The sequence below is a fragment of the Trachurus trachurus genome, assembly GCF_905171665.1.
Source record: "Trachurus trachurus genome assembly, chromosome: 6".
In the NCBI taxonomy this organism is placed as follows: domain Eukaryota; kingdom Metazoa; phylum Chordata; class Actinopteri; order Carangiformes; family Carangidae; genus Trachurus; species Trachurus trachurus.
In genome coordinates this window covers 11,680,765-11,804,582 of record NC_139897.1, presented here as the reverse complement: position 1 = coordinate 11,804,582, position 123,818 = coordinate 11,680,765, and the positions used below count along the sequence as shown (strand labels likewise).

The 123,818-nt window shown below is 41.4% G+C and overlaps 10 protein-coding genes across 17 annotated transcripts; 6 read left to right on the top strand and 4 right to left on the bottom strand.

Annotated features, from left to right (window-relative positions):
* Nucleotides 1-1,650: 1,650 nt before the first annotated feature.
* On the top strand, nt 1,651-10,621 carry LOC310987773 (CD81 antigen-like). The gene is made up of 8 exons (XM_083974192.1): nt 1,651-1,797; nt 3,499-3,613; nt 8,340-8,437; nt 8,593-8,667; nt 8,773-8,886; nt 9,036-9,134; nt 9,803-9,886; nt 10,039-10,621. The coding sequence occupies exons 1-8, from the start codon at nt 1,732-1,734 to the stop codon at nt 10,102-10,104; spliced, it is 717 nt and encodes a 238-aa protein (XP_083830318.1). The 5' UTR covers nt 1,651-1,731; the 3' UTR covers nt 10,105-10,621.
* A 7,920-nt stretch (nt 10,622-18,541) lies between these two features.
* On the top strand, nt 18,542-33,877 carry pkp3a (plakophilin 3a). The gene is made up of 13 exons (XM_083973375.1): nt 18,542-19,125; nt 23,242-23,333; nt 23,776-24,605; nt 25,659-25,782; nt 27,446-27,650; nt 28,592-28,766; nt 29,266-29,383; nt 29,486-29,650; nt 29,941-30,123; nt 30,222-30,375; nt 31,304-31,499; nt 31,646-31,733; nt 32,594-33,877. Exons 1-13 carry the CDS (start codon nt 18,903-18,905, stop codon nt 32,633-32,635), a joined length of 2,595 nt encoding a protein of 864 aa, XP_083829501.1. The 5' UTR covers nt 18,542-18,902; the 3' UTR covers nt 32,636-33,877.
* A 573-nt stretch (nt 33,878-34,450) lies between these two features.
* On the bottom strand, nt 34,451-40,042 carry sigirr (single immunoglobulin and toll-interleukin 1 receptor (TIR) domain). Its single transcript, XM_083973126.1, has 10 exons — nt 39,786-40,042; nt 38,467-38,730; nt 37,964-38,177; nt 37,719-37,846; nt 37,167-37,307; nt 36,930-37,073; nt 36,690-36,792; nt 36,367-36,517; nt 35,819-35,996; nt 34,451-35,209 (listed from the first exon to the last, which is right to left on the bottom strand). Exons 1-10 carry the CDS (start codon nt 39,856-39,858, stop codon nt 35,028-35,030), a joined length of 1,578 nt encoding a protein of 525 aa, XP_083829252.1. The 5' UTR covers nt 39,859-40,042; the 3' UTR covers nt 34,451-35,027.
* A 3,659-nt stretch (nt 40,043-43,701) lies between these two features.
* On the bottom strand, nt 43,702-55,251 carry LOC310988020 (anoctamin-9; the record flags this gene model as incomplete). The annotated part of the gene is made up of 23 exons (XM_083974503.1): nt 43,702-43,818; nt 44,045-44,138; nt 44,904-45,026; nt 45,128-45,281; nt 45,868-46,020; nt 46,103-46,299; nt 46,408-46,505; nt 46,631-46,688; nt 46,817-46,928; nt 47,892-47,928; nt 48,011-48,175; nt 48,386-48,490; nt 48,592-48,674; nt 51,242-51,302; nt 51,378-51,471; nt 51,609-51,743; nt 52,897-52,976; nt 53,616-53,674; nt 53,759-53,808; nt 53,994-54,130; nt 54,223-54,345; nt 54,437-54,511; nt 55,231-55,251. 23 exons carry the CDS (start codon nt 55,249-55,251, stop codon nt 43,702-43,704), a joined length of 2,331 nt encoding a protein of 776 aa, XP_083830629.1.
* Nucleotides 55,252-59,338: 4,087 nt separating this feature from the next.
* Nucleotides 59,339-77,003, top strand: ano5a (anoctamin 5a). 6 transcript variants are annotated; one of them, XM_083973630.1, is made up of 22 exons: nt 59,339-59,587; nt 62,321-62,379; nt 62,909-63,046; nt 63,344-63,385; nt 67,594-67,701; nt 68,705-68,773; nt 69,003-69,287; nt 69,487-69,606; nt 69,789-69,904; nt 70,010-70,144; nt 70,242-70,347; nt 70,493-70,553; nt 70,885-71,036; nt 71,856-71,930; nt 72,438-72,666; nt 72,828-73,006; nt 73,119-73,216; nt 73,340-73,470; nt 73,844-74,049; nt 74,150-74,349; nt 74,684-74,789; nt 75,005-77,003. In XM_083973630.1, the coding sequence occupies exons 1-22, from the start codon at nt 59,518-59,520 to the stop codon at nt 75,230-75,232; spliced, it is 2,913 nt and encodes a 970-aa protein (XP_083829756.1). In that variant the 5' UTR covers nt 59,339-59,517; the 3' UTR covers nt 75,233-77,003. The 6 variants fall into 6 exon arrangements, with proteins under 6 accessions (XP_083829756.1, XP_083829755.1, XP_083829760.1 ...); XM_083973629.1 differs by lacking the exon at nt 71,856-71,930 and adding an exon at nt 71,408-71,488; XM_083973632.1 differs by lacking the exon at nt 71,856-71,930 and adding an exon at nt 71,408-71,488 and having other exon boundaries at nt 59,348-59,587; nt 62,937-63,046.
* A 593-nt stretch (nt 77,004-77,596) lies between these two features.
* On the top strand, nt 77,597-78,640 carry LOC310987313 (P2Y purinoceptor 4-like; the record flags this gene model as incomplete). The annotated part of the gene is made up of 1 exon (XM_083973510.1): nt 77,597-78,640. Exon 1 carries the CDS (start codon nt 77,615-77,617, stop codon nt 78,638-78,640), a length of 1,026 nt encoding a protein of 341 aa, XP_083829636.1. The 5' UTR covers nt 77,597-77,614.
* A 1,099-nt stretch (nt 78,641-79,739) lies between these two features.
* On the top strand, nt 79,740-88,797 carry slc17a6a (solute carrier family 17 member 6a; the record flags this gene model as incomplete). The annotated part of the gene is made up of 12 exons (XM_083973263.1): nt 79,740-79,831; nt 81,258-81,513; nt 81,844-81,962; nt 82,940-83,054; nt 84,093-84,180; nt 84,420-84,506; nt 84,942-85,084; nt 85,172-85,321; nt 87,476-87,608; nt 87,702-87,812; nt 87,906-88,033; nt 88,468-88,797. The coding sequence occupies 12 exons, from the start codon at nt 79,740-79,742 to the stop codon at nt 88,795-88,797; spliced, it is 1,752 nt and encodes a 583-aa protein (XP_083829389.1).
* A 7,894-nt stretch (nt 88,798-96,691) lies between these two features.
* fancf (FA complementation group F) lies at nt 96,692-98,803 on the bottom strand. 2 transcript variants are annotated; one of them, XM_083974282.1, is made up of 3 exons: nt 98,696-98,803; nt 98,195-98,307; nt 96,692-97,905 (listed from the first exon to the last, which is right to left on the bottom strand). In XM_083974282.1, the coding sequence occupies exon 3, from the start codon at nt 97,849-97,851 to the stop codon at nt 96,814-96,816; it is 1,038 nt and encodes a 345-aa protein (XP_083830408.1). In that variant the 5' UTR covers nt 97,852-97,905; nt 98,195-98,307; nt 98,696-98,803; the 3' UTR covers nt 96,692-96,813. The 2 variants fall into 2 exon arrangements, with proteins under 2 accessions (XP_083830408.1, XP_083830407.1); XM_083974281.1 differs by having other exon boundaries at nt 98,195-98,321; nt 98,696-98,766.
* gas2a (growth arrest-specific 2a) lies at nt 98,791-117,937 on the top strand. Of its 2 annotated transcripts, none has more exons than XM_083974284.1 (8): nt 98,791-99,004; nt 103,113-103,263; nt 105,804-105,934; nt 110,771-110,915; nt 112,236-112,299; nt 112,428-112,641; nt 112,723-112,830; nt 117,236-117,937. In XM_083974284.1, exons 2-8 carry the CDS (start codon nt 103,119-103,121, stop codon nt 117,443-117,445), a joined length of 1,017 nt encoding a protein of 338 aa, XP_083830410.1. In that variant the 5' UTR covers nt 98,791-99,004; nt 103,113-103,118; the 3' UTR covers nt 117,446-117,937. The 2 variants fall into 2 exon arrangements, with proteins under 2 accessions (XP_083830410.1, XP_083830409.1); XM_083974283.1 differs by having other exon boundaries at nt 103,102-103,263.
* A 1,526-nt stretch (nt 117,938-119,463) lies between these two features.
* On the bottom strand, nt 119,464-123,367 carry svip (small VCP interacting protein). The gene is made up of 4 exons (XM_083973699.1): nt 122,716-123,367; nt 122,388-122,438; nt 121,443-121,556; nt 119,464-120,871 (listed from the first exon to the last, which is right to left on the bottom strand). Exons 1-4 carry the CDS (start codon nt 122,776-122,778, stop codon nt 120,857-120,859), a joined length of 243 nt encoding a protein of 80 aa, XP_083829825.1. The 5' UTR covers nt 122,779-123,367; the 3' UTR covers nt 119,464-120,856.
* Between the last annotated feature and the right edge of the window lie 451 nt (nt 123,368-123,818).

Here is a 123,818-nt window from a genome sequence, read left to right as displayed (position 1 = left end):
GCACTGTTATTTCTACACGCACCTGCCATGCAACCGGAGGATCATAAACGCTCAGACTCACTGGAGGGTAGTATAGAATCGAAATCCAAAAATGATCGCAACCAATGGCATCACATTGAGAATGGACGTCACATATGGTCTGTAAATCCAAGATGTCGAGATAAAAGGACAAACGCCGGCAGAATAGATCCAGCTCATTTGACTCCCCAGGTCGCGGTAATTGATCAGATGAGTCCTGAGCGGCTTTGTGACTTTCACAGCAAGGTGACTGCGGTGGTGGTGCTGAGCGGACAGCGCCTGTCCGGCAGCTCCTGGTGCATGGAGAGACTCGGCGCTGCTGCTGCTGCTGCTGCTGCTTCAGTCCCTCCTCTGTTGCTGCCTACAGACTCACCTCCTTCACACCGACGCTTTGCCCGCTCCCTCTCCCTCTCTCTCTTTCTCTCTGCGTTTCACCGACACCCAGCCACGATACACGCAGGTCTTTGTCTCAGCTCAGAGACGCCAAGCTCCCCTGCGCACAGACTTTCCTCCTTTTCATTCATGCATGGTGAGAGAAGAGAATATCCACTACGTGCGGGAGAGATAATGTTGTTCCCTGCGCTGCGTGATTCAATAAAGAAAATCAGAGATGAGAGGGCGACAAACCTCCTCAAACACAATCACATAATAAAATACGCCCAAACTGCCTGTTATTCACACGGTGCCCAGCTCCTCTCTCACATCACATGGAGCATGCCCAGTGGAGGAACCTGCATTTATTACAAGGCGCTGTCAGGCTTCTCCTCCAATTAAGGCTGTTGAAATTGTCATCGCTGCCCAATTTCCCCTTTCCCCCTCACTTAACGTCGTCGCTGGCCGGGTTACGGTCGCTCAGCGGACGGATGGATCAGTCACAGGGGACTCATCGTGTTCACGCACAGCTGGCGGGAGAAGGTGTGACCCTGGAGCCATGCACGCGCAGATCCGCCCATGCGATCAAACAGACTCTAACCAGACAGCTTCCTATACGATTTCATGATTTATGTGTGTCAGAAAGTGAGACAGTAATAATAACACCGATGAACGTTTGTATCTATCGCTGCTCGCACAGAGGAGATACTTTGAATCCAACGGGAGAATTTCTTTTGTTTTGTTTTTCTTTTTTTGTTGCGCAACTTAATGCGCGGCACTTGATCTGTGTAATAATTACCCGACAGGGCCTGTAGACGCGTTGAAGGCGCCAGCAGAGGGCGCCATCGCTCACTGGAAATTCAAAACTTTTTGGTTATTTTATTTTGCCAGTTGACGTTTAATTATCGTCGGATTTCAGATTGAGTAAAAGCAGACTGAGTTATTTACTAATAATCTGTTTAATTCACTAATTAATGCTGCAAATGGAGCGCATCACTATGTTTCAACACCATGACACAAAATTTTCTCATGGGAAAAAGAGGAATACATCCTCTTTCTTTCTTTCTTTCTTTCTCACACTCGTTGGCTCTTCGCTATTGCAGATGGAGAGCTGGTCTCTTCCCTCAGCCTCCTCTCCTCCTTGGTGGGCAGGTCTCCGTCTCGGTTTTCACTCCTGATTACAAAGGAGGAGTGTCCAGCTCTGAAACGCTTTTACCCCGCCTGGCTTGAATAGACGGAGTCCTCTGGCAGAGACCGTGAGATCCCGGACAGTAGCCTGACTCCACACAGTGTTTGATTGGGCAAAAAGGACGAGCTGATTAAAAAAGACACCCAGGAAACATGGCTGTGGCGGGCTGCACAAGATGCATTAAATATATGTTATTCTTCTTTAATTTTATTTTCTGGGTGAGTTGAACACATTTTATTTATTTATGATTACAGATTTTGTCTGAGTAATACAGGCCTCTACTGCTTCCTAACTTTTTCTCCTCTAAAAATAACATCTGCTGCTTACTGCTTACATTTACACATCTGTGTGGCTCTGTGCTTTCAATTTATAAATAAGTCTTGAAGGAGAAGCACAGGGTTTCCTGCCCTGCTGTGCTCATTATGCAGCTCTGCTCTCTTTTTGGAGAGGAGAGTGGCATCAGCACAGCACAAAACCTCAGCCAGTCACAGCTAAAAATGCTCTTATTTTCTGCATGGCCAGGCCAGAGAGGGAGAGGGTTAGCTCTCTGGGCTCGGTGCATGGGCATCTGACTGTGATGGGACTTCTTTTTTAATGTTTCACATGTCTCACATAAGCTGTGCTTCAGATTCATTATCTCTCTGAATATGCTGCTCATGCTTATATTTTAAACATGAACTGCAGATCTCTGCAGATGTTTTAGAGGGGAAACTGAAGAAAGGAGTGAGGCTCTCCCCTAATTAAAAACCAATAACAGGAGAGATTGAACAGAGTTTCTGGGGGAGGGGCGAGCCGTTTCCCTCTGAAATTACTTTGTTCCCACTACCTGGTCACCAAGTTACAGCAACTGCTACTTTTGAGCTCAGGAAACAGCACATCTGATGGGGCAGTTATTTAAATTCCATTCCCGCAAGCTGAGCTCTCCTCAAGTTCATTTTTTTTTTCTAAAATGTTATCTCAGAAGTGACTTACCATAGTAGTCCAGTGGCCTAATGTACCATATCTTTCTACTTTTACTCTTCATTACATCACACCAGACTTTCTGCCAAAGTGTCTTCCTCTTCGTGGCCTTCCACCGTCGGAGCTGAGTACTTGTTTGTGAATTTCCATGCGTTTTGCCTTCACAGAACATCCTTTTTCTTTCTTTTAAAAAAAAAAATGAGTACAGAGTCATCATATCCTCCACCCGCTAGTTTGATTGAGTGTTTCCTCTGTTGGTTTTGCTGCTGTAGCTACCTGTCATTGTGAAAAGTCTGAGCCCTCTCTTCCTCATGTTGCTATTTTTCATGTCGAGTTTTGGTTTCCTGTTTCTTGGAGAACAATAGAGTGCACTCTTGATATAAACATTGACAAAAGAAAAAAGCTGTCTGCATGTTACTACTAATCTGTGCTGGGTGTGATCCTCCCGTAGTTATGCTCTATCAGCTTTTGTGTGGTAAAACTTTTATCAGGATATATCTGCTTTGGAGAGATTGAGGGAGATGAAGTTGAAAAATAAAGTTGTTGAGTCGGCTTTAAACAATGCTGTGAGGACATGGTCGGTGCCATAGGTCACTGGGGTGTCAGGATATCCTCCCATCCTCTCTTAAAGGACAGCGGACAGTTCAGTGCCTCGTGGCACAGCTGGACACACAGGGCAAGAGACATTAGTAGACAGGTTTGGACACTGATTTGATCTAAGGAGTGTTGGACTTCGAGCCATCCCAGATGTCACACCACTGCGTCGGCATCATATGAAAAACCAAGTTGATGAGTCTTTTTAAATTGTCTTAAAAATTGATAACTACAAGTTTGTTGTAATATTCATGCCAACGTTTCTTGACTATCAGACATCTTGAATGGCTCTGATCCTTCTCAATGTTTCATCAAAGTAAGAAACATGAAAGAGAATCATCAAAACCTTTTTCTCTCTGGGACAGCTGGCCGGAGGAGTGATCTTAGGAGTGGCCCTGTGGCTCCGCCATGACAGTCAAACCAGCAACCTCCTCATACTTCAGTTTGAAGGCCATCAAGCACCGAGCACTTTCTACATCAGTGAGTATACATGTTTAACACCAGAGCTTCCTCGTCACACAGTGTTTAAACACCATAGAAAAGAAGTTGTTTGTGGGTTAACATAATTTTTATTAAACAAAAAAAGGAGAGATTTACAACATTTTTAAGTGGATATTTTTATCATTTCATTTATTTTCAAGGTTTCACAAGGTTTCTGCATGTCCACTGAGTTTATTTCAGTTTGGGGATACAAAGTGAAGACAAATGTGAATGCATTTATGGGGCTGCGTGTCATTCCCCCTATCTCTGCCTCCCCATTTCCTGTCTCTCTCAACTAACCTGTCAAGTAAAGGCAAAAAGGCCCCCAAAATATAGGCTACTGAAAAAAAAAGAAATTCATGCAATTATTTTATAGTAGTGCAACAAGTGTTGTAGTACTGCTAAGTCTAATTTCCTTATGTTGTGTAGATTAACTAATTTTTCCACCTCCTTAGTCACCATCTTGTCTTCCCACCAGTGATTCTTCCTGAGCTACTTCTTAGTGTTTCAGTCCTCATACCTTGTTTTCCACATTACAGGAAGCTCACAGTTAACACAGCAGTGTAAGTTCACTGATTCACGAAAATACATATCCATCACCATCAGCAGGGACCGTGTGAGTAATGCACATAAATAGTAAGAGCAGTGTGACCTCTCTGGAGAAGACAGGAAACAGGACCTACGTACATCCGCAGCATGACTTAGTAGTAGCACAGCCAGTAGTACTAGATGAGTTCTTAGTCAGATGTTTGGAAACTTCACAGAGTCCCAGGCTTGAGGTTCTTTGAAGAGAGAACAGATGCTTCAGACAGATGTTTAGACACATGTGGGCTCTGAGTAAACTATACCCGTCGGTGAGCGTGGTGCAGAAATAAAGCCATCATGGGCCTTCTGTCACTCACCCTTTAAATTATTTGGTCTACAGGAATTTTGTGTGAATGTACTGTATGTTCTCTGTATACGAAAGTCTCATAGGTTCAACCGAATCAAGAGTGTGTGTCTCACTAGAGTCATAAATCACCATCATGTCCACTTCACTGCCCTCAGCAGTACAGGGATTGGCACCAAAACCTACAATACATGATATGTTTGAAACATTTCAAAGGTCCATCGTTTCAGTTTGTTGTGGTGGTGAACTTTAGTGAGCCCATTAATTTAGCCTTGGGCTTCTGCTGCTCTCCCATACTTACTCCTCAGTAAATATACGGCGCAAAGGCAGGCCGGTGCTTTTTATAGAGGAGAGGCACACTCGTGATTTTAAAGGCAGGGCGGCAAGAGAGGCCCACCCAAGCGAGATCAAGGGAATGTTTCTTTTTTTTTTTTCTCCCTCACTTGAACATACGCCCTTGCATAATTCAAATAACCTTGTACATGTGCACATTACCACTCAAATTAGAGTTTGGAGTGGATGTTTTTAGCATGCTGGCACACCAAAGTGGTATTTATGTAAGGCTGGAAATACACAGACTCCTACCTCTTAACCAGGCTCTGAAATCATTACTGGTGACAGTTGTCAGTCGTCTGGTGCTTCAGCCTCTCATGCTGTTGGAGATACAGTGCGGGTGAAACATTTTGTTACACAAGTATGGTTGCCTATATTTCTGTTGCTTTACACAGTAAGTATTAACACATGTAGTGGCAGCATACACATCCCCCCCAAAAAAACTAACTGCTGGTGCTGGACAAAGACACGAGTACAAAAATCAACACACATACTGTACATGTGGTGATCAACTTGCACCCTGAGCAGTGCCTGGTGTGCAGACTTCATTTTTATGTCTGCATTGTTTCATTACTTAAGAGATACACTGTGTAAAGGCTGCGAAGGAAGGCACAATTAATGTTAATATGACATTTTACGTGTAAACAACGGTAAAGTGAAACCTGCTCCATTAATATTCAAACCAAAATGTCAAAATGGGAAATTTGCAAAACCTCCCATGAGAAAATGACAAAATACTGATGGATTTCAAAGTTTATTTATTTATTGTAACTCTGTTTGTTGTATTCAGTACTCAGTATGTTGTATTCTGTGATAAAGCTGTTTACCAAAGTTCAGCCCAAAGACAAACACTGGGGCTCCAGTAGCTCTGCCTCATTGTGGATAAATGAGAGTGCTGCTTTCTGCTGCCACTCTCATGCCGACATTTCAGCTGCTGTCAGTGGTTACAACAAACGCCGGCTGCTTTCAGCACGAACACATCTATTTCGTGCTCTTCCTTTGCAGCAGAACTTCAACCACTTTCATCCCTGCACTTCACTGGTTTAACTAACACTGATTCAGCCAGGAGATGCTAGCCTTCCCTTGTTTAGCTTAACATAAAGACTGCAAAAGGGGGTCAACAGAAGCCCCCAGACCCCTCTACAGGGGTTTAGTTTGTCTAATGAGAAACTACATGAAACATTATTATTATCATTATTATTATGGAAAAGCCAACTATTTCACATAGCCTCTATCAAGATAGAGAATGACTGCACAGTTTCTTGAATAGCCGTCATGTTAGATATCAAGGCTACAGTGTCTGTCACCTTTAACAAAATGACAGTCACTCATTTATCGTTATCTCATCAACTATCCACAGACATATGGGTTCACCTGAGTTTAAGCTCCAACAGTGTGGACATGGCTTTACAGCCCCCAACCCCCCCCCCCCCCCCCCCCTTTTTTTTTATGAATGAGAAGAAAGTGAGAAGTCCAAGTGGGGCTTTTAGCTGGTGTACACCTCCTTTTTTTGCCCCTCTGGAGATTACAGAGGGAGACAAGAAATAAATGAACTTCCCTGGTGGTATAAAATTGCCTGTCTCCCTTAAAGTCTCAATAGCCTTCAAACCTCAAAGGGTGTTGTCATAGTAATGGAAGGCAGTGGAAGTAATGCCTGCTTTGCCGCATTGCCGGGTTACTGGCCCTGTAGCCCCCGTTTCTCACTACAACAAAAACATCAAGTCCTGAAAGAGAGAGGCGGACAGGGAGGGTGTATTAAAGGAGGAGGTGTTGAGCTGAGCTGGGGAAAGTGTAAATGCAGGAAGAGTCGTGCGTGATCCATGATGCAGGCTGCAGTGTGCGGATGCAGAAGAGTCACAGTCTCTTACCGTCTGTCCTTTGCAGACCGCACTGTCATCTTACATTAAAGGCTGCATGGGATTTGTTTGCGTGTGTTTAAGAATAGAAAACCAAGAAACAGACTGGTCCCAGACCGTCACACTAAAAGCAGTGGTGGGAGACGTATTCAGCAAACTACCACTACACTGTCTTATTTTACTTCTTTATTTTATCGTGTTGTTCCCTTCTAAAGGATGACAAGATACATCTGAGGGGTCATATATTTATTTGATAATGCAAAAACCTGGTCTGAAAAATACCAACTAACTATAGCTGTCACATAAATCTCGGGCAGTAAATAGTATTTCCCTTTGGATTTCTCTTTGAAATGTAGATGATATAATGATGTCACCTGGATGAAGTGACATCATTATCCTATTATATCCTATTATATTTATATATGTGGAAGCTGAGCCACCTATCAGTATATCCTGTAATTCTTTTTCCTGTAATCACTGGTGAACCTAAAATATCTCATTTACAGGAATTTGTATTTTGGCCTCCTTGTATGGGCTGTGTGTGTACATGCTCAAAAGGCATGTATATAAATAGACTAAACCTGAAGTGGCCTGTTATTTCCTGTTTTTGCTGCCATAGGGATATCTCAAAAGATCTTCCAGATCAAATTAAATTTCAAAGAAACAAGCATGTTATGTGTGCCAAGGCAAAGTTTTTAGTTCATTTGCAGGTTAAGATTTGAGATCAGATACAAAGGCTCAATGTATTACATAAGAGGTATTTTTGTAACAAGAAATAAATTACAGGTAGTTAAACATCTCATCTTAACACATCCTATGTCAGTAAACGATACAATAGCATACGAAGAGCTATCATACGCAATGAGTACTATTACTTTTAATACCACAATTATTGTGATAATACATAGATTTATATTTTAAAAGCAGGGAAGACACATTTAGGGCAGGCTGCAACACGTTGGTGTCACATAACAATACCTTTTATAATCTATGAATGACTGTCCCCCTTGTCCTCTAAATCAACTACGGTGTCCAGCACCGTTTTCTCTTAAACAAGTATAAAACACAACCTGAGCTGTAACTGGAGCTTCACTGCTATTCACCTGCTCTAGTGTCTGTTGTGTTGCACACGTCTATTTGCCATTAAACATAATTTGAAACCGTATTTTTCTCATCATTATGGATCATAATGACTAAAAATGGATTTTTATGGTAAATGCATTGTCGGACCTCTAAAATAAATAGTCTTCCCTTTATGGCAGTTTAATCACACACATGTATTTGTGTCTGAGTGTGTTCACATGGTTCCTGGGGAAGGATAATGCTTAAGGTCAGAGGTCAGCCCAGAGGCAGGTTTGTGGGGGGTGGGGGTGTCTGGAAGGCATTTCCTGGCCTGGCCACTGCACAGCGTCCGCTCCTCCTCCCCCCGCCGTGGAGCGAGAGCTGTTCATCCCCAGAACGTCAATAATGTCATGTCATCCTTCAGGGAAGGCGAGGGAAACATCCAGGAAGTCCATTATCAAACAATGTATAGATCAATAAATGGGCAGCGGGCTCACACTGCTCTGACACTGCTGCCCCCTAGTGGCACATAGGACGCAATGCTGACACGACAGTCTCTTAAGTTTCTTGCTGTGTGTGTTTACAGGTGTGTACATACTGATAGCTGTTGGAGCCGTGATGATGCTCGTTGGCTTCCTCGGATGTTACGGTGCCATTCAGGAATCTCAGTGTCTGCTGGGGACGGTGAGCGTCTCAATTTATTTTTTTTTGCAGCTCTTGTGTCTGTGAACTTTATCAAACAGGAACTCTGTCTATAATTTGAATTTAAATAATTATTTCAACACATGAGAGGATTTGATTTTGAGAATCAAATCATTTTTCTTCTTTTCTTTCTTTAGTTCTTCTTCTTTTTGGTGATCCTGTTTGCCTGTGAAGTTGCTGCAGCAATCTGGGGTTTCATGAACAGGGACACGGTAAGTGATGCGCACACACAGCTCGGTGAAGTCCTGTTCACTCCAGTGAACCAGGTCTGTCTGATTGTCTTTAAAACAACCTGTGCAACTCTCCACTGTCCACAGATTTCCAAAGAGCTGATCAACTTCTACGACTCTGCGTACATCAAGGCTCTGGATGTCTCTGGGTCTCCTAGTAAAGACGCTGCCATCAAGGTCTTGGATGTGTTCCACAATACGGTACGTCATGACGAAAAATCTTCATTTGGCTGTGATGTGGCATTAACAACAATAGTTGTTTTATTATGTCTAAATGATAAAACATGTCAGTCATAATTTTTTGTTGAGTTTGAGATTGACCTCTTGTCTCTGTCCTTGGTCTTCTTCAGCTCGACTGCTGTGGTAAAGGAGATGACAGCGCACTCTTTATGCAAGTTGCCACCACCTTGTGTCCAAGAAAGTCTGCAGAGGACTTTCTTCAATCTCAGGTACAAATTTGATGTAAAATGTATAATTAACAGTTGATTCCATTCATCCATACATCCTTGCACATATCCATGTGCCACTAATTCACCAGTGTGTTAATAGTGGGTAATGGGAAGGAAAATTATTAGATTATAATATAGGACAATTGTTTATTATATATTATACAATATGTAATACAATATTAGATTTCACATTGATATAGCTTTGTACCTTCATGTCAAGTACTTAGCACATATTCTCATCCAGTAACTTTATTTTACTCTGCTAGGTTAAAATTGACTCAGTTTGGGTCGGTGCAAAAGACAAAAAGTTAGACTTCTACCTTGAAGCTGTCACATGTTTGTTTTCTGTTTTCCAAAACAATGTGTATACAGTATGAGACTCTGAACTATAACAGCATATTTAGTTTGCTCAGAAACCCTTACAGTGATGTGAACAAATAACACAAATGTTACTTGGTTGAGGTTTATTACCAATGGGTTCTGCTTGGTGTTGTACCATTTTGATCCAAATGGCTGATCCCAGCAATAAAGACACCCTCCCTTTAGTATTTGATCACAAATGAGACCATTAATTATCCAGAGATGTGTGGTCATCACAACCTCTTGTTGTGACAGCAGATCCATGTGATGTAACTAAGTGTCTTTACTCTGCCTCCGTCTCCTCTCAGAGCTGTCACGTTAAATTGGTGGAGCTGTTCTCTGAGAAGCTCTACCTGATTGGTCTGGCCGCCTTGGTGGTTGCCGTCATCATGGTGAGTGTCAGATTGAAAATGTAGGCGCATATTTCATGCAGCGGTGATGTGAGAAGGCTCACGACAGCTTCTCTGAAACTCCTGCTTTTATCAGCTGTGACGAGGACCAGGGACATATCGCATTAAACCGCTCTGTCCTTTCTCCCACTTAGATCTTTGAGATGATCTTCACCATGGTGCTCTGCTGTGGGATTCGTAACAGCCCTGGAGTGTACTAGGAGTGCAGCCAACAAGCGTATAATGGAATTATTTTATTATGTGTTTCCATGCATCAGCTCCTCTTCCTTTTGATTATAACACAACGAGATGGATATCTCTCCTTTTATTTTAGATTAGAAACTATAAATTGTGTTTGATATTGCTAATCTATCACCACTCACTTGTTTTAAGCAGTAATTTAGCTTCTATCTGTCAGATGGTCTTTATTTATCATACAATGCTTCAAACAAATCTTTTATATTTACAGTATATATGTGAAATATTTCTCTTAAGTCATTGAACCTAATGCTGTTTTTATGGATGTATAAATTGTATATATCTACTGTATACTTGTCACAATGTTAATACCACTTAGGAGAGTCCATGTTCATTCCTTTGCTAATTGTATTAGTGCCCAATGAACCATCTCATGCCTTAAATAATATCAGAACAGTTAGCTTTTATTACATAACTTGTTTTAACAATGCTAATAAATTATGTCACCTCTCTTGTACCATTGATTACCTACCTTGTTTTTTCTCATGACCCATTAAAATGAGATTGTGTCATAGGTTTGGCGCCTGTTTTATGAGAGAAAAGCAAATAATAGAAGAGTTTGTTAAATAATAGAGGGGAAGATTCTGGAAAATAAACACTCTGTGGATCAAAATATTTCTTATCAGGACAATCATCTTCACCCCACTGTCTTTATCTGGTGATTCCTTGTAAGAGGTTGCAGCCCCCAGTTTGGAGACCACTGTGCTACATAGATGGCCCAAGGAAATATCCAACCCTTCCGCAGTTTCATGCATCGATTCAAGTCCAGTCATAATAATCCACGTCCTCAAGTAGAATATCTCACTTCTTATCAGTGACGTTCTTCACCAGGACATTCGGTGTTTGTCTGTAAAACATAAACTGACTTTGTCCTCAGTTTGCAGTGAGCTGCCTGATCATGTCTCAGCTTCTCTCTCCAAACCTGTTCACTGAGCCGCCCTGCTGTAGTTTCCTTGTCTAACCACAGGGGGGCAGTATGATATCAACGCCTCCACTTGACTAATCAGCACAATCTTTCCCACAGCAACATGGCTGAGTACACGAGAATCTGAACTCACCTGTCTTTCTGGCACTGTGGTTGCAGACACACCCAGAGCAGATGTGTCTGCTCTGCCAACAGGTTTAGCTGCTCATCAGACTTTATTCATCATGTCACATGGGGTGAAGCTTTACGCCCATCCAGGGGGACACTTCAACTGAATCAACGCCTCTTCAAGAGGTTACAGTAAAAACTGAACATTAAAAGATTTGTGAAGGCAAGATGTATTGCAGGATTGTGGGATTAGACAGAAATAGTTTGAGCTCAGTGTACCGAGCAGATATGAGTTAACATTTTCAGAAAAGACCACCTTATTAGGTGTAATCCTCTAGAATCTGTCTATTCAAGGGTGAATAGATTGGGTACAATATATTTATAGTTACATGACTTTATTCATATGTCATGGAGAGATAAGAGGGAACCGCTGATGAGGGGCTTTCACACAGTATTTCCTTTTATGTCTGAAGACATTTGATTTCAACTTTGAATTCATATGTTTTCAGCAAAAAGAAAAATCTGAAAATGTTTACAATATGTAACTTAACAGTATTATAACTGTAGCTCTGACATTTTTATATTTGTGTCTAGAGGTAGAGGAAAACATTGAATGTTCTAAGATAACATTTTGAGACATATCAATAAAGATTTGTAAATTTTAAAGTCATGGTTTCTTTTTTCATATACAATAATTTGGGCTACAGTCGTGTAGGTTTAGACTTTGTTAAACTTATAAAATGAAGTATTCTGCCTTTAGATGAGTTTGAGTTCTTTTTAAAAACAGTCTAAAAGTTGCTAAAATCATAATAATCATAATAATAAATTCATACCAACTGTGCAACAATTAATTAGTTTATTAGTCATCCTGGTTTCATTCCAGCTTATTCTGTCTATCATAATGATTATTATGATTAAGTCCTAATATATAAATATGTATTTGGTCAAGAAACATCTGAATTCTTCAGTAAACAGTCTTATCTAGACTGTGGTGTGCTGCGCTCCTGTCTGGCGGAGCCCCCTCTTCCTGTCGTGCGGCCTGCACAGAGCCCCAACCTCAACCACAACCTGAAAGCAAATCCCTGCAATCAAAAGTCTTTGAGAGTGGAGGTGGAGATAGCAGCATTTTAATGCCAACAAAATGTTCAGTGATGACATATGGGTGTAATCAACAGTTATCTGTCACATGTGGGTGCCACACATGAATCAGCGCTAAAACTCAGCAAACAAATAAGCAAGGTAATTAAATCCACATACACCCAAACAGTTTAAAACAAAATACAAAGAATATGTTTTCTTGGGATACACGGATGAAGAGGGGAGGGTGGCAGACAAGAGGTGTTAACACGAGGGTATCTATGATTATCTTCAACTTTTAATGTTTAGTGTTACTTTTCTGTCGATGTTATATTTTGTTAGTGTTTGGTTATATCATCTTTTTCCTTTCTATCGATGCAGTTGGATAAATAAATGTGGTATAGCCTAATGTATATTATTATTATTATTATTATTATTATTTGAGTTATTTAAAGAAGTACAATTAGGGAAATACTAAAATACTAACATACAAGTAATTGTGCAGGGAGAAGGGGTGGGACTAGATAGGCTTAGACTTCTTCCCATTCCTTTTTGAACACGTGTTGAGCTTTTTTGTTGTTGTTTTAATCATTTTTTTCTCATGTTCAAAAGACTTTTTTTTTTTTTACAATCAAAATGAATCAATCAAGCTCCAAACACCTTCATACCCACCGGCCTCAACCACAATTTTATATGTTGGCATCAGTCACAGTTGTTTATCTTGTAACTAGTGAACTAACAGTGTTGAGGTCTTTACCTCCGTGCTCTGTTTGGTATCCTGGAGACACAAGGCAACATTTGACAGCTCTAAAATATATTTCACATGGTTTCATCAGTTTAATTTATTTTTTTTTATAAACAGGATTTTGAAGTGATGGTGATGATTTAACAGTCTGGGATTGAATTAATGAGTTGGACTTAACTCTTTGTTAAACATAAGCAATACAGCCATACAGGATAATGTCTTTACATATTGCTTAGGTATAATATATGTATATTACAATATGTGTGTATGTGTGTGTTTGTTTGATAGTTTGTATCTATGTACTGTGTGTGTGTTTGTTTGATAGTTTGTATCTATGTACTGTATACAGGTAAAAGCCAGTGAATTAGAATATTTTGAAAAACTTGATTTATTTCAGTAATTGCATTCAAAAGGTGTAACTTGTACATTATATTTATTCATTGCACACAGACTGATGCATTCAAATGTTTATTTCATTTAATTTTGATGATTTGAAGTGGCAACAAATGAAAATCCAAAATTCCGTGTGTCACAAAATTAGAATATTACTTAAGGCTAATACAAAAAAGGGATTTTTAGAAATGTTGGCCAACTGAAAAGTATGAAAATGAAAAATATGAGCATGTACAATACTCAATACTTGGTTGGAGCTCCTTTTGCCTCAATTACTGCGTTAATGCGGCGTGGCATGGAGTCGATGAGTTTCTGGCACTGCTCAGGTATTATGAGAGCCCAGGTTGCTCTGATAGTGGCCTTCAACTCTTCTGCGTTTTTGGGTCTGGCATTCTGCATCTTCCTTTTCACAATACCCCACAGATTTTCTATGGGGCTAAGGTCAGGGGAGTTGGCTGGCCAATTTAGAACAGAAATACCATGGTCCGTAAACCAGGCACGGGTAGATTTTGCGCTGTGTGCAGGCGCCAAGTCCTGTTGGAACTTGAAATCTCCATCTCCATAGAGCAGGTCAGCAGCAGGAAGCATGAAGTGCTCTAAAACTTGCTGGTATACGGCTGCGTTGACCCTGGATCTCAGGAAACAGAGTGGACCGACACCAGCAGATGACATGGCACCCCAAACCATCACTGGTGGTGGAAACTTTACACTTTACTTTACACTTTACACTTTCCTGAGATCCAGGGTCAACGCAGCCGTATACCAGCAAGTTTTAGAGCACTTCATGCTTCCTGCTGCTGACCTGCTCTATGGAGATGGAGATTTCAAGTTCCAACAGGACTTGGCGCCTGCACACAGCGCAAAATCTACCCGTGCCTGGTTTACGGACCATGGTATTTCTGTTCTAAATTGGCCAGCCAACTCCCCTGACCTTAGCCCCATAGAAAATCTGTGGGGTATTGTGAAAAGGAAGATGCAGAATGCCAGACCCAAAAACGCAGAAGAGTTGAAGGCCACTATCAGAGCAACCTGGGCTCTCATAACACCTGAGCAGTGCCAGAAACTCATCGACTCCATGCCACGCCGCATTAACGCAGTAATTGAGGCAAAAGGAGCTCCAACCAAGTATTGAGTATTGTACATGCTCATATTTTTCATTTTCATACTTTTCAGTTGGCCAACATTTCTAAAAATCCCTTTTTTGTATTAGCCTTAAGTAATATTCTAATTTTGTGACACACGGAATTTTGGATTTTCATTTGTTGCCACTTCAAATCATCAAAATTAAATGAAATAAACATTTGAATGCATCAGTCTGTGTGCAATGAATAAATATAATGTACAAGTTACACCTTTTGAATGCAATTACTGAAATAAATCAAGTTTTTCAAAATATTCTAATTCACTGGCTTTTACCTGTATATGTCTATATGTTTTGGTGATAGTGTGATGTAGTTGAGTCTTGACGCAGAAGACAACGAGTGGAACAACTTTCTCTCTCTGTCATCCCTTTCTCTGACGCACACACGCAGACGCTGCTCTGACTCAATAACGTTTGGGTTGATTTCTGTCACTCACTTCTCCTGAACTGGGCTGGGAATCCAGAAAAACAGCTGCTCGGGTATTTTATTTAGTTGAGCAAGTGACTCATCAGCGACACGTTGCAACATCCCAACAGAAATCAGCCTCAGCATTCACAGAATCACATTCAAGCAATTCAGCATTCAATAATTAAAATTATGTGTTGTGTAAACTACCTCACTTCTCAGGAAGGCTTTCAACCTCAAGCAACAAATAAACAAAAGAAAAAAAATGTATTTGTCATCTACTCTGTCACAGTAACTAAGTCGGCCCCCTCTCTTTTGCATCACACCCTCTAGTGTCATAGTCATTGACTCATCTCTTCTGTTTTGGGTCTGGCCCAAGATTAACTTCTATGCATAGGAGAGAGGTAATATTTGGGGCGGTGACTTAATACTGTATATCTTTTAGTACTTTCTAATATCTTACAGATCAGGTCACCTGGTTGCAGAAGCAGGTTCGCCACTTCAGAGAGAGCAGAACATCCCCAATCAACTCAGCCTCAATGGTTATGGTAAGTCAAAATCTATCTAAGATATTTATCACAGACTAACATAATTTATTGCTGTATGTAAAATTTATTTCACTGAGAATTTTTGTTGTCATCTGAAACACATCGTGCACCTCTTTGTTCTCACTGAAATGTGCAAAAGCTGTGATTGATTGTTCCTTCTCACAAATACGCTGAGACACTGAAGCTGTCCTCATTACAAACTGAGAAGCGGGCTCACATTTCCATAGATCTACAGTATTATTGCATCTGGATCAGTGTAACTCTATTCACTGTGATCACTCAAAAATCCTCTCTCCTTGTCTGATTCAATTACCTGAGATTCATGTCTTGATTTTCCTCTCGGATGCATTTAAACAGAGCAAGGCTGTCAAGACTTCAGGGGACAAATCAATACAAGGCCATGATTGTAACTCTTTGACCCATTTAGTTAAAGACGTTTATTGCATTCCAACTGTGATTTATTTGAACCTAGTAGTCTGTATTCAACCAGGTAGCAACCACAGACATGCACCAGGTAACATCTGGCAACTCCCACACTTTCTGTTTTGACTACAATGACTCACAGTTGCTAAGCTCAAAAACCAGATAAAACTAAGGTGTGGCCCTGATTTGAAAGAGACACACCTTCAACAGTCTCCCATTCACACTCACACTCACACTCAGTCCGATTCACTTTTAGATTTCACTTAATATCAAACCATCTGGTGAAGGAAGGGTCTTCTCTGCTGGGTACCTAAATATAAAGTTAACAGAGTGTAACAATGAGAGGATACGAAAACGACATATTCATATTTTGATAATAAAACAGAAAGGTTTTTTGTCATGACACAGATTTTAGCTGTTTAGCAGTTTATGGTTGCCTTTCACGACCCATCCATTCATTAGCTACGACCATTTCCATCCAGGGTCACAGGGGGGTGGAGCCAATCCCAGCCCCGAAGCTGACAGGCCGAGGGCAGGGTTCACGTGGACAGGTCGCTAGTCTCTCACACCCCCTCACACACTCATGTTCACACCTACTACGGCCTCTTCAGAGTCACCACTTAGCCTAATGGGCAGGTCATCAGGGTGGGAGGACGCCAGAGGGAGGAAATGCAAACTCTACACAGAGTTACAGTCATGGCCATTACCACCATGCCGCCCTTCCCAAAAGTGTATTTGTTCTTTCTGCGTATTGCACTGTTGCGGTTACAGACTCTCTCCACTTCCTTAATTTGTTTGCCAAAAAAAAGAGGCAGAACACAACATAAAGAAAGTTAAAGTCAAATGAATTTTACTCATAATGTTATTATTTGTCCCTCAAAATGTCTATATTGTAGTAATATCGTTATTGTGAATTCTTATGGTTACTATAATTGTGAAAAATCGATATGATGACAACCCTATGAGATATCTTATCATTACAATGTATTTTATCATTACAATTACAAAAAAAGATGTAGAAATTATCTAATATACAACATATTTTGTATATATTTAGATGTGCTTCTACAAGTCTACAGAACTTGAGCAGAATAGGTGTTATAGGTGTTAAGTGGGTGCTCAAACAAACTACAGGTAGTGAAAATGTCATTTGAACCTTGACCTTAGCTAAATGTTGAAGTGACATCATCCACTTGTCCACCACATCCGGTGGGTTAAAACTAACGCAGCACACGGCAGAATCTCTCGAGTCAACACAAACTTCAGTACGTGTTCAGTGTTCAGTGTGTCACAGAGGCGTTGATTCGGCTTGATGGTAACTTTTGAATGACCAGTGTTGCTGCCCTCGGCTACATCATCATGTGTCAGATTATTGTGTGATTAACTCACTGTGTAGCGAGTCATAGAGGAAACATAACGTACACATGCTTATTTAGTTTTAGATTGTTTAGATCTAATACTTCACTCACCTATATCACTGGACTGAAAATTACACAATATGTCACATATGCTAGGTATTTCTACGACACTGGATGATGTGATGTCTATGAATTAGAGCTTTATGTCAAATCTCAGACAAAAAACTTCAACCTCATCACATTCAGTCCAATTATTGATTTGAGTATGATTCTATTGACTATGGCTGTTTCACAGGGGTGAATGATTGACAGCTGGTTAGACTGGTTTGTTTACACTGCCACTTTCTCTTCAACCCTGACATGAGGTGGCTCGACAATGTGAACAGAAGCCATTGTAACTGTATAGCTGGGACTGATTAAAAACACTTAGCACCTGGAAAGTGATATAACAAAAGGAATTTATTTTGTAAAGGTCTCAGATAACATAGGTGCATGTAATCTCCAAGCAGCGTAGCAGACTGCACAGACCCTTCACTTGAGTCAAAGTAGTAGAAATACTTCAATATGATATATTCCTGCTCTGAAAATATTTTTCAAGTAAAAGTTAGACAGCTTTACAAGTGAAATCAAAGCAACAAAAGTGTTGTAAAAAAAATAGAGAAAGATACTGATCAAAGCTGTCACTCAGTGGCATTAAACCAGTTATGGAAAGTATCTAAGTACATTTGCTGTACTGTTTTTAAGTACAATGATAAGGTAGGCTACTTGTAGTTTACTTGAGTAACTCCATGTCACAGTACTTTATACGTGACTTTGTACTTCTACTCCACAACAACTTAAAGGGAAACATTTTTTTTATTTTACATCACAGCTCAACATATGATCAGTTTATAAAACATACAACATCACAAATCTTTATATATGAAGCTACAGTTAGGTTGTGTTAAAAAAGGTCACTACACACAACCACTACTAGCCTACTACTACTACTACTAATAATAATAATAATAGGCTAATAATGACAATAATTTTGTATTCTATTCTATTGGCGCTGCCGTGACACAATAATAACCTGCAAGGGATTAATTAAGTACTATTCTAATCTATTCTATTCTAATAATCATTAACCATCATTATTATAATCCTTATAGTCTTATAAAGAAAGATAATGCAAATTATAATGATCACAAATGTGATACATTTAACATTTGTATTGAATACTTGAGAGTATGTTTGTAGGCTATACTTTATACTTTTGAATCTCTGTATCCAGTATAGTGTTACATTTACATTTACATTTACATGTGCATACATTTAGTTCCTGTAGTCATGGAGTAAATGGAAAACAAAACAGACAAAAACAAAAACTCCAACAGCCAATCGCAGCTCGATACGCCAATGAGAGGACGCTGTGAGAAACCAGAGTGAGTCAGTGATCTAGCTGAGCTCACCTGTGAGTCAGGTGGTCTCGGCTGGCTGAAGCCCCGCCCCCTCTGCCGCTGCACTGCTCCGCGCGCCTCGCTCCCGTCGCGCTCCTCTCCAAACACTTTCAGCTGCCACGACGCAAACAGCTCGTTTTCAGTCCGGACGCTTTGCTTTTCTCTCACCCAGCGTCTCGCCTTTAAACTTTTTCCACCATGAGTGCCGTGGTCTCAGAGACCGTGTTCTGTTCCGCCTTACAGCCCAACAGCTCGGTCACCACCTACGGCCTCCCGTCTGAGGTCCTGCTGGGGAACGGAGGCTCCGTGTCGGACGAGGTGTCCAGAGCGCGGCGCGTCCAGCAGCAGGTCCAGATGAGGCTGGCCGAGAAGTCCACGCTGCCGCGGCAGAATGGATCGACCTCACAATACGCCATGTCAGGTAAACATCTAACCCTAACACCTCACCAGAGAGTCTCCGGACTGACTGACTGACTGACTGACTGACTGACTGACTTTGTCCTCCGCTTTGTGACATTACTGAGCGCTCCGGGCTGGCCTGAGTTCAGCCTGGACGAGTGGGGGATTTAAAGGTAGAAACTCACCGCGCAGGTGCAGCTGCAGGTGCCATTGTGTGACAACAACAGTGCTGAGCTTGTGGCCAAATACAGGTTTTCTCCTATATATGAGGAACTGGAGCTGTTCTCAGACCAGTGTGACCTTGTTCCCTCTGGACATGCTCCAGATAAGTGATAAGATGAGATTATTCTTCTTTCTTTTTTTTTAAAACTTGATTGTTGAGCTTTGAATGTCCATGATCCTTTTTATCTTTTCAAAAATTGTTTCCTCTTTTTGAGTCACACCAAATATAATCAAATTTAGGATAAAATGAGTAACAATAATTATACATCTCTACTGTATTCTGTAAAATTTAAATTCAAGTGATGGGAAAAGTGAGTTGGGGGAAAAAACAAAACAGATGCTGAATCCAGTTTCAAGAGAGTTGGAGGATAAATTAATTTTCTGATGAATTACCTGACGTAACCGTAAGGAGTGACTGTCTCCTGTTGTTTATGTTGCTCGAACCAAGTTTCGTCACAGTGATTCAGATTAAGTGGAGATACTTTTGCTCGCAAGTTCAAGCTTGTTTATGCGTCAATACAGCTCCTGTGTGTGTGTGTGTGTGTGTGTGTGTGTGTGTGTGTGTGTGTGTGTGTGTGTGTGTGTGTGTGTGTGTGTGTGTGTGTGTGTGTGTGTGTGCGTGTGTGTGTGTGTTGCTTGTCCTTGCTGCATTCCTTTGTATTTGTCTGTCATCAGGGAATTTGTCCATTCAGCTGCTCTGCTGGTCCGCAGCAGATGAACCTGAGCCGTAGCCTCATGCAGGGATGATCTTACAGTGCTGTGTACCTGCATGAGAGAGAAAGGGTTAATGTGTAACAGGCCCAAACAAGTGGGGCTTTCATGGACTTCCCGATAGCAGACGAAGGTGAAAGCCTCCCTCTGAGGGGTTGGGTTTCAGATCTTTACGCAGCTTTAAGTGCGAGGGCTCAGTAGATACCTGGGAGCCGCCTGCGAGCTCTGTGAGAACCAGCTGTTGACGTGTCTGTTCAGAGACGTCACCTTGTAAAAGGGTGCCTGTCTGTGTTGCCTTGGCACAGTGACAGAGTGGAGATGAGACTGGTGAGTCTCCCACAGGCGGAAGTTAAGGTTTCACACAGCTGATCGTTTTGATGTGGTTTAAAGGCCATACGAGTGTCAAATGTATGGGCCTCCTTACGGACACGGGCTTCTTTTGAATTGCTTTAAAAAATGTTGACTAAAACCTGTGCACCTGCTGGCGCTGCCCGATGTGTAAGGACATTCCTTTGTGTCCCATAATTCACCGTGTCAAACCAAATGACAGGGAGCAGGAGCCCAGAGAGAAGGCCTCGGACGGTCAGACACTATGACCTCTACATTCTGCAATGTGTGGAGCCAGAAAAATATTTTCTCTTTCTTTTTCTTTTCTAGTTTATGTTTTTCCCTGGGGCATCAACACTACCTGCCCGGACAGACAAACGAACTGTACGTTTTGTTTTTTATGGCTGGAATGTCGAAGGGCATGTGACAGTGGGTCACTGTCTGTTTTTACTTGTCAAACTCTGCAGTCGAACATTTGCACGCTGTATGAAAAACTAGAATCCCTCTGTTATCTCTGCCCGTCCTTTGCCCTGGGCTTAGCTGGGAGGAGAGCACACAGCCATAAAACACTGTCATGTAACATCTCTACTCTTTGAAAACGGGTTCAATAAACAGAGAATATTTCAAAATGACAGGGAATGCGTCCATTTCAGTGGTCGGCTCTGTGGCTGTGGAGAAGTTTATTGTGAATGCATAAGTCTCCGCAAATGAGCAAAACACCCACAGGATTTTTGCGAGTGACGCCTCTTCCTCCTCTTCTTCTTCTTCTTCCTCCTCTGTATCTCAATGCTGCTGCAATGGCACATTAGTGACAGTGACTAATTAGAATTCATAGGTGGACAAGCCTCGGCAGAAAGTGAGAGTGAAAAAAAAAAATGTGTATGGCTTCATGATCAAAGTTCATCTCAGAAGAGATGGCATGGGAGGGAAAATGTCAAGAGGTTCCTACCTGGAGGACTTTTCAGGGTGTGTTTCCTGTGCGCTGTAAAGGCTGTGGCTCTCAGGTGTGTCGGGCGTTGCCGTGGTTGCTGGCGCGAGGCCAGGTGATGTGTCAGTCACTCGGCTCTGTACCGACTGGTTTGGTGTGTGTGTGTGTGTGTGTGTGTGTGTGTGTGTGTGTGTGTGTGTGTGTGTGTGTGTGTGTGTGTGTGTGTGTGTGTGTGTGTGTGTGTGTGTGTGTGTGTGTGTGTGTGTGTGTGTGTGTGTGTGTGTGTGTGTGTGTGTGTGTGTGTGTGTGCTCTGAACGACAAATGAAGCATGTCTGCAAACCCTCGCCTCTGCGTACAAGTTTGAAAATGTTGCTCCTCACATCATTTTGTAATTTCCCTCCCTGTTGGTTCAGGATGTTAATGATCCTGCACCTAAAGATCAAAACTACATTTTGTTTTCACTCATTTGTGACTAAATACATGAAGAAACTAATGAGGTCCCATCAGCCTTAAATGCACTTTGTATTTAGTGCTGATTAGCAAATGTTGTCGCACTAACACTAAACTCACTTATGTGTAGGAACATGAATTGAAGCAGTCTCACAGAGACGCCAGCCCGTTGGCCCGTGTGTGATGTTTGTCTGTGTTTCTGCTTCATTCCTGGAACGAAAGATGAATTCACTTAAAGTAAATGACAGTTTGAACACTTAATTTATTGCACTTGGGGCTATGTGGCTAAGACACCAGGTTTCAGTTGACCCAGATAGCGGAGTCGACGCGCTGCCGCTCAGAGCTATGGGTGTAGTGTTTTTTTACTGGAAACCATCAATCACACTCACCTTTCAATTCACTCTCATCTGTAACCAAAACATTGAGACGCTCGCCGTGCTGTCCCATACCAGCTGATGTGTTTGTGTGCCAGATGTGAGCAGACATCTGACTGGTCAGGTCCCTCTGTCCTGTGCAACAGGAAACCTGCTATTCACACTGAATGCCATTCATGCAGATCATTGTTGTATATTCAATGTTGCTTGCTCTTTTTTGTTAACCTGTCATTTTTTCCATGCTTTGAGCAGGTCTTGTTCTCAAAACATTAGTCTCAGTTATATTCAAGTGATCTTATTTATATGTCAATAAGTGACATAAGGGTGCAGTGACACCAACAAAGATGAGGGCTGACTTGCTATATCATTTATGTTTGTGGCAGAGCTTAAAAATCAAACAAACACAATTAAAAGTGTTCATGTAGTTGAGGATAAAACAAAAATTGACATCGCTGATCAGTGAAAACCGAAAGGAATTTGTCACATTTTCCATCCGGTTCGACGTATTAGTTGTCGTTTCAGAAACCCAAGTCAGCAGCTGAGTCGAGCTGAGTTTAGAGAGTTCAGAATGAAGGAATTTGGGAACTCCTTGCTTGCAAAAAAACAGCAGATATGTAGTAAGAGCTCTGACGCTGTCATTTCAGCAGAAGTGCAAACAGAACAGGAGGTGAGCGTCACTGAACACAACACGCAGATGCGTGGGAACATATTTCAAGCACAACAAGACAGCTTCTGGTCATCTTAAATAAATGTTTCTGTTGAATGCACCTTCTCTTTTTGTGACTAATAGTGTTGAACTGGAAGAGTCAGGGAACTTTGGGAAGAGCTTTGGGAAGAGCTAACGGTGTGGTACTCGGCCTTTGTGTTAATGAAGCTGACGTCTGCAGCTTTACACGACAGAAACATTCAACCGCCTACCAGTTTTGAATGTGATTTTACAGATTTTATAGTTCACTGTATGTTTGACAAGTGGTCCCAAGCTGCTTTACCATTTTTATATTTATTTCTATTTATTTATAAAGACATTTAAATGTATGAAATAGATGGTTTGACAAAGTTTTAGTCTTAAATGTGATATCAAATGTAGTAATAATATGTTTCTTCGTTGTGTCTTCTCTGTTTCAGACTACGGTGGTTCTTCAGGAATGAAATATCAAACCTATAACCCAAGTTTCAGCTCTAAGTCGTCCTACATGTACACAGGCTCTAGAACAATGGTGAGTATGACGGGATTATCTCGCTGTTACAAAAATATATTTGCACACATCAGGGAAACATCATCGTTGACCTCCTGCCGGTGTCACACTGGGTCATCCAGGACTCAGCATGTGTGGTATTTCACAGTAGGCTGTCATAAGATCAGCTCAGGGTTTTCAAGTCCACCCTCTAGATTCCAGGAGGATGCAGTCTTTCTGTTTGACACTGTAAATGTCTGCCTGACGTGTCATGTCCTATATTAATCCCTCCACTCCTAAATGAGTTTCATTTTTCTGTGAGAAATGACAAACCTGAGGCCATGACCTTTGTTTTCCGATCAAATTTAGAAATCTTTGTTACTGACTCACTACAAATCCACTCATACATACTGTTGGCAACTCAACGAGCAACTCCTACACATTTACATGTGAGTGTAACAGTTACTTTTCTCTCCTTGCGTAGGGTCCACGTGTAACCCAGAGCTCAGGCTACAGCTGCCGGTCTGCGGCCCCAGACCTGAGCCAGTACAACAGGATCAGTGTCGGAGGCGGCGGTATAAGTGGCGGCAGTATGAGTGGCGGCGGTATGAGTGTCGGCGGTATGAGTGGCGGGGGTGTAAGTGTCGGCGGTGTAAGTGTCGGCGGTGTAAGTGGCGGCGGTGGCGGTTTCTACAGAGAAGACATGCGCATGTCCAACTTCCAAGGCGGCCGACAGCAGAGCCGAGTCGACCCAGAGACCCTCTCTGTGCACTCGATGCGGATTCAGCCGGCGGCTGTGAATCCATGGATGGTTGACGGCAGCGATGCCGGCAGCATGATGTCCGACCGGGACGCCACTTACACTCGCCAGTATTCTCACAGCGCAGTCAACGGCTACACCAGCAGCCAGATGAAGCAAGGAGGAGGCTCCATGACCTGTACGTACCCCATGCGTCGCTCCCTCAGCGGCACTCTGTCCCGCACCGGAGGGATGGGAGGAGGAGAGGCAGAGATGGTCCAACAGCAGCACTCCTTTAAAGGCCCAGCGCACCGCACCATCAGCAGGATTACAAACCGCAACAACCGCATGAGCATGGGCTCCATGACTGGGGGCACCTTCGGCAGAGCAGGCGACGTGGTAGACAGGGGCTTCATAAGCTCCGGGGTATCCTCTGGTTCCCAAGGTAACCTCATAATGCAGCGCCCGGGCACCCTGTCCCGTGCCGTGTCAATCAAAAGCATGCAGAGTGTCGGCAGGGGCATGGACATCTACACACAGAACGAGATGGGAATGAGCATGGGCAACCTCAGCGGGTAAGAAGCTCCTCACCTGCTCCTCCGTTGTTTCTTCTACACTCACAATGACCAGGTTCTCATACTGTTATCGACTGATCTTCAGTGTATATTTACTATGTTCACCCTGCCATCAGATCCCCCAAAAAGTCCAAAATCACATCCTGCCATCAGATATTGAGCCTTGAATCCCCCGAGCCTCCTTAAAATACTAAAAACATTTTCATGGGCCACACTATTGCACAGAGTCCCACTTCCTGTTCACCACTGTGTGAACACAAATACTTAGTAGTACATGTCAATCTGCTGCTGAAAACAGGTTTGAACAAAAGCTTTAGTACTTTAGTTTGGTTGCTAATGTTATAGGGATTTATTACACCCTTTTTTCCAAAGAAACTTGATATGTATGAGTATTTTTTAAAGGTAATGTCAGTATATAAATGAGTGGTTTTAGGGTTAGAGCCAGTGTAGGTATAGTATGTTGAGAGAATATCTAATGCAGTGTTGACCAAGGATTCATACCAGGCTTATCCTTCAATTAGTTTGTAACACTCAATCATAGAGATGACAGCTCCACTCATTCTGGCGATTCAGTCTGTTGTATTGTACTTGAATGTCAGTCACAGTCAGTGGACTTGAATGCACCAGTACGGCCGTGTCACAGCTCCCATGCTTCACCCAGGAGGCTTTAGGAGAGGGGAGTGTGTGATATGAACAGAGTGTTTCCTAAGAGCTGAGGATTGGGAGGTGGCTTCATAAGTGGCAGGACTGGTTTTGGGTGTGGCAGCTTAGTTTCAGTCCTCACATTTCACACAGTTCGTGGTTAGCCAAGTGGATCTATAGACCACTGTGTGATTTGGAATAAACTCAACAAACTGAATTTCTCGGAAGAAACAAATCATCAATGAATAATAATTACTGCTCATAACTGAAGCTACTTTGTTACTCTTCATTCAAACATCCAAAACACATATTTTTGTGCTGCCATACATGACATGACAGTGTCAGGGTAATGACATAATTACATGTTTTATATTATGTGCTTGAATTTGTTAATTTGCTCCTCTTTGGTAGGATCAACTCCTTGGATATGGTCACAGCCGTGCAAAACCTGAGAGAGTCCGACCATGATCTGCAGGTCCTGGGTGCCGCCTACATTCAACATGAGTGTTACAATGACAGTGATGCCAAAAATGAGGTACGTCAATCAGATTTAATTTAAGCCTCAGTCTTTTCTGTCTGCCGTCCCCAACGAGCAACTAGGTCATGAGAATACTGTAGTTTTCTCCCGGTGTGCTGCTGTTGATTTACATGTTGCTTAATTTTTATCATCCGGACTCTGCCCTGTGTAGGTGACAAATGGCTGACAGACAAACAGACGGGATTAAAACTCTTATCTGCTGTGACTAATGCTTTTAGCTTGTTCGGCTTGTTAAGGATGCAGCCAGTTATGAGCTGATTTAGAGTAGTTGTGCAATGAATCGTTTGTAGGGGTGGGAGAAAAAATTGATTCACATAAGTATTGTGATATTTTTTTGACGATTTTTAAATTGAATTTTTTTTTAAATATATATATATAGTGTGCAATGTGCATTTGTTCGCCTTTTTTTTTTTTTTTTTACATACAGAGAGTCCAGGTTTTGAAGAAGGATTTAAGTTCACTTTATAATGGAGTATGTTAATTTATAGGCTCCTACAGTATTTGTGTACAGATAAATGTTAAAATGTAGCAGTTTATCTCAGTCTATATCTCATTTTGTCAGAAAGGTTTCAGAAGCCTGACTAAAAATCGAGAAAATCGGCAATATCGTAGAATCGCAATTTAAATCGAATCGGCATCCAAAAAATCGTAGAAGAATCGAATCGGGAGAAAAGCATAACGTCCCAGCCCTAATCGTTAGAGTAGTCCCAACTGTTTGGGAAATATTTATTTACTTTTCTACTGAGAGTTAGATGATGAAGTTGGTACAGTATTAGTCTAAGTATGAATGTACAGCCAGCAGCTGCTTGGCTCAGCCTACAGCAGCTTAGAGACCTCAAACAGGGGAACAGTAATTCATTAAATGTAGAATCTCAATCATATGGAATATTTACTGTACAGACATGAGAATGATTGTGAATCTTTAACACTTACCAAGAAACTTCATAAACATTCTTCTCCTCAGGCCCTTTAATGTGTCAGATATTTGGCAACTCTGCGAGTTGTATTAAAGAAAAGTTGTAACAGCAATGTACCATGGATCCAATCCAGAGGTATAGGATTAAATTGAAACTCATTTTAATAAAATCTTTAAAGGGACAACGAGGAGTTTTGGAAAAGCGAAGCGTTTTCACGCTACATTTATGAGCCTCCGCGCGCACCGTAAAATTCTTTTGACCGGCGCAAGACGGACTCATGTTTTCATTCATCAAGAATTAAAGTCAGAGGTTCAAAGAGGTTCAGTTACTGTCGTAGTTCCGACCATAAACGGCAATTCAGCTGCGTTATTCTCATGACTCGTTGCGAAACCGAAAGTAAAAAACGCTGGTCGGCTCGACCAGCATCTCCGCCACCACTAATAATAACAAAATAACGATAGAGACAGAACGATATATTTATCGAAAATGGGCCCATTAACAAGTGTGGGTAGCGGAGATTCATCCACATTGACGTGAGACTTTTTTATAACCGAATAGAAACTCCTCGTTGTCCCTTTAAGTTAGAATAATTTGAAAGGTCTTGTTATCACACACAAAAATTACATATAGGCACTTTAATTTATGTTTATTTATTTATGTTTTATGTCCGTGTTTCATGTAAGAAAATACAATACAAAAAGAGCACAAATCTAAGCGGAAATATGTTTATTTTTCTCTATAAGGTGCGTCGCTTGAAAGGCATCGGCGAGCTGGTGAGGCTGTTCAACAGTGAGAATCAGGAAGTGCAGCGTTATGCCACCGGCGCCACACGCAATCTCATCTATGAGAACATGGACAACAAAGTCGCTCTGATCGAGGAGGGCGGCATCCCGCAGCTGGTGGAGGCGCTCAGGGAGACGGACGATGAGCTTCACAAGAACATCACAGGTGGGAAAAGACCCAGATCGTGGCAATAAAACAACAAGCAACATGACACAACAAGCTGATGACGACAAATCGTTGGTGGTTTTGGACTCATGCCCTATGCAGAAACTAATGCAAATTAACTAGCGCTTGGATATGATATGACCTTGGCAGTGGTGTCGTCGATACTGTAACTTTTTTAACTTTGTGTTCCTCACACGCAGGCGAATATAAGGCTGTAGAATCCAAATTGTCAGTATTTACTGTAGCTAAGTTATAGTTTGAGTTATGAATTAGGCTATGTAACGTCTTCTACTAAAGAAAGTATGTTCCGAGCATGTGGAGCGACTGTGTACACAAGGTGCAGGAGGCGGAGCTGCTGTCTTTCTATGGGGTGTGTGAAGATGGGGGCATGAGGGAGTGTGAGGGAGATGTCTGAGCCTGTGGACCAACATTGTATCTGCCACTCCCTTTTATGAGTGAAGGCCTTGTCAGTGTTTCCTTTGAGCTCTTAACACCTTGATTTGTACTGGCTGGAACACGGAGAGACTGTCACGTCACGTGTCCAGCAAGAAACAATGGGAAAGAGGCGCTTAGTAACACACAGAGTGACCCTACAATTACTTTTACTTACTTATGCTGACCTTTATGTTTCACCTACAGGCTTTGAAGTGATTTGTAGGTGATAGTGATTTACAGTTTATCTTTATCTTTTTATGAGTGGTTTAAAGTAGTTAAGATAAGATAATAAGAAAATTAGTTATTAATTAGTTATTTATTAATACCGCTGTCATGATTATCTGAACTTAAAAAAAGAGTAACCCTAGATCGCCAAACTCTGTTTTTAAATGGAGGTTAAAGAGGTGAAGTTAAAATGTTACAAAAAAACACAGCAGTGTTGAAAATTAGAGGAATAAATGTTGGTTTTGCTGACTTGTCCCTGGTGTGTCTGTGTGTGTGTGCAGGTATCCTGTGGAACCTCTCATCCAAAGACAATCTGAAGGAGAAAATGGCCAGGGAGACGCTGCCTGAGCTGACTGAGAAGATCCTCATCCCCCTGTCGGGTGGTGGAGACTCTCTGGATGTCAATCTGTCCGCCTCTGAGGCCGACATCTTCTACAACACCACAGGATGCCTCAGGTGAGCTTCCTCTGTCTGCGTCTCACACCTGTAGCTGCTTTGTGCTACTTCAACAGTTTCTATTTCCTTCCATTCTCTTCTGTGCGGCCACATTTGCATTTGGTTATTTTGTTCCGACAGGACGCTCCCTGTACAGCCAACGGCTTTTTTTCCCTTCTTTTTCTTCTTCTTCTTTTAACCACACCCATCGTTCAAACACCAGCACAACTCCAGCCTCTGGTTGTTTGGTTCTGCGTGTGTGCACTGGAGTGTTTTGTTGTTGTTGTTGTTGTTGTTGTTGTGTATCTCAAATTGAATCACAGTTTTAAAAATATTTGCAGTAACATCATCATAACACCATATCTATTATATCTGTGTCAAGTCAAAGCTTTAATTGTAAAGCACAGTGCCAGAGGTGGAAACACCCTCAGGACAAATTTTACTGCATCTCCGTTTGTACTGTGTGGTTAAACTAATAAACTGAAGTAACTCTCTGGATGTCTCACCTCTGTGCACACAGGAATCTGAGCTCTGTGAATGAAAAGACCCGTCAGCAGATGAGAGAAACTCACGGACTGGTGGACTCCTTGGTGGGCTACGTCAAAGCCTCCCTTGAAGACAACAAGTCAGAAGACAAGGTGAGACGAGAAAAGATTTTAAGCCTAATTTGAAACAGCTTCTTCTCAACCTGAGTCTTACTATTACTGTGTGCTTCAACCTGTGTGTGTGTTTATTCCTAGGGGGTGGAAAACGCAGTGTGTGTCCTGAGGAACCTCTCCTACCAGCTGTACACTGAGATGCCGCCATCTGCTATGCTGCGTCTGGAAGGACCAACCAGAGCTCAGGACTCTGGGAAGGGTGACGCCATTGGCTGCTTTACACATCAGAGCAGGAAAGCCAAAAGTGTAAGTGCATGTTAGATTTATCCATCAGCTGGGGCGGTGCGTGGCGCAGTGGTTAAAGCGGCCGCCCCATGTAGAGGCTACAGTCCTCTGCATGTCATTCCCCCTCTCCCTGCCTCCCCCTTTCCTGTCTATCTATACTGTGTACTATCAAATAAAAAGGCAAAAACACAAAAAAAAAATACTTAAAAAAAAAAAAGATTTATCCATTTATCCATCAGCAGGTGTTTGTGTGCATGGACAACGGTATTAATCTCAACTCTGTCTTCTTGTGCGCTCCTCTCCCCTGACAGAGCAAGAACCAGGATCTAAGCACTTTCACGGAGGTTGCTCGGGTGCCAAAGGGCACCGAGTGGCTGTGGCACCCTCAGATAGTTGGAATCTACAACCGCGTGCTGCAACAGTGTGAGATCAACTCCACCACGCGCGAGGCGGCAGCCGGAGCTCTGCAGAACATCACAGCTGGAGACAAGAGGGTGAGGAGCATATTCATCGGTTCTACTGCAAAAGCTTTTTTAAATGCGGTGATCTCAGTCTCTCATTCATGAGTTGTTTCTTCCTCTGGTCCCTGCAGTGGGCGTCGGTGCTGAGCCGAGTGGCTCTGGAGCAGGAGCGCATGCTGCCGGTGCTGCTGGACCTCCTACGTACCAACAGTGACCTGGAGCTGCGCTCCCTCACAGGCTTCCTCCGAAATCTGTCCCGCCATGCCAGGGATAAGGGTGACATGGGTAAGTCCGTCATTTATCCTTCCACATAAAAATGTAGATCCCTCTGAGTTACAGGTTAGTTATGTGAGCATCTCTATAATCTGTGGTTGTTTTTTTTTATTTTTTATTTTTTGGCGTTTTTGCCTTTATTCGATAGCACAGTGAGATAGACAGGAAAGGGGGAGGCAGAGAGAGGGGGAACGACATGCAGGAAATGCGGGACTCGAACCGGGGACGCCTGCGTTGAGGACTGTAGCCTCTACATGGGGCGGCCGCCTTAACCACTGCGCCACGCACCGCCCCTAATCTGTGGTTGTTGTACTACATTTGAGATAAACTCTGTCTTGGTGCATTGTGAGATTTCACACCAGTGTTGAAGTCACATGTGATTTGTCCATTTTAAATATTTTGATTCCCTTCCCTTTCTTTTGTTAGGAAGTAAATATAAGACATGATCATTTGAAACTGAAAGGCAGCTGGATACCTAATTGTGAAATTAAACCACTGCCATTTACTTGATGTCTAATATATATATATTTTTTTACTGGATTAATTATATCAGATAAGTCAAGTAAAAATATGAACACTAAAAATGTACCCTGGGATACCAAAGATTATATAATCAGTCATTTGTTTGTCTATAATATTTTAACATTTATCATTAAATCAAGATTTGAATCTTTGAAAATATTGCTAAGGGTTATTTAAGAAGTAAAGCAAACAGCACATCTGTCCTAGATTTAGTGTTGACTATTTTAAACCAGTGAGAAGCACAGAAAATCAAATCAAGAGAAAATCTCTTGAAAATTAACCAAACTGTTCAAACTTTGTCAAGAGACGTTTGTGTTAATAGTGCATAGTCTGATATTATATAGCCAATTGTGAAAACTTTACTGGACCTTTCAAACATGTAATGCTAACAACACATTTTATTATTATTATTATTCAGCAACGAAGGTGGTGAACAACCTGGTGAGCAAGCTGCCTGAAGATGGAAATCAGAAGTTGCCTTCCAGCGAGGTGGTGGTCAACATCTGTGGTATTTTCAATAACCTGGTGACCGGCAGCTCATTGGCTGCCAGAGACATCGCCTTCTTCGACGGCCTGAGCAAACTGTTCGCCATCAAGAACTCAGGAGGCAGCAGGTTAGTAAAACACACTGTACTACTACATATGCCGTGATGGAGACATTTGATACTGAATGCTACACAGACTGGTGCAGCCTCTCCTCTGACATGATGTCATTTGTACCAAGTGTTAACCTTGGGTGAATCTTTCTTTTTTTTTCTAGCTCTGGAAGGATGAAAGCATCCAAAGCAGCAGCAACAGTTCTCAGCAACATGTTCCAGTACAAGAAACTGCACAAACAGTACAAAGAGGTAAGAGACTGTAGACTAAGCAGGGAGGCATTAGTGATCACAATACAGGCAGAAAATCAAAGGGGAAACATGATCAACATGTTCATGAATTTATTTAGCAACATTTTTTAATAATAATTCCTTTGGTTTAGAACAAAACACTTCCTCAGAAGCCAGGATCTATAGGCTACTGCCATTCACAGATCGGTAGAGGAACTTAGTTTGCTCTCTGACATGCCACCAAGGAGCTGTTTAACGGCTCTAAGGTTTAAGTCAGGTTTAGGTTTGGGTTAGCCGCAGGTAAAGGAGGGAGTGCATTTTGTCGATGAGGGCTTAACAAAGACGCAAGTGTAAGTATGCGTTTGTGAGACATGATATTCCGCCTGTGGGTGGCACATGTCCAAAACTCATATATCTTTGGCGGCTCACACCGTTACTCTCTCAACACATTCACACAGACAGATACACACCCATGTAGGCAGGTCCACTTCTAGGTAGGTTTACTGCCTCGTGCAGATCAAAACCTGCCCCTCCCATGGGCGCGGTGCTCGGCTTATTTCCTAATGGACAAGTCACAACAGAACAAAAAAATGCGTTAATGCCCATCTGGATAGCACTTAACAATCAGGTACCTACACAGGATCGGCAGTATACAAAAATGACCTGCTGATAGGAGGCTTTTGTGACATTTAATAATAATTACTGCATTGTTTGCTCAGATGTTACGCAAGGTCAAACTTGAACCTTGAGCGAGCTGTTGCTCACAGATACACATATCTCTGTGGTGTCCAGCATTTTTTTTTTTACAATTTCATAATGTTTCTGTGTTTCTTGTCCATTCAATGTCATAACACTTTCTCTTTTTCTCCTTTACTTTACAGAAAGGGTATACGAAACAGGACTTTGCAGATTTGACTCTCTAAAAACACAAGTAAAAGTTCACTTCCAAAACAGCCATCAGTCTTGCATAGTCTGGAAGAATTTTTTTCAGGTATGCAGGAATAAATAAAACATAAACATAGGCACCGTCTTTATCTGCCATACTTTGTGATAAGAACATGAACACGCAAGTGACGGAGGATCTTCATGAAAAAAGGACAACCTGCATATTTTAAAACTTGATGGACATCAGTACTGTGCACAAAAATGTGGATCCCGTGTGATGGACTATTGGTGGACTCTGATACAAATGTACGCACCTTAAACCCTTTACCTGCTTTGTTTGAACTGTCTTGAGTGTTTTGTGTGGAATCAGGGATTTATATTCTGTCAGAGCAACATGTTTCCAGATCGAACCACAGCTGTTTGTGGTTCTACAGTTTTGTTAATGGACCATATGATGGACACTTGTGCCTTATCTTCTTGCTGTAGCTACTACCTACATGACTTTATTTGTAAATATTGCTTTCATACAAATCAATGTAATGTTTTATACTGTTATGTATATATATATACTGTACTTTGTTTTGTTTTGTAGTATTCGGATAGATGAATATGTGTTTTATATATGAGTTAAGATTATAACATAGCTGTAACTGAATGTAAAACCAGAAGAGATATTAGTAATACAGAAATCTGGATGTTGATGGATTTGATTTTAAAAATCTGGGGATAAGATTGTACCTTTTCAAATTTGACTTTTGTATTTAGCTCTTTTTAAAGTCACAAAATCTGTCTTTGCATACAAAATGTTGATGTGTCCTTTGTAATCACTTTGTCAAGCAGAACTCATCAAGTCTGTCTTTTCTTTAACATGTTATTACTGTATTACTGCCGTTTGTCTAATGTTATAAATAATGTGTGTGAATGAGGGGTGAAAGAATACGGTCCTAACTTTGTTTTCAGACCAACTGCAATATTTGTTTAGTATTTGAGACCAACTGTAAAAACACCGTTCGGCGAGTGACCTGATTGAATAGAACTCCTTGACATTGGATGGTTGATTGGTTAAATCTCTTAGTGCAACTTCTTTTTGTATTCAATGTTCAATTAAAAATGAAACCTTCTTATTATATCAATTACTAGTCTGTGGCATGAACAGTAACTGTGTGTTTGAATGTGGGTGTAAATAAGCACTGCCTTTTCATTTTAATTTGCTATTGTGTTGTATGCAGGCAGATGTACCGTCTGGATAATTTTCAACCAATAAAGAGACAGATGCCAAATTTAAATGTCATTTTGTGAGTATTTCTCACGTGTGTGTGTGTGCTTCACCATTGTTGTTGTGTAACACTAAGGCAGTGAAATGCTAGCCACTCCCTGTTTACATATTTGCTCTTGCTCAGACAGGAACATTACAGACCTTCTGTGCTGCACCCTTATTTAGCCTCTTATTTCACTGCAGGTACAGTAATGATTACTGACGGAGGACAGGGGTCATCGGCCCTACACAAAGTGCCAGTTTTATTAGCTTGAATGCTATATGTGGCTATCAGACTCAGTTTACAGTTTGCTCTTTGTTCACGGTCATGCTGTTTCAGATGATCCCAGTGCAAATACGTTTAAAGGTTTAAATAGTAACTTTTTGTAAGTTGTTCATAAGTTGCTCATAAGTGAAGTATGATTGAAACTGCAACATGGCCAAATGTAATATACAAATCCATAAAATGATAAAAGTAAGAGTCACAATGTACCATTATAAATGAAGCACTGGTGCCATGGCAATAGACAGACATAATAACATTGTCAGACATATACGTATATGGTTGTTTGGCACTGACCCAACAAAATCATATGGACATATTTTTTTGTAGTTTATTCCATGAAAATGAAATGCAAAATGCACCATTTCAATTCAAATTGTCGCTGATGTCATGATCAGAATATCTATTGCAAACATAAGAAAACACGTCAAAAGTGTTTGTTTCTTATCATTCGAACCTTGTTCAAATCTGAATGCAGGACTCGTGACACAGACGTTCTCTCAGTCTTTCCAAACATCTGTGCTTCTGTTACGTAACAAACTGCTTCTTTCATATTATCTGACATTACACCGCCCTCTGCTGGTGTGTGACAAAGACATCATGGGATCTGAGATCAACATTTTCACAGTACATACATTAAGTAACTACTTCCTCTAATTGACACAAAAAAATATTTTACAATTTCCCTTAAAATATATTATAGAATAGTACAAAATACAATAAAAATCAATAATTGGTTTCTGCTGAATGGAAATAGTAAAAGTTAACATTTTGATTTGAACAACATATTATAAGGAAGATATAATAATTTAGCTCCTTGATCCACATAAATATAAATCCATGCAGCTGGGGATCTATGTATGTATGTGTGTCGTTTTAAGAGTTCAGTGGGTCAAATGTCCCCTTCAGTGACCAGGCAGTAGAAGTCAGAGCGGGCTCCGTAGTTGCGTGATCCCAAGTCGGACACGTCAATGTCCGAGGCTTTGGGTTCAACAGCAGCAGCAGCAGCTATGGGAGCAGCAGGAAGGACAGGGGCTGTACAGGCCAGAGCTTTGTACACAGGGAGGCGAAGCCCTGAAAGAGAAAGAGGAAAGGTGGAACAAATGTTCGTAAGGGTTGTTATTGTTATTCAGTCTTACATCAGTCTAGCATCTATCCTCACGTAAAACCAGCTGTTGTTTTCATGTTTAATTAGGGATCTCTCACGGTGGTCATGGGTCAATTTTGTTATTTTTGGACTGAGACATCATTTCCAGCCTTTGTGTCAAGGTAAGATAACCATCTTTTGGATGTAGCTTCGTCGGTGTGTTATCGATCTACTCATCCAACACTTTGCAACAACGGAAATAAGTGAATTTCCTAAAATTCAGAACTGTCTAATGTGTGTGCTTGGATACAAAAAAACATCAACATTCAGACAGGTTCAGATGTACGAGTTAATTGTGATATTATTACCTGTAATTGAAGTTTAGTGTCTTTAGTTGAATCTAAATCTATTTTTGTTCGTTTAGAAGTCAGGCACATTAGGGTTTAATTACACTTTGCAAGTGAGTTTTATGTGTGGTAATTTTGGCATTTTATATATGAAAATGTTTCATGTATTTATCTTAAAGTAAACAATGAATCTCACATTAGTGCGTGACATTAGTACAGACCCTAAAAGTCAGCGACCGTTGCTCTTACCCAAATCTCCAGCAGGGTCGGTGTCTGAGCGGCAGTCCAGGTAGTCAGGTTCAAGGGTCAGCATGGGGTCTTTGTCATCTTGCAGCATAGTCTGTGGGTCCCCTCCGTGCTCAGAGTGGAAGATGACCCTGCGAGGCATCGCTAAGGCCAGCTCCTTCCAGAAGACTGAGGAGGGAGTCTGAACACAAACACACAGCGCCCAACACAGTGTCAGAGTCATCAGACTGAAGCATTGATCATACTGTAAACAGCCTTGCTTGCTTTTTATCATATTGCAGTATAAAGTACTGCATATACACATGCACACATCTCTGTTTTATTATAGATATCTAATTCATTGGACATTTCTATAATGAGTAATAATAACTGTCATTGCATAATTTGTTCTTGCCACTTTATCAGCAAGTCAGAAATTCTTTTCCCCGGCTCCTTGGATATAATTTTCACCATTATATATAAACTGATGTTGGCTGTGATCAAGTGATATTTAGTTGTAGTGTGTCCATAAAGTGTTTTGTTTGAGGAATAGATATGGTAGTGGCTCTTACCACAGAGTTGTGTCTCCAGTTGAGTATAGTGAGGCTTTGCTGGTTCTCACTGAGCTGCTGCTTGATCTCAGGCCTCATGCGTTTGGACTGACCCTCCAGCGTGATGAGGATGGGCTGCCGACTTATCTCCAACAAGTGCAGAAGGCCCTGCCTGAAGACAACCACACACACACAGTGTATCACAAAAGCACTGCAGGATATGACAGCAACACTGACCTCAAGTGGCACATTGTTATGATAACACTTCTGTTTTTACTCTGCTTTGTACAGCCTGTAATTTGGTCAGTGTTGTTTCAGTTTCAGTGAGTCTGTGTGAGTCTGACCTGAAGTTACTGCAGCACCAGTCCTGCTCCAGGTAAGCGTGAGACAGCACCACGATGAGACGCCGAGAGCGACTCATGTTCATCAGCAGCTCTGCAGAAGGTTCTGGAGACACATTTAGCATTGTGTTAACTCACTGGTTTATAATTGATCCCAAGTAACACACAGCTCTTATGTACAGTAGTATCTCCTTGTGAATTGCACATGCAGAACAATGTTTCAATGTGAGAAGGTGAACTTGCCTCCACCAGGTAGGATGTCATTGTCATTGAGATGCACCTTGTACCCATTTTTATTTTCCAGGTGAGGTTTAAGAATGAAGTTGACAAACTTCCTGTCATAGTCATTGCTCACGTAGGAGATGTAGGCATCATATAATTTCCCATCTGTAAACACAGAGAGACACAAACATACCATTGGCTTTACTGCTGCATTCATACGCATGTTTATTGCCACATACACTGCTGTAGCATACTCACCATTGAGTTCATAGTCTCCATAGGAGTTCCTATACCAGAGTTTGATGTTCAGGTGGCACCTGGAGTACACGAGAGCGGCCGCGCCCAGGAAGAGGAGGAGAACGGCTGCTGCGATGACAGCGGCTGTGTGGCTGGGACTGTCTGAGCACACACAAAGAAATGATAAATAAGCATAAAATAATCATAATCTACCAATAGATGTCTTCTGTGACTAGGGGTGTGCCTGTACAACTGCAAAGAAAGTGTGCAGCTCCTTACAGCCACACACCTTCTATGCATAATTAATTCACAGATGAATAATTAAGATGACTTCATACTGTGACTCACAAGGATTTTGACCCTTTTCACCGGTGCTGGGCCCGGCTCTAGTCTCTGCTTTAAGATAATAACACAGACTGGATCTGTGTGTGTGGTGGTTTCAGATGATTCTCGGTGTGGATACAGGACAGATTGTGTCCTGTCTGCTTTGTTACTGTAGGTTTGTGTGTGTGTCTTTGTTAAAATTGTACAAGATGCAGGACAACACATGTTAAATCCGATGCTTTTTCTTACTTGAAATCTGCAGGCTGAAATCGGATGAAACATTCCTCACTGTGCAGCTGTAGAGCCCAAAATCCTCCTTGTCCCTGAGTGTAATCACCAACAGACTGCTCACAATCAGCCGGCCGACAGCAGGAGACCTACAGTAGTGAGCAGGACAGAAAAAGCTCAATCTCACCTTCACTCCCAAATACAGTACTTGCATTAATGCATGAGCATGACGATGGAAATCGACTGTTTTAAAAGCTTGACGTCACCATGAGGAGGTATTCTGCATGTTAAGTGTCAGGTTGGAGAGGGGTTGGCTGCCTTGGCTCCACTGCAGCGTGGTGTCACATTGCTGCTCATCTGGGTCCCAGAGGAGGAGAGCCGTGCAGTTCAGCTTCACGGAGGATCCCACTTCGCTCCACAGTGTGTTCGGAGTCGGACCTCCGTTAGGTTGAAATTCTGGGGGCTTCGAGCACTGAGACTCTGTGTAACGACATACCACAGTTATCTGAAGGAGCTGCAGACAATAGAGGCCTTCATGCGCAGTTGCCCGGGTCAGACTATGACTGCTGCTGGAGGGCACGCTGAAACAAAATGCCTCCTTGCAGGTGAAGCCAGGCTGTTCAACTAGCCCCTTCACTCTGCACAGGAACTGTAATTCTACTGCAGGGGCAAATAATAGCCCATGACTTGAGCCACACAATTACAGTATCGGGTTTTGAGTGACTTCACTGCACTTACACTATTACAGTTTACTATAAATAGCACTTACCTTTAACTATGAGGCGCACAGTGAATGAGACTGTGCTGTTGCCTTGTTGCATACAGGTGTAGTTGCCTTGGTCTTCTGCACTGAGGGTGGTAAACTCCAGGAATGCCTTGCCCTCCTGATTGTGGATCTGCTGACAGTCTTTCTGCCAGGTCACTGGGGACTGAAGAGGCTCTAGAAGAGGGCAGTTCAGCTGATATGGAGGCCCCTGTGGATCCACGTAGAGCACCTGCTCCTTGAACCTGCTCTCATCCACACAAGGCTGAGCTATAAACAGAGACAGCAGAGTTTTCACAATTTATCTCTTTATTCAACAATGCAACCTCTTCTGTCCAAAGCTTTTTGTTTTTTGATGCCTCAACTCATTAAACTGAGGACACATAACAGGGGCTGACGCTTCCCAAGTCTTAAATATACAATATAAACCAAATTTTGTGTAGGTCTCTTGAATCATTTTAATGTAAGTGAACCAGGGACTGTTGTGGCACTGGAAACAGATGGATCTAATAGAAACTGCATTTTTAAATGGTTAACACTCAGTCTTAGTAAGGACAGTAGGCTACTGGGGCAGATTATCTTCTTTGTTATGCGACCAAATACAAGTTCAGTAGTGCAAATTGTGAGTGGCTTTGCTTCCATTTGAGAAAACACTTTGCATACTTGTGGATGTTTCAGTTTGCATACACTAGTGCGGCTACAGAAGAAAGTGTGTTTAACTTAAGTGCTGCCTCTGGCAAAGACTGAGTCTCTACTGGAGCATGAAGGTGATCGTGTTTGCTCTTTCACCCTCACTGACTCTGAGAAAATGCTGACTTTGACTGAAAAAAAAACAAGCACTTAATCTTCCCCTCTGTTTGAGGACATGGTCAATGCAGACAGCAGAGTCCTGCCCATTGATCCCCTGTCAGGACAGAATTAAAACACATCAACCAGAGACAACTGTCCCGTTTCATCTGGACCTGTTCGTCAAGATTTCAGCGCATGCGCCGACGGTAAACCCATGAGCAACCTGCAGGACTTGCTCTCTCTGGTTCCTCCTTGACCCCACAGTTGCTTTATTTGTTTGTTTTAACAGTTTCAGACAAACTGACACACATCCGGGTCCATAGTCCGGACCTGGTCCTCCTGTTGCCAAGCAGCATCATGTGACACTGTGACGGACACTCACTGACCCATCGAGCCAAACTATCCAGCATCTACTAACTTTGACTGTGATAGCCTACTTGTCTTTTAAAAGGACAAGTGCGACAAAATATTAAAGTGAACGACATGAACATAAACAAACTAACGCAGGTTCAGTCCAGTAAAGTGTCATTAGTTACCAGCGGTGAGGAAAGTCTTGTCCCATGATGACCCGGTGCACAGCAGTATGAGAGCGGCTACAATCAGAGCCATGAGCCGCAGGTGTCCTTGTCCTCCGTCCTCAGGTGAGAAATGAGCCGATAAACAGTCCGTGTCCTATATCTAACTACATAACTGACCCAAACTCTACCTGCTAGTTTGTTACAGTTTAGTTACATTGTGTGGAGCCGCGGATCTGACTACGCGGACGTCAGCCTGCAGCCTGTTGAACTGCACCTGGACAGACCTGAAACTCAGCCTCCTATTGGCTCCTGTGGTCACGTGATGTTTGCAGGCGCTTTCACCTGCGTTGCAGTGAAACTTACCTTGTTATTTACAAATTAGTTAGTGCAAAAATATTTTATATGGGATAGGTGAGGATTTTTCATTTGTGCTACTTTAATAAATTAACAAAACTACATGTCTAATTTCATTTTGTGTGTATTGTAAAAGAAACTGAAATGGCCATCAACATTAAATAGCCTACCAGTTATGAATCACAACTTCAATAAGACATCAATTCTCTCTGTTTCAGGGTGTGTGACTCTGTAATCAACAGTGGCGAGCAAAGCATGATGTTTCCTGTTCCCTGCAATGTGGACTGAAGGTGTTCAGCCATGTTGAAGGATAAACAAGCACACGAAAAGTGTTGTGATGCCATTGGTAGCTACAGTATGTTGTCATCAGTGTCTGTGATAACATCATTGACTATGTGGCGTCAACATGACTCTGATCCCATCAGTAACATCACAGAATCAACAGGTGATTTTCTTGTAAACCTAACACTTGATGTTGTCATTCACAACTCCTTACATTGCTACTGTAGAGCCTGTGTTTGTTCAAAATAAAGTATACTGTCATATCCATTCAACCTCAGAAATGCCATTTTTAAGTTTAAATGTGTTGCCTTGGATTGCTAGAAATGCCTTTCACTTCATTAGGTCTGGTCTGGTGCTTAATTGTCCCAGTTCATCCAACCCCACAGTGGATTTTGAATCATCTCAAAGTGTAATACCTCCAGCCCAGACATAATGCCAGAAAAACCAGACATCTCAGATTTCTGTAGGCTGAACACAGTTTACAGACTTGAACTATTTCGGTAATCAATCTCAGCAAAGGGAACTGAGAGAGCCCTGTGAAATATCAAGACACTTGCTGCTATACTCGCAGATTTCCAGTAGGAAGTCCAGTAGATTAAGATAAATCCTAAAACATTCACAGCTCAGAGAGATGCTTTCTGCCCTTGCTCAAGCAGGACCTGAAGCTTTATCATCCATGGTTCATGAAATTGTTGCAGCTCATTTCAATATGACCAGAGCAGGAATTGCCACATTACCACATCTGTTTACTATATCCAAGGTCAAGAAATAATTGCAGCATTTTTTTAACAGGGTTCAAGTAATAATCAGAAGAAGAATATCAGCTTTTTTTCCAGGACCACACCCTTTATTGCAGCACTATTTTCCAGGATAATATAAAGTATTGCAGCGCTTTTTACCAGGATAAGATCAAGTATTGAATCATCATTTGCCAGGGCAACATCAAAGCCACTACTACAGTACATGCAGTTGTGTGGTTCATACTGTAATGCTCTTTGTACTATACACTTTCATAAACGGGCTATAGCCAACCCTCCCTCAGAAGAATGGCACTTGTTTCTCTCCAAGCCCACACAAGAAACACTGCTGGCTTGTCCATCTCCACAGCAAGAACTGCTGCCAATGCTGCCTGCGCCAAAGAAGATGCTAAATAACAAAAAGGTTTGTGGGCAAAACATTATCATCTATTGCTACTGCACATGACACCTTTGCTTGTTCTCTTTGTGTAAAAGGGTTTGATCCAGTTTCTTCCCACTCTTCCTTAAAATGAAAAAACAAAAACAACATTTGAGTGATGATTCACTTGTATATTTTTTAAGATAAGTCAGTGCAAAAATTGACATTAATACCGGATCAGTCATTCAGCATTTCATTTTCATTCTGCATTTCAAGTCTATTAATCAACCCCTCCACGTCTTTCCTGTTCAGGGACATCAGAGATCAGATGAGATCAATGCCTACATGGTCTACTCTTTGTTTCCTGGGCACCTTGGCCCTGTTGCCTGGCAACATTGTCTCCACCGAGACGACCGACAAGATTGGACAATTGTGGATGCGTAATGTGGGTGCAAGGCCACACCACTCACTCAGCATCATGGTTGTTGAAAGGATAGGAGAATTTTCATCCTGACTATAGGCAGCCTATAATTTTTCCACCATCTGCGACAAGTGGTGTCGTCATTAAAGATTATGACTTGTATGTAAAGCAACAGTAAACATATAATTTACCATTAAAACCATGTGTTACAACTTACAATTCCTTGACCAAAGTTCGAGCGGTATTTGTGGAATTATGTTGTCTTTCAGCTGCCCACATAATGGGCTTTTCCACAAATATAATAATATTGAAATACTGTACCCTGCTGTTTCTTCAACACAAAAGCACTTGGTTCGAGCACAGATCTGTTAAGGCTGTAACTTGGCAAATTCAAAATATCAGCTATGACTATGGCACATTTTCACTGACAAATTTTAATTTAAAAGACATTTCATGAGGAGAAACATTTCCTCTTTCATATACTTATATAAAATTATTTTATACTCTGAAACATTCTTGCGTCTGAAAAGACACCATCAGATTCTGCAATAATCAGACATCTGCATTAATGCAATAATCATAATCACAGCGATTTTTACAATATAAGGCAACATCATAACACACAATCAGTACTGTTTTTGAAGAGGCAGTATAAATTATCTTTAGGCTTTCAATAAAAACACTCACTTACAACTCACAAGTATAGAGATCCACCAGAAATGCTGTATTCTTAAAATAGAATAAGAATAATCTTATGAGTTTCTGTACATGTGTTCTGTCCAAGAAAAGTTCGTCTGTCCTCGAAGTCCAACTTCATGGAGTCCAGATTGGCAGCACTTACCATCTGACTGTAAACAACAAACAAGAGCAAGAGGCCTCGGTCTGAACTCTTCATTGAGATGATTAATGGCTTTAAAGTCGACTCAACACTGTGATAGCCCACACCCTTTAAAAGGCAACACTGGGTTCATGTTCTTAGGGAAAATGTGTCCCATTGAAGTGCCTGAAGGTTGTCATGGTTCAAATGAGCTGCAAGAAACAAAAGCAAGGATGGATTAGCATTTCTGTAGAGCAACCGAAGACCCAAGACTTTTAACACAATCGTAAAGTAAACAAATTATCGGTGCTCCAAACTACCACAGTGTATTATTTACTTTGGCTGTAAGTGCAAGCACTCCTTTGCTTTTATTTAGAAGCTGTCATGCATGGAGAGGAAGGAAAGCAACAACAGAGAGCTGAGGTGACAAACAGGAAAATGTAGAGTGAAACTAGAATAGGAACAATTGTTTTCACAGCACACAGTTTGACTTGTTAAACATAGGTGTGTCTAATAATAGCACCAGATTGTGGTGTGGCGTGGCATTGCAGTTGTTCATGAAATTGAGTCATCTTTGATGTTTCACTTGAGATCTTCTTGGTATGAACCCAGAGCTCTCTTGTTTCATTAAATCTGTAAACCTAAACTAAATGGGGATGGCCGCGGTAACTAAAAACATGGCAACTTGGTTGTGATTGGATGAATTTATTGGTCACATTACGGGTGATACCAGATCAAACTAAAGGTCAGTACTGGTTTATATGGGTGAATTTGTAGTTAGGGCATGACGACTATGTTAAAAATGTATTATGACATATAATAAACAAAATGACAAGAGGAACACTAAGTTATGTTTTAATGATATTTTTAGAACTAATAATTAAGATTGTAAGTATTTTCAGCAGCCAGCTGCCACACCGGTCCAACAACATACTATCTGACACTCACCTGAGTTCCTCCTTGAGTCTTTTGAGTTTATCAAAGAGTCTGTCATTCTTGACTTGTATGGGAGCGCTCGGTACAAACCAGGCTGCGATGAACTTGAAAAAAACAACAACATGCTGCAAGCAGAGAGTTAAATGTTAGGAATGTAGGCTCTCCTTCCATCTGTGAAAATATGTTTTCATTAGAGATAAGACTCAGATTTTTTTTATAGCCCAGCTCACTGTTTTGACATTTCAAAACTTAAGTCTGACCTGTTGAGTTTTAAATAAGACAAAGAAGGGTTTTGGTGTTGTGTCAGGTGTTGTAGAAATCTCTGCTTTGTCTATGCGCCAGATGACTTACCTCAAAGAGGATGACAAATGCAAAGCGTACAGCTAATATTAGCCAAAACTGTGGGGTAAGGCTGTAGTCTTCATTGCTCCTGTAGTCTTTATAGCTGTGAGGAGGAACAGAGCAGAGAGCTGATGTTATCTCCCTTATCGGTGGCTGTTTTCAACATCTACGCACAATGGGTGATTGTGAGGACTGTGAGGATCAGCTGCCGTGACGATAAACCATTTTCATTCAGGAACACTCTCGTTGTTGATTAGTTGATTATTAGACTTGGCGCTGAGGGCTCCACTCTGGAAGCTCCCTGGATTTGACGAGCGCATGCTTTGCCGCTCCAGGGAGCGCAATACACAACCCCCTGGAGTGGACTCGAAGCAACTGAGAGGACATGGGAGCCATTTTAGACTCTGAGACACTGAGAAGGTGGAAGCTGGGGGGGCGGAGGCAAGCTTTGACAGCAGCAGCAGCTTCGTGAATGCAACAGTGTTGAGGGGGGGATGAGAGTGACAGCCTAGATTTAAATAGGCCGCCTATTGTGCTAGAATGAATGTGATTGGATGGAGACTAATTGGCTGGCCGTCAGCTGGGGCTTATGACTTCTGTGTCCTGCATTAATTTGCACAAAGCTTCATTTTATGAAAACCTTATAGCACTTTTATCAGTCCTCACAGAATCAGTGATATGCTGCCAGGATAATGACAGATCAACAGCCAGTAATACTAGTTGGTGAGAAGAGTCACTGGTTTCAAATCTGTTGTTAGTTGTAAATGATATGTTTTGAACTTGGTTCCTTGTGACATATATCTCAGAGCAGTGTCAGCGAAATGACTCTTACGCTATAAAGGACACGTATGATTAAAAAAGCACAAACCTGCAGTAAGTTGCATTAATACCACCAGGAATCATCATCTGGTCAGCTGAAAACTCGTTGTATATGTTCTGATCATCCATTTGTGCAATGGAGAGAGTATTGTTGATGTAGCCAACCATGCAGCTTGGAAAAGACAAAGACAGAAACAAGAATTAATTTAAAGACAGTGTTGCACACAACACAGACAAACAATAATACACCTCTAGAAGAGTGCACGTCCTCACTCCATATCTTTCATTGTGCCGTTGACGCTGGCACACGGGCCGTAGTAGTACCGGTACACCAGTCGAGGGATGAAGTCTGAGGACACGCCAATGACCAGCCCGTTTGTGATGACAGCTAAGACACCGATAGCCTCCAACACGTCTATCCACACACCTGCAGGAAAAGCAACAATATGAACGGTGAAAGAATGAATGTAAAAAAAACTAAGAAACAGGTTGTTGAAAACATGGCAGAATTTCAAAATCTATCAGGTCATACGATTCAACTTAATTAAAAAAATATTTGGCATGAGTATAAATAATGGGAAATGTGAAACAATTTAAAGTACAAAGAGAGAGTTGTGCCCCTTGAATTAAATCACACGTGTGACATTCAGAGTCTCTCCCTTCTACATGCTTTATAGTAACTTGAGACTTGGTACTGGTAAGAGAAACTACTTCACACGGAGCTTAGTTCACAAAGCTCTAAAAATGAGCCACAAAATGGAGCTCAGTTATAATAACACACACACACACACACACACACACACACACACACACACACACACACACACACACACACACACACACACACACACACACACACACACACACACACACACATATACTAACACTAAATCAAAGGGTCAAATCATGGGATGGATTTCTTGATTATGTATTATGCTGCAATATTATATGAATGGTGAGACTTGTCAATTAACAGTTACGATACTTATATTTAGTTCATCAGCGATCCTCACCAATATCATTGGTTTTCTTGGGAACCAATCTGCGCTCCAGAGTGACCATCTTTATGGCATCCAATCGAATCTCTATTACATTATTAATGAGGGCTAACAGAGGCGCGAGAGGAAATGCTGCCACAAATATGGTGGTAAAGCTGAACTGAATCACTGTGGAGAGAACAAAGAGAAATATTATTAGCCCAAACTAACTGACTATTGTTGTTTTTTAAGCCTCCTGCGGAGTTTGTACCCATTTCGAGGAACTCATTGAACAAGCTGAAGGAGTCAACGTCATTGAGGTGGAAGTTGTTGAGCCAGTCTCGAAGCTTGCAGTTGTCACACAGTTCAGCTCCGTGTTTGGCCTCTGATTCCTCTTTCAGATAACAGTGGGCACATTTCCTCTGTAGTTTATGGGTTTTTCTCTTTTTCACCCACCTGCTGAACCATCTGATAAAAACAAGAGACGGTGTTCACTGGTCTGGAATCCAGTGTCAGAAAGTGTTTGCTACTTTGGACACGTACGTTTTATAATCTTAAAATTAGTTTTATACTCACGGGCCGGTGAACTCAAAGACATTGTTGATGGTTTGCTTGAGCACCATTATAATTGCCATTTGAATGAACAAGTCTGTGAGACATCCACTGGGGTGACACTGTACAAAAAAGTGAGGTGTTTGGAATAAAATCTTTATTTAAAAAAACAATCAAATCCGATGCAATATTTTCATGTGCCAAAATGAAAATGCAACATAAAACTTTATGAGATATGTGTACTCACCTCTTCAAGCCTCCATTTCCCTGCAATCCGTACGTAACCACCAGGATGACCATTTATCCTGAGGGAAGTTACACAAAAAAGCCATTATTAGTGTGTTACTGTTGTGCTCAGCATGAACATGTTCTTATACACTGTATTTAACCACTAAAATAAACTCTAATGCTGAACTATCAGCCAAGTCCTTACCTGCCCAGAAAAAAGGCCACGTAGAAGAGCGAGGAAAAATAGGTGAAGAACTGGAAGGTGAACATCTTGACGGTGAAACTTTTCTCTGTGGCAGCAAAGGATCTTGTTTCCTCTAGTGATGACAAACCTCATGTCAGTGTTTGTCTGTTTACATCTAATCCACCATGTAGTGCATGAAATACTAAGATTAGCCTAGATGTGTAGAAATATATTGTTCATTTTTGTAAGTTCTTCAGTCAGTTTGAATTAATTCCACCTAATAAAGCGCTGATATGTAATAAAGGCGCATTCAATAACCATAATGAGATCATACTAATTAGACTCTGATATCAGGTATGTGGCCACAGTCCGGTGATTCTCCTGTCATAACAAGTCAAAATATCTGATTTGAAGGAAACAATATGCCATGTACCACAACCAAATGGCATATACATGTAACAACATGGCACAGGTAAATCCTACATGACGATACCATAAGTCTAAATATCAACACATAGCATATATGTTTTCAGTCTCACCCTCAGACCCTCTTTCCACATTTCTATTGTCGTCACCCCTGCCCTGCCCCTATACATGACCTCAGTGTGTTTCCCTCCTCTGATATCACCTGAGCTATGACACGTCTTTACAGCGGCTCTTATATGGTGGCCCAGTTACAATGTTCAGGCTAAGACCTGAACTCTGCCCATGAGCAGTTCCTTCATACTGCGTCATAAAGACACAGTTGTTCCTGCTTTGTGCATCTAGACTGACGTTACCTAAAGAAATAAATGTCATAGGGTGACCCTGTAACAGCAGCTTTGGGCCACTGAACAGAGGGCAGCTTTTAGTATCTACAGTATTAGCCAGTTCATTCATTTTGGGAAGTTGCCGTAGTGCTCTAAACACCACTTACCTGCCTGACAAGTGTTACTCACTATTCTAATAACGGCTTATTTTACATTCCTGAAACATGATGTGTTGTTAAAACAAAATGATAGCTTCACATCACAGGATGTCTGAGAGCTAATGTTCAAATCAAATGTTTAACAGCATCCATTTAAAATGTGGAAAACAACAGGAAACATGAACACACCTATTTCACAAAGCTTCATGGCAACAATCCTGTTAACCTGCAAAGACAGAGACGAGGTCAGAGTCAAAGAGAAGAATATCAGAGCAAAGACCAACATACACATCTGAAGTCATGTGTACCCGTGTCATGACAGTGATGATGATGTAATGGAAGACGGCCCCGAGCATCATCGCTCCACTGGTGGAGTGGCTATGCAGGAACGCAGATGACGAGTTCGCCAAGAGCACTGCGGAAATCACCCTGAACACCACCAAGGCGTGTGTCAGGCCAATGATCACCAACAACTGTGGAAACACAGACACACTCATTGGAACCAATATACTTCTGATGGCTCTCATTGTATTTACATGAAACCTGAACCACAGCAGCATCCACCTCAATCTTGTTTCAACCAAAGTTATAAGGTTATTTTAACCCTATAAAGCTAATAAAAGTTCTGATACCATACAAGTGTTTTAAATATGTGAAAAGTGGCAAAACAACAAGTTACCTACCATGGCTGTGACACAGATCAAGACCAAAGTGCTGCGCAGGTAGGAGTGCTTATGTATCTTGGGTTCACACTTGACATTGTTCACAATTTCCAAGATCAGTTCTTCCTACGATTGATATTAAAAGAAAAAAACATACAGCCATGAATTCAACTGTGAAGGCTGACCTGGTGGCTGACATTGAATATAATGTGTAATATTGTTCGTACCTCCTCCTCACACCAGTCAGACACCTTCCATTCACACACATAGGAAGCCCGATGTCTCTTCCAAAACTCCAAAAACAGTGTTGCTGTGAAAAACAGGGACTTTCACTAAGTAACAAGGTCAAATGTATTATTTGGTAAAAAAAAAAAAAAAAGAAACAAACAAAAATGAATACAGCAATAACACATGTATGTGTATTCGTCCTCCATTTGGTATGTTATATTCTAAATAAGTATGGAAAATATTGGAAACATATCTCTGTATTTTGGGGTGTTTGGTGGATGTTTGGCGTTATTTCTTTCACTGAATGTAAGAAGACATCACATCATAAGAAAACGTTAAAAACAAACAAACAAAAACTGCAACTATTTTGAAATTTTCAAAAAAAGATTTTAAGATGGCAATGCCATGTTGAGGTGGTGGAAGGATTTTGTGTCCTATAACCCTGGGAGCCGTGTTGGTAGGATGTCCAAAAGTAGACTGTTCCTAGGAGCCAGACTACTGACAATTGCTAAAACCCTGTAGCAACCAAAAACGTAATAACGGCCAATAACGTAATAACAGCCAATAATGTAATAATTTTGGCCATTTTAAATGTAATAAAGCCAATGATGTAATAACATGCCAATAATGTAATAAAACTTTTGAGCCAATAACGTAATAACATTTTGCCAATAATGTAATGATTTATTACATTATTGGCTGGTAATAACTGGTGTCGATAATGTAATAATACATAAATATGACTGCAGTTCTTGGAAATAAAAGGGTTTTTTGCAGTTTTTGTGCAGTTTGCTAATCAAAAATAGGTATAGTGGATGACATAGTGGTCATATTTATTCATCCAAGATATGTACTATCTTTCACCTCTCTCTCTCTCTCTCTTCTACCATGCTTAATGATATGTTTGCAAACGGAAGAAGTAAGCATTGTAGGCTATCAACAACCTCCAAAACATAACCAAACTTGTGTAGTTTTTAATTTTCAAACATGAAAATCAAAGTTAGACGTATGAAACCTGCAGAGATTTCATTTTAGATCTCCAACAGCTGGTTTCAGTAGTGATCTATTTGTTGATTGGTGCTGCAAAAGAAAACATTTCTTTGAGAAAGAGATTTCTGAATGTGTAAAATTGTGCTGCCACTTCATTTGGAACTTCAGTTGGGTGTTCTGGAGATAACGCTAACCATCAAGTTGGACAAATGATGGCTATATATGTTAATTAAAACATATGCAAACATATCATTAAGCATGGTAGAAGTGAGAGAGAGAGAGAGAGAGAGAGAGAGAGAGAGAGAGAGAGAGAGAGAGAGAGAGAGAGAGGTGAAAGATAGTACATCTTGGATGAATAAATATGACGACTATGTCATCCACTATACCTATTTTTGATTAGCAAACTGCACAAAACTGCCTTTTATTTCCAAGAACTGCAGTCATATTTATGTATTATTACATTATCGGCACCAGTTATTACATTGTCAAAGGTTTTTTTTAATACTAGGCCAATAACGTAATAACCAGCCAATAATGTAATAACTTATTACATTATTGGCAAAATGTTATTACGTTATTGGCTCAAAAGTTTTATTACATTATTGGCTTTATTACATTTAAAATGGCCAAAATTATTACGTTATTGGCTGTTATTACGTTATTGGCCGTTATTACGTTTTGAATGAGGATGTATGAGTGAGGGTAATGGATGGATCTGGAGCCCCCTCCTGGAGCCAGACCTGGTAGTGGAGCCTGCCTGTGACCAGGTTTTGAAACTCTTATCTGAAGCAAGTGGTTCTTTGTTAATGGGCCTCTGTATTAGTCATAGTAAACACCATGTTCAAACATAACATGCCTTATAAGTCAAAAGGGCTGTAGCCTCAGCAGTTGCAGAAGCAACAGCAAGGCTGGAGAGGGAGTTTGGGGAGATTGTGGAAGACTTTTTTTTGTTTTCAAACACAAATGCAGTGATTTCCTGCTTAGCTTGCTCCCACCACAACACAACCACAGATAATTGGAAGAAAATGGATGATGAATGGACTGCGTTGAGCACTCCAGCTAAATGTGCTGTACTCCTCCCTCCTACTCCTGCTCTGCTAATAACCTTTGCCTGAGCAGACCATTATTCAAAGCAAATTCTTTGTCTCTGCAAGACTGGTGAACATAGGTTTGAAAAGAGACTGTAAACTTTCAAAAATTCACCAAACACAGAGGGTAAAAGCTGAAGAACAAAGTGACTGATATATATGTTCTTATAGATGACTAGACCACCCCCATCGCCAGATGGCCTGTGCTGATTAAGATGTGAGTAGCCAGGACAAGTAGGTTTCCTCAGTGATGTGGCATCTCCTTGGCAGTATGTGTCTTAGTGAATAAAAAAACATCCAGGCAGTTGGACAAAATATATGCAGGCAGATAAATAAAAGGCTTGATTGTAGATTGTAAATTGTCCTGTATAGCAAAAAACGTTCAGGCGAATAAACAACAGTATTGGAAAGAGTTAGATTTTACAGTTATCTTTATCAAATTTGATTTTGACGGCTGTGATAAATCTACCTATCAGACCTATCTGTCTTTGGTAAGGATGTGAATATTGAAAATAAGCCAGAATTTTGACAGGAGAGTAAGTGGCGTGTAATACAGGTACACAAAACTCACCCCACACTGCCATGAACATTGCAAAGAACACCGTGCCGTTATTGTCAAACAGCAGGTTCACCTGTAGGAAGACAGAACCTTTAATTAGCATCGACACACAAGTACATCATTCTGCAGTATAGTAGCGCTGATGTACCTTGGCATATGTGCAGGTGTCGGAGAGCTGCCAAACTTTGCACCCATTGTCACAAAGTGGACACATCACTGTGCCAGACTCACAAACCTCCTTTCTAAAATACAGTGAACACTTTGGTTATTACAGCGTAAATCAATAATAACTACAAAATCTATAAGTAAACCTTCCCAAAATGATCAGCAATAAAACTCTATAATAACACAGACATTGTGGAGTTGTCGATAAACTCACATGAGGGGTGAAGTGTTAAAGAAAGCAAGGCCATAGAGGAAGACAATCAAACCAATGCCAGCAGGAGGGATGAGCAGGAATGTGTACCAGCCCAACCACAGGTAGTACAAGGCCACCTTCTCCCCAAAGTAATTCCTGTCACACACACAAACACACACACTTTATAGACAATGTATATGAAGATAGTAACATATATACTGTAGTATATAGATACTGTATAGATCTATTTTATGATGCATTGTCTGGCATCCCTGATGTTTAGTACACGTCATGCTGGTTTGCATCTGGCAACCAACTAAGTTGCAGGAAATAGGTCTCAATCTCTCATTCCTGAGTTACAGCACTGAATAACATCCAGAAAGGTTTTTAGAGAACATTATGATGACACAATGATTTTCACCTTTGACCTTTTGGATAAAAACTATCATTGCTTTGTTTTATCACAACAGACATTTGAGTTAAATTTTTGACTTGACCTTCTTATCTCATCAGTTTGTTCTGAGAATGAGATGAGACCAGCCCTTACTGTGGCCAGCTGGGAGACACTTGGCACTTTTTAAAGCACGTCTTAAAACTCATTTGTTTAAACTGGCTTTTAATATTGATTAACTTTTACCTTTTGATATGTATTTTATTGTTGTGTTTTCTTGTTTTGTTTTTTCCATGCCATTTGTCACCTGAAATGTTATTTCTTTTCTGTAAAGCACTTTGATCATCTGTCCGATGTTGTAAGGTGCTATATAAATAAACTTTATTATTATTATTATTATTTAACAATGTATGTTTATAATAATACATAACAAGTCTGCAAATTTTGAATTTTACAACATAAATAGCATTCATTTTATTTCATGACAGTGGGTTGTGTTCTGGTTTTCTATAATAATGCAGATAAAGCCTGGACGTTTTTTATGTCTTGACTGTTATATGTTGTAATAATCGTAATATGTTTCTAACAAACTGACTTAAATGGCTGCATACAGTATATTGTTTTTTTTTTTATTATTATGGGATCGTGCCAGTTTGAACTGTGTCCTGCTGTTTGCTCTGAATTTTACTGAATCAAAGACAACAACAGCTCTGATCATTACCGGCATTAAGCACTGTACAACATTTTAAATGACGAGTTCGAACAATGGCTGCATGATGTGTGGGGGGGTTTGCTGAACATTGCCTTGTTGATCCTTGAACCTACTCCTGAGTAAGATGACATGGAAAACAATAAAGCTGCTACAGTATATCTGCAATTGTATACAAAGCAAAATAATGAATAGGCTGTTGTCCAAACCTGACAGCAGTTATGGGTTGCCCTTGGAGACAGGCTGTCCATCGTGCCCAGTTCTCCTTCAGCTCTCTCTGTTTCTTTTTCTGAAAGCAGGAAAAACAAGGAAAACGTCAACAAGAAGAGCTTTATGCAAACAGGTTCACACAACGTACAGTGATATTGAAAAGAGAAGCTTGATAGTGATATCTGTCTCAAATTGTCACCCATAATGTTATAAAGTAGACAAAGACAGAGTCACATGTACAATGGGTAGATGTGTGTAAAGTATGTACAGTAGCAATGTAGTGTACAGTATACGCACACACACACATATGCCCACTTCCTCCCAACATCGAATGATTCACTATTATCATGACCTGCATATGATCTGAGCAAACAGATATTTTTTGGCAGGAATGCATTGTTTCGTAATTGCCGCTGCCAAGTTTCACTTTGCAATTTTAGAAGCTCTTCAAAATACTTATGTAGGCTATCAAATGAAAAGCAGAGATATATCAACAAATAACAATGTCACTATCTTTAGCGTAAGACTGTGTGTGTCTCCATGGAGAACACAATGAGTGTTTATTTATACACTATCAAAGGCAAACTTCTAGAAAACCACAGCGCCCTGGTAATCAGATAATCAGATATGGTGACACCATTACATGAAAGTTTGAGATAATACATTGAGGGTATACAAATAAAAGTCTGTGAGGAGAAAAACCTCATTTGATTGTTACCTCATGTAAGCAGAACTTTGCCTCAAAAACATTCATCTTCACGAGATCCCGAAGACCCTCTGGGAAGATTTACAAGTAAGAGAAACATTGTGAGAAATTTGGGAGCCTGAATGACAGTGAGCGACTTTTAAATAACTCCTCACCTCCTGAATGGATCGGGGTGTGATTCAGGATGAAGTGGACGATCCTTATCCTGAAATTAGGACATGTATCACATGTTTAAAAAGTTTGACTTGTGGAAAGTGAAAGAAAAAGCATGCAGTAGCTGTACATACTGCACGCATGCATTTGAGGTGTCATTACATGTGACACAAAGGAGACATTGCACAACTATACGTACAGTCATATGAGACAAACAAACATGGCCACATGGTTTACCGGGTGCTGAGCGGCATACTGCTCTGATCCGAGCTCCAGTTGCAAGCATCAGACACTTTGAGCAGATACCTGTACTTCTCAAAAATTTCTTTTGGTGCTTGAATCCCATAGAAGATGAGATCATCGTCTACGATTTTCTAACAGGAGTGAAAAAAGACAAGATGAGGAAATAAATCTTGGGACCTTTACAACAGTACAGATACTGTTTATCTTATTATCAGAGACTTACTGTTACTCTTATGTTCTTCTTTTTCAATTCTTCAATGTATTCGTTTTGCTTCCTGAAAGCGTCTCTCTCCTGGTTCTCCTTAGTTTTGGCAACCAGGACATAGTCATATGACAGTGGAGTGTGCTGTTTAATAAAGATCAGATGCCAAAGTCATGCTTTCAGACATTTGATGGATCAGCTTTCATGGATGAAGTGGTCAGTCAGTGTGTCTTACCACAGGAGGAAGTGATGTCTGTTCATTCCCATTCTCTCTTACCACTCCCATTAATTCCAGTAATTCAATACTGGGCTATATAACAAAATAAGAAATACATCAACAAACTTAGAGAGAGAGATTACAGTAGTACCCTTATAAAAGGTGCACATCGTGAATACATGTTATAGTTCTAGATTAATACAGACGATGACGGCGATGTAAAAGAGTTTATCGTGAGAGAAATTGGAATAGGGTTACGTTGGTATGCGATACTGAGTATGTGGGGGGGAAAAAAGGCTGAAAGGTCATGATCTACAAAAGAATCCAGTCCAACTATAACATGGGGGTGTGTCAATGAATGCCACTGAGCTGACAGAAACCCTGTAGTGATCTTGACTCACTCTAGAGAACAGTGGCTCATCTAACCTGACTGAACAGCATGGCATGTTGATATGAGCAGTTACAGTCATGCCAACACTAAATAAGGCTATTACAGCCTAACAGTCTGCACATTGTTACAAGTAGGTGCAACACAGTGAAGGTGTGGCAGGTTAAAAACAAAAACAATATGAGAGCAATAAGGGAGGCCCAGTCATTTCACCCAATCCTGATTCAAATAAACATCCATGTAGTACAGGTATAATAAGAGTGAGTCTTGTATTGGTCTCTATTGGAGCTATTCAGGCAAAGACTGTGAGGATTGTCATTTCATGTTGAAAACAGCAGGCCAGTGGCACCATAACAACAAACACAGCTCCATTGTCAATCGATATAACCTCTGTATATGGGTACACATGAATAAGATCACCTACCTGCCTCCTGTGGACGGGCATGATGTGTTGGTGCTGAATGCAGTTGCGACAGAAAAAAATAAGTCAATAAATTAATAAGGAGAAAAAAAAAATCTTAAGTCACCATTCACTGATCCCAGAGCCGTTCGCCCAGCTCATCGATACGCCAAACTATAAAATGACATGAGGACTGTGGAGCAGGCACTCGGTAACTTCCGTACTTCCTCCAGGAACAAGCGTGTTGTCGTTGCACTGGAGGAGGAATGTAAAAGCGACTCTACCTGTTGCTGCTGCTGCTGTCACAGCTCAACAACCAACACCTTTTCTCTCTCTCTCTCTTTTTTGTCCTCTCGCTCAGTATTTATCAGCGATGCAGTCATCAAATCAAGCAAATAATACAGGTCCTCTGTGTGTTTCAGCAGCTGCATTCAAGCACACGCGTCCACGAGATGGTTTAGTCAGGTGCAAAGGAATGGCAATGCTCCTGCTACCTCCTCCTCGCTGATGCTAAACGCCTTCGATCCGCCGCTAGATGGCGGCAGACACACTCACACTGATTTAATCACTGCACTGATTCTTCCCACACATATTCACACAGCAGGCAGCACTGAGTGTGACATTTGATTTAAAAAAAAAGAGAGAGAGAGAGAAATCACTTCAACACTTTGAGTCATTCAATTACAATTTGAAAGGAACTCGAGGCCCCTAATGGATGAGCTGGTTCATTACTATTCACAGCAGAATATTAAGTAAGCAAGGCGAGCATGGAAATAAAGACATTACCAAATAATTCCCATTCAGGTTCAATATTCACCCTGACATCCATCAGAAATATTAGGTTTAGAATTAAAGCTATTATAGCACCACAAACAAAACTAATATTCTATCGAAACATGTTCAAAATAAACTCACCTGTCTGGCTGTCTCAGATGTTCTGTGCTGGAGGATCGGCTTATTGATAGTGAAAACAAATGTATCTCTCCTCTGTGAACTTAAGCGACTAAGACGCTGCCTCAGCAGTTTTACTGTCTATTGTGGGTTCCCTTTTTTTGGTAACCAACAAGTTCACAGGAAGCATCGAACTGAAAGTCCTAAATGAATAGGGTAATGCAGGAGAATGAAAATAAAATAGTTTTACAATATGGTAAATACTCAGTGGTGGAGATAAAGTTTAGTTTTAAGGTAGGAAACTTATATAGCTGATTTCCAACTTACTTTTTTTTAATCCAGTACACAACAAAACACATGATCAACCTATAAAAAACACAATGACTTATTAAACTGTCCAGTAATATAAAACTATTACTACTACACAAAAATCTGCTTTACAAGTAATGTAACATACTGTAGCTAGATAAATGATCTATCACTCTTTGAAAGGGTCGGTCTACATACTTGTATTTTTAATATTGTATTTTGTATCTTGAAAATGTAAGTCTTAAAGGCAGGACTTTTACTTCTGAAGTCATTCTTTTGGTGGTGTGTAAAGATCGTTCATGGTTTAAAACTATAATTCTTTCATATATCCATTTTAAACTGTAGGCTACTTGGAATGGGAGGCCTCTCTATACAGAAGCTACTGTATACCTAATCTTTCTGTGAACTTATTTAATTTTATCTTACACATGAACTCCATTATAGAGTCCAGAACCTTTTTCTGTTTCTCGTCCTTTCTCTTTTGCAGTAAAAGAAGAAAAACTAACATCTCGAGGGGGTGGCCCACCATGCCCTGTTATTAAATCTGATTTTTACCATTAGTCCTGGAAACCTTGAAAAGAAGTGCACACCCAGGAGGACCCACATGTCAAGAAAGAGAGGCAAACCAATGTTGAAGAAAAAGTGGTCGCAAAAATAAGCGGCTATATTTCTGTACTCAGCCACACCCCACAGAGGAGGATAAGATAATTACACCAGTACAGGACTGTGTAAACCACTTGAAGGGTGACAGAGGGGGCCACTGCTACTAAATTTGACCAGACTGGAAGTACAGAGTAGAGAGATGGCTGGGAGGGGCAGGGGAAAGCTGCTGATAGACCCTTTCCTGGATTGCCTGTCATAGACGAACAGACATACAAACGTGTGAATGAGTGGGAAGCGAAATCTAAACATAAAGTTTCTTAAATCAAAACACTACATTAAACATCCGAGTGACTGGTGAAAGATACAGTAGAGTCCACGGTCTACAGTATAGCCTATGAGCACAGACTAGCTTGAATATCATGGTTTTTCATTTACTGAAGACCTTTTACAATTATAACTTATGAGCAGTCACTCTCCAATTATATTGAGAGTGAATGTCTCTCTTATACCATCTAAACATTGGCTGGACAGGTTTCTTGTGGGACTCTTGATGTAAGGACAGTTTTGTGTGAGTTAAAAGGCCAGTGTGGTTGGTTGTGAAGAAGCTCCCACTCGAGACATTTGCCAAACAAATAGCCTGCCTAAGCAAATGACTGAGGGAACATTGTGACGGGGCATCAAATCCAAGAAATCTAAATCATTGATGTCTGTCTGTGTTCCATTTCTATACCTTCAATGGCTCGTATGCTGGTTATAACTATATATGGTAGTTTGGTTTCTCAGTAGTTTCAGTATAGTCGACATGTTTTCATTTCATATTTTTTCAACTACTGGTACAACTGTCCTATAAGGTATGATTGCCAGGTTGTGGAAAATGAACCGAATAGGTTCTTCTTTTCTTTTTTTCTTGTTAAAACCTTTTTTTACAGTCTATGGTTAAAACAGACTGAGAAACCCACTACCTTAGCGACTCTCTAAACTTCCCTGTTGAGACAAAAGTAAGCCTTTGATGAATTTATATTCCACTTGGAAGATTTTCCAAAACCTGGCATCCATAGCTGATATTTTAACAACAGCTGATTCAACGACCTTTACAATAACAACCGTGCCTGACCTCAGAAGTGTTAGCCGACTGTTAAACTGCCGGTGTGACCATGTGTCACCATCAGTGTTGGGGAAGATATACTTTGCAAGCGTAGCTTGTAAAACTAGGCTACATGTAGTTCAGTAGTTTGAGCAAATTCTACCCCTGGAGAAATGTAGTTTGTAAAACTACAGCTAAAAAAAAGTAGCTTTAACTGTTTATACTCATTTAACTCAGCGTTAAATAAATCAACATGGTGTAGCTTATAAGAAAATATACTCTCAACAGTTTTATTTTTATTTTTTAAAGAAAAAAAGCTAACAATTTTGGTCAACATAGGGTAATATAAAGAGAAAACGAAAATCCCACCCCAATACCCACTTGTAAATCAGTCACAAAAAAAGTAATAAAAAATACAAAGAGGTAGAGATCGGTGTGCCTTGAACAACAATCCATCACAGGAACTTCAGAGGCACTTTAGGCACTAGCACTAGATGCCATGATTCATGCCTTTTTTCCAAAGAGAGTTCTGGAACACAATAATGGTAAAATAAAATGTATTAAAAAATCATGTTATTGGCCAGAATTGTAGTTTGTAAATTGAGTAGCCTAGTTAAACTACAAAAAATTACCCAAAAAGTAGTTGAAATTGACGCAGCATAAAACATGAATGGACGGTAATTTAACTATCAGCAAGTTACAGCAAATACTGTAGTTCAACTAGCCTACATGTAAACGTCTCCCCAACACTGGTGGTCACCTTGGCAACGCCTCTGGTAAGTCTCCTCAACACTGGTCACCATGGCAACAACATTTTTCAGGGACATTCCGAACTCCCTCGAAGATGGAGAGACAATTTACATTGAAGGTATCAATATAGAAGTACAACTTTCAACACCTAACACAGCTGCGTCTCCTGTTAAACTCCCTTTCTGTAAGTATGATACCCAACTACAAACATATTAGTTTATTTTACTTATCTTAATTTAATGAATTCCATCGTATGAAGTTATCCTCCAACGTGTCTCTAAGCTAACGTTAGCTAACACAGTGTTAAGTGTTGGTCAATGTGACGTATTTGGTCTGTCCGTCAGTTTGTGTTGGTTCAGTTTTAAATGACCTGTAAATATTCAGGCTCAGTAGCGGTTCACGTCTACCGGAGAGTCTATTGGTCTGTGGCGTGAAACCACTCCCCTCCTGAACGTCCCTCTGCTGCTGAGGTGATGCAGCAGCAGTCAGTCGGTCGGTGGTCGGTGGGTGAAAGTCAGGCTGCCTGCACCGAGGACCGAGGCGTCTCTGGAGAGGACGACTTGTGCGGGCAAAACAACTCTTAGTTCAGGCGGGACAGACGTCGCCTTAACCCCGGATTTCGGTGGTGTCGACGAGGACCAGCGGCCACGGTTTGGCCACACGGGGCTCTCAACATGCATCGGATAACGGGCAGAGCTGGTGGGGACAGTCTGATTGAGATGAGCCCCACTGAGTCTTTGAACGGTGAGTAGCTAAACTAAACGCTGCGACTCCCTGGAAATGCTATGAAGTTGTGTTGGGCGTTGGTGGTGCTGGGATACCAGCCTTCTGGGTGATCAATTAAGATTGACAGGCTCTATGGCCTTGAGAAATACACTAGTGTCAACTTTTGTGCAATATTTAGTAGTATTTACTACTTAAATAGTACTCTTAATCAACATAATATCATTATTTTAAAGGAATATTCTGCACACATATCTTACATAACATGAAACTTTATAACAACCTTAACAACACATCATAACCATCAACTTTTCTCACTTGACAACATTTGTAAGTAGACAAGACAGACAATCAGATTTCTCTGTTATGTGTTGTCATGCCTTTGCTTTGCTGGCAACAATTATTAACATCAACAACACCTAAACCGTTGATATTAAAGCTACTTTAAATAACACAACTCACTCATTTCAAGATTCCACGTTGCAATTTCCCCCACCCCAACTAGGTCAGAGCCAGACTCTCTTTTCGTGGAATGAGTGGTGACTTACAGCCACCCAGCCTCTGACAGCTGGCCTGCTTACTGGAAACACTCCTGTCATTTACAGGCAGCCACTGTCCGCCAGAACAAACCTCAGTTTTTTTTCTGGCCCTGGCTAAATTCGAAGTCTACACAATTACTTAGGCTGTGGATTGTGTTTTAAGCCATGTATGGTGTTGAGGAAAGGAGCATGAATCACCTTGGATGCTCTCCAGCAGCCCTTATGGGTATGAATCAATGTTTAAAGAGAAGTGTTTCATCTGTAACATAGAGAGAATCATATTATATAGCAGTCCAGCTGTGTGAGTGTAAAAGTACTGTTACCTAGATGTTGTAGTTTACGGTGTGTTAAGAGAACAATAGAAGCTTTGTTTTCCACAAATCACATTCACAGAGCACTAAATGACATTAATACCTAAAATCTCTGTCTAGCTTTTATGACCTATCATAACTTAATATGCAGTATTCCTATCCCACAATATGGAAACATAGAACCCTTCAGTCTGTAATAATTATGCATCGTATTTATACATATTGTCAGATGTCCATATTTTCAGACAACACATAGAGAGTTAAAATTAATCAAACCGTTTGTGTGTGTATGCATGTGCCTGAAAATTGAAAGTAGTAACACAATGGAGGGTTGTTTTTTCACAGTTAATGTCACACCAGAAACTAGTGGCTACTGAATTTACTTTCACATCCTTGCAAGGTGGCAGTGGTAACACCCAGAATAAAAGGTGGCTCAAAATGTATTAATAGCTTGGAGATCATATCACTGTTATTTCATTAAACCAGCTGTTAAGGAATACAGCAGGATTTTCTATGTACTACAGATGAGATGTAAAATAACTTAAAAGGATATAGGCTATACAAGGGTTTAGTCTGCTGCCTTGCTGTGGTAATAAAAAAAAGAGATAGAAGCAGGCTTGTGGCATTTCCACTGTGATCAGCTGCTCTCTCTAGAACAATGCCTTAACTGTGGAGGCTGCTTAGGTGGGAAAAGACTTGTGGCATAGTTGTGTGGCTAAACAGAGAGCTCCAGTACTCTGTCCAACTGGGCAGAAATCTGCACAACTGTTTGAGAGGCATATGCATGAAAGAAATGAACTTTACAGTTTAGTACTAATTGTCAGGAATTAAGAGTCTTCTTTAAATAACACATCCTGGAATAATTCAAAAGATCTTGGTAACATTAAGCGGACTGTGTCTGCAAATGGCAGCAGCATGGTCAATTTTCATATTCTAAACATAATTGAATTTCTTTGATTGTTACTGTTCGACACTATCAAGAGCTCAGTCATTCATGTTCAGTTATGCAGTTAAATTCAACAAAATAAAAAGCATGTTTGCAGTGGGGAAAGTTACATCACAGGTTGTACTGTATTCCATTTCTGGACAAGAACTTATTTGATGAATAGTTTTCATTTCACTTTTGTTTTGGTTTTGAACCACTACGTTCTACTTTGCTGACTTGGTGTGTGTATATAATAATGTGGAGAAAGAGAAGGTTTATATATTACAAGGTTCGAATGCTTGTTTCAGGCCAATGTAGGCACATTCTCTGTGTTGAGTCCAGACTAAATATAACCTCAGAGAGACTATCAATTAAGACTGTTGTTTTTCTACTTAAAAGCACAGACACACTGGCTGAAACTTGGCTTTGTGTTATTTTTTCAGTAAAGTCATCATGTCAACATACTTTACTGCATTACTGCCTTTACGTCTGCTCTTCTATTTGTTTATGTAAATGTCTTAGAATCTATTGTACTTTGGAGGGTTGTACTGTAATTGCATGTGAAGGGCAATGACTAGTATGCAAACGCAGAGCTTTATCATGGTTAAAACCTTGTTTCATCCCTGCTGCTTTCATTGTCAAACACATATAGGGGATTTACAATTTTCTTGTAGTTGCTCCTGTAGTGGTGGTGGAATTGCAGCAACATGGCTGTGTGTATTCTTTCACAGTGATCCTGTTAGGTCATGCTGTCTGGCCTTGTGGGGAGCACCACCACAAAATGCTGTACAAATATAGACCACAACATTGGCTGTCGGTCAGCGCTCCTCTCAGCACAGGCAGCTGTTCCTGCGTTTGAAACCGAACTTGACTGCTACCAACTCTACTGTTTGAGATTCACCTATGCTACATGATAATCATATTTTACCACAATTAACATTTGTAATTCTGACTTTCTCCTTTTGTTACTGTCTTGCAGATGACGTTAATGGCTACCACGTCTCAACCAGCACAGGATCCCTCCAGGGACAATCAGCGGTAAACACTGTAAACTCGTCACATGTTCATATTCACACAGCACTTTTTTCTTTACAGACATTCCTGAAAAGCAACTTATTTTGCCTCAGTGGTGGATGGATAGTGGGTGGGAGGGAACACCCTGTGCCTCAGAATAGTCTGCACATTTTTAGATGACTTGAGTATATAGCAGATGTTTAAATAGGTGAAGCTACTGTATGTTCTTCCTCCTGTGCAAATGTTTCCTAAATGCTGAACTCACGAGGACAGATGCAGAAAAGATCTGTTTATCAGATTGATATCGTTACTTCCGACTTAGCCCCTGTAAACATTATATCAGGAAGTTCATTGTGTACATGTAAAGATTTCCTTCCTTCTGTCATTAGAATTGAATAGTGATTTCTTATTGTGAACCCATCCAGTGCACCCCACAACCACTAGTCTCAGTTTTAAATTCATATAGTGCTTTACAACCTGCAAATGTCATGAGAGAGCCAGATGCAATCCTAATGCTTCTGTTTATTCTCACCCTCCCACGCTGTACCTAAAGTTTCCTTTTACGCCCGATGTGTGTATAGAGACCTGTGAGTCTCTCAGCGGCAGCATGGCCTCCCTGGCCCCCTCCGACCACAGCGACAGTCCACGGTTAGAGGCTCAGACCTTAGAACAAATCAATTCTTTGACTGGGGTAAGACACCAGTTGAGGAAAGCAGATGCATGCTGCTGTGTCAGTGTCCTCGTGTTTGTGCCATCTCACGACGTCCTCAAGACCTGATTGTGACTGTGCCTGACCTATAATATTTACTGATTTTCTGAGTGCTGTGAAGTGTTTTTAGCATTATCTGTAAGGATTTGTAAAAGTAATGCAAGTGTGGAGTGACGTTTTAATCACATGTGTAAGGCTGCTGCCCCAGTCTTAGCTCTGTGCTGTTGAATTTCTCGTGTTGTTAGGTTTTCCCTCACTCTCCCCTCGGTTCCTCCACAGCTCTCGAGAAAGCGGGCTCTATTCCTGAAGTTTCGTTCCAGGGTATGGCATGGTAAAACAGACTTGTGATGTGATGCAACTCTATGCATATGTTTGCCTGCCAGCCTTTATTTCATTCTTCAAGAATGGCTTCTCAGTGTTGAGTTTCTCCTGCAGCATTATCTATTAAGAGGCTTAAGCTTGGACATTGGAGTTAAAATCAATACAAAGTGCAGTTGAGAGCTGATAGTGGCTTCTGGAGAGCATGTTGTTTTCTGCAAAGGGTAATGGAAATATCCTGGCATGAGCTATAATGTTGTCGCGTTATAAGAGTTCATTAAAAATGGAAAAGGCCCTTTCACTTGCTTTGTTCTCACCTGTGATAATCGTCTGCTCCACTGAAGAGAAAGCAACAGTCTGGTGGTGTTACAGCGTCATTAGAAAGTTCACACTTGCACACACACTGTATTCTGTATTTGTTGTTTGCCTGGCTGTTTTTCTATGTGCTCTTATGTGTAAGTAAGTGTGTGTGTGTGCCTGTACACAGTACACAGTCTATACTGTAATCAGGACCCTGCCCTGTGCTCATGACAGGACTGAACCCTGCCGTGGCTAACCACATACTGTACAGTAGGCATCTTCGCCCCAAAATGTGGCCATTTTAATGAAAAGTTGTATCACTACAGCTTTTAACAGCTGCTAATCTTTAAGGAATACTAAAAAACTTGCAATCAGCCTTGTGATCTGGTTCCCTCACCATAAGGCTGTGATTTAGCTGAGTGGAAGAAGACATCAAGGAGTTTTTTAGGGGAGGCGGCTCCTGCACATCTATAAATTGTCTCTGTGATCAAGAATGAAAACAGTAGCGGATTGTATGACCCTCCTCCTGGAAGACAGTAACAAATTAAAGGGAAATCCAACGTACCATGTCTTTGCAAGATGTCATGCCACCCTGTGCAGCCAAAGCTTTTATTACTCCTTGGGACTGATTCAGCAAGTCTCTGGAACTCCTCTGGTGGGATGGAAAGTGGTACTCCATCATTCTGTGTTTTGATGACAGTGGTAGAGAGCGCTGTTTAACACGTTTGTTCAAACTTTCCTGTAAGTTGGTTTGAGATGTGGTTACTTTGCAGGCCGTAGCATGTGATTGACATCATTTCACACTTGTCAAACCATTCAGTGACCCCTCACTCTAAGGGGACAGTTTGACCCATAACCTGTCAGTAAAATGGTGCCCACAGCAGAACAGAGCCACCAGATCCCCCTCACTGTAGGGGTCAAGCATTTAGAGCTGTACTCTTCTCTCACCACATATGCATCCACCCTCTTGTTGAGAGTGAAGTGAGATATGACCCCTCTAACTATATCACCTTTTTTCAAAATATCTGCAAACTAATTCCTGTTTGAATTGAGGGGGTTGTGCACTGCAACACAGTCTGATGTGATTAGTTGGTGATGTCCTGCATTGACAGTGACATTCCCAGTCACTTTAGAGGGTCTCACTCCTGTATGACAGTCATGGTCTTAATATATGCACTGTCGATTTTGGACCATCAGTTATTTACTGACATCTCCCCCAAAGATATAAATTATCTAAATGTGGATGTCAGTTTAGTCACTGTTCCTATTAAGCTAGTCAGGTGCACGGTCTTTGTGACTTTAGCTCGTGCTCTCGTGCTAACCCTCTTTCAGACACCTCTTGATCACAAATCCTTAAAATTAACTCATAATAATCAAGAGTGTTTTTTATCCATGGGTGGGTTTGAACTGATGACTTGTACTATGCAATGCATCTCTGTAGAAGCATGTAACTTGAACAATATTTTTCCATGTGTATTTTTAGAGTGTTGTTAAACCAAATTTTTTTTTTTTTTTGGAAAGATAGGAGTGTTCAGTTTTCTTTTTCAGCTCTGGAGAAAAGCACAAAATCTCCTCGGCATTTAGAGCAAATTTGAGGATTGCAATGATTTATTGCAGCACAGTAAACCCATATTGGAGTGATACTGTAACTACCATTTACTTAGAGAAAAAGAGACATTACATTCGAACATTTAACTACATGTAGCACTAACATCAGATTGCACTGGGGAAACATAGAGACAACTACACAGGAGGCCTATTCTCTAAAAAAACACAAAAACACACACATTATTATTATTATAGTATATTACCACGCAATTTAGCAGCGAAACATCAAAGTCAATAGTGCCCAGTTTAATAAGAATGACATGTTCAAACCCCCCAAAATAAATGCCTTGAAAGTAATATTTTAAGGAATCCCCACCCTGAAACTAGAAACCTACTTATGTTACACATGTTCTACATTCACCCTCCTTAATTAAGATGTATTGCTAAACACCCAGTGGTTAGGAGTTACTTGGTAAATGTATAGTACTCTGTGGCCTCTACTGGCTTAACTTAGCAGCGGCAGGTCCCAGCAGATGCACTGATTCCATACAGCAGATCTGTAATTACAGTAAATTAGAGAGTTTCTGCAGGGACATCCCAGTTATAGAAAACTCCCAACCTGCCATGGTCAGCACGGTTCAATCTAAACTGGGAGGTAATGTAGACCAGTCCTTAGAACATGCATATCTTTGCCTAAGCAAACCTTTAAAAACCTTGAACACGTAGATACAAATGTTTTTAGTAGTTTGTACAAAAGGAACTAGACTGCGAAACATAGCTGAGACAGGCACGTTTGTACATTGTACACTATTGTGGAAAGGTCTTCAGGTTGTTTAATTGATTTGTTTCAAAAAGTCAAGTCAGACGGGACAAATCATTGGTTTTCTGTGGTTCATCCACATCAGTTTTATCAGACCAGATCAGGTCATTTGGCTTTTCAGCTGAGGTTTTACTGGTTATCTGAAATATTGAACGACCTATTTCAGGCACTGTTTCTTTTACTCTTCTGATGGTTACAGCACAGTGATGTCATCTCCCCCTTCCTGACGCTGTCCTCTTATTACATTAGCCAGCTTTGCAGCTGGCAGCAGCTATGCTGCCACCATGTTGATGTCATCTCTTGGAGTCTCTTCCATTTTTCTCCTGTTGTACCTCCTCCGGTCTCTTATCTAAATGTCTGGCCGAGTGAGGGCTTGTCCTGGGAGAGGAAGGAGTGGACTGGCTGGAGCTCCTCTGTCTGGGGGATCGGTGGAGTGAGAGAAGCAGTGCTTTAAGGGCTGGACTGTGTTCCCTTGAGAGAGGCAATTTTGCTCAGGCAGCCGGCCTTTTCCGTTGATGCATCTAACCAAAGGGAGTGGGCCATGGAGGTAAAGTGCTCTTCCTTTCCTCCCTACCCCCACGGCACTGGGTGGACAGACGGGAAAACACTGTCAGAACTACTGCACAACAGCCATACAGTACATGTGGCTGAGTCGGATGTTGCCAGTTTTGTTGCACTTAATGTGTGAGTTCTTTGACTTGCCAGCAGTCCTGTGTAGGTAGCTACTGTAGTGATGTGTGGTGATGATGACAGTCGTACATGATACATGTTTATTTTTAGCTCTCCCAACAGCTGAAGCAGCACTGAAAGAAGACAGCCATGCCTTCCTTTTCTCCCTTAAAGCATTCCTCCTGTGCAGCTCATTTCTCCTCGGCCCTGTGGCTGCTACAGAGACTGCCACTGCAGGGCTAGCATTAGCTGCCACACATGCTTGGGATTTCTTCTAGCTACCAACACAAGTGGTGTCAGCCCCTATGGATCCCAGTATTTACAAAAAAAAACAAAGGGAAATGAAGTGCAAACATGATTGAGCATTAAGCCTTATGTGTTTTCTCATCATTCTCTTATTATTTTGTAGAGAATGATGTTTATGAATGTACAGTCCTCTCTTCATATATTTTGTTATAGCCCGAGGCTTTGTTTAAGAAGTCAGAGAATCTGATGTTAAAGCATTCATTGGATTCTGGATGTGTTTCTCATTATCTATTTTATTCTGTTAAACTATACAGGGTCCTTTAAAAGCATATTGTTATCTTGTCTCACAAATCCCATGACATGACTATCATGAACAATCTTAGCCACAGCAGCCAGCCTGCCACCTTTCATTTAGCATATTATTTGTGTCTGGAGTGAAAATATGATAATCATGATTTTAGTTTTGTTGTTGTTGTGTGTGATGTGGTGTGGAGGCCTTGTGTTTGGGGTTTTGCTGTTTACTACCGATACGTCGTACAGTAGTTTGACTGTGTGGTCTGCTGTGGTGACTGCATCCTGTACCAGTGTATATCTGAAATGCTTTGATCTATGTCCTGTCTCATTATAGATTGACAAACAACAACACAGTAAAGACTCTGTGTTCTTCCGTGATGGAGTGCGCAGGATTGATTTTGTTCTGTCCTATGTTGACGATAAAGATGGTGAGAGAAAACAGGTAAGAAACAACTTCCATGTGAGTACCTGTTTGCACTGCCACGATTAATCTACTGTACTAATTGACACAGCATAGGCTAACTGTAAATATATATCCACCTTGGTTTTACACATTAAACTTCAAGAGCATGTTTATAATCTCAGTTTTTCAGTGTTGATGTATTTCCAACTAAGATGAATAACAGAGGATATTATTCATTGCCAGAACTAAATATCTTTAAATCTTAATATATTTAATGAAAGAACAACTAATATATCCTTTCCATAACATTAACTGAAAGAACTTCTTTTAGGGTATCCTCAGAGTTCCCAGTCGGTGTCAGCAGCATACCTTAAATACCACAACACTGATAAAGCCAGATAAACTGTTGTTCTCAGCATCGAACAGTAATACTCTCAAGGAATTTCCTGAGAAGGTCACTTGTATATTGAAATAGATTCACATCCCCCTTTTCTTTAGTGAATCATCTTGAAGTGTTTCCCTTTTTTCTTTGATCACTCTTGTTGTAACGAGTCTCTTTATCAGGAGTGGAGTGCTGAAAGACTTTGTGTTTGATACCTAGCTGTTAGCCTTCACATTTAAGTGTTACCACTCCTAGGGTATGCAGCTTTTCGTCACAGCCGACTCACATTTTACCCACAGCGGTGTCACTGAGTCAACACTCAGACCTCTGGCCTGGTCAGAAACTCGCTCATTCTTTCCACTGTATGAGGAAGGCCAAACGGGAGGCCACTTCCTGACTGTGTATATTATACGTGTGTTGTAATATGTGGCAGTTCATTTCTGCGCTAACAAGCTCTAACACGGTGTCGCTTTCTCTATCAATTTTTAAAAATTAAAACAAATTGTTCAAATTCGGACATTTCATTTCAGAATTGTACTTATATTTACTGTATGTCTCATAATAAACACATGTGTTGTTTTATATTTATAATAGATTTTGTTATAGTTGTATTAAAAAAAATCAAATTAATGAATATACATTGTTTGTTTACTTCTAAAGGAGAGGAGGAAGATGTATGAAGCCAACCTGGTGAAAGTTGGTCTGGAGCTGGAGACAGAAGACAAATCGGTTAGAGCCCCTGGATTGTGATTCTGATTATGTCTAAGCATGTAAAAGCCTGTGAAAACACGCTGTGTGCCTACATCATATCTCATGTCTATGTTCTTGATTTGATTTCTATGCTATTTACTCATTAGCTTGTGAAATACTCACTGATTACCAAATTAGTAATGTTTTTTTAATCATTATCCCTGTACTTATTATACTGTGACACTTATTTTACCGTTGTCATCATCAGGAGTCAGACGATGGAAAGACTTACTTTGTGAAGATCCACGCTCCGTGGGAAGTGCTGGCCACCTATGCAGACGTACTGAAGATTAAAGTTCCTTTCAAGGCCAACGACATCCCAGACAACAGCGAGATGCCCATGAACTGGCTGTCCACCCCCTTTCGTCTGCCGGAGCACATCATGCACCCTGAGCCAGACTATTTCACAGCTCCTTTCAACAAGAGCAAGTCTGACTTCTTCCTTATCGACAACAAGGACACATTCTTCCCTCCTTCCACCCGCAACAGGATAGTAAGGATGCTGACCCTGACTTTATTTTTGTTTTTGTGACCATGTCTCCTATCATTCAAGACTAATGTGGCTAGAGATACTAAAGTATGCTCTGGTACTGTTTGCAGGCCTAAAGAAATATTATTAAGATCCAGAAATTTAGTAGGTCATGTCTATTTTGAAGAATAAGCACTACTGTTCTGTTTGTCTCTCTGCCCAGGTCTACTATATCCTGTCCCGCTGTTCGTACTTCCATGATGAATGTGGAGACAAAGATAAGAAGGGTATCAAGAGGTTACTCAACAATGGCACCTACACTGCTGCCTTCCCCCTGCATGATGTGAGTCTCTTTTGGTGAACTTTTAGCCTGTTTTTTATCACTGGAAAAAAGACATGTGTCTCAAATGCAATGTGCACTCATTGATTTCAAGTTGTAACATCCTGTTGGAGGCAGCGTTGGATGTTGCAAGAATAAATAAAGCAATGAATGTGTTAGTGAACTGCGTTCTTCTGTGTGTGCAGTGCAGATACTGGAAAAGGTCAAACGATGCTAACTGCGAAAGTGATCGGTACAGTCTGTACAAAAACTGGGCCAGATTCCCTTATTTCTTCAAGGAGCAGCCGCTCAACCTTATAAGGCAAGACCTGAAAATAGTTGTCATATTTTCTCTGTATTTACTCAACATTAGTCTAGTAGCAGGGGGATTAACGGGAAGATTTGGGGTTTCTTTCCCCTTCAACAGGAAGTATTATGGAGAGAAGATAGGTATTTACTTTGCCTGGCTGGGTTTCTACACCGAAATGTTGCTGTTTGCTGCAGTAGTAGGGACGATGTGTTTTGTCTATGGATTCCTCACCTACGATGACAACCAGTGGAGGTGAGTTTTACCCAGAATAGCCCATTTCCTCATTGCATCATAAGCTATTATTTGTATCTCTCGTGTCATCCTTCATTTTGTTGAAATCTCCCAACAGTAAAGAAATATGCAGCGAGCAAGTTGGTGGCAACATTGTCATGTGCCCGCTGTGCGACAAGAAATGTGGCTACTGGAAACTCAATTCAACGTGCAACTCCTCATGGGTGAGACATCTCAACTCTGTGACTAAGTTGTTTTTGTTCATGATTCATGTGGCATTTTAAGGACGATTGGAACTACAGTACTGTACATGTCGACAAATTAATCTTTCCTTCTTCTCACTATTTCTTAAACATGTTCTTCTTTCAGCAATCACACTTATTTGACAATGTGGGAACAGTGTTTTTTGCCATATTCATGGGAATCTGGGGTGAGTAAAAATGTCTGCTCTTTGAATTTTGTATTTTCTAACCCAGTGCACCACCTAGTGGGAAACTGGTGATCTAACCACTGTTGCCTGCTCTGTATTTAAAGGGCCAGTTTATCCAATGACAAAAGAAAAACACATTTTCACACTTCTCACTTTAACTTTTGGTTTTATACAGTGGCTGATGTTTTGTGACCTGACACGTCTGCTACCACACCAACATAAAAGCCTTGAACCAAAAAAATTACATCATAATACACTATAAATGATAATTATCATCATTCTGAATATTTTCTCTGCTACATGTGGAGTAATGGGTTACATTTCTCCTCAGTGACGCTGTTCCTGGAGTTCTGGAAGAGGCGGCAGGCCCGTCTCGAGTATGAGTGGGACCTGGTCGACTTTGAGGAGGAGCAACAGCAGCTGCAGCTTCGGCCTGAGTATGAGACCAAGTGCACCAACCGCAAGCTGAACCGCATCACTCAGGTGTTTGTGTGCTCATGACAAACTAATACACTGTATGATACTGTTGCAATGTACAGCTCTACATTTGTGTAGCCTCCACAAGGCTTCATCAGACAGATATTCTGTATGTTAACAATGTTGGGATGATTACAGACTAGAGTATCTGTTGTCTTTATTGGATGCAGGTTGTAAACACTGAGTTTCTTGCAGTCATTCATTAGGCCAGTTCCTGCGCTAAAAAGCTGGTTTCAGTAACAACTCTTTGATTAAAAACATCTGGTCATTTACAGTAAATTGCCAGTGAATAGGTGGTGACAGTGGCAGACACAGACTTGAAATGAATAGAAACGGAGTGCTGTAATTCTCTATGAACACATCCACCCCGTCTTTAGGAAGCGGAGTGGGTTCTTGAGAGGACTGCTACAGATCTAATGGGGAAATTGTTTCTGTGCTGGGCCACTGTGCTCCTCTGGGTAAGGGTGGCACTTTATGTGTCGAATGCCGGTGTTGGTGAGGGAGAGGTTTTGGTGTGATGTCATTTGTGTGGATAACAGAGATTTCTGGAAAGACCCGGAGGCACGAGTGTCCTTGGCTACTGCATTATTAGTTGTCTTGAAAGAGATTTTTGCAAAAGCATGGCTCCACCAGGAGACCACCAGGTGACAGAATTGAACCCAGGCTAAAACGTTTACACACAAAGACTCTGATTGGGAAAACTAGCTCTGTCTTCATCTGAGGCTGGTGATGATTAAAGGAACCTGGCCTTTTAGAGCTGTCTTTTCAGGATATAACACATGGTTACTGACTCTTGTGTCCACGCTTTGCTTGCCTATGATGTAGGAAATGGAGCCATACTTACCTATAACAAGCAAGTGTGCACGCATGTGTCTATCTGGAGCCACCGTCCTGTTCTGGGTGAGCATAGTATCTTGGTACACTTGATTAGCTAAAGTAACTTTCCTCTTCTAGCTGTTTTCCACCTTGTGTGATGTGTCTTTTTTCATCATACTGTCCATCATCATCGTAATGGACAGTATCATGTGACGAGGGCCAGTATGTGTAAAACTTTAAAGAAATTGAGCTTCCTTAAATGATGTAATTTAATCTAATCTCTAATCAATTGTGACCCATTTAAGAGCAAAGTTTTACACACACTACCATTGATTAGTTTTGTGTTTTCTTGTTGCCTGTGAGTAAGCTATGGGAATTTTGAGACAGGTGTCTTTTCATGGCACATGCATGCACACTTTAAGCCTGACAGTTACTCCTAACACTTATCTTGGCCTTAATTCAGCATGTCTATACTTATATATACAGTATATGTGTGTGTGTGTTTGGTGTGATATTCTCATACCTTTGTCTTGTGACTTGCTGTGCCTTGTAGTTGTCTTTCATTGTGTCACTGTTGTCTCTGTCCTGAAGATGTCATTGATCATTGCCTGCATCATTGGGGTGATAGCGTACCGCCTGGCGGTATATGCAGCCTTCGCCAGCATCATGAAGGACAGTCCAACCTCAAACCTGCAGGTGGTTGGCCCCTACATCACACCACAACTGGCCACCTCTGTCACCGCCTCCTGTATCAACTTTGTCATCATCATGATCCTCAATCTCATGTATGAGAGAGTGGCCATTTGGATCACTGATATGGGTGAGGGCCAGAGTGACAGAACGTATCCCCAGTTATTGTTTCTGTCTTTATGTGTCCATACATCAGTGCACATCAACATTGTCCCTAAAGCTGTGAAAACATGTTCTCTCTTTGTTCGTGTATTTACAACCTATCTTTTATTATCTTTTAACATGTGACAGAAATCCCAAAGACTCACCTGGAGTATGAGAACAAACTGACGGTGAAGATGTTCCTCTTCCAGTTTGTCAACTACTACTCCTCCTGCTTCTATGTGGCTTTCTTCAAGGGCAAGTTTGTCGGCCATCCTGGAGAATACACTTACATGTTTGGCAAGTGGACTAAACTGAGGAATGAAGAGGTACCACTAAAACTACATTAAGTTGTACATTATTAGCATTGGTAATTCAGCTTGAGCGAAATTCGAGTTACGCAATGTCTGACCTCCTTTATATCAATTTTCCTACATTCAGTGTGACCCCGGTGGCTGTCTGATTGAGCTGACCACCCAGCTGGTCATAGTGATGACTGGTAAACAGGTGTGGGGCAACATCCAAGAGGCTCTGGTCCCGTGAGTACTCAGACTTAATGTAGTTTATAGCCATTGTTAATATTTTAGTACAGCTTTATTGTTTCTGTCAGAGAATGTGACACGTTGCCTCAAAGTGCTCCACCAACCCTCTGTGTCCCTCAGGTGGCTGATGAACTGGTGGGGCAGCAGAAAGGCACGAAACCACCCAGAGAGTCTGTACAGCCGCTGGGAGCAGGACCACGACCTACAGGGCTTTGGACAACTGGGCCTTTTCTATGAGTACCTGGAAATGGGTAAACATCCAGCACGCAGTCTAAACATTACACTCAGGGTGTGACTTAGAGAAACACTTGACAACTATATCTGCAATTCAGACAACCAGAGTGGAGTCAAATCACTGCTAAGTCTATACCTTGAGCTCAACCAAGACAAAAATGAATAGTAAGCTCAGCTGTTTAAATACTAATCTGAGCTGTGTAGTTTAGTATATTCTTGGGAGAAAATTCTACTTCAGTAAAAAGAGATAGACAGACAGACAGACAGACAGACAGACAGACAGACAGACAGACAGACAGACAGACAGATGCAGTGTGGCCTGTGGTCCAGCAGAGGGTGCTGTTTATGTCAGACTCTCTCTCACTAACCTCTCTCCTCTCTTTGTCCCAGTGATCCAGTTTGGTTTCATCACACTTTTTGTCGCCTCCTTCCCCCTGGCTCCGCTACTGGCACTTATCAACAACGTCATTGAGGTTAGAGTGGACGCCTGGAAGCTCACCACTCAGTTCAGGCGTCCTGTGGCAGCCAAGGCCCACAGTATCGGAGCGTGGGAGGAAATCCTCAGTGGGATCGCCGTCCTCTCTGTTGTCACAAATGTGCGTGTTGGATTACATTATTTGCGTGATGTGCGTCTGCTCATGATCTACCCACTTTTATTTGTAATCTTCCTCACTATTTTCTTTCCCTGCTCTCCAGGCATTCATTGTGGCCTTCACCTCAGATATGATCCCTCGGCTGGTGTACATGTATGCCTACCAGCCAGGGAGTGAGATGAATATGAAAGGCTACATAAACAACAGCCTGTCAGTGTTTAATATCTCTCAGATCGATCCGGACAACCGCCCTGAGGACGGGGAGAATCCCTTTTGGTTCAACAGCTCCATCACTACCTGCAGGTGAGTGTTTGTGTTGGTTGTAGAGCTCTTTTATGTGAGAAAAATAGAGACAGTGGGGGGCGGGGGCGGGTGGATGACGATTATTTCTGGAGAATCTCCCCTTTCTGAGTGATAAAAACATTACATTGGTTAGTTAGTTGATAAAATGTGAGCTTTAGCTAAGAATTTCACCGTAGTGAAGATTCAAAAATACAACACAGCTGTAGCAAACTTTATTATTCTGTGGAAACCAGCATAGTTTTGTGACAAACGGGATTTCATACTCTGCTTTTGACATGAAACCTGAATCCTGAGTCTGCAGATCATTTACAGCTCTTGTGTTCTTTCTTTGTAGATATCGTGATTACCGCTACCCGCCTGGCCATGAGAAGGAGTACTCCCACACTATGCAATTCTGGCATATTTTGGCTGCCAAGCTGGCTTTCATCATTATCATGGAGGTAAAACTAGAAGCACCAACATTTACTGACCACTTGAACCGAGTCTCAGATCCTGACATTGACCTGTACTTAATCGTGACATTATAATAATAGCAAACACTTATCGTTTTTTTTTTTTTTTTTACACGTTTTTAATATATGATTGAAATACTTCTGCAGCTTTGAGTTTTAAAGTAAATATCCAACATTCACCTGTTGTGCTCTTTCCTCCACAGCACGTCGTGTTCTGTGTCAAGTTCTTCGTAGCCTGGATGATCCCAGATGTTCCCTCTGATGTAAGGGCTCGAGTAAAGAGAGAGCGCTACCTGGTCCAGGAGTATCTCCATAACTACGAAGTGGAGAAGCTGAAGATCCAGCTCAGCCAAAACAGCAATGACTGTACCTGCACACCCATGATCTACCCGTCTTTACCCCATCATGAGGTGCTGTCAGAGTGTCTCTAGCCCAGAGAGCCGCCGGCCAATCAGCTGGACATAACATCCCGCTTACGTATTATGATACTGACCATGTCTTTGCTGTAGTGCCTGAGTTGTTTGTGCAAGAGACACACACACAGACAACTTTCATTAAAGAGCTAGAGGCTTCCTTAATTCACAACCATCCTTCCTCTTCTAATCTGCTGATAGTGGAAGTGCACAGAGGTGAAAGACCCAATTCTCCACGCATGTTAAGACTCAAGGCACTTGAAGTTACTTGTCTTTCTCATATGTATGGCTTTTCACTCTCTATGGCGTCATTATAGTGCTGAGGATAATCAAAAGTTGCTGTAAGGAAAGAAAGCGGAAATCTTACACACTGTGTCGAAACCAGACAATTTTTGTCTGTTTTTTTCTTTCAAGACTATTTATTTAAGTGCCACCATTATTAACCAAAGACTGGATGCCTTAATGTATCACAAAGTTATCACTGATGTTCCTGTGTCTGCCAGTAGAGCAACAATATTTTTTTTTTTGGAGATTAGATCTTTCTTGTTTTCAGTTTTGAACATTTTGTTGTTTATATGAATATGACCAGTTCTGCTGTCATCTGTTTCTGTGAGTTTATTTTTACCGCAACAAATGAGAGCTTTGTCTGTTTGACAGCATTGAGGTCGTGGCACCGATGTAACACACATTTACCAAATTATTTTCCTCGCTTCGCCGGCTGTCCAGAGGGCTGATCCCATTTCGTCATTTTGTTATGATCTCATAACAGTTGCTCCAGGACAAAACCTGACATGCGAATTAGGTGTACATGAAGAGAAATCGCTGCTGCTGCCACTACTGTGAGTTAAGGGCAGAGTTTGTCCTGCGATGGCCAGTTGTTGAGCAGCCCCGGCAGCAGCAGCTGGTGTGTGTTGACCATTGACTTGTTCCTGGAGATGGGAAGTGAGACTGAGGAGATCACTTTTTAATGCGCTTCTGTTTACCAACACATTGGCGCTAATGAAAGCCTGCCCCCATCTACTCAACTATGTTTGCTCCGTTACACAAAGCACATCAGCCATCAGCCTACTGTAGTTCTTGTGTTTCTGGTTTCCTCAGCTGTGTCTGTGTGGAGAAAGAAAGATACACATTCTTTTTTTGTTTTTAATTTTGCACAAAGCACTTAATGAAACCTGACTACAGAAGATATAAACATGTCAGTCTATTTGTTGTCCTGAAACTTACTTATTCATAATCAGTGTTTTCAAGCAGCAACGTGTGATAACCATAGAGGTTCCTGGTTCTGGTTTTATTTATACTGAGCTTAACAGCCAAAACAAAGAAAGATGTAGCTTTTTGTTTATATTGCGAAGTTTCATGTTTTATTGAAATGCACACATTGAGATAAGTGAGAAGTATTGAAGCATTTGAGTTTTATGTAAAATAGGCAATTGGTTGTGCTTCGAACTCAGGCAACTAAATCCTATGTTGGTTTGAGATGTGTGTAGATGTGACCACTTTAGCTGAGAGAAATGTTGGACTGTTCCACTTTGCCTTTTTCATGGCCGGCGCTTAACTAATCTGATGCCTGTTGATGCCTTAATATACAATACAATTACTAATTACTTTGTTTTTATGTATTTTATTTCTTTGTGCATCTCAAAAGAAATGTAATTGTACATCAAGTAACTTTTTTTCCCCTTTTTATCTTCTTTTGTTATACTTAGTAATATTTTATTTTATACTGTTACCATTCATGAAAAAGGTGAACCTGTTTACTGTAAGTTACAATTTCATGTTCTTGTTTATTTTCCTCTGTTATTTTTTCTAATTGTCCTGTATTCAAATGTGTAATGCAACAAAGACAATGCTCCAAAATAAATGTACCAGTTCAACTTGAGCAGTTGTTGGATGTTATTTGGATCTGAAATCTGAAATCCTGCGCTGAGGACATTGAAGTTGCTGCTCACATAACAGATGGCCTGAGAGAACACTGATAGCTATGCAGTGTTTGTTCACACTGGTGGGTGTGTTTTACACCAAAATATGCTGGCATGGTTGCTGCACTTGGCACACTGCTAAGCCTCAGTAACAAAGACATGGGAAACATTCAAGTTCAGGTAGGTTGTCAAGGTTCACTGTGATTTTATCTATCAGACAAAAATAGATTATATGGAACAGAAATGGTTTCTCGCAGCAAAGCATAGTTTAGGTTTAGTATTTTCTTCTATAATGTGTAATATAACTTGTGACCCACGTATATATGGAGATAGGTTAAGTGAAGCTTAGTTTGCATCAGAAGTCTTTGCCTGTCACAACTCCTGCTGAACTTCTGTGCCCATGACCATCATCCAGCCTCCAGAGGAAGCTCTCTGCGCCCCGGACATGCATCGTGGGTTACCGGTGGTCCAGCACCTTGTGATGCCCTCCTTCTTCTTGGTGGTGCTGATCCTCGGGCTGCCCCTCAACCTGCTCTCCCTGTGGGTCTACACCCACCGCCTGCGCCGCTGGACCCGCAGCACGGTGTTCCTCTTCAACCTGACCCTGGCCGACACCGCCTGGCTGCTGGCCCTGCCCTTCCTCGTCCACTACCACCTGGCCGGGCTCTCCTGGAGGCTGGGCCAGCCGCTCTGCGTGGCCGTCAGGCTGCTCTACCACAACTACTTCTACCTCAGCATCTTCTTCGTCACCTGCGTCAGCGTGGACCGCTACCTGGCCATCGTGCACCCGCTGCGCTCCCTGGTGCTGCTGGGCCGCAGGAGGACGAGCCTGCTGTGCGTGGCGGTGTGGGCGGCCACGCTGGTGCTCAGCGTCCCTGTGGCTCGGATGACCGTGGTGCAGACTTGCCCTGGGAGCAACCGCACCGTCTGCACCCTGTATGTGCTCCTGAGGGACACCGGGCAGAGCCTCCCCTACTCCCTCTTCTGCTCCATCACCGCCTTCCTCCTCCCGCTGCTCTCCATCTGCTACTGCGGCCTCCGCAGCGTCAGCGAGCTGCGCCGCCGCTCGGACCCGCGCAACAAGCGGCGGCGGCTGCGCAGGGCGCTGAGCGCTGCGCTGGTCCTCTTCGCCTTGTTTTATCTGCCCTACCACCTGAGCCGCAACGCTGCCGTCGTGATGCGGGCGGTCTACCCGGACGACCCCGCCTCCTGGGGGGGCCCGGACCTGACCTTCACCCTGGAGATGTCTCTGTGCAGCCTCATCACCTGCGTCAACCCTCTGTTCAGCTGCTTCATCGGCCGCCAGTTCAGAGAGGAGTTCCGCTTCACTTTCACAGCCCTGCTCTCCCACTGCCCGGGCACACAGGTGGCCTCTGTCATCTCCAAGAGGACCCGGATGACGGTGATGAGGAGGAGGAGGGGGAGGCCGGGGATGTCCACTGTTGCACCCGTGTGCGCATCATCGACCGCACCTGCATCCGCACGACCTGTGGAAAATGTAAATTAACATGATCAGCTATAGAAAACCTTCATGTTCTCTGTTTAATAATCTGCTTCCTCTAGTTTACTGAATCAGATAAAAAATCATCTGTAACAATGTTGTCTAGTGTATTTTATCTCATCTCATCTCAGTTGGTTTGATCTCAACTTCCTTCACAACACTGCCTCTGCGTGGCTGACTGCGCATCCACTACTCCACAGCAGCAACTCTGACTTCCTTTTGAATGTCTGAAATCACAACTTGTTAAATTAAGCAAAAAATAAAGCTTTATTTTATGTAGCCTACTTTTTATTTTATTTCATGTGTTCCAGATGTTGTAAATGTCTATTCCCCAGAAGTAACCGGATGTGGAGGGGTGGGGTTGGGTGGTGTAGGGTGGGGGGTTCATTGCTTTGTGCCCGCTGCAGCAAGTGATTTATGGGCGGTCGGAGCTCATCCTTAAAATAATTTTCAACTCGGCTCGATGAGAGTGAAGGAGAGGGGTCAGGCTGTAGACAGTCGTCGCCGTTAACTGGCTTTTTGATCGGTAATTGAATGAGAGGAGAGGAAGAGGAGAGGAGAGAGGGGAGGGAGAGGAGGGAGGAGCTGCTGACAGGTAGACGAGCTGTGCGCTGTCCGCGGTGCTGAAGCCTCCTCCGGCTGCAGCCTCACCGCCACGGAGATCCTCACCTCAGATAAAGAGCCCGGAGCTCCGCTAACCTGCACCGGCTGAAGGCTTCTCCACGTCTCCGACCTCGACTCCTGTCAGAATCTGAACGATTGAATCCACTTTTATTTTTTTATTTCTATTTTTTTTTAACCCTCAGTTTGTCTGTTTGCTATCGCTGGCTGGATCTTAAGATGGCACTGCATGGATTAACATTGCGCAAGGCAGAAGCGGACTTATTTGACTGCTGTTTTGTGACTGTGGAAGCAGCTCTCTCAGACTGAGCGTCTTTCTCCATTTTTCTGGCTCATCTTTTTTAGGACATCGATACTTTTGTCTGTTAAAAAGAAAGACACGCATTATATCTGGATTAATATCTCAACAATATGCGCATTAATACTGCACTTCCATTTGTTATAGTATTGTAGATTTTTATTTTAATTAAAAGAAAAATAATATATGGATATGGAGCCAGGCAAGGAGAAACCTCTCCCTACCTCTAAAGAGGGGATAAAGCAACTCGCAGGAAAGGCCCTCGGGGGTCTGTACAGGTAAGAAGAAATCAGCATTTATGTCTTTTAACCACAGAGTGGGATGTGTCAGAAATTAAACAGAAAAATATCCAGATGATAACATCGCACAGTATAGGCCTGAAAAAATGTGCTTTCAAATGTGCTCATTCTTGAATTAAAATGAAATCACAAGGGGGAATCTGGTGTTTCTGAGCTGGATCGCGGACAGGATGCTGGAAGCGGAGTCGTGTGGCCCGAATATTTAAGGATCAGATATTTCCCTGGAGGACGATCCCCTCCACCAGCAGCTGTGGGTGTTTTTTAATAATTAATGAAACAGAGCGAGTCGTGACACAAGGTCGGAGGATATCTATTACCTTATGTATCCATCTGTATTAATTCAAGATCGATGGACTTCATAGCAATAGACTCCCTATATTTTTTATGGTGTCTAAATGATGCCTGATGACTGACTGCAAAGCAAACACAACCTCGTTTTAAAATCACAGCAGGGGGGGAGGTTGGCTGCAGAGGAACTGTGTTTAATATGAATAAAAAATTGAATTGCTTTAATTCATATTAGATGTGTGAATGAAGACGATCAGTTTTGTTTAATATTAAAGCAGAAAATCAGAAAACACGAAGCATTTTCCATAGCTACACATATTTTAGGTGATGGTGAGTTTTTTGGTTGATTTTTTTGGTGGTAAAATGCCTCTCAGCTGTTGAACTTGATTGTGAGGTGCAGCACAGGAACGTGACTCAAAGCTGTGACTGGAGGAAGAAGAAAAGAAAAATCTGTGGGTTTGATTTGAGCTGTAGCAGGCCTGATAGTGAGGCCTTCACATTTCAATGTTAGGCTTTTAAATGAATCACAGTTATTGTTATCATTATTTCAAAATGAAGAAACCCCGAGTGTGAGCCAGATCAAAAATACCAACACCTCACTGATGAGAGTGAAACAGTTTTTTTCTTTTTTGAAAGAAGCAAAATTAACTACAAACAACGGTGATGCTGATGTTGCTGCAATGCGGTATCAAGGTCATTTTCCCTTCGTTTGCCAACCAGCGTTTTCTTATCCAGACACAGAGAAGTGGAGAGAGAGAGAGAGAATGAATGAAATGAAATAAAACGGTGCAGGCTTTAAAGGGCCTGTGCCAAAGGAAAAGAGCAAAAATGAAGATTTAAGGCCTGTCGATGTAAAGATGGAACTCGTTTTTCTATGATGAAGCTTCAAAACGCCTTAAGGATGTAATGTGTGAATACATTTAGAAATAGATTTATTCCTGGTGCTGTTTTGCAGAAAATCAACGAGATCTCTCATTAGCTATAGTTTCCACTTGGTGCCTCCTCTTTTTAAACCTGCCTGCATGTTTCAATTCAGAGACTATAATAAACCTTTAAAAAGAAAAAAGGAGCATGCAAAAATATGTAGTAACGAGCGTCTAATCGGCTTGTGGTGCAGGAAGCTTGAGAAGAAGCAGCAAACAGGTGAAGCCATCGAGCTGACGGAGGATGGGAGACCCAGGGAGGACCAGGAGCGGAAGGCGCCGCTGTGTGACTGCACATGCTTCGGGGCCCCGCGCAGATACATGATCGCCATGCTGAGCGGTCTCGGCTTCTGCATCTCCTTCGGTATCCGGTGTAACTTGGGTGTGGCCATCGTCAGCATGGTCAATAACCACACGATCCATCAAGACGGCAAGATCATCGTCTTAGAGGTGCTTGTAAACCCCGCCCCCTCACGTTTGATAGGAGATGAGGGCCAGAGCCCCTTAGATTGAAAACCTGCACAGCCCCAGTCTATAACTGAAGTTTAGAAATAAGTGTGAGATGTTTGATTTGTAATTTTCATTCATAATTTTCCTGAAAATTGGTTGTTGTTGGGTTTTTTTTCTTGACCGATCCCCTTAATATTAACATATCAAATTAAAATGTATTTCACATTTGGAAAAGAGGCTTCATGCACATTCTTTTTTTTGGGCCCCAAAAAGGAATTAAATGTGTCCTTATTTTTTCCATTTTCTATTTTTTTTTTCTGTGTCTGAAAGAAAGCGAAATTCAACTGGGACCCAGAGACTGTAGGGATGATCCATGGCTCCTTCTTCTGGGGCTACATCGTTACTCAGATTCCAGGAGGGTACATCTCCTCAAGACTGGCTGCAAACAGGTGCAAAAAAAAGACTTCTTTTTTCTCTTTTTCTTTCATTTTTTCCAGAAAATAAACGAGGAACAAATACAGCAGGAGGGGTGAGATGAGGAAATGGTTTCTAAATATTTGTTCCCCCTGTGGCGGAGGTGTCCCTGTTGAAATCTAAAAAAAAAAAAAAAAAAAAAAAAAATGGAAATGTGGGTGTAGCCTAATATTTGCGCTGGCCGGTCACATGGATGAAGAAAGGAGTGTGACCTCCCGGCAGATAAAGTGGGGATTTGGCTGATGCCCGCCAGGCGTGCCTCCTCATGTTAATGAGCTCCCACGGGACGACCACGTCTAATCCTTTATATTCAGAGGCATGGCAACCACACCAGCCAAAGCCCCGTGTGCAATGTGCCTCTGAGTAATGATTGTAGTATGATTTCAACAGCACAGACTGCATGTAGCACTAGAGCACCTCACCAGCAACTGATTAGTCAGCTACTATTAGAGAGAATGAGGGAAAAAAAAAAAAAAAAAAAACGATTACAAGAAAAGTCCAATTTAGAAAAGCATGAGACACTGCAGGAGGAGACAGGCTACAGTAGGATGAGGTCACAGTCTGTGTACATTAACAGTGTAGGGTTGGTAGAGAGCATCTCTCTACCAAGGGAAATGGAGCCTAAATAAGATGCAAGATGAAGAGCTTCATCATGCCAAGTCAGCTGAGCCCACTGACGCCTTCTGCTGCAAACACCTCCTGTCTTCACTCCCCTGGAAACTGAATAACTGCCTGTTGTGTGTGTGTGGCATCCAATTAGCAGTGCTTTATCCTCCTCCTCAGTGTTTATTATTTCCACTGTGTAGTAAAGAATTATAAAATGTACTGTAATGCTCTGTAATGTTTAAATATCTATGACATATTTGAATCTGATACATATTGCTGCAATTTTATGCAATGATTTTGTTTCGATAACATTTTGACAAATAATCCCAACACACTGTTCACCCAGAGTTTTTGGGGCTGCCATCGTGCTGACATCCACCCTGAACATGTTCATTCCCTCCGCTGCCCGGACGCACTATGGATGTGTCATCTTTGTGAGGATATTACAAGGGTTGGTGGAGGTACTGTTGCATTGTTTGCCCATCAGATCTTGACCTTTTAAAAGACTCAAAAATGATGCCTCATTATCAAGCCTCGAGCTGAACTCAAGACCTAATGAAATTGTCCGGACATTCAATATTTAACCACGTTTTACAGAAACCCTTCTGTCTATACTGAACATCTCGGCTTTCTACTTGAATTTGCTCTGGGAAAAAAAGGAGCCTATTATATTATACTGCACACAATTGCCAGATTAGTCTGCAAACAGCAAACAACATGAAACCCTGAATAGCAGGGACTTTGAATATTGGTTTACCTGACCGAAACAGCATCATGTTCGCATAGAAACAAATGGAACAAAAGGTATAAAACCCACTTGATACAGGCAGCTACCACAGCTCAAAACAAAGGACATGATTTCAGAGAGAGATGCTATTATGGGACTGAAGGTCATCCTCTTTTGTTAGTTTCTTTAGCTGCGTACTGTCTTTTCAATAGCAGCTCATGACCATCAGAAGTGGAGCGAGTCGCCGGTGCTCAGCAAGCGTCAACTTATTACTGCAAATTAAACATTAGCATTTCAGGGTGTCTCCCACTGCAAGCCCCAGCAATTTGTGTCTATCAATAGTTGATTGTATGCCACTTAGTGTGTAATGAAGATTTAATGGGAGCAATTCAGTTTTCTTTTCTCCTTCCATGAAGTGAATTTGCACCGACTCACACCTAACCCATTAGTCTCTATTAGAAAGGTCAGGCCCGATGCATATCAGTTTGTTTGTTATTAACTACAATTTGTCTTGTGCGTCTTTGGCAAATAAGGAACAGACTACGTCAACCAAGTGGAATAGCTTCACATTATATAAATTGCTATTGAGTAAAAGTGAGAAAATTGATATGGATTTCATTGATGAATTTAGAGAATAAAATGACTTGTGCAGTTATATGACAATTATCAGACATGAATCGAGGAAAAATATGTTGAAGTTACGTGTTCAGATATTATTCAGATAATCTGATCAGATCAGAGAGTGACTGTGATTTCATTTGTCATCACACAGGGAGTGACTTACCCAGCCTGCCATGGGATCTGGAGTAAATGGGCTCCGCCGCTGGAGAGGAGTCGTCTGGCTACCATCTCCTTCTGTGGTACAAAGTCACACACACACACATATATACTGTATAGTTGTGTTTCTGTGGAAATGTCAGAGCGGCTCATAAGTGATACAGAGATTTTATCATAACAAAATTGCACACACAGAAATTATGGTTTCCAATGACAAAATATTTCTCCTAAAATGTGTGTAAATGTGTAGTGAACACGCTGCGACTCTGAGTCAGCAGCCAGGATCACATTCTGCCTGGTCATGATATTGTGTCTTGTTCAGGGTCCTATGCTGGAGCAGTGATAGCCATGCCTCTGGCTGGGATCCTGGTCCAGTACACAGGATGGTCCTCTGTCTTCTATGTGTACGGTGAGTGTCCTCTTCATAAGTAATTTTAGTAGTATTTGTATATATCTTTATTCTATTCTTTTATATAGTATGTGTATTTATCGTATACGGTATGCATATTTCCTTTTTGTATATATGCGTATCTTTTGCACTAGAATATTTTAATTCATTCTATTTTATTTTATTTTATTTTCTTATTCTATTCTATTTTTGGTACTTTTATGTTTGCACCTGACACCAAGACAAGTTCCTCGTGCTGTAAACTGACCTTTACTGCTCTTGGCAATAAAACAGTTCTGATTCTTATCTGATTCTGATAAACACCTTGATTGGACTACAAAATCTTTATACGGTTTATTTAAATAATAAAAAAATGTATCCACTATTATTTTAAATGAGATTCAATCAGCCTGACATGTTTGATTCTTGACTGCATTGCTCTAATGGTGTGCTCAGGATCCTTTGGGATTGTTTGGTACCTGTTCTGGGTCTTAACGTCCTATGAGAGCCCAGCGGAGCACCCGACCATCACCGACGAGGAGCGGCGTTACATCGAGGAGAGCATCGGCGAAAGCGCCCAGCTGATGGGCGCCATGGAAGTGAGTTTTCCGTCTGCATCATGTTATCTGTGACACAACAACGCCAATTACTGCACGTCCAGCTGATCATCTGTTTGTTTTGAACAGAAATTCGGGACCCCCTGGAGGAAATTCTTCTCCTCAATGCCTGTCTATGCAATCATCGTGGCCAACTTCTGTAGGAGCTGGACTTTTTATCTGCTCCTCATCAGCCAGCCTGCGTACTTTGAAGAGGTGTTTGGCTTTGAAATCAGCAAGGTAAATAAACCACTGATAATTCCTGGGGTGAGCCCCCAAAATATCTTTGAACGCATGTGATAATGAACTGAGAATTTCCCAGGTATTTTTAATTAAATAATGACAGAGCAGATTGCTATTTATAGGGTTCTTAATATTCTGAAAAACAAGTACTGTATAACAATATTGTTGAAACATTCAGTGTATATTTTACAGTTTTAGTGTAAAGTAATGTATGTATATTTGTATGTTTTAATTCTAGATCTTGACAAAAATATTATTTTGTTTGTTGCAGACAAATACACTGTTGGCCATAAAGTTGGAATACTTTTTTTTTTTTTTTTTTTTACTTCTCCTCATGAAATGATTTTGACAATGTGATTTATTCTTGATAGATCAAGTGTTTGGCTTCTCAAAACTGGTAAATGGGATTCAGTATCTAATCATTGCACCTGGTCAAAGGTGGTTACAGATGTGTATAAACAGGAATAAAGAGAGGAATGTGTCTGAAAACAAAATTATTCCAACTTTATGGCCAACAGTGTATTAGTATAAACCTACAACGATAAGCCGGTGCATATTCTCATTTGTCCAGGTCATAGTATTTCAAAGGAGGTTAAATCGAAAGCAACTGGACTTAGTTATTTGTCTAGGAAGACGTTTCACCTCTCATCCAAGAGGCTTCATCAGATGAAGCCTCTTGGATGAGAGGTGAAACGTGAGAGGTGAAACGTCTTCCTAGACAAATAACTAAGTCCAGTTGCTTTCGATTTAACCTCCTTTGAAATACTATGACCTGGACAAATGAGAATATGCACCGGCTTATTGCAGAACAATTTGGGGTGGCTACCCTTAGAATGGTGCGGGAAGATGAAGCCTCTTGGATGAGAGGTGAAACGTCTTCCTAGACAAATAACTAAGTCCAGTTGCTTTCGATTTAACCTCCTTTGAAAAACTACAACGATAAGTTTATGTGGGTTTGAGTGGTAGGAAACCTCCCAGAACAAACCAGTGCAGCACAATTATGGACATCGTAATTCTTCTTGTGTGTGTTCTTGCTTTGTTACAGGTGTGAATGCAAAGTCACCAAGAAATTATATTTATATGTAGCTAAACTGCAACTGTATATTGGAAAAAACAGATCAAAGTTTTCTCTTGAGATATTGAGGATGTGTTGTCACCTGTGCAGATGCTGCATTATTGAAGTTTTGTGTAGTCATGGTCAGGTCTTCAGGGTAGGGACAGATTGCGATGAAAACTGTGGATGTGAGCCTGGTTCCTGGTCTTGTCTTCTTTGTACGACATAATCCAGCCCATCCTCCTCTAGCCACCAGTTCTAAACAGAGACATGGTTGGTTCTTGTGGATCACACCGTCAGCAATGTTTCAACAAATCCACAGTTGTTTTAGTTCATTGATAAGAGCAAAAAGTGGTTAAGAGTGTGATCTCTGTAGTTGCGTGCACAGTCGATGACAATGTAAAGCCACTTAGGCTCAAGTGTGTGCAAACCGTCGGTTTAGAGCTGGTGAACCATGGACCCTTCTGTTGTTCTCAGTTGTGACATTGAACCTAACATGATATTGATTGATGAACATTTGACAGCCTGCAAAGCCTAGTGCAGAGAGATACAGCTGAATTATACAGAATATGGTCCCATCTAAAATGAAATGAAGAACTACAGTTTAAATGAAATGTCTGCTTAAATTTATGAAATTACTGAAAAATCGGTTTCAGATGAATGGGATTATATCAACATATTATATTATTATTATTATTGTTATTATTATTACCATTATCATTATTATTAATGACAAAGATTGTTGTTTTTCATAAAACAACAATCTTTGGAGATTATGTGTAATTTTACAATGAATCGCTGTAGAAAGTCTGGTTGGGTTAGGTTACTCTGGTGAGTGCTCGTGTCCTCCTAACGACAGGGTCCAGACAATCTTACGAATGCCACAGCGTTTGCCCTGCTGTGAGAGTTCGAAGCATGAATCAAGCTGCTTTGGCAGCTGTGATTCAGCCTCAGGATGAGCCTGTGGCTGCGCTGTGATTACTGCAGGTGAAATATTGCTCTCATGTGACAGTGGAGTCAGAGGTAGAATTGCAGACAAAGATTTGTCCTGAGACGGAGAGGCCACTTGTTGTGACAAGTGTCTGATCGTTCCTCAGGTTGGAATCGTGTCGGCTCTCCCTCACTTGGTCATGACCATCATCGTGCCCTTAGGAGGACAGTTAGCGGATTACTGGCGGACCCACAACATCATGTCCACCACTACGGTCCGGAAAATCATGAACTGTGGAGGTGAGGCTTCAACAATCGGGTCTTTGTTATTATCATGATAATCTATAAATATCTATCATCAGTGAGTCAGCTAACTTGTTCTGCTGTTTTCAGGGTTTGGGATGGAGGCCACTCTCTTATTAGTGGTTGGTTATTCTCACAGTAAGGGGGTGGCCATCTCTTTCCTAATTCTGGCCGTGGGATTTAGTGGATTTGCAATATCAGGTGAGTCTTACATCACTGTATTCAAACTCAAACTCTGCCCTGCCTCTGTTTAAATGAACACCAAACTCTGATTATTCACTCTGTTTGCTCTAGGTTTCAATGTCAACCACTTGGACATCGCTCCTCGCTATGCCAGCATCCTCATGGGCATATCCAACGGAGTGGGTACCCTGTCAGGAATGGTCTGTCCTCTAATAGTGGGAGCAATGACAAAGAACAAGGTGAGTCATTTCTATTCATGCAGTGGTGTGAATATTAGTGCAGAGTCAGGCTGAGATAGCATTTATAGTCCCTGAAATCAGGGTTTAGAGTTCAAGTATGCTCATTAATGCTAAATATCGGGTATTAAATGTGCAATAATCAAAAGAGAGTTAGCAAGAAATAATATTGTCAGGAATCAATATTAATCCTAAAAGTTTAGTCTGCTTCATCAAGTCTATTGTAGGTGTGGTTTGATCAGATCTGATTGATAGGGACCTGTCTTTAGATTTTAATCCAGATGTTTCCAATTGCTCTGACACAAACACAAATCATGATCATTTATGTAAGAAAAAAAGACAAAAAAAACAACCTTCAAGCTTTATCAGAAAATGTTGTTTCTCATGTCTGGCCCCACTGGCTTTAAATAAGAAACCTCACCCTCCTCTGTCCTTAGACCCGTGAAGAGTGGCAGTACGTCTTCCTCATTGCCTCCCTCGTGCACTATGGGGGTGTGGTGTTTTATGGGATCTTTGCGTCCGGGGAGAAGCAGCCATGGGCCGACCCAGAAGAGACCAGCGATGAGAAGTGCGGCTTCATCGATGAGGACGAGCTGGCCGAGGAGACGGGCGACATCACCCAGAGCTACGGCGCCATGGGCGGCCCGGCTAAGAGCTACGGGGCCACGGCACAGCTCAACGGAGGCTGGGTGCAGGACTGGGATAAGACAGAGGAGTATGTACAGGAGCCGGCGGGAAAGATGTACGCTGAGCGCGGCTACTCTTAAAACCAGACAGACAGCTGTGGTGAGTCTGTTTCCAGAAAGAGACTTCCCATCACAGATTGCACAAAAAAACATTATATTAGATATTTAAACCCATTCCGTGTATTACTAGTTTCAAAAAGCCAATGTAAAGAAATAGCTAATGGCAATGCAGAACAATCCATATTAGATTCTCACATGTCTCCCACCACATGTACCTACTGTAGAGCTTCACTATACAGATAGCGGTCGCAAAGAAAACTGCAGGCCTATGTTGTACTTCTTAGACACCCAAACCTCATCAATCTACTTGAACAACATGAGCCAGATGACACTGCAGTTGACCATCATATAGGATCTTTCTCTGAAACACCACTCTGATTGCACTGAAACTATAAGTATTCTAAAAACAAGGATCTATTCTGTTTCTCAAATGTGTTTTATGTACTGTATATACCTGTATACTGTTTCTGTGAGACTATTGTGGATTTTGGGTCGTTGATCTGTGTGAACATTACTATAAAAGGCCATATTTTTCATGGACAGTACCTTTTCAGGGAGATGTCTGCTTGCAAAAAAGGTCTTCTTCTTCTCGAGCGAGGCCTATAATACACTATAAGACAAAAATAGCGTGAGTGAAGTTGAACTGTAGAAGTTTTAGTGTGTGTTTGTTGCATGAATTTGCTCAGATCAATGTTACAGATGCAGCCGCCTCACAGTCACCGATAGTCCCCATTCAGCCTCCTGCTTTGTTCTTAGATAAGTGTCTTCTGCCATTATGACTAATAAAATGAACTTTAATAATCAGGTTCTGGCCGTGACGTGAGACAAATCAAAAAGAGTTTTGAAGGCGATTGCTCAGAAGACATTGTTTATTGATGTTTGGTGTGCCCTGCAATAAATTCTGTGTACCAGCCGCCACCCATCACATTCTGTTTTGTAACGTAACACTGGCTTGCTGTATCTAACTGTAATTGTTTTGGAGTCATGTGATGATCAACACTAAGGTGTGTGTTTTACTAAATTACTAGTGTCTGGAGAATCCAGCTTTAGTGCTCATGATGCAGGACATGTTGTTGCATTTTGACAGCGGGGAATGCAATACTGTATATGAACAACCAGGTTTTGTGCTCTCTTGGTGTTTCTTGGTTGTTCTCATCGTCACCAAAACGTACTTTATTGACACTTTGATATTGTCACGTTTGAGTGGACCACATGAATTAATAGATGGCTCTTCCACCTGACTTTATTTGCTCTTTGAACACTTTTCTTTGTTTGCTGTATGGAATCTGCAAGGATGTTTAAAATATATGAATATTTAAGAATGTTTAAGATGACCAAAAGATGCTATTACGGCTTTGTGCCTGAAATTTATGTAAAACAGATAAATGTGATTTTATGGCTTCTAATATTGTGTTTAATGAAGAGGTATGTTGATGTCAAAAAGGTGTTATAAAAAAATTACTCATATCATTTTATAAAAAAGAAAAACAACCAAAAGTCATGTTTTTGTCATTCTTAGTCGTTGTTGTGTATTGATGGGATTTACTGAGCTGCTGCAAGAGGAAATATTTTCTCCAGCCATTCAATGGGAGGGTTAGACGTCCCCAGAGACTGGGCGCAGACTACCTGACCAGTTACACACCTTCTCCAATCAGTGTCGCGCCTCTCCTCTCGTTCCCATGTTTCTCATTAGTGAATCAATGACGGTGGTCTCTGGAGTCCAGGGGAGAGTATTGGACACCGCAGCATGGTAATTGCTAAAAAGGAGGAGGAACAGGGATGTTAATGCTATTACAGGAGCTTACATCCCTACAAACCATCTTCGAAAAGAGTCCTGACTTTAATATGCAGCGTAAAATCGGCTGCTGAGGTGCCATGTAGGTGCAGACAAAATGTGACGAGCCCATTAAATCTCCCAGCAGCATCTCACACCTCTCTGACTTCAGCGGGAGAAAGAAAGTATCAGAGGCTCAACACTAAAAAGAAACACACTGTGAGAAAGTAAGGTGTGTAATATGCTGTATTATATGTGCGACACACGCTGTTTTTCCTGTATGTCCTCCCCTTTTTTCTTTTTTTACACATCTCAGGTCAGCAGTGTTATGTGCAACACGTTCAATTACTGACCCAGCTCCTGCATTAAATCCAATCAAGGGACAAATCAATACTGTTTAAATCCACAGAGCACTGCAGTTTTAAAACAAAGCTGCTCCTGGTGAAAGTTTAAATTCAGAATTAATGTTGGTGACAAGGAGGTCGAGGCCATCTTCATAGTCATCACTGTATTTTTTAGTTATTTGTTTTCCATACTTGCTTGAAGCAATAATGATCATAGAGTTTTTACACATAAGAAATCAAATCTCAGCCGACTGAGTGCAGCAAATTTACACGTTAATCAAATACCTGCATTGTTATCAATATTACCAATAACCATTATCAATGAACGCAAAGGGTCAATGTTTTTTTTTATTGTATGAAAGCAAAGAAGCAAGAAATAAGAAAGCTCTAATAAAATTGACAGTGAAACAGACTGTGACAGAGACAAACAAAGGAATAGTGTAGTGTTGTGTAGTATATACACTGCAATATGAAAACTGCACAATGAAATATTAAGCATTATAGAAATATGAATATACATATTTTATATATTGATCTAGATCTCATACATGCAGAAGGTACTGCATGTCAGTTTGTACCAGAGATACAATGATTTGTTGAATAATTGATCAGTCAATTGTAAATTTATCAGCAACATTTTATTTAGACTAAGTTGTTAAAAATACAAATGTGATTATTTCAGAGGCTGAATCACAAGTGATAGTAAACCACGTTTTAGGCCACTGACTCATTGTTGGACATAACAAGCCGTTTGACTCAGACACTGCAGTTTGAGCTTTTGGAGATTATCATCATTTAATAGATATTTTATACAAACCAATGGGAAAAAGAAGTGTTTGAGAAAATCCACCAGATTCATCAGTACTGATAACACTCATTAGTTAGAGCCCATTTAGTTGTAGTGTGTCCACAGTTAAATGTGAGAAGTCAGAGGGGTGGAGAGTGACCAAGAAATGTGATCTTACTTCCTGTGGTGCCTCTCTGCTGCTCTGCAGTGTGTCCAGCACATGACAAAGTGCAGTCCATCACTGAGCTGGTGAATAATTCAGGAAAACATGGCGCCCCTCTCTGCAACGGTGAAGGGCTCGATGGTGTGTGAGACTCTGCATACATCAGACACCCTAAATCCTCCTGTATCTCCTCGCCTCTGCAGGTGGGAAACAGACAAAGAATGTCAATTTTCTAATGTGCGAGTCCGTCATCATCAGTCTGATCAGCTGCCTCTGACTGTGCAGGGTGGTTATATGCATATAAAACAAAAACAAAAAACTCTGCAGCCTTTTGCAAATGAACTTCCATCTCACCTGAGAGGAGTTGATTGACAGGTATGAAACACGTGGGGGCAGCAGCAGCAGCAGCAGGAGGAGGAGGAGTGGTGTCAGGTCTACAGTGGTCTTGTACTGTCTTGACTGACGCTCCCATCACAGGAAGCAGCTCCATGTCTGAAACACTTCCAGCAGCAGCAGTGGCAGCGATTACAATAAATCTCAGCCTCTCCTCCGATTATCTGCCCGGCTGAGAGGTTGAAACCATTAACGATCTCCTGCTGCCTGCTCTCCTCGCTCGCTGCACATGTTAATTTGACAGAAAACACAACGGTGTCAGCGGCCACGTGGAACATGTTTTCTCACGCCTAACCAGCCAGAGTGGTCATGGCTGTTGCACCGGTGACACGCCTGTTAAGATGCACATTAATCTGGACCAAATCTGATGTCAACATTTGGTTCATAGGTGGACATCCTCCCTGAACCTGTCAGTTATCTCTAGGCCCCCTCCTTCAATTTTTTTTTCCTATAGAGGCTTAGTCATTGTGATATTGTTGGTGCTTGTTTTGGGGTTTTTGTTTTTATTTCCGGTTGTGTAATCGTGGGTGTGAGTGAAGGGGGGGACTGAGTAGTTGTCAGTCTGTGGGGCAGGTGCAGTGTGGCTCCTGGGGGACTGTAATGGGATGAGGCACAGCCAGAATGAGTGTTTGATGACGGGGTTGCACTCCTCCCCCGGGACTCTGCCCTGCATGCAATTATCCTCCCGGTTCCTTCTCTCCCTTCTCCTCTGCAGCCCAGACTGTACACATCACTCTCTCCTCCCTCTGCCAGAACACCCTCTCGCTCACGACCCAGAAATCAACTCCCTCACACGCCCAAACGTCCAGTAATTACAACCCAAAATCTCAAGTAATTACTCTTTTATGACACCCTCCAGCGTGACATTACGCTACCTCAGGGCAATCAAATTTACACTCACCTCCCTCTCCCTGCTTCGCTAATTGCTTTATTAATGGAGAGCTTGCTGCCTCTAATCAGTTTATCTCACATGAAATGACATGTTATATGTCTCTGCTGTCCACCCACTGAATCAGATATTTTAGTCTGAATCTCTCAGAAAGCTCATGTATTTGCAATGAGTTTATGCTTATTATGCTCAGTATAAACACAGGGGGGAAAAAAACCTCTTCCTTTTTGTGAAATGCAAATGACGTCCACTGAAAAACATTTCCATCTTTCTTGGCTCCAAACAGCAACAAGAAATATGTGCTGCCATTAGTTTTTATCTGTGCTGGAAAATTTATTGGCACCAAACTTAGTTTTCATTCCACCCACAGTAACATTTTCAAACCTGCCATCTCCAGAGTGAGAATTGTATCTTCCCCGATCATCAGACGAAGGAGATTTTGCTAAATCCTCGACTGTTTTTCCTCCACTGAGCTGGTTTTCCTAAGGTTGCGCGTGAGGTAATCTATCACAGGTCCTTCCAGCTCCCCTCCCCCATATCACATTATGTTGACAGCTTCATAGCCTCCTCTCTACAGCACGCTCGTGTAGTATCACATACAGACAAAGGATGAGAGGCTGATAAGATTTCACGCGATACTCTCAGAGTCAGCCCCAGGCAGATTAAATCCTAATAGAATAAACAGATGATAAGAAAAAAATATTTGATCCACATGCCTTTTTTGCCACCATGCGAATGTAAACTGACATTTTTATGACTATATAATATATAAAGCGTACAGTAATCTTTCTTTCTGGGCTGCATCTAATTACTTCCATGATCAATAAGAATGCATTGTTCTGCCAAATAATCAATTAATTGTTTGGGCTATGTAACATCCTGGAGCCAAGGTGATGTCATCAAGTGTCTTGTTTTGTTAACGATTTAAGATAATTGATTTAATGTTAAAATGAAGAAAAGCAGCAAGAATCATGTTTTTTCTTCAAGGATTCATCAACAGTGATCGTCCCAGTTCTAGTTTTTGTTGTTTTTAGTTGTACCCACATGTAGTCGCCTGCTGTCCTCCCTCTCCTCTTGTCCCAAAATACAGAAGTGTCTCTGCAGCCTCAGCACCTCACCAGCTCGTCTGACTGTGCAGTTTTTTTTTAATGGGATGTCAGGCCACGAGGACGACGCGTAGATCTTCCATCTCCATCTTCACAGGCTGCGCCCACACTTGATAATACTCTGTAAAAACATTACACACATTAAAGCCATCTCTTCCTCACGGCGTCGCTGCGACACAAACCAAATTAAATTAGGCTGCCTGTTCCTCGGTGCGTGCCCGGTATCGCCGGCTGCTGATCATCAGCATCCTCTGGAGTGGGACACAGGTGTTCAGAGGGGCCCTCCTGCCTCTGTGATCCGTCACCCAAGGCCAGACAGGGGCCAGGCTGGATCGGCTTAGGCACGTGCCGAGGGAGGGCTCTACCTCCCCCCCTCCACCCTCCACCCTCCACCCCGCCCCTCAGAGGACTCCCTATTCACACCACCAGATGGGGGCTGGATCTGAGTTTTAATGAATGCTATCCTTCATTACCCTTTAGGAGCCGCAGAACAGCAGTCGCCCTCAGCACGTCTCACTGCAGTTTGTTACCTGGTGAGACAACAGCGCACTGGACATAAAGAAAACAAGAGGGTGAGATACAAGAGCAGGAAATACAGTATACACTTCAGTCATACAAATCTACCGCTTCTTTTCTTGCAGGAGGCGTTTTATTGAACAAAAAAGGGCTCGCGCACATCCAGAAATGGAGGCGTTTTATTCCCACAAACACTTTGCAATGCAGCCTGTAATTTACTAGTGCCTCACATCTGAATGGGCTGGTTTATATTAAGGAGCTGTGTCGACCTCCTGCTGTTTTGAAGTGACACAATAACACCAACCTGTAATTTCACATGGAGGTTAAGAGCAGGGGGCAGGACTGACAACAATAGCGTTTCCTTTTTGTTTCATCAGCAGTCACACATGTGGGTATTTATCCTATAAAATCATTTCTAGAATATGTTTTCAGTAAACAGCTGTAGCACTAAACTGTAGTATGCTGCTTGTCTTTTAATCTTCTCATTTGGAGTCTGACACCGCAGCCGCTCACTCGCTCTGCTGCCACTTAAGTGTGAGGCTGTGAAGATGAAGCGAGAAAGACAAAATTAAAATATAAAAAAAAAACTGTCAGTGTTCAATCCCAAATGCCAAATGTGCTGCTTGGTTGGATATTCTCATTAGTTTGTTTAATAAAACCATAAAAATGTCTCTGTATTAGTTCCTAAATACAAAAAAACAGCAGTCTTGATTACCCCACTGGCTCATTTCTGACCCACATGAAACACAATGAATTAGCATGCATCTATAACATGGGAGCAGGTGAGATCCGCTCAATCACAGTTGGTTTCCATCCAGCCCGATGCATATGTTCTTCATTGGATGGAAATAAATTGGTTGTGTACACGCTGCCCCTGACTCAGTGACCCTTGTCTGTCTCTACGTGAATTGCTTTTGCGGTGTGTTAAACGAGCCGTGGCCGTGTTGGTGTTTCCCTCCACGCGGCGGCCGGGGCTCTAATCCGCTGTCTGCCACAGTTATGTCACACACACCAGCTATTGTGGAGGGGTTTGATTGAAGACGCCAGATCTGACTAATTGATCCCTCGCCGCAAAGGTGCTGCTGGGACGCACGGGCCAGGGCTGAGATGTGTGAATTGGCAGGCTAGTCACATGACAGGCAGCGAGCCAATAAAGATTTTTAGATTCATACCGAGTGCAGCTTTGTTGTGATTGTGAAGAGCCGATACTGACAGATGGAGCGTGTGAAAAACTGAAAATGATTTTAGGTGTGTACAAATAGAGAAGGGAAAATTGGATTAGACAGTGCCTTTGCTTATCGCCATTTTCTCGCCTGTTGTCCATTAAAACGTTGTATTAAACTAATCTCTCTCTCTCTGCACATCTGCACACTGAGGAAAGAAATAATAAAAGATTTTTCAAAACAGCATCATCACTATGATTATTTGGTAGTAAGGTGAAATCTGTGACACTGAATGCAGCCTCTTCTTTCCAGAAACCAATTTAGAAAATGTGAACTATTTCACTGCCTGACAATTATGTGCTGTTTAATTCAGTCAGGTCGTGAGTTGCGGCTGATTACAAGGCAGCGCGAGATGCTGCCATCTGTCCAAACACTGTCAAACAACAACTTCAATTATCACCAGGCAGGCACACAGCTAAAATTTAACAACAGTGTTTATACTATACTGTGAGAATCAGGTGTATTGTATCTCCAGACCATCAGATGCAAAAAAAAAAAAGGGAGTATTTGAAAAACCTGAAGTAGTTTTTTCAAAGCCAATACATGTGTTAATGATGTGTAAGTCTGACTACGATTATATTTCACATTGTGGAAAAAAATGCATCATATGAATAATGCATAAGGAGTCAGAACAGAAACTGGACAACGTTGGAAAGTTGTGTGTTTTTCATGTATATTTTGTGTAACACAGGGACAGGTATGCTGATATGACACCTGAGTCTTTGGACAATTGGCAAAATCAGATCATAGACAAAACAATGCTAAATACGCAGTAGTCAAACACTTCATCAACATATAAATAGATATATATACACGTGTCAATCTTTCCATAAGACTGATGGTCACCGGTTTAATGCCGACAGCAGGTCTCCCCACACACTCAGACCTCTGACATCAAAGTCTCCATCAGAAATCTTCAAAGCGTTCAGCTCCGTCTCCATATCAGCCCTCACAGAGGGACAAGTCTCAAACAAGGCCTGAAAGTGCTCAGTCAGTTTTTGGAAGGACACCGAGACGTTTGTGCCGGTTTGAACCCACTCACCCTCAGTTAAACTGTACTCCATATCAGAGGCCCACTTCTTCAGTACAGCACAATATGCATCTCTAAATTTCAGGCATTTTTTGGCCAGGTCCATAAGAAGTGCAGTAGGCAGCGCAGAACACATGTGCTTCAGGATGTTGCGTTTCTGTAGCCAGTCCATGAGAAAATCCTGCAAAGCACTTTGTGTTGCTGAGTTTCCCGTTGTCAGCAGAGCAGCAGCGATGACCACACAGAAATGTTCAGCTGCTCCTTCACATCCCTGGAGGACAGAGTCTAAAAACTGCTCCGTCCTGCTGCAGGCCTCGGTGCTTTGGCTCATCAAAGTGGCCAGTCTTTCCATCAGCATCCCCCCCTGCACCTCAGCATCAGCACCAACACCGGGCTGCAGCTCTGTGACAGGTTTCAGGACTTTACATGCAGATTTGCACTGGATGATGCTGCTGCAGAGGCCGGTAACATCCTGATACTCACTGTGCTCGGTGTCTGCAGCAGCAGCCTTGGAGTCAAAGAGTCTCCTCATGATGGAGCTGGGCAGCTGGGGGTTGTTCAGCAGCCCGACGAGCAGGAGGTGTTGACACCGGGACAGGTCCAGGAAGGAGACCTCCGTGTATCCAGGGAGGGCAGCGCGCAAACTCTCATTTGTGAGCTGTATCTGCTTCTCCATGAGCCCCCTCACCGCGGGGTTACTGTGAAACCTGGAGCACAGGTGCTCACAGTAGCGGGCCCAGTGAAAGGCTCTGGTCAGAGTCTGGTCGTCCCAGCGCTGCACCGCCGCGCTGAGCGCCGCCGCGGCCAGCAGCTCCACGGTGCTGCCGAGGCTCCGCAGCGCCGCCTCCATGTGGCGCTCTCCTCTCCGCGTTCACAGCTCAGCCCCGAGAGCCGAGGACAGACACTGTGGAGGACAGACACAGCGCGGAGGGTCAACCCGACACACCCACAGACTACCAGCCACCCGGGAGACTGACATTTCTGACTTTATGGAGCTGGCGGGTTAGTTAGTTAGCTGCATGCTAGTTAGCAAGTCACGTCAACAAGCTGCTGTTGCTAAGGGAACCGAGACCTCCCGAGGCGAAGCTGAACCAGCGAACCGCCGGAGTTACACAAAGAGTTGGATATATGACACACGTGTAAAGTGACACTTGTCAGAAAAGTGCATGTCTATTGTTGTGAAGTCCACTCACTTGTTGTTTTCTTGTTGTTGTTTTCTGTCCTCGTGCTCTCTCTCTCTCTCCCGCCAGCCGTTTGTGCAGCTCGTCACACTGCGCGTGCGTCCAGAGCGTCGCCTGCTATTCTCCTTCAAAATAAAAGCTTAATGTCCGGGCACCAGAAATGAGAAGGTAAATAAACTCAGTAGACACATATTTGAACACACGCCCATTTCTTGTTTGAATTATCTACAATATATGGACAACACAGCAGTGCAGCATATGTCTAACTTGCATGATTGTAAAGAGCAAAATGACTCCTGCATTTACTGTGAAATCAGCAATGCAGCATTTATGTAGGCTATTGGTGATTTTCTACATCAAGGTGTTTATGAATAACTCAGCATTTATCTGCAAATGGTCTAAGTCAAAATTGTTACTCACAATAAAAGTAACAAGGTATTTTGATCAATTTACATAGCTAGAGAAAAGAAAGTAATTCATTAAATCACAATTAATTGAATTTCCCGGACTAACCTGCTGAATTCCACCTAGATATGTCATACTGAGGTAACACAAAGAGCAGAGAAGAGGGAGGCACTGCCAGCAGGATCAAACTTCCCTCCCATCAGCAGCAGCAGCAGCGTGCTGTGAGTGTATGTCTGTGTGCGGTCAGATCCTTGTGCAAATGCGCAGTGAGGAAGACCTCTCCGCTCCACATTGGCTCAGTGTTTTGGAGCCTAACCTGTAGGTCGATGCACCGCTGTGAAAAGCATGAAAAGGGGGATCCAGCAGTTCAGAGGACGAGTGAGAGGAAGGTGCGCACCAGCGAGCTGAACCCTCAGGGTGAGCACAGATCTGAAGTTTTTTTGTGGACTCATGAAAGAGATTTTCGCTGCTTTCCTTCTGCCAAATGAAAACCAGACTTTTGAATCTCTTTATGCATATTCTGTTTTAGATTTGGGGCTGTAACTTGTGGCCTGTCAGAAGAATACTATTTGTAGTTTGTCTAAAACTTTGTGCTTCTTGACAATTAATAGAAAGATGTTAGTTTGTGTTTTTGCTGCCAGTGTTTCTCAAATTTAAATCCAGGTATCTTTAATTGAACAGACTCTGACATATTTTCTTCAGCTGCAGCTCTGAGTCATTTTATTGGTTTTAATTAGTGTCTGCTCAGCAGGATTTCAGTCATAACTCATCAGGCATCCTCCCTTGATCTTATTTCCAGAGTGGTGAAATGTCTGTTGTGGTTGTCTTTTTATTTGTGACAGTTGTAAAGGAGGAGACAGCTTTAAAACTTATTGTAGTTGTAAATAAAATGTGCCGCCCATGGTTTTAATAGGGCCTTGCAACACAGTCCAAAACCAAGTTGAATTCAGACATATCAACAAATGGGAGTGTCAAGTTTTACAGAAATATGTGTGAATCACATTCTTTGAATGTTGTTTGTTGATGAGACAGAAGTTTGAAACACAGGGGTCTTCAAATGATGACCTGAGGCAGTGATTAAAAAAGTGCTTTATGCCATCTGAGGATTTATAACACCTCGTGTAAGCACTAAAAACCACAGGAACACAGCGAAACTATAGATGTGTAAACAAACCTTGTGGTGTTTATATATGTTTTCTTGTGTGACATCATACGGAAGAATATTTAGCTTTTTATTGACATTTTCAGCTGGAGGGATTGTATGACTGCTCATAACATCTGATACCTGGATGCAACACCCACTCATAACTCACACAGCAGTATAAACATGCTGAGTTCCCCTGTTTAAATGGACAAATCAGCCTCCATATCAGCTTACTGTTGTGGAGGAGAAAGGCATGAAGAGCGGCGAGGCTCGGGAGGACAGAGCCTCTCTTGTTTTTTCTAATTGATGTGATTCAGCAGTCAAAATTCCCATCCATATGCCTTTCCTGGAGCAATCTGCAGCCGACTGTGGCGTGATATGACGGCTTTTCTGAAGTCATGAGGCCTCTCTCACTGAGAAAACTATGTTATATCCCTGTATATTTGAATATCTCTGAGGCGTAAAGGTTATTTGTTTCTGATTCTAATCCAAGCTCAAAAGTCAGATTCTGAACCTGATTATGAAAACAGTATGAAGAGATGAAGCAGCAAGTTCTGCAGATGGCACATGCAGCACAAAGCCTGGTGGTGCTGGCTGTGTTTTTGGTCTGAAGTTGAAGAGGTCAGGCTACAGTGTGGTGAGAGGAAACAGGTATGTTAAATAACAGCCGGTTGTTTCTCTAAGGACTTTTTCCTGGGAAAATGTTGGGGAAACCCAGACGGATGTTTAGTCACGGTCCTGCCGAGAAGAATACAATCTTTGAACACAGATTTACTATTACACCAAGAAAAACAATCAAGTCCCTGGAACTGAGTCAGCTCAGCACAAAATAACGAGGGACTATATGTAAAATATATTTTCAAACAAAGAATGAAAAGACGAGACATTACATCTTTGCCATGCTAGAGTAGTATTTTGTTGTCACAGATGTAAACCATGTGTACCCATGATTTCAGCTTTACAGTAATGCATTGTTTGAATTATATGTTAAGCTTAAGAAATCATTTTTTCAACCTCTTAAGGAGTAGGCTGCTTCAGTTTATCTGAAAAATACATTGTCACAAACATGGTTTTCATTACACACTCATGATGTTAAAAATATACAGTGTATAAAAAACAATGAGTGAGAGATACATTGTTAGAATAATGGGAACAAAAATTGTGTGCCATCAACAGTTACCCATGTTTTCACTGACACAGCAGTGAGTGGGCTTATGTGACTAGATTTTGTACTGTGAGACATGAGGATTTGTCCCACTGCCCTTGTTCTGTCTGTCCGCCTGCACCACAGTTGACATGTGAATGTAGCACCTGTGTGTGAGTGCTGAGCTCCACCAGTTTAGTGTGTGTGCACAACCAGGAGCTCATGTCTCCAGGAAGATAAGACGACCTTGGTCGGACATCAAGGTCCTGATGTCCAGTGTTGCACCACTGTGTGATTTGGTTACAGCCAACTCCGGTGGGACCTTGAAATGTTACACAGCTTTAAAGGTCAGATTCCTCGCATTGTGCTGCACTCCCTCGGCATTTAAAGGAAATCTTCAGCCATCACACACTGTGAACTAATTGTTCATTGCGGCTTTGCTTCCTTGTTTACATAAGCTCTTCTTTTAATTTGCATTAAATGTCCTGATGCCATTTGCCTAGCACTGGGGGAATTTAAGGTCTTCTTATGTCTGTCCAAGGTGGAGATCATATTGTTTTGATATAAGGAATACATTTAATCCACACTTTTTGTTTCCTTAATCTGACATAAGCACAGAATTTCAAACATGGGGATGGGCGCATTGGAATCAGTTTGTTATCTATGTTTTCAAATCTGAAAAGTTAGGGCTATATCCTGGTGCATTATACATTAAAAAAAAAAAGTCTTTGCCCACTTTAAACTACTTTCCTCTCCTTGTTTCTAAAAATAAACTTGCTTGATTAGATGACCACAGCAGCCTCTGAAGTAGTGCAGGCCTTGACTAAAAACAAAAGCTCCTCAGTATCCCTGTGATGCTACTACCCAGCCTTGAATTTTTCACCTCTCTCTTCATCACACAGTCTGTCCATACCTGGGTTTACTTTGGAGACACAGAAATCACAGCAGCCGTGTTTTAAAACAGTGAATATAAACTGCTGAGCTGTTGGTGTGTGTTGTTCCTCTGCTCAGGTCTCACATCTGCTGCCCAGTTATTTTTTTTTCAATCACTCGCTTGTCTCAGCAGCAGATCCATTAATGGACTGAAATGTGAACGATTTTCACATAAAAGCTTGTGCAAGTTGGCATAAAGTAGCAGGGTACTGGAAAAGACTGTGAGAAATGTCTCATATCATGACTCCAGCTTACAAGCATTAAATAGCTGTTAAATATTGCTCTTGATTATTGATGGCAGTTGCCGTCTCCTCCACCAGGTCGTAATTCAAGGCCTGCTGCAGTGTCGCCTGCACTGGATTGATTTGGACTGTATCATTGTCTGTATCATAGATGGCAGAGTCATCTGAAGGAGCTCTTTGTTTGCGTCTGGTGTTTGTTGAATAAGAGTGCTACTGTATGAGCCTGGCTGCGTGGTATAAAAGGTTTCTCTTGTCCAGTGGAGAGGCAGACAGGAACTGGGCTGTCAGGATCTATGAGAACGTCTCATGTTAGGTGGACTGTAAACCACACTAGGATCAGGCCAAGAGGACAAAGGGACTCAGATCTCTCCTCTCTTCATCTTATCCTTCTCTGCTCTTTGAAAAATATTTAGCCTAAATGTCAGCTGGAATTGAAGAATATATTTGTATAGTACTGTATATAGTAGCATTTTCTTTTAGATTTTAAAATGCATTCTCTTGCAAGTCCTGCATTTAAAAGAAACAGCACAGAGGTACTGTTAGGTAAATGTCCTTAAAGTCTTCAAAGTAAAAGTACTAACTGTGAAGTAAAATGACTAATGTCAATGCTATTTAATTTAGATGTAATTATCTCATCAGACATGATATTCGTGTATCATTATCCCTCATGTATCACGTGGAAGCAGCTGGGGTTTAGCTGATTTACTGTGTAGTTTGATTTGCAACATCACATTCACAGTTTGTACAGTTCATCAATCAATCAACCAATCATAGGTTCTGCATATTATTTATAAGTAAAACATCTGTTGCATTCATTGGTTCTAAGACCAAATCATATACACTATCTTACATAATACATACTATATTTGAATAGTACTCCAATAACATAAGCACAAAATTCGCACAACTACAAAATCTGGCCCAAACAAAGTTTCAAGGAGTTGAATCAATACCTCTACACTGTTTTACTGATATAAACGTACATGCATGAATGTCTAGGGTTCCCTTTTGTTCAGTTTAAAGGTTTTACATGACGATTGACTCTTCTCAGGCTGTCCATAGGGAACCATGTGCAGCTCCCTGAGCCCCAAACAGCCCAGTGGGCCCGGCCTCACAGACATGCAGCAGTACCACCAGTGGCTGGCCAGCCGGCATGAAGCCAGCCTGCTGCCCATGAAGGAGGACCTGGCCCTGTGGCTCACTAATATTCTTGGTAAGCAACACTGCAGCACATAAAACCAACACCAGTCTTATTGTGTTTCTGAGGATGTGTCAGCATCAGGTATGTGGTAGGTTATGAAACCCAATCAATCCAACACATTAAGTTCAATTTGAAGAAATTCACAAATGCACATTTAAACAAACAGTCATACAATAACTCCTTATTCCAGAAAAATGAAGGATTGTGCAGGTTGTCGCTGATTTATTCAGATCATTCTCTCAGAAACTGCTTGGCTTTGAAAGGTCTTGTGAATATCCTTACCTTGAGCAGTAACTGAACTGGTATTGCTGATGTTAACACCTCTGCAGAGGACTGGAATCAATCTGAATCTCATTACAAACTATTTTAAAGCAGCAGAGTGTGTGAACCTGTTTCCATGTTTACACACCCACTCCCATAGATTTGGCATAATTGAATAATGGGGATCATTACAGTGCCCAAGTAATGCTCAGCCCGTGGAGGAGATTAAGCAGTGGAGCGAGCATCAGCAGAAGCTTTGTGCAAGGTTTCTGCTGTGTAATAAATCTACATGAAGCAGTTTGCCAGTCTGACCTGGATTTAGTGACTCCAGTTTAACACAAATCAACTAGTAGGCATGTTTTAAGAAAGTTATGTTTCAGGTAAACACACGATAGACTGAGGTTCCCACCTTGGAGGCAGGTCGTCCACAGAGAGTCTCAAGATGGATCATAAGACGATTTCTAATGAGGTCAAGAGGGAGCAAACAAATTCTGTTACACGAAATGATATTTACTTCACATACTTTTCTTAAGTCTTTGATTATATTATGTTGTATACTGTTCAAAGATGTTTTTTAGTCAAACTACTTTCGATAACACTGAAAATGTGAATATCCAACTCAACATAGTGTAGTTTTACCTCTTCTGGAAGACAATACGATCCAACTAAAAAAAAAAAAATCCCTCTGTGACTGAACAACTTGAAACTGGTGGAGTCCAGTCATGATGGAGGTACCAAGTCGAAATGTCCTCATATTAACAGGTTAACACAAAAGTTCAAAAGAAAAAAGGTTGCCACTCCCTGCTCTCAAAGATACCGATTGTGGCACCACAGACCCGCCAGTGTCAATACAAAAATGTTCCTGTTAGCAAAACACAAATTGTTGGAATTTCTTCAGCAGAGTAGTCGACAGTGTAGGAATTAAGAAATCTCTTAGAGGTACAGTAAACTGTGTGTTCGTAAGCATTTTCAGGTCTGTAAGGAGAGGAAGTTGGCTACCTCATTATTTGAGGTTTTTCTGTAAAATTTACTTTTTGAACTATGCATGGCTACATTTAATATGGTTTGAAATTTTCCACCTAATAACTGAGAGTTATTGGAAATCCTGCAGACTTTATACGGTCAAACTGACATTTGTCAAACGGACTCGAAGCCAATTAAGTTCCTGAAACTGACTCCTGCCTTTGTGTGAGCAACTTAAAACAACTTCAGTATCTTCTTTTTTTTCCCCCTACCTCTGGCGCTCTGTGTGTTTGCACTGGAACCAGCTAAGCCAGAAACCTCTGGTCTGATGTGGTGAGGGATCAAGGATATAAAGGCTTCAGAAGCACAAGCACCGGTGTGTCACCAGTAAACACAAAGTATTGAACCAGTTTGATGGTTTAAGCCTTTCTCGGTACCTTTTAAGTCTTTTCATGCAGAGCAGGGTTTACAGCTCCAGGTGGGCGGAGTGGTGTGGCATAAGGATGAGTCCGCTGATTGAGTGGGAGGTGGATGCTCGGTTATACTGATGAGTCATATTGTTGTCGAGAAGGGAGGCTGGTTCGAGAAACCGAGCGATTTATAGGCCTGAGTATGTGAGTTAAAATATTTCCCTGAGAGCCCTCTGGAATATATTTTCCTCAAACAGTGAGGAGTGAGGGAGAGAATGAGAGTATAAGACAGGAGCTCACTGAGTGTTTCTCAAGATTTCAATCTCTCTTTTCTGGGCTCATTTACAACATTTGGAACTCATTAAACATCGAACCCCCAGACCCCTCCTCCTATAAGAAACAGAAAAGGGATAAAAAAAAAAAAAAATTCTCTCCAGTTTCTTTCCACAGACACCCCCCTGCCACCACCTCCTATTTCACAATGATCTAACTAAGAAAGAATGGTCCTCTGGAAATCAGTCAACTGGACACCACATGTTGATCACCAATCCATCTCTGCAACTGTGCAGGGCAATGAAGAATTACTGTGCACAATCAGATGCTACCTTTTCATATATAGTTGTCACAGCCACCCTGTGGTGTTTTCCCAGAAAATCCCCCCAGATTCCCCCCAAATTATGTTGTAAAATTTTGAACATTTGGCCTCTGCAGAGCTGCATAAACCCCGGGAGTGCAAGCCAAGCCCAATCAGCCAAGCAGTTTCTGAGAGTCAACAACACTAGCATCAGGTTCAGCCCCAACTGGGAACGGATTGGAGATTATATTTTATTTTCCTTCTACAGCATATATTTTAAATGAGCAGTTTTATAGTGAATATATGGTGCTGGACTCTGCTTTCTTTATGTGTCCCCTGGTCAGGTCTGGAAATCACCGCCGAGAGCTTCATGGATCGCTTAGACAATGGTTTCCTGTTGTGCCAGCTGGCTGAGACGCTACAGGAGAAGTTCAAGCAAAGTAATGGAGACCTGTCTGCCATTAGCAACAGCAAGGTACAGAGAAACTTGAGGATTACAGTAGTCTGGCATGATAACAGATACAGTGAAAACACTAATCTGGGAGCCAAATCTTGGCTGAAAGTGTTCCTAAACTAACTCTCCGCTTGAATGATTTGACAGAAAATTGTTTCTGAGAGCGAAAACATCAGTCTGGCGGGATTGAAAGATTGGATCAGACTGACTGACAATCACTTTAGTCTCAGCTATTTTAACAACTCTCCCGCTTGATTATAAAAGATGTAAAATCCAGACATAAGAAACTTTTTTGTGAATGTTGTTAACTCAAATCCATATTTAGAATCATATTCTACTGGCATGTAAAGTAACCCTTTAGATCCTGTGTTGTTGTTGTATAATTCATGGCTCAAAGGCAACAGTATTGAAGTTTTATTGACTATCACTGAGAAAGAAAACAGCTGCACCCAAGGTTTCAGATCAATATGAACTATACTCATCTCAAATAAACGTCAATATCGTAACCTCTGGATGGCAATACATGACACTGAGAACTTAAAAATGATAAATAGCATTAGTTTTCCACAGTGAGTCTCACATCTTGCCCGTTGATTGGTCTTGTCAGCTCAGACTATGAATCCCTACTTCGCAAGGGCCTCCACGATTTCAGAAAGCAGTGCACAGAGGTGGGGTGGGGGATGGGGGATGGGGGCCAGCAGCATTCAGCAGGGCAGAAATGAGAAAGTGAGGCTGGCAAGGACACATTAACTGATGGGGCCCCACATCCCCTGTGAGAATTGGCAGAACTAGTCATGAGTCTTGAGTGAAGGTTTATGGAATTGAAAAGATTAAAGGATAACGTAATGTGGTTATCGGTAATTTAACTCAGGCAATCACTGCAAATGTATATTTTACAACAAACGGGTAGAAATCCTTTGACTGTGTCAGCTTCAGAGGTCTACATCCTATCACTGAACAATGAAAGGAACAAGATTAAAACATTTTCACATATATTTATACGGTTTAATGTTTTCAACTCTAAAGCATGGCTTTAGGAGAAAAAAAAAAGTCTTAATCTCTGACTAATGTGACAAAGTCATTATCTTGCAAACATCTGTTTCATTATTTCAGTCTCTGCAGTTACTATACTGTAGGTATAACTCACTGAGCTGACTCTTGCTCAGTGGGATCATACTGTATGTGTGATTAGTTCATGTTTCTGTTCAGACACAGAGGAAAAGTTATCTGGCCTTTAGTGAAAGTTGTTGATGTTTTCACTGAGGCATTACGGCGCTGATGACGGTGGGTCTCCTGATCTCAGTGTGAGTGCAGCAGCACAGATGTGAGGAAATACTTAAGGTCAATGACCGTGGGACGACAGAGGAGCTACTGAAATAGAGGAGCCTATTGATCATGGAGACTGATAGAGAGCAGAGGAGCAAAGAGACAGATCAGGCAAATTTAAAATCCAACAAAGCCACATTATGATGTTTTATACAGTGAGCATGATTTATTGCTGTTTGTCCATGTTATCACTCTGTGGACTCACATTGAGTGCTTTCACTTTAATGAGCTATGAAAGATTAATAATACTCTTCATGCCTGATACACTGTACTCTTCGCTAACTATTGTCAGGTTTACAATACATAATATTAAACAACTGTTGCATTGTCATGGTCCTTTATGGCTGTAGCTGTTTTTTTATTTTTATTTAACCTTTATTTAACCAGGCCAAGTTCTTATTTACAATGATGGCCTGACAAGAGGCATAGCTTCTTGAGGGGAAGGGGCAAGAGGGCTGTAAAGGAGAAAAGATTGGTTAAAGGACAATAGCAAATAGGCACAACTATACAGACCTTCAGCAAGAACAAGAACATAAAAAGAGATTTTTACAAACATTACAGGATTATTTAGAGAGCCTAAAGTTGAGAGAGCATAAAAAGAACAGGGTTATTAGTAAGGATTATTTACAACACAGAAACACCAAAAGACAGAGTTAGTTCCAGTAATTAAAGAGAAAGTCCATCTGTGTTGAAGTCTCATTATAAACTGATGTGGTGTGTGGAGTGGGATTAAATGATTACAGTAGAGGCAAATGATGAATCACACTGTGTAGATGCTGTTTCCTGCTCATCTCCCCATGTGTTGACATCACTCAATCAAGATGAATGAAGACAAGAAGACTTGTCAAAGCTCAAAACAAGCAAAGACAACATCAAACATCTCATGAAAATCTAGCATTGCTCCATAGAGAGGTCATAAAATCCACTTGATAAAACCTGCATGTGCAGCTGTGAGGTTGGAAGTGTTGAGAATATGCTGGATGATACATAAATTATAACATTTTGTTCAATTATGTGATTTTCAGGCATAGTACTTCCTCATTAGGGTCCGGGCAGCGCAGCTGCCAGGACACTATTGTATTCCTAGGAATTCTTCTTCTTCTTCTTCTTCCAAGGAAGTCATACTTCCCATGGGTGAAAACTCACCAAACTTCACAGAAACATCCGACCCCATGCCAGATTCACTCAACTCCAAGGACATGTGCCCCCCCCTCCTAGGGGGGGCACAATAAGCGTTTAAATTTAAAAACTTTAAAAATTCCTACCAAACCAACGGTAGATGCTACAGTGTTGAAACTTCACCACAATGTAGCCTCAATACTGCTGAAACTTTTGTCCACTTAAACTTATTACAAATTATTAAGTCCATCACTCTGTTTTTTTCAATAACTGTAAAACCTTTAAAATGTATCTCCTCCCACAATTTTTGCTCAATTGACACCAAACTTGCTACAGAGCATCTCCAGACTGTCCTTCACAAAACTTGTTTCTCAGATTTTTGATTAAGCAAAAATTGAGCCTACAGTGCATGAAAACGTTTGACTGTAAACAGTACTATAAACTTATACCATCAAATTCTTGATAAATACATTTTCAATCTTCCTGAAAAAAAAAGACAATATTCTGGAGTCATGGTTGATGAAGTTTGGCAAATATCAGAATTTTACCTCAAAAACTGAATTTTCTAGAACATTTTGAATTCTGCTCTCATCGGAACAACTGCAGTCAATGTGAGAGTGGAATTTATAAACATCATATTTTCTCTTATGAAGCAAAACACTTATCATTAAAAACAAATCACCAACATTTCCATGCTGTCAAGATGCAATTTATGTATTATCAGATTTTTGTTTAGATGACTGAATTTCTGAAATTTTGACCATTTCATCACAACAGCTGCCCGGGCACTGGCTCACCTGAGTGGATAAATGAAGCTACACAGCAGGTCTCACTACCAGCCAATTAGCTCAGCGAGTTAGGAGCTGGTTCTTGGTGTCAGAGATTGTGAGTTCGAGACCCAGCAAGGGTGATGATGATGATCATGACAGATCAAAATGTCACATGTCCTCAAGCTGTTTTGCTGTCTAAATGCAATTTATGTATTAACAGATTTTTGTTAAGATAATAGAATTTCTGACTTTTCGAAATCTGCCTTGACAACAGCTGCCCGGGCATTGACTCCCTGAGTGGATAAATGAAGCTACACAGCAGGTCTCACCACCAGCCAATTAGCTCAGCGAGTTAGGAGCTGGTTCTTGGTGTCAGAGGCTGTGAGTTCGAGACCCAGCAAGGGCGATGATGACAGATCAAAATGTCAGTTGTCCTCAACACGAAATACAAGACAATTGTCCTAATGGTGGCATCACAGCAAGCCTCTAAATTTAAAAATCCAAATAGCTTGGGCTGGACCATGTGCGAAGGCTCCTAACATCTTAGACTCATAGTAGATGTTTGACAAATACATATCATTATTTTACCTCAAAAACTGATTTTTCTTTTTACAGTGGTTTCAAATCTGCCTACACGACAGTGAATGGCTTACTCAATTTGTGAAGCCACTGTTGAATGCCACTTGCCAATTAGCTCAGTGCGATAGACAACGGTCTTTGGTTCCTGAGGTTGTGGGTTCAATCCTCAGCTGATGCAAATTGAACATTATAAGGTCAACTGTCTTGTCTTCCTATTCTCCTGTTTGTTGCTCAGAATTGCCTAAATTTGCCCCAAAGTAGCCCGGACCCGACCCATCGCTGCGCAGCAGCTATAATTCTCATAATTATTTCCCGTCCATTTAAACCTAATGTCTTCCAAAAGTTCTTTACCCCCTGCGTGATTATTACACACATAAAGGTGCAGATATAATTCAGTAAGGCACCCCCGAAATAATAACATGTCATTTTGGTTGTTAGATCAAACCACACTGCCAATGTGGTTGAGAGTATTTCACCAGGAATGCAAAGTAATTCAACAACAGAAAGGATCCCAAAAAAAAAAAAAAAAAAAGTCAAAAGGAGAGCCTGGAAAGAAAAGAAAAATACCCACAAAAGCCTGCATATTTCCAGCATGAGCTCATTGCACCTTTCTCATAGCACAGACGCACATATCCTGTATAAAACCACAGGAAGGCGCATAAATCTCTCCGAACAGACCGTGTGGGGGCTGAGACCCATAAGCATGTCATTTGATCCCAAATCATAGAAGGCCTGGTAAAGTAGCCCTGGTTTTCTTAGCCGCCATCTCCCATATTGATCTCTATGAAAAAAAAAAAGGTCCTTGATCCTGATGTGAAACCGGAGACTCAACAGATGGAGAAGAAATCTGTGTAGATAAAGAGTGTGTGCCTCTGTATTTTGATGGAAACTCTGGGGGTTGGGGTGGACAAGTCACCCTGGAGGACCTTTGTTTTCTTTTTGTCAAAGACAAAGTGAGAGCTCATGTTCATTTCAGAGTCTATTCATATAGGGCAGACACCCCGTCTTTGGCTCTTTTCTGAGCAGTGTACATGAGGATACCTACTGACCTTTATGTCTGCAGCAGCGTATTCCCCATCGGAGGATACCATGTCGGCAGAGCGCCCCCTCCGGCTCTTTCTTCGCACGGGACAACACAGCTAACTTCCTGGCCTGGTGTCGTGAAGTTGGAGTTGGGGAAACGTGTCTATTTGAGTCAGAGGATCTAGGTGAGTCTAATAAACTCTAATAAACCAGAATGTAGGACAAACAGGATCCAGTATTGTACCTCTGGCTGTCACTGCGTGGCCACTGCCAAGGCACCAGACTCAGATTACTGTTTCCTGTGAATGGCCTGATTGTGCAGGTAGATATCACACAGGTTGAACTGTTTCCCTCTCTGTGGTTCAGAGGACTCACATCTCCAGGCTCTGCTTCAGCTCCTTTTGACCACACAAAGCTCACAAGGACAGCAGTCAGCTGGGAGCACTGTTACCTGACGACAAGGACGTGCACATCTTTAATACTGCGCCCATGCACGAAACGTCTGGGGTAAAACAAAGGGAGCAGAGACAGGAGGGTGTGAGTTAGTAGGAAAAGTAGGGCAACACTATGCAAATGTTTTCCTCAGCTCATAACAGAGGCATTTTGCTCTCTTTCTCATTCATGCTCCCAGTATATTATCTCTCTCTCTCTCTCTCTCTCTCTCTCTCTCTCTCTCTCTCTCTCTCTCTCTCTCTCTCTCTCTCTCTCTCTTTCCCTCTCTCTAAGCTATTACAAGGATTTCTTGCATGTTATTTCAGTGAAATAAGTGCATAGTTAAGATGCGTGTGAGGGGACAATCAGATGTACCGTATGTGACCCTGCCTATGACAGAAATACCTAAACTATTCATACACATTCCTGTAATTTCTGATTAATGACTGCTTGACCATGGTGAAGCAATGTAAACTATGCAAATCATTTCAGGCCTAGTCACTGTACACACACAGTAAGTTCTCAGCACTGCTACTTCAGATGCAGCAGACAAGTAATTTTCTTTCTTTTTTTTATTTTTTACATAAGATGTTGTGGAAGCACTTCAGGAAACAATAAGAGCTGACATCTGTCTTCTCTCTCTTTCTCTCCCTCTCTTCCTTCTTCCCTTTCTTTTTATGGATGGATTTATCAGTTCAGCAGTAGATGTAACAACACCAGGTTTGCTATCATGCAGTGGATATTTTTGTTTTGAATGCATGTTGTGGTGTGTCACATGTATCATTCATCTTGTACCCCCCACTCCCACTGTCATATAGTCAAGTCAGTGAAGGTAAAAGAAACACCTCAAGTCTTTGTTCACGTCCCAGTAGTTTTTCACTTGGTATAAACAGGACTGCAGAGGAGAGGAACATTTGAATGCATGAAGTTCATGAGCTTGTTTCTTTCAGCATCTTACCATTGTCATTTCCATCACACGATTTCCATCTCACTCTCATTCATTGCCTTGTCACAGATACCATACAACGTCATACTGTAAAAACCCAATAGTGACACCATATCTCTTCCTGCAGTTCTTCACAAACAACCACGAGAGGTGTGCCTCTGTCTTTTAGAGCTGGGTCGGATAGCATCACGGTACAGTCATTTCGTATAATTTATCTTGATTTAGTTCAGATTTGATCATTTATACTATTTCCCAGGAAACATCTTTGGATTATTTTGTCTTCTTTTCTCAATTCAATACTAATGGAATGACTTGATAGGTATAACGTGGAGCCTCCTGGGCTTATAAAACTGGAGAAAGAAATCGAACAAGAAGAGAAAGCGCCTCTACCTCCTCCGTTACCTCCTCTGTCTCCAGCTCAGCAACTCCCTCCATCTCCTGCGTCATCTCCTGCCCCATCTCCTTCTCCATCCTCGACTCCTCCCAAAGTGACTTCCAGCAAGAAAAGCACCGGGAAGCTGTTGGATGATGCTGTAAGTCTGACTTATTTCTGGTTTAGTTTTTATATCGGAGGAGAAAAATCTGTAACTAGTTCATCTTTGTGTTTGTTACAGGTAAGACATATCGCTGATGATCCGCCCTGCAGGTGTCCAAATAAGTTCTGCGTGGAGAGGCAGTCACAGGGGCGCTATCGTGTTGGGGAGAAGATGCTCTTTATCCGAGTGAGTACATTATAACATCGCCCAATCATGTGGCTTTGTGTTTAGCACCAGCTCTCAGCATGCGACTTGGTTTTTGTACATAGTTGGGAACATATTCAAATACAAATAAAACTAAAGAATACCACAGTGGAAAATACTGGATTAAAATGGTTTAAAATGTTTATCACAGGGAAAAGAAGAACACTATTAGAAGTTTAATGTTTTCTGAAGAATGGTCTCCTTGTTTAACACAAAACCATTTTATTAGTTACAGAGGTTAAAGAGAGGTTGCGTTTGTATTTATTTACACAGTTAAATAGAAAATGAATTACAATAAAGACCCATCAAAGAGTCATTTTTACAGTCAAAACATGTGCGGGCAAAAGGTCAAAAGACAAAAGGCGTGTGGTTTCATCAAAGGAGTATCAGACATCTTCATCACAACATCATACTTCAGCAGCGTGACAACTACAGTCGACATTCATGATCTCATCTCCGCAAACAGAATCAAAATATTGTTTGAAGTCGAAAAGCGTATTTTTATAAGAACCTCTAGGGAGTTTACAAAATTAAAGAGATGAATTCCACTATTTAAAAATGTGAATTGTGCATTTTAAGTTTTTGGAAATGCAGACTGAAACTGATGAATGTTCTGGTTTCACAATTATGAGTGGGGTTTACTGTAGTGAAATAATCAATCACCATTGAGCTCTTACATTAAATACTCATAAGTGGTAAATGAATGTATTTATTCATCACACATTTATTTAGTTTTATTGTTGTAGTTTTAACTCTACCTCAAACAGACACGGCACAACATTATAAATGGTAAACTAAATGCATTTATACAGATTTTCTAGTCTTAACATCCGTTAAGTACTTTACACTGTTGCATTCACTCATTCATACGCACACATTCATACAGCGCTTCAACCTACAAATTGAGGTTGTTGTTTTTTTTTGACAGTACATAGATTCAGACACAAATGTAATGTTGGGGGCAATTTTGTGTTCAATATCTTCCACATGTGGACTTTAGGACCTGGGGATTGAACCACTGTCTGATAAGTAGACAACCTGCTCTACCTCCTGAGGCACCCACAGTGGAGCCTAATACTGTAATTAATAATGCATCTCTGACATGGACATGATTAATGAGCTGGCTACTTTTGGCACTTTTTGACCAATAGGCCTACCGCTGTCCCCTGTTGACAATGTCCACCTTTGATTTTAGTACTTAAACATTATATTATTTTTCTAATTTTTAAAACATGTGACAGCAAATGCATCATAACTGTAGCCAGATAAAATAATCATATTTGAAAAGTAAAAAATGTAAAGTCTAACAAAATGGAAATGATCAAAAAGGGTAAAATAAACTGTATGATAAGATGTACAGTACTTCCACTGTGAATCTGTTTAAAATGTTGAATGAGTGAAAATATGTGGAAGTTAGTTGTGGAGAATTACTCTAATTGCTGTGCAGAATTAATAGATGTTGCAGCAGAGCACCGGGATGATAATAACAAGGTCTCACACTACAGTGCAAACTCCTCTCCATTCACACACCATATGGCAGTGTGTTGATTCTTGGCTGGCGTCGGGATGAAAGTCATCCATTGTGTCTGAAGAGCCCGCCTTCGCTGCGAGGTCTCATTTTCCTGGTAATGGTATTCTGACAATGTCCGTCTTCAGCCAAGCATAATGTGGCTATAAAAAGAAAATAAAAGCCCCACATTTCCATATGATCTGATGACCAAGGTATTACTCTGAAAATATTTTACTAAGCTTACTACCGCCAACACTGGCTGCAAACTGCTAATTATATCCCATACAGTAATCACACTGAATCTCTCAGCCCAGGGTATGTTACCTGACTTTGGAGTGGAGGAATAAAATGGTTGTGGAGAAAGATAAATGGAGGCTAACGCAGATTAGAGAAGTAGCATTGCTTCCCTTGAGATCTTGGTTACTTGGCAACCCACAACCAAGATTCACACCTCTAACAATGTGATTCATGCTGACGATATGTTTAGGATGTGCAGACGTGCAAAAGAGAGGTTACTCTTGGATGTCCTCTGCTGTCAGCACATTATATTGCAACTGCTGCTGTTTTACTGTATCACAACCAAATCACATCTCAATCATTTCAAGGTCTGAACAAAGCTGTTATGAATTAGTGACACGTGTGAGACTCAATTTGCAACAAAAAAGTATTTTCTGATAGAATGAGCACGGTAAACAGAGTCAATGTGAATATTTATCATTACGTATTTTCAATAGCTAAATCTTTCTTTATTGTGTTGCTGAGTAACCAAGGCCAAATGGCGAGACAGTGTCTGTACAGTGTGTAGTGTGTGTACAATATCACAAACTGGCTTCAAAAGGTTTAAAAAAGTAACAAAACCCTAAACTCTCCTCCCTAAACCCAGCAGAGAGGGAAGACATGACAGACATGAACAGAATTAACAATATATAAAGACACCAAACCTACCACGCTGCCTTTGTGCAATACACAGTTCCAGTGTGTGAGATTGATCAAACCAAGACTAGCGTTAAACCTCTATCCCTCTGTCTCTGTGCCAGCACTCGTCATGGAAAAAGATTCCTTAATTAAAATTCCTCCGATTATTTTACCCCCCAGCAGCTGTTCCCACTGAAAAGGCATGAATGCACCAAGGCCAGTCCCTGTCTTTATGCAGCTGCGGAGCGAGGACAACAGTGGCATGCAGCACACATAAGTCTCTACTTCACAATAATCTGTACAGCCTGAGAGGCTGACCCTCTCCGCTCCTGCAATAAATGAGGTGGTTGTAGCTGCAACGGGGGAGCAGCACTAACGCTGCAGTGTCTGTGAGACGTGCTGCTGTCCCGGCTCAGCCCCCGGGCCTCTGCCCTTCTCTGGGCTGCTGAGGGGAGACTCAGCTCCAGTGAGGGTCTCCTCCCAGAGCAGCATGATTGAAACCGCTCTGCATCACACAGATCCATTAAATCCACAGTCACAAAGCCTGAAGGCCCGGTGCCGGTGATTGGAAGTGCTGCCCTGCCACTGCCCCCTAGATTGATTCTTTTAAGAGGCTTATAAATGTTGCATGTTATGGTGCTGGAGGGCAGGAAGCCTCATACCTGGCCACACTGAGGTGACAATCCCATGAGGTAGTTTACCCTTTTTATCATTATGATTTAGTTTGGTGTTTGTCTGAACCCTTCTTGTTGTGATTGTGTCTTTAAAAATAAATGAAGCGCCACAGAAATCTGTTTCTGAGGAAGCCATTCAGTAAACAAGCTTGTTTTAGTGGAAGTGTAATGATGCCTTAATGAGGTAGGGGGTGATAAGGCTCCATAGTGAGGCCTGACATGTTTTATGTGTGCGGCCTCTGGGGAATGCAAGTGTCTCAGCATCCAATATACCAGAGCCTTTTATTTCTGCTTCTCTTTATTATAAAGGCCAATGTTGCCATGGTAGCCAACCTTGAGAATGTGCCCTGATGTGGCAGGTGGCGTCATTTTGAAGCAAATGCAGCAGATTTAACAGTGAATAAAAAAAATGCATTTAATTTATTGGTTAAACAGAGTGCATCAGTTTTAGATTTGAGACTTTTTTGTTGTGAAGTATCCATTAGCTGTGCTGGTGGTAGCCACGTCTACAGCGATGGCAGTGTTTGTAACTGTCCCGGCTGAAATATCTCCTTAACTACAATAATTTTTCATGGAGACATTATCCCCCACACGAATCCTCCTGCCTTTGCTGATGATTGACTGTTCCTGCAGCACACCAGGAGGTTGGCATATTTCCCTCCCAATCAAAAATATATCTGATGGTTTGAGATTACACACGAGTTGTAATGACTTTGGCGATCCCCCCGACGTTTTCTCTAGCACCACCATGACAACTACTGAACTGAATTGCCATATAAATTTGCTTCATTCAATATCAATATTCATGTCCCTCTCAGGGCAAACCTTAATAACTGCCCTTAACTTTTCCTCTCACGCCACCATCAGGTCAAAACTTGAATGTGTTCACTACAAAACCGAAGACACTCTAGACTTGGCTGTATTTGTGTTTAGTTAACATGCCTTTAAATATTATACCTGCTTAGCATTAGCATCTTGTTTGTTATGTAATTCCATGAATGAAACATTGAGATGTATCTATCAGTCTTGTGTCAGTCAATAGGCTGCTCAACAAGGCATTAGTCTGATGGGAGATGGAGAAAGCCTCCCCTCTAGGGACATCATCCAGTCTGAGGCCTCCTCATCAGTCAGCAAGCTCTGACATTAAAGCTGTGCTCGACTGTCCATTCATCTCCAACCCAGAGCCTCAATCAGGGAAATGACATTCGTCCTATAGAAAGGAGAGCTCAGCAGCAAGCATGTAAAGCTCTCCTTTGAAGCGAAGCCATAATCCTGTTTCTCTCTGCAGATGCTGCACAACAGGCACGTGATGGTGCGAGTTGGTGGAGGTTGGGAGACCTTTGAGAGCTACCTGCTGAAACACGACCCATGCCGCATGCTCCAAATCTCCCGGGTGGAGGGCAAGACGTCCCCTGTCGGCAGCAAGCCCCCCGCCATCAAGGATCTCACCCCTGACAGCTACCTGGTAGTGGCAGCTAACTACCGTGGCAAAAAGTGAGACTGAGAAGTGCCATTAACAAAAGGACATAATGGACATGGCTATCTAACATATGCCTGTGTTTATGAGGAATGTGACTACAGCTACAGACACAACATCATTCATGGAAACTCATTTGTGTAATACTGTAGTGATGCTTGGTTTTGTTTTCTTGGACAAAGAGAATTCAATCAGATGGATGTTTACGATCACGTCATTAGGCCCTTACTATTGGCTGTGGTTGTGTTTTATCTAATTTTGCAGAACTGCAAAACTGCAGCATTAATGCGATGTGTTAATACATTATGATGAATTATCTGGGTACAGTTGATGCTGTACCTTGTACTTGTATTTTAAGCAATATACAGATTTTCACTTTTAGTGAGTGGAATATTTTCAGTTTCCTGTACCATGGTTCCTAGAGCTTAAGCCAAGTTAAATTTAAGACTTTTTAAGACTTTTTTAAAGCCTCTTGAAATGAAATTTAAGACCGACTTCACAATAAACACAAATGCAGAAAAACCCCCCACATCAATTACATAGGGTTAGGGACAATTTTACCCACTTCCAAGGTAAAGTGACTGCTACATGAACATTGGATTGTGTCTCTTTCCAGCTGTCCTTTCAAAATAAATGCATAAAAAGTCCGGAAAAAAAAAACACTGACTCGGGAGCTGGTGGCGGTGAGAAATTTAGCGGCCACTAACTTCTCTATGTCGGAATGTTACCAATTCTTTTGAGTTTTGAGACTAATTACAATCATAAAATCCCACTTACCAAGTGTTCACATTTTTAAGACCTTTGAAAAATTGATTTAAGACATTTTAATGCCAATTAAGGCCTTGTTTTTAGATTAATGAATTCAATGCCTTTTAAGACTTTTTAAGGATCCGTAAGAACCCTGTGTACGTGTTGGAGGTTTCAAGACCTTCGGGAGGCCTGTAGTCCTTGGCAACATGGAGGGTATTCCTCGATTTGTTGACAGATATTTGACTTTTTGATTTTTTCTCCTTTCTTTCATTGCTTGTTTGTTCTGTTTTCATGGATTCATTGTCATTTGGCCAATATTGCTGTCCTAAATTCCTCAAGTTTCAAGTTGAGCTGTAATTGTGGCAGTTTGGTAGAGGTGAAGGCCCTACCACCCACATTGGTGTTCAACAAATAACAAATATTTACACAGTCCACTGTATAGTATTCTTTAAAAAAAGAAAAGAAAAACACATCTCTGCTAGAAACCAAACATTGTTCAGAAAATACTGTATATTGGCTTTTATTTTATATAATGTATTCCTCAACAGGCTAACACAATGATGCTTTTTACATTATTAGAATTTTTGAAAAATTATTCATTATTAGTATAGCTATTGTATTATATCATTTCTATTGTAAGAACAGGGACAATCACCTAGACAAGATGCAGTGTTTTGCAAAATATAGTTAAATAGAATCTGATTGATAATAACACTAGCCACACTCATCTGGTTCTTCGCTCCTTTGATTTGTTACATGATACTGACCTCTAGAGGCAGTGCAATCATTGAAATTCACAATTCACAACATCATCTTTTAATGTGCTAATATCTCCAAAGTCCTTGTTGGAAAATTAAAATGGCACTGATCTGAGATCATTGGCTATGCAGTGTAACCCACTGGCTTATACGCTCGGCAAATGCTTCCAGTTTCTGTTTGTTTTTTGTTTGTTGGTTGGTTTTGTAAAATCTCAATAAATACTTAAAACTTGAATGTTCAAAACATTATATATTTTTTGTCTGATATCCAATCCAAAGCACCTAATGGCTCTTTATCTTTCTTTTGCCATAGGTTATACTTAAAGAAACACACTAAGACACCAAATGGATAACGTGTTACTTGAAGTGGTCAGCGGACTATGATTATGTTTTACGGTTTATATAATATTCAACTAAATGTAAATATTACCAAGCATAAATCTCAAATGTAGAGTTTTGTCTATTTTTATTACTGATCATTTTAACTGAATCAAAGCCTTATGTGATTGACAAGCGAAAACCACACAAGTGTAGCAGAAACCAGATTTATTGTAGCAAATAACATTGGCTTTCTACAAAATGGCGAGAGCACCGGAAGCATTTAAGGATCAAGTGAAAGCTGTAAGAAATGCACTCAATTAAGCAAGTCAAAGTAAAAAAAAATCACAACATACACAATTCACTTAGTCTTTCCTTCACTTTCCTCACATCTCCATCGTAGTTGACATGAATCTCTCCCAACAGAAAATTGTAAGCAAGCCCATTTGCTGTTTACCAAATACTGACAAACTGTGTGCATGTAGATGTCTAACATTAGCTTCTGTTTGTCATATGGCAATCCATAAACAGATTTCATTTCTCACTTAAATAAAGCAGGCAATATATTAGTGATTTGCATACATTATAATTCAATACAACAAACTGAAATTGTGCAGAAGAAAAAACAAAAAAAGGCTCTAAAGGAGCAATAACAAAGTCCAATGCAAAGTACAAGAACCCATACTCATGGCCATTAAAGGGTCATTAAAGGGACTGATTGGAGAATGCAATGTTGTAGATTATAGCTCTAACCTGTAGTGGGTGCACATTTTGGAGTATGTGGTTGATGGCATCATATAACAGTCCCCAAATCACCTTGCACCAAGGAAAGGCCTAAACAAAATGTGGAAGAGTGATTTTACACTAAACTTATAATTTATTTCCTCATCAACACAAAAGTACTCCAGAGATGGTCAGAGGGAATTACAGGTTCTGTAACTTCAAACAAGTTATAGCACTGTCTGCAATAGCCTTTGTTTTGCCAACAAATGGAGGCCCCAACAAGGTGAAAGAGTGTTAACTTATTATATTATTATTATTATTATTACTGTACACTAATACTACAGTAAGCACACTTAGAATTCATCGTAAACATAAACTGTTTTGTGAAATGCATCATTTGCATAATGGATTTTTGGAAAAGTCATGGTAAAAGTCATGTGGCCATTAACGGATGTAGAGTGAATATGAACCCGAACAAGAAAAGTGCAGTGATGGAGCTTATGTTATTAGTGTGGTGCAGACAGCTCATCTTAATATGACAAGTCACCGGAGATACAACTTGACTTTATAATTATATTGTTTTATTTTTATCTAATGCGAGCCACAGTAAGACTCTGTCATTCGAACCGTCAAATGACACTAATGCAGTACTTGTATGTGCTTGTGCATTACCCCTTGACTTGTCCAAATTTCCAGGCTTTTGGAACTTGGCAACAAGCTTTTGTTGTGTCTGAAATCACTTCATAACACCATAAAATAGGCAAAAAAAAAAAAAAGGTGGAACAATGGACAGCAGTTCAGACATCTTTGAAGTCAACTTGCAGCAATTCTTCATGTTTTTGGGACTTCAGAGTCAGGACTTCAGGTTTAATAATCTGGGTTTTCATCCTACCTGCCACTACAGGAAAAAAAAACACAACATTACAATGTTGTCCAGTTTCAAGAAAGAAAAAAGCCCTCTTGGCAGCTCTACCTCTACATCCTCTAATGCTGAGCTGAGTTCAGACGACTAGACGCTCATGACTCACAAACTAAAAGTCGTGTTTTGAGATGGGCCAGGCTGGGACTAGCTGGTTAACATTGAAACTTCACACGAGGGAAAGAAGTGGAAATTTACATTGACTCCACCGGACACAGCTCTTGACAGGTAAAAGCATGAAATTTGATGCAGATCTTCCAATACTTCTTCTACACTGGTAGGTGAATACATGTTAATGCTAATTATGGCTATGTAGTAATCATAAAAACCTATGTCATCACAACACCCTGAGATATCAGCTATCATTTCCAATGTTTTTAAGTGAAAAATCCATGTGTAAAAGTGAAACTGATAGATATAAACCTGTGCTGCTTATTGGATATGTGACTGTTGATTCAATGTGTCTGCACATTAAAGTGCACTGCAGTTCAGTCTTGGCATTTAAGTTGTTTTAGAAATCATACAGCCTGAGTGTAAACACAGAACTAACCTTTAGCCCGCCACCACCAGACACAGAGCTAGTCATTGTCTGTTTCTCCGTCTCTTCTTGTTTTTTCCTTTTCCTTTCGACAGCTTCTGGATTTTTAACACCCCTGTATGCTGTCTGAAAAACAAGAGTGGATTATGAACAAGTGTGAAAAGGAAACTGTGTTTATTTCTAGTATATATATCTTTAGACTAGACCTCTATACAAGGAGTCTTAAGGAGTCCTAAGAACATGCATGTGTTTCAAAAGCATTTTTGTAATAAATCATATTACCATGTCCATGACCATTTCAGAAAGCTCAAGGCGTGTTCAGTCCACTAGCAAAAAGGCATTCAACTGCCAAATAAGGTAATTCAGCTGCTTTAAACAGTGCGGTACAGTTAATGTGATTGTGGATTAGGACTCAAGAGGTTTCATTTGTGGTAGTAAAAGTGTGTGAGCTGACAGGGTGCCAGTTCAAAGAGGAAAACTGTGATTTGTAGCAGAAAGACGTGGCACAGTCAAAGTACTAAATCCAAAAAAATTCACCTGATTAAGAAGGGGAATGATTCTGGTCCATGTCTACTTACCTTGACAGAACTTTAGCATGTCTCTTATGGTTGTGCAAGTGGGTTTTCTGTACAATAAAACATTACTCACCACACTGTCAAGTGCATCTACCTTGAATGGAGTGTATGTATTTCATATAAGATTATGATGTTATAACTTACTGTACCCAGTAACCAGCCTACTGTGTACATCTAGCTATAAATAATGCAGTCTGAAACCACAACAATAAATCAAATCCCTTCTTTGTAAAGGTCACAAAGCTCAGTAATTGATTAATCTGTTGGAGAAGTGTATAACCTACTGCCATAAATCAAGCCTTAATGATGTTAAGATTTATTACCGCCCTAGTTTTTAGCTGTGTAAACAAACTGGCAAACATACCAAGTACTTACAACTTACCTCTTTTTGTCTCTTTTCAGCGGCCTCGGCTAGCTGCCGTCTCCTTATGTCCTGTTAAAACAGAGAAAACTTAAGCCAACATCGCAGGCAGACCTATCCCTACGTTGGGCCTGGAGCATGTTTGTCATGCCAGTGTGTACAGTTTACGCCTCCTAAAACATTACCAAGTAGGGCCTCCTGCACTGATGACTAGTCAAATTCATGTGGTTTCAAACAACGTGCGTCGTTTTATGGTTTATACACTGGTAACCAAGCGAGACATGATGATGATTAGTCAAGTGTCACAGCTGGTGTTGTGTTAAAAAGCTGTAGTACACGATTAACTCACGGGATCAGGAGTCACAACCACGTCGTCCGCCGCTCCGCCAAGGCACGGTAAGCACATCCCCATACTGGTGGTCGTTGTTGTTGTTCCAGGCAGAATAAAAAGAAGGCAACGTTGAAAAAATAAATTATCAGTCACCACTGTTTTTAGCCTAAATGGCTACGTTTCAAAAACACCTGGCTGGTTTAAGTTAAGGCCAAAGCAGCGGCAGCCTCTACACCCAGCTGCTGGTGTCGGCTCGTCTGACATCACGTTACCGTTAACTAGCTAACGGTTAGCATCCTGGTAGCCGCGGCAACGTTAGCATCCCGGCTAACGGCTCGTAACTGCTGCTAACGCCACTACGAAGCCAGTCTCTGCTACAAGCCGCCAACTAACAGCAGTGTCTCCTCGCACCTCTTGTTTAATCGCAACGGCATTTGGAAAACAGCCAGTTTGACGGTGAGTGAGACGCCCAGAGCCAAATGTTTTTCCTTCTGAGTTTGTTTTGGTCCTGGTTCAGCAGCCTGACAGGCAGCTCCGCTCTGCCGGGCTGTGTTCAGCGGCGCCGGGCTAGTAGCGTCAAACACCGCTGTCTGTTTCTTCTGGCTCGCTCTGGACGGAGAAGCAAACTGCCCTGTCAGCAGCGACGTCATCGCTACAAGGCTGCGGCTGCTTTTTAGTTAATCACCCGTAAACAGCGCTCTGACTCACACCGCCGTGCAAAAATGCGTGAATTGTGCTCTTTGTTCGTGTTTGGTGATTGTGAACATAACTCCGTGTGACCGCGGTGGTGACACCCTCTGGTTGCTGCTGGTCAAACAGCGCCACCTTGTCGCGGAGAGACGAAACCAACACAATAATTACCATATTAACCATATTGAATGTTACGCTGGTATTTATGTAGCCTATGATATCATTTTAAATAATTAGTTTCTACGCTGTATTTCTCTTTGTTTCTTTGGTTTTCAGTGTTAATACACATCGCATATTTCTTAGCCTACATCACAGCTCCAATATGTGGAACAACAAGGTAATCAATCACTTAATTAAACCAGGATGCTTCTCTCACATTTTCACATTGATCAGTCTCTCATCCTCACCAGTCCTTAGCTGGACCTGTTCGA

Excerpts from the sequence above, each read along its gene's own strand:
- LOC310987773 (XM_083974192.1), top strand. The coding sequence starts at position 1,732 with ATGGCTGTGGCGGGCTGCACAAGATGCATTAAATATATGTTATTCTTC. Across the intron at positions 1,798-3,498 it reads TCTTTAATTTTATTTTCTGG|CTGGCCGGAGGAGTGATCTT; the intron begins GTGAGTTGAACA and ends TCTCTGGGACAG. Across the intron at positions 9,135-9,802 it reads AGGACTTTCTTCAATCTCAG|AGCTGTCACGTTAAATTGGT; the intron begins GTACAAATTTGA and ends GTCTCCTCTCAG.
- pkp3a (XM_083973375.1), top strand. The coding sequence starts at position 18,903 with ATGAGTGCCGTGGTCTCAGAGACCGTGTTCTGTTCCGCCTTACAGCCC. Across the intron at positions 25,783-27,445 it reads ACAGTGATGCCAAAAATGAG|GTGCGTCGCTTGAAAGGCAT; the intron begins GTACGTCAATCA and ends TTTCTCTATAAG. Across the intron at positions 31,734-32,593 it reads TGCACAAACAGTACAAAGAG|AAAGGGTATACGAAACAGGA; the intron begins GTAAGAGACTGT and ends TTTACTTTACAG.
- sigirr (XM_083973126.1), bottom strand. The coding sequence starts at position 39,858 with ATGGCTCTGATTGTAGCCGCTCTCATACTGCTGTGCACCGGGTCATCA. Across the intron at positions 38,731-39,785 it reads CAAGACTTTCCTCACCGCTG|CTCAGCCTTGTGTGGATGAG; the intron begins GTAACTAATGAC and ends CTCTGTTTATAG. Across the intron at positions 35,210-35,818 it reads CGACCCTGCTGGAGATTTGG|GGCTTCGCCTCCCTGTGTAC; the intron begins GTAAGAGCAACG and ends TTTCTCTTTCAG.
- ano5a (XM_083973629.1), top strand. The coding sequence starts at position 59,518 with ATGCATCGGATAACGGGCAGAGCTGGTGGGGACAGTCTGATTGAGATG. Across the intron at positions 70,554-70,884 it reads CATATTCATGGGAATCTGGG|TGACGCTGTTCCTGGAGTTC; the intron begins GTGAGTAAAAAT and ends ATTTCTCCTCAG. Across the intron at positions 73,007-73,118 it reads CTAAACTGAGGAATGAAGAG|TGTGACCCCGGTGGCTGTCT; the intron begins GTACCACTAAAA and ends TCCTACATTCAG.
- fancf (XM_083974282.1), bottom strand. The coding sequence starts at position 97,851 with ATGGAGGCGGCGCTGCGGAGCCTCGGCAGCACCGTGGAGCTGCTGGCC.
- gas2a (XM_083974284.1), top strand. The coding sequence starts at position 103,119 with ATGTGCAGCTCCCTGAGCCCCAAACAGCCCAGTGGGCCCGGCCTCACA. Across the intron at positions 103,264-105,803 it reads GTGGCTCACTAATATTCTTG|GTCTGGAAATCACCGCCGAG; the intron begins GTAAGCAACACT and ends TCCCCTGGTCAG. Across the intron at positions 105,935-110,770 it reads CTGCCATTAGCAACAGCAAG|CAGCGTATTCCCCATCGGAG; the intron begins GTACAGAGAAAC and ends TTATGTCTGCAG.
- svip (XM_083973699.1), bottom strand. The coding sequence starts at position 122,778 with ATGGGGATGTGCTTACCGTGCCTTGGCGGAGCGGCGGACGACGTGGTT. Across the intron at positions 122,439-122,715 it reads TGGTTGTGACTCCTGATCCC|GACATAAGGAGACGGCAGCT; the intron begins GTGAGTTAATCG and ends CTGTTTTAACAG. Across the intron at positions 121,557-122,387 it reads CTGAAAAGAGACAAAAAGAG|ACAGCATACAGGGGTGTTAA; the intron begins GTAAGTTGTAAG and ends CTTGTTTTTCAG.